A 125384-nucleotide genomic window follows, 5' to 3' on the forward strand; every position below is an offset into this window, starting at 1 on the left:
TACCTACTGAGCATCTACAGTGTGTGGCCGGTTCTGTGCTCCACCTGGGCATACGGTGGTATATAAGATGCTGCTCCAGCCCTAGAGGGATCAGAGTCTAGTTAAAACTGAAAAAGATAAAGACGTAATTCCTAAGGTAAAACTTCAGCTCCCTTTCTGAGGTGTTTGGTTCTCAAACAGGTGCCAGAATGCCAGGCTAAAAGCCATGGTCCTTCCAGGCAGCTGATAGAAGAGGCAGAAAACTGTCAAAGGCTTTACACAGCAGGGGCCATTCTGTCCTATTTACCACTGAATCCTGGAGCTCAGCACAGGGCCTGGCACCCAAACAGGCCCTAATATTTGCTGGATGAATGAATGAACCCATGACTCATCTGCGAATCTAGAACCTGGCATGTTAGTATAGGGGCATTTTCCATATTTGATCATTTTAGAATCTAAACCAGGGAATCCGTGCAATGTCAATATCAAAAGAGGATCATTTTCATCCAAACAAAAGAGTAAAAGCTTAGATCTATCATGCAGACATTTGGTCTACAAGAGGAATTCTAGTCCTGTCTGGAGCCAGAAGACCCAACTTGAAGATTCTGGAATACTGATGGCCACAATATAATACTATACAATTCTTTATAGCTTTTAAAGTGCATCTATATCCATGAGCCCATGTGAAGCCCCACACGTGATGTGAGGTAGAGAAGGCCAGCTTCGTTCTCCCCATTTTATGGAAGAGGCTACTGGGGGCCTGAGAGATGAAGTGGGCCCCTCAAGGTCATGCAACTCAAAGGCCCTGGAACCAGGCCTGGATGTCGAGGCTAGTTTTGAAGTCACTGAGGTCCTATCTCTTCTCCTGGCCTGTGGCTTTGGCTTCACAAAATAGTAGCCACTAAGTACAAATTGCTAGAATTTAAGTCATGGCTTACACGTTCATACCAGCTTGCATCATCTCTAAAGAGAAGTGGTCTAACTCATGTGTGTATTTAAAATAAAAGGTGGTTTTAATTTTGTAAAGTTTATGAAATGAAGCTCTCTGGAGCAAGTCTCACGAATGAGATTAGATATACATGAAATCAAGACACAAAGACTGGAGACACTCCCTTGTTCTGTGACCTCTGGCCAGGCACTGCCTCACTTAGGAGTCTATTCTCAGCTGATACACAAGGGGGTGGGATCAGATGCTCTCTGGAGTCTTTCTCTACTCAAAGAAAAATGCTGTAATCAATTATCTCTGGGCAGCAGGCCAACATTTTCACCTTCACTCAATAGCCCATCCCATAGGCTTAAAGGGGAGACAAAGGCATTTGGGTTCACTCAAAGAAGTGATTTCCTTCCAGGCCATGAGGGCAATCTGTGGGTCTGAGTGCTCAGCCAGAGGGAGCTGGGGGGCTGGGAGGTGGGTGTAGTTTCTGAGTCCCTGCCAGTACCCATCAGGCAGAACATCTCAGAAACATCTCAGGTTTGTGTATACAGGGCTGCTATTCCCAACCTGCTTCTCTGCTAGAACTCTGACTTTGGACAGCCTCTCTCTCTTCATCTTCAGAAAGTGCTCATTATTGTGATTATGGGCCATTAACGTAATAATAACTAGCATGGAATGGAGTGACCCAGGCAGCACCTTGAGCCTCCTCTGCCGTTGTCTCTGGCTCACCCAGAATCCACCCTGCTGGGCGATGCACGGGTCCACCCTCCACAGAGCCACCTGGCCCAGAGGGGCGGAAAGAAAGCAGGCCAGGGCTGGTGGGAATTTCCAAAGGAGAGCCTGGAAGGAGGCGTTTGACAGAACTTCTCCAGGGCTTGTCATGAATAGCAATGAATGGCATGCCGAAGTCAAGATTTTTATTTCTTATTTTTCAAAAGCCACATTGATGTGAGCAAGCTCACAATATAAACAGTGGTGATTGCAATCACTTGCTGTTCCCATGGCAACAGACAAGATTAAAAGGGCAAACAACGGCGCTAGAACTCTCTTCAGATTAAACTCTCCCGATTTTAATTGCCAGGTAGCACACTGGTGCATGGAGTCCCCAGGTCGCTGTTTAACAGAATCCAAGCCCCTCCCTCGGTTGGCGACTGGGGGGTGGGGAGGGCATCCAGGCTGACCACCCACGCCCTTACTCCTCCTGTCCAGGGCATGAAGCACAACAAGAAGGCATCAGTCTCTCCTTGAACACATCTGGCCACGGGGAGCTCACTCCAGCACTGGCTGGACACAGGGACTCAATGGAGGGGCCACCATAGCTGTCAGGGGCTAAAATCCTGAGGGTTTGGGCTCAGACTGCTGGAACAAAAAAGAAAAGACAACCGTCAATAATAGCATTCCTTTTAATCAAACCCAACATTACGAAGGCCTGGATGTCCCTGTTCTACCCTTGACCTCAGAGCAACACCACCAGTAACCTACCTTCAGCAAAGAATCCCCATGTGTCATACACGCAATGCTCATCACTCTCCACGTGTGACCGCCCCTCACCCCTGCAACAGCCTGCAGCAAGCATTATTATTATTTCTGTTTTGCAGATGAGGGGACAGCAGCTTGGGTAGATTAAGGCCAAGGTCATATAACTAGAAGTAGCAGAACCAAGACAGAAGCTCAGACCCATCTGACCCCAGAGCCCACTCCTTTGCCACCATTTTGCCCCTGGAGGAAGGAGTCAGCTGCATTTGGAGACGGTTGCCTAGCAGGGGTGGGCAGCAGTGAGAGAGTGAGGTCTCAGGGACAGTTGTTAGAAGACACCTGGTCCTGGTTACACTGCCAAGCTCTTCTCTGAGAGCCCCATGTGCCCCCTGTAGGAGGGAACTCCAGTCCCAGGCTGAAGGCTCAGCTTGTCTCTCACTCTGGCTGTGGCATCAGCAGGGTGGCATGGTTACTGTTGCAGTCTTTGGGTTTCTCTTGTTTCCAGGGCTCCCACTTTGCCTGGCACCAGCTCCCCTGAGCCCTGAGTTCTCTCCTCACACAGCTACCCTGCATTTGATCACCCTGGTTCAAAGCCATCTCTGTAGGCCCAGGGAGAAGCAGACCTTTGGAAAGACAACAGTGAAATAAAACAATAATGAATTCACAAAGAAAATGGCAATAAATAAGCCACCCAGAGCATCTGGTCTCCAGTCACAGATAAAAAGGTCTGTTCTCAAACTCTGTCGGTCACTGTTTTATCTCTCAAATATATATGGGGCACTGTGCCGGGCACTGTGCAGACCCTGGAGATTCCATATGGATGAGATCTGGATGATACAGAGGGAGACCGGCGTGGGGAGAGTCGGCAGGCATGGCCACCAGCAACCACAAAGCTAAGTAAAAAGTGGCGGTGCTGAGAGAGCAGAGTGGGCTGTCACCGCAGACACTGTGAGAAGGAGAGTTGCTCTCCTGTTGCAGATCCCGGAAGGCTTCTTCGAGGAGGGGCCTTTCCAGTCACTCCCCCACTGAGGCAATATTTGCTAAGCCCCCACAAACATTGCTGCTAGGGGCTGGGGATATGAGGACGAGTAGCAGACCCATCTCTGCAGTCTGGAACTCAGTCTGGTGGAGAATACAGGACAATTGAATACACTACACAGCACCCTGAAGGACAGACTAAAAGAGGACTCTGGGGAAAAGTAAAACAGGGAAGCTGATCGTATCTTGGATGTTAAGGAAGCTTCCTAAAGGGAGGAGCATTGGGGCTGAGATGGGAATAAGGAGGAGGCACTAGATGGACAGGGTAGGGAAGGCTTATCAGTGGGGTCTCCCTGGAATCAGATGGCCCAAGCACATGGGGTAATGGGGGAGACTTTGAGGGGAGCACTATTTGCAAACATGTGGGGAGGGTTAAGGGAAATCATCAAGGACAGTGCAGCCCCCTGGGGCTAGAAACAGTGAGGAGCCCTTAGTATCCCTAGACCCGAAGAGGAGAGATCATCTGGAGACAACCGTATGGAGAAAGGGCTGCCCCACAGGAGCCAAGAGACACGACCGCCCAAGGCAGCCAGCAGGGAGGTGGCAGGGGACATAGAAACTCGCTCTTTTCCCACTATTCGACCTCCCGCTAAGGCCTTCCTCTGGCCAATCCCAACCAGGAGCCAGAAAGCACAAGATCCTCTTGATGAGGCCCACACCATGAACCTCACAGGGACAGAGAGAAGTAGACAAGATTGGAGGAGCAGATGGAAGACGCATCCATCCAAAGGGACAGGTATAACACAAGACACATTGATCGTATGTAACAATCTCTGCTAGTCCCCAAAACTCTGTTACAGGACAGAGAATGAGGAGAGAGAACAACAAATTTGAAACAGGCAGAGCAATGATAACTGGCTCAGGAAATGAGAGAGTTGAAGTCTCGGTGACTGCAAAGGGGAGACCAAAGACAAACAAACGAGTTGACCTCATAGTACCCCAGAAAGTCTCAGGGGTTAGAGACACCAGGTAACTGAGGGCAGGGGTTGAGACCAAGGCTGAAAAGAGGCTTTGGCGGCAAGCCCACATAAGGATGGCCAGCCCCCCACGTCTCCTCCTTCATCCCCAGCAGCCAGGGGCTGCACATGCCCACCCTGGAGGGTAGTGGCAGTTTATTAGGGAAAGGGACCCAGAAAGCCCCCTGACTCAGGGATACCAGGCACAGTAGAGGGTCAGCATGTGAAAGTCTATATCTTAAATGCTAAGGCCCCCAGCTCCATTCTCTTGTTCATCTGCCAGCCAAACACATATCTCCAAACAGGATTCTGGAGTATTCCTCTCTGGATAAACTGAAAGACCCAAGAGAAAGCCCTACAAGATGCTGAAATTGAGAGCCCCACAAAATGGCTAGATCCCTTCTCTTTTCTTCTATGGTAAAACCCATCACTAGTCAACAAACCTCGCCTGTCTGCAGAGATTCCAAAAAACCTTCTAGTGTCTCGGTCTTAAATAGGTGTGGGACAGTAAGAATTTTTAGATACTTGAGGAAAATCCCCAATATAAGAGAGACCAAAACAGATATAGATAGAAAAATAAACTCTGATGAAATAGAGACAGTACAGGGAGCAAAAGAAAACTTCAAAGACCTTATTAATTAATATCCTCAGGGAGATAAAAGATCATATTTTTCCTATGAAATAAGAACAGAATCTCATAAAGTGAAAATAATCAGAAATTATAAATATGATAGCAATAACATAAAATTAAGGAGAAAAGTTTGAAAATAAAGTTGTGTAAACGTCCCAAAAAATAAGACAAGAAAAGACATGGTCAATGGGAAACAGAAGATATAAAATTTAGGATATTAATCCATGAGATACAATATTCAACTGATAGGAGTTCCAGATAGAGGGAACAGAAAAGAAAATGAATGGGAAAAAGAATAAAAGAAATTATGAAAGAAATAGTATCCAAACCAAATGACAAGTGTTTCCAGATTGAAAGGTCTTACTGAAGGCCCATAACAAGGAAACTAAAAGACCCACCAAGGCATATTACCAAGAAATTTCAGAATGTCAAAAATACAGAAAACATCCTAAAAGCTTCCAAGAGAAGAAAAGAACAGTCACATACAAAAAAAAACAAGAAGAAAAATGACTTCTCAGTATGTTAAGAGCTGAATTGCATCCCCCCAAAATTCATATGTTGAAGTTCTAACCCCAGTAATTCAGATTATGACCTTATTTGGAAATAGGGTCTTCGCACATGTAATGGGTTAAGATGAGGTCATACTGGAGGGACGTGGGATCCTACTCCAATATGACTGGTGTCCTTATGAAAATGAGAAATTTGGACATAGACACGCACACAGGGAGAACGCCGTGTGGAAATGAAGGCAGAGATCAGGAATGTGCAGCAGAAGCCAAAGAAAGCCGAAGATTGCAGCAAACCACTAGAAGCAGGAGCGAGGCATGAAACAAACCTCTCTCCCACATAGCCCTCAGAAAAACCGACCTTGGAGACACCTTCATCTCAGAATTCCAGCCTCCAGAGCTGTGAGACAATAAATTTCTGTTGTTTAAGCCACTCAGTTTGTGGCACTTTGTTACAGTAGCCCTAAGAAACTAACATGCTATATCAACAGTAGAAGCAAGAAGACAATGGAAGATGGCTTTGAAATTCTGAAAGTGATTTCTAATCTAGCATTCCATAGCCAGCCAAATACCAGCCAAGTTTAAAGGCAAAATAAAGACATTTTCAGTCATGTCTGACCTCAAAAACAAAACTATCCCCATGCATCTTTTCAGATGTGCTACACTGAAAAAAAGGAGTGAATCTAGAAAGAGGAAGACCAAGGATCCAGGAGACAAGGAACATGACACGTGGGAGACATCGGGGATGTCTCAGAATGGCAACTTGCAATGAGCCTGGAGAGGAACTAGTCCAGACTGAAGCAATGGGTTGGAGAAGAAATGTCACCAGAAGGAAAAAATAAAAAATGGATGGATTACCTAATTACTGACCATGTGGGGAAGTATTGAGAGGGATTTTGTAGCACCGAAGGAGTATTTGAAAAGATTACCGATGCATACCTAGAAAGCTCGGCAAATCCATTCTTGGACACTTATTTATTGAGTACCTTCTGTGGGCCAGATATCATTTTAAGCACTGGGAACACAACAGTCAATAAAGCAGATAAAAATCCCTCCCTTTGTGGAGTTGACATTCCAGTGGAGGAAATCAGGCAATAATGGAAATCTACAGCGTGTGAGTGGCAGCGCAAGGGGGAAAAATAAGGTGGGCATGGGAATGCCAGGCTGGGGATTGAGATTCAGCTTTAGGTAGAGTAGTCAGGAAAGGCACTGCTAGAAAAGACCAGAAAGATGGGAATGAGGAAACCATGTGGATACCTGTGGGAAGCAGAGGAAAAGTGCTGTGGGTTGATTGAATTGTGTCCCCAAAGCTCATATTTTAGAAGCTTAATCCCCACTGTAACTGTTGAGGGTAGAAAATCCCATTATGGTAATTGAAAGGTGGGTCCTTCAAGAGGTGATTAGATTGTAGGACTGTGCTGTTGTGAATGGATAAAAAATAGTGGTCAGGGGCGTGGTTCTGAGGGCTTTAAAAGGAGAGCACGTGAGGGGTTAGTCTCTCTCTGCTTCACCATTTTCTGCCATGTGAGACCCCTGAGTCACTGTTGCCACCACCAAGACCCTCACCAGATCTATTCCCTGGACTTAGGACTTCCTAGCCTCCAAAACGATAAACAATAAATTTTGTTTTCTTACAAACTACCCAGTTCTGTGTATTTTGTTATAAGCAACAGAAACAGACTAATACACAAAGTAAAGGCAAAGGTTCTGCAAAGGAACACACCCAGCAGGTCAAGAATCACCAGCAAGGCTTGTGTGGCTGGATGGATGGAAACAGAGAAGGGGATTCATGTCATAGCAGCACGGAGGAGCAACATGATCCAACTTACCCTTTAAAAGTCTCAGTCCAGCTGCCACATTGCAATAGACTGTCAAGGAACCAAGGTGGAAGTAGAGAGACCAATTACGGGGCATGTTGTAAAAGTTTGGGTGGGAGCAAACAGTGTCATGGACTAAGGTGGTAGCAGTAAGAGGTTGTGAGAAGCAAACTGTGGGTGTATTTTGCAGGTAGAGATCATAGAATTTGCTGAGATTGGATGCGGAGTAAGCACAAAAAGAATGTCAGAAAGACCCCAAAGCTGTCCATCAGAGCAGTCGGTAGGAGGGAGTGGCCGGTACCTGGACAGGAATGAATGCAGATGGACGTGGGGGGAAGGGGAAGGAGGAGCTTAGGAGCTGTGTTTTCAGCATATTAAGGTTGACAGCTTATTGGACAGCCAAACGGAGATGCTGAGAAGGTAACTGGACATAGAGGTCTGGAGTTCAAGGTCGATGTCTGGGCAGAGACAGCAATGTGGGAACCATCAGTACCTTCCTGTCATTCAGAGCCATGGAGACAAGATGAGACTGAACCAAACATAAGAAAAGCAAAAACCCAAACAAGGACATGGAAAAGAGCGTCATCATAGTGTACCTCTGGCTTGGCAGGGAACAACACCTACCTATAACAAAATGATATAAACACGAAATACTGATTTAACCGAAACTGTGATTTAACTGTGTTGGAAAGATGGAATAGTAAACAGCAAGCTGGAAAGTGGGATCTAAGAGTGCTAAGCCTGGTCTTCATAACAGGAAATAAACAGATAAGGTTTGACATCCGAAACGCCAGACTTGATAGGAAAAGGTACTCCTGGCTCAGAGCAGGCTGGAAATTGCCCTAAAGCAAAGCACTGCAATTCCCCTTCCCCACGTGCCGAGCAGCCTCTGCGGCCCTGTTCAGATCCTGGGTTGGCCAGAGCCCCAGAAGGAAGGGCGGGTGAGCTCTAACTTGGTAAATGGCACATTTCTGGAAATGTGATGGTGTGTGTGCTATGATGACTCAACTAATGGAGCTTTCAGTGTTACTATTTAAGCAAATTCTTGTCAAGATGCTGTGTTTACTCAGTAGCCTGATATCACTGTTGGACACCTAGCTAAATAATTCAATTGGAATTAACATTCGAATATGTGTTTAAAGGGATACTTTTGTTTGTTTTTTATTTTATTTTATTTTATTTTATTTTATTTTATTTTATTTTATTTTGCTTCTCAAAATACATTGTACTTGATTTTCATGCCTCTTTACTCGTTCCTCTCCCACCCCCCTCGCCCCCCATCATATCTGCACCCTTGGCTTAAATAGTTCAAGGAATTTTGGTGGTTATTCTGTCTTCTTCTCCTCACCCTTTATTTGTTTGTGGGTTTATTTATTTATTTATTTTTAGCTCCCACAAATAAGTGAGAACATGTGGTATTTCTCTTTCTGTGCCTGACTCGTTTCACTTAATATAATTTTCTCTAAGTCCATCCATGTTGTTGCGAATGGTAGTATTTCGTTATTTTTATAGCAGAGTAGAATTCCATTGTGTCGATGTACCACAGTTTCCTTATCCACTCAAAAAGAGATACTTTTGCTTTAAACACACCCTTTCTTCTATTCCACGCTGATTGCCAAAAAGTTCATTCCTGAAGGAAATACAATTTTCCCCCATGGAATTCTGTGACTTTTCAAGGCTATGAACAATTTTACCAGAGAAAAACAAACTTTAGAACCCTCTGATAAAGGGCTGGCCCGTGGCTCACTCGGGAGAGTGTGGTGCTGATAACACCAAGGCCATGGGTTCGGATCCCTATATAGGGATGGCTGGTTTGCTCACTTGGGAGAGCGTGGTGCTGACAACACCAAGTCAAGGGTTAAGATCTCCTTACCAGTCATCTTTAAAAAAAAGAACCCTCTGATACAAAAATGCTATTATGAATTGGAACCTCATTAACATGAAGGAACGATGTGTGGTTTCATGTTTTATTATCTTAAACCATTTATTGGGTCATTATTTTTTTTGTAAAAGACACAGACCCATTGAACCTCACAGCGACAATGAACAGGAGAGAACTGGATTCCTTCCCATTCTGTTTTCCAGTTTCATGTATCTCTTTAAATGGTTCATGTTTTATTTAGTAATTTTACTTTTTCTTAACTCAAAACCAGGGTGGGTATTTCTTCCCCAAGTGGATTTTAACACAGTTGCTGCAGGCTGCAAAAAAAGCCCACTGGTGAAGGATGCTTCCATTAAAGTAGGATTGAAGCTGAAATTGAAAACTGAGAGCTAATCTTTGTGTACCTTTCAAATGGATGTATTCTTAAATTGGCAATTTGAAAAAGAATAAAAATGGTCGGAATAATGCAGTGCAATGGGGGGAAGTAAGTCGGGCAGTATTATTATAATTCTAATTAGTTGCATTCCCCTGTTTAAGATTTACTTACAGAACAATCTTGGTCTTAATGGAAAGAAATTGTTATTGATGAATTTGATTACTATGGAATTTTACTTGCCTTTGGTGAGCTGCAAAATGCAAGCCCCGAAAAATGTGCAGTTGGGGACACAGGCAGAGAGTTGTGCTTCCTGCTAGCAACTGAAACTCATGCCCAGAAAACAGTGGAATTTACTGAGAAGTACTATATAGCCATGCTTCCATTTCTTTATTTCAAATGTCCTGGGGGTCCAAAGATAACTGGGAATTAATTTTGTCCAAAAGTGAGGGACTACTTGGCATTGCAACTGGAAGGCAGTGTTATCAGCAGATTGCCGGTAACTTACCAGTCACAATGGTGACTGTGCACCCTCGTCCTGGGAGAATAAGGTTTTCTGCTTGGAATGTAATCAGCTTTGCTAATCTGATTCTTGGTAGTGTAGGAAGGAATATGTGGACTCCCTAGAAAGTCTTGAATAGTTTGAAAGACCAACATCTCCTATGTTGGAGGGTAAAACATTTTACAGGAGACAACTGAGAAATGGAAGGACAAGAAAGAAGACACAGATATAGGAAAGAAGAGAGAAAAAGGCAGAAATGTCGAGGCAACTGAAGCATCCTGTTTATATGGCCCATGAAGTAAGCAAAGTCAGACAAGAAATCCACCAGAGGATGAGGCTCAGGCCAAATCCTTTGCTTTGATTTGGCCCAAATGTTGCTGACCTCTAAAAGCTGTAGCTGAAATAGGAACCAATCTCTTTTTTAATACTTAAAAATACTTTTTAAAATCAATTCACACATAATTGTACATATTTATGGGGTACGGTGTGATGTTTCAAAACATGTATACAATGTGTAGTACTCAAACTAGGATAATTAGCATATCCATCATGTCAGACATTTATTATTTCTTTGTGGAAGTAGAGAGTAGACTAGTGGTTACCAAAGGCTGGGAAGGGTGAGAAAAGGGTTATGGAGAGATATTGATCAACAGGTCCAAAGTGACAGTTAGACAGGAGGAGGAAGCTCTCTTATTCCATTGCACAGTAAGGTGACTATAGTTCACAATAATATATTGTATATTTCAAAATAGCTAGAAGAGAGGATTTTGAATGTTCTCATGACAAGGAAACAATCTGTCTTGAGTTCGGTGATGTTTCCCTCCATCTGAGATCTCAAGAGATTGTGTTGACTGAAACAGTACAAGCTTTCTTCGGATTCACGTTGCAGTCTAATGAGTAGTTCCTCAGGTGCCCAGGCTCCCTCCACGCCAGGGCTCCACCACCTTCACTGACACGTTGTGGCCTCATCACTCACAGATAATAAAGAATCATGCAAAGGACTGTCCCGGACAAGCCTGCCGTGGCAGATCACCTCCACCCCCAACTCCATTGGCCAGTGCTCAGGGGCCCACCTGATGCAAGGGAGCTGGAAAACACAGGCCAGCTGTGTCCAAGGATAAAAGGAAATGGCTTTGGTGACCATTCATCTAGTCTGTCACAAGTTTCTTTCCCCCATAGTTCCAGGTTCTCAAGCTGCTTTATCTCTCCCAGGAATAACCAAGTTCAGTTACTCATTCTCTGTAATGGGGACTCCTCACTCCTCGCAAAGGGAAGAAAGCATTTAACTAGGCCACCCCGAGAGACCCCCACCTCTAAATCCCTAGCTAATCCGCCATTCCCGTTGCAGCAGCCTTCCTGGGAAGCTGGCTTCTACACTCTGCCAGAAATTGGTTCCCACTGAGGGCAGCTGTTCTTAAATTAACCAACACAAGGCTTAGAGAGGAAGGAGCATTTGGAGAGGCAGCTGACGGCTTCATTGAATCCGAGGAGGCCTCTTTGCTGCTGCAACCCTGCTGCCAAGCCTCGGGCTCCCGTGGGCGGAAGGACGTCTTTCATGTTTCTTCCTCAGATCTGAACTTGGGGCCTTTTGCACATCCTAGAAACTGACTGGGAGCCCTGAGGGGCCAGCCAAAGATGCAACATGTCAGAAAAAGAAAAGGCATTTGCTAAGAGACAACTGCAAAATTGTCAGCAGGATGAATACAAAGTTTTGAGATTGGTGTCACCTGTCTTGCTTAGAATTCCCCCAAAGGGGTCCTGAAAAGTAGTTGTGAAAGAGCTGAAGACTCAGTGTTGGAGCAGTTGCAGTATTTATTACAAAAAAGAGACTTCCGTGAAAGGTCGCACCGTTCACACTGATGCAGAATAGGCAGCAAGTTCCCAGGGCTACTTATCCCTCGCTCCCACACTGCCAGGAGCTGCCAGGGTTGCCAGGAGGCTGTGAAGATTCACTCTCACCTAGAGCAGGCAGTGGGGGTTCTGCCAGAATACAGAGGGCACCTGAACACAGCGTCCCAAGAGGCAAACCTAAACCAGGACTGTGGGATGCAGCCAAGGTGTGCACAGAGGTGACCCTGGGGTGGCAGCACGCATGATGACTGTAATAATGGAAGCAGCCAGAGTGTATTATCATGGTCAGCCTTTCAAGGTTCTTTATGTGCGTTAACTAATTTAATCCTCCCAACAACCCACTGAGGTAGCAACATTTATGGTCTCTATTATACAAATGAGGACACTATGGCTCAGAGAGATTAAGTAACTTACACAAAATTGCACAGCTGGCAAGCAGTCAAACTGGGTTAGGAATCCAAGCCTGCCTGACTCCAGAACCCTTGCAGTTAGTCTACATTCTATTCTGACCTCTGATGTGATATCCCCTTGAGATAACAGGACAGGTGCCTCTGAGATTATCTCTGAGGGGACCCCTCAGTGGCCATTATCACCAGGGGTAACAGCCATGGTCAGCTTTAATTTGACAACCAAACTGAAGGCAGCGGTGGCCCAATGTCACATGCAAGAGGACAGCCAAAAGGACCACTGAGGAACAGTCACCTGTATTTTTTTGAAAATCACTAATACGTCACCATTCAGAGGGTGAATGCCTAGTGATGATGGGACAACTCCAGGTCGGGCCATAAAAGGTGGTGACAGCAGGGGCAAAGGCTGGGCTCTGGGGTCAGAGAGTTAGGTCTGCTTCAAATTCCAGCTCTGGACAAGTTACTTCACCTCCCCAGCCCTCAAATTCTTCAACCATAAAATGGTGGTGGGGGGGGAGTAAAAAAATCCACTTCAAAGATTGTTGGATAGATTAAATTAACCAGGCAAGGGTATCAGTGGAGTTCCGGCAGGAACCCAAAGAGCAGGAATGCGAGGGCACCCTCAATCTGGGTAATCTGAGGAGGGACAGGATACAGGGAAACTGTAAGGAACGGTACTGTACCCCAGGGCTAGTAACAGCCAGGGGCCATTACCACCCCTAGAAATGAGGGGAGGATGTGGTTACCAGAACCCCAAAGTGAAGTGTGGCTAGCAGAATAATATCCCCCAAAGATATCCACAGCCTATTCCCTGGAACCTGTGAATGCATTGCCTTACACAGCAGAAAGGACTTCGCCGATGTGAGTTAGGATCTTAAAATGAGGAGATTAGCCTGGAATATCTGGGTGCACCTAGTGAAATCACAAGTGTCCTTATAAAAGGGAGGCAGGAGAGTCAGAGAAGGAGATGTGGCAACAGAAGCAGAGGTTGGAGTGAGGTGGCCACGAGCCCAGGAATGCAGACAGCCTTGAGAAGCTTGAAAAGGCAAGGAACGAATTCCCCCTTAGTGCCTCCAGAAGGAACACCGCCCTGCTACTACCCTGATTTAGTCCCATAAAACCCATTCCAGACTTCTGACCTCCAGGACTATAAGATAATACATTCATGTTTGCAGCCACCGAGTTTGTGGTGATTTGTTATGGCAGCAATAAGAAACTAATACCAGGATATCTCAAAAAGTTTGTGGAGGCCTGGCTGGTTAGCTCACTTGGTTAGGGCATCATGCTGTTAACAGTAAGGTCAAGGGTTTGGATCCTGGTACCAGCCAGCGGCCAAAACCAACCAAACAAACAAACAAAGACATTATGGAAAAATAGAATTAAAAGATAAGATGAATCTTTCCATGAACTTTCTGAAGTACCCCGGTACAATGAGAGTTGGGTGCAGAAGGCTGCCCTAATGGGGGCTGTGGCCTTCTATCAGTCTGGCCAGGAGATGCCCAGGAAGAAAGCTGAGAGAGCAAAATCACTCTCCACCAGCCCCCAATCTCCTGTTGGGGCTTCCATTGGAAGAACTAACTGGAAGCCAGAGGGCACACTGACCTATCCACACAGATCAGCTTCCCAGCAGAGTGCGGGGTGGAAGCAGGGGGAGAATAGATTGAAGAGACAGACAGGAGACAGCCCACAGCAGGGGGACGTGACCAAACTCCGTGCTGCCTAACATGCTATACAAGAGTAAGGGGTCCTGAGCTGATCCCCTTGAGGAAGAGCAGGATGCCTGTGCTCTGCTGGGAAATGAGACTCACCCCAACCCTCAGAACTCAATCCCAAGAAGACAGAGTCAGATCTGGGGCATGGAAGATGAAACGCTTCCAGAGCTTCCTGGGAGGGGGTCCATCAAGGGCCTCACAGCCGCTCTGGGGCCCAGCCTGCAGGGGTGACCAACCCAGAGGCCACCAGCCCTCCTCCTGTCTTAACACCCTGATCCCAGCCCTAGCCCTAGCCACCCCTCCCTCTTTCCACGCCCTTCATGGATGAGATTTTGCTGGGTGGAGAGAAAAGCCCAGAGTCCCAGGCACCAGCTGGACAGGTCATCACTCCTAGTTTGGGCTCTGGGCAAGTGATATGCCCAGTGTCAGATCTGGACATGCTCAGGCCCTGCCCTCGGAAACTAACATTCACAGATCAACTTAATTCAAACACGCAGCCTCAGCACCAGCCAAGATATGTGCACATTAGGAAGAGGTATGTCCCTTCCTCATGACCCTCTCCTGCCATCTGCTGGGAACTGTAGTAACTACACGTATCTAAGACAGATGATGGCTGGGGGTTGCGGGGGAGCTGGTAACTTGCCTGGACTTCTGCTGTAGTCTCCAAACTGGTCTCCCCTTTCAATGAAACCTCACACCTGCCACAGATAGATCTTTCTAGAACACTAATCTGATTGTGCTCCTTTCCTGTGGAGTCCTTCAGAGACTGGCATTCAAGACCCCCTAGATATGGCCATTTTCACCTTTTTCTCCCACAACCCCCTGCCAAATACAGGCTCATACAGGCCCCAACCCCGGCCCTCTGTGAGGCCTATGCTGACCACAAACTGGCCCCAGATCCAGTGCCTCCCCTGACCCTAGACTGCCCTATCCCAGGCAAGACAAATCCCAGGTCTGATGTCAAAAGGCTGGGCAAGCTGTGGCCATGTGAGGTGCTGCTCTGGCCTTGGGGTCTAGTTTCTATTCTCAGCCTTTGCTGTCCCAGCTATGTCCTTGATGTGTCCCTTCTCCTGTCTGGGCCTGGCCTATATGATGGAGACAAAGAGCCCAGTCTGCAGATACTGAGTGTCTTTCCAGAGCCCCAGCCCAGGCTCCCACAGGTGGAAGAAGGAGCTTCCTAACAACATGGAGGGGCCAAGGCCCCAGATGTGTTTTCTCCAGGCTGGTCAGGAGTGACAGTAGGGACCACAGTTGCAGAGCTCTGAGGACCATCAGTAACTACTCTTGTGCAGAGACAACCTCTGGTGCCTCTGTTCCAATGGCCTGGGGAGAGATTCACAGTAGCTGCATAATTAATGCTCTGATTGGGGGTCACTTTAACACCAACACACCTTCAGGGGCTGTTGGAAGACAGAGAAGGAGTAGGGAAGGGAAGACAGGTCCTGGTGGGGCCACAGCCTAAGCATTCCTGGAGGTGCAGGTCCCGGCCCTGGGAGGTCCATTCCCTGATGGAGAGGGGCTGGCAGAACCATCATTGTGGGCAGCTTGCCAGACCAGGGCCACCCACATGTGTGCAGGACCCTGGGAAAATATGTTTCGTGAAATACCTACCTATATAATCAACTTGAGTCACCCGAGATTTAGCGTGGGTCACCATCTGGTTGCCCAGTCTTGCACAATCCCGTGAAAGAAATACCACCCTGGCCAACAGGCACAATCTGCTCTCTAGGCTTCCATCATCGAAATAGGGTCCAGTCTCGGGGTCCCAGGAAGACCCCATGGGTATGAGTCCCAGCTCCCCTCACCTTGTTGATCCCATGCTTAGGGTAGGAAGGGGTTGAGGGATAGAGGATGAGACAGTGCCATTGAGAGTGGAAACAGGAGCCAGGTCTATTATGGGTTGAATTGTATCCCCTCCCCCCACCAAAAAAAGTCCTAACCCCCCACAGCTCAGAATGTGACCTTACTTAGAAATAAGGTCTTTATAGAGATAATCAAGTTAAAATGAGGTCATTAGGGGTCCCTAATTGTATTAGTCCATTTTTGTTGCTTATAACAAAATACCTGAAACTGGGTGGTTTATAAAGAAAACAAAATTTATTGCTTACGGTTTCTGAGGCTAGGAAGTCCAAAGTCCAAGGAGCACATCTGAGGGTGGCAACAGTGACCCAGGTGTCTCACACTGCAAGACAGTGGAAACACAGAGAGCAGGGAGAGAGAGACAGACTCTCCTCTTCTTTTAAAGCCCTCGGAACCACGCCCCCGACCACCATTTTTAGTCCATTCACTACTGCACGGTCCTACAATCCAATCACCTCTGCAAGGCCCCACCTGTCAATTACCATAATAGGATTTCCAACCCTCTTGACAGTCACAGTGGGGGCTAAGTTTCTAATACATAAAACTTGGGAGACATAATTCAAGCTTCAGGGAGTTTGGGGGGACACAATTCAATCCACTACACTAATCCAATATAGTTAGTATCCTTATAAAAGGGGGAAATCTGGACACAGAGACAGACACCCATGGAAGGAAGACAACGTAAAGAGACACAGGGAGAAGATGGTCATCTGTGGGCCAAGGAACATCTGAGGCAACTGGAAGAAAGGAGAGAGGCCCAGAACAGATCCTTCCCCGGCACCTGCAGAGGGAGCAGGGCCCAGTCGGCACCTTGACTGCAGCCTCCCGAACTCTGAGACAATAAATTTCTGTTGTTCTAAGCCACCCAGTCTGTGGCACTTTGTCACGGCAGCCCTAGGAAGCTAGACAAGGGCCTGCACAAGTCACGGTCTGGGCTTGGGATACCCTGACCAGAGGGCACTGTGAGCCCTGGCCAGGCTCAGGCACTGGAGGGGCACTTAGAAAGCTTCAAGGAAGGCACTCCCAAGTGCAGGGGACCCCTGAGGCAGGGAGCTGGGGCAGGACCCCCTTGCCTTGCTCTAAGGCTGGTCGAGGCCAGGTGTATTTCAGCAAATAAAGGTGTGATGGCATTAGCAGGGGACCCACTCCCACCCCCAGGATGGTTCTTACCTGTTAGCCCCAGGGATTGTCTTTCCTTCTGGACCAGGTCTGACGGTGAGAAAAAAGACCCACCTTTCTGCAGCCTCCCAACCGTGGTCACCAACCATCCCAGTTTGAGGGGGACTGAGAGAGTGCCCAGGCTGTGGGATGCTCAACTCAGGAACGTCCTGGGCAAACTGGGGCTACTTGGTCACTCTGCGTGGGTCCCTGCTCTGCCCCAGGGCCTGTCTTGGCTTGGAGCAGCCTGCAAGACAGTCACAGAGACAACAGTGCCAGCTCCTGTCGGGCAGAGACCTCCACCCCCTGCCAGTGACACAGGATCAGGCCCCTGTCCCCTCCCCTGCCTGGCAGCTCCCTAAGGTCCCTTCCCATCTCCTTGGGCCATGCAGAGGGGTTGGGAACTGCCACAACCCCCTCACCACAGATGGAGTGGTCCCCACCACCTCTCCGCACTGCCCTGGTTCAGGTCACCCCGACCATGCTCCTCTCAGGGGGTCACACTGATCATCCTCCTCTCACTGGTCTCCTCCTTCCCTCCTGCCCCTCACCCACTCCCCAGAGCAGCCAGGTCATCTTTTCTGCACACAGGTCTGACCATGCCACTTCCTGGCTAAAAGCCTCCCCTGCTTTCCCACTGACCTTGGAAAAACAGCCACGATCCCAGGATGCCATCTCTGCCTCACTCCTTCCCTTGAGCCGCAGGCCTTCTTGCCACGAGTGTCCTGCACCCCACACCCTGCACCCCGCACCCTGCAGCCTGGTCACTCCAGCTCAAGTCTGACTTCCCAGAGAGGCCATCCCTGTGCTCAGACTGGTGCAGGCCCATGACATGCTTTCCCGGTGCTCTGTGGCCTTCCACGGGGCCCTCTTCACACCAGGAATGACTGTGACTGTGCTCTTTTTTTGGTTTGTTGTCATTTCCCCAACCCCCGCCAGGACTATGATCATGCCCCTCACCAAAGCCCACCAGGAGCACGCCTCTAGCTGAACACATTGGCTCATGTCCCTGCAGCGAGAGATCGCGCATCATGGGAGCCCCGGAGCAATGTCGTAAAAGGATGTTAGAGGATTTGGACTGAGGTTACGTGGCCTGGGAGTGGGCTTAAGGAAGCAGGGCTTTGCTTCCGGTGGGATGCTGTTGAGATGTGGAAATAATTCTGATCGGGTATCTTAATAAATCTCATCTAGGAGGAGAAAGACCAGCCCACGTTTGAAGCCGCCATCCTATTAGCTGGAAGAGGGTAGTTTGGTGTTTTGTGGATTGGACGGTGTTCCTGTTTTATCTGTGCTTGGACATAATTGCAGAGGGGTCTCGTTTTCATCTTAATCCATCAGAGTCCTAGAGTGGTCCTGCCTGATGTTCACATGCGGTAAAACAGTTGGTGCTCAGCAGGAGAACGCCAAGGCCAGCTGCATGTGCCCAGCCACTCCTGGAGGCCAGGGGCTGCTGGTCTCCTCGCTAGAAGCTCCAAAGGGCAAGGACCAGCTCTGCTCTGTCGCTGCTGAACACACAATGTCTGGCCAGCACCCAACACAGGCTAGACCCTAGGGAAGTCCTCATTCACTTGTTTGCTCACTCAATGAATGGACCGTTACACCACAATGAAAAGAAAGAACTAGTGACCTGCCACCACACTGACAGATCTCACAGACAGTGCTGCGTGAGAGAAGCCAGACACAGAAAAGAATGTCCTGTCTAATCACATTTATATGAGCTTGAGAACAAGTAAAAGTAATTTATGGTGTCTGGGGTCAGAGCAGGCTGGGGGTACATATTCAGTCTAGAACCTGCACTGTCCAGTACTGCAGCCACTAACCACATATGCCGCCGAGCACCTGAAATGTGGCTGGTCCAAGCTGAGCTGTGCTGCAAGTGTCAAACACACTTCAAAGACAGCACGAGAAGCAGAATGCAAAATATCTCATTCATTTTTAAATGGGTTACATAATGAAATGAAATTTTTGACATATTGGGTTAAAAATATATTATTAAAATTAACACAGTTGTTTCATCTTTTTTATTTTTTCAATGTGGCTACCAGAAAATTTTAAAGTACCTATGTGGCTTGTGTTATATTCCTATCGCACAGCACTGCTGTCTACCCTTCCTTCCTGGGCTCCGACTTGAGGTGCCATCTGCCCCACGATCAAAGAACCTCAGAAACTCAGTGTGCTCATTCCTTAGAGCTGACATAACAAAGCACCACAGATTGGATGGCTTAAACAGCATAAATGTATTATCGCACAGGTCTGAAGTTTGGAAGCCCGAGATGGACGTGTTGGTAGGGTTGGTTCCTTCTGAGGGCTGGAGGGAGACTCTGTTGCACGCCTCTCTCCTGGCGTCTGGTGGTTTGCTGCAATCTCTGACATTCCTTGGCTTGTAGATGCATCACCTCAGTCTCTACCTTCATCTTCATATGGTGTTCTCCGTGTGTGTGTGTGTGTGTGTGTGTGTGTGTGTGTGTGTGTGTGTGTGTGTGTCCAGATTTCCCCTTTTTATAATGACACCAGGCATATTGGAGTATGACTAATCCTAATGACCTCATCTTAACTTGGTATCTACAAAGATCCTATTTCCAAGTAAGGTCACATTCATGGGTACTAGAAGTTAGAACTTCAACATCTTTTGGGGGGAACACAATCTGTGATGATTAATTCTATGTGTCAACTTGATTGGGCCACAGGGTGCCCAGACATTGAGTCGAACACTATTCTGGGTGTGTCTGTGAGAGTGTTTTTGGATGGGATTGACATTTGAGTCACTGGACTGATACAGCAGACTGCCCTCCCCAGTGTGGGTGGGCCTCGTGCTATCACTGAAGGCCCGAAAGGAACAAAAAGGCTGACCTCCCTGCTCTGGAGGGAATGCCTCCTGCCTGACTCCTTGAGCTGGGACTTTGGTCTTTTCCTGCCTTTGGACTGAAACTTACACCATCAGCTCTCCTGGTTCTCAGGCCTTCTGACACAGACTAGAAATACACAGTTGGCTGACCCAGGTCTCCACCATAGCGAGGACATTATCCAGATTTAACCCCTCCCTGTCCAGATGACAAAACAGAGGTGGGAAGAGAGGAGACTCACCCTAGGTCAGCCAGAGAAGAGATGTGATCAGGTCCTGGCCTCCCACCTCAGAGTGCCCCTGCCACAGCCCAGTGAGAAGCCTCAGTGACAGGACTTCTCTGTGCCCTGCAGCCCGGGGTCCAGCTTCACTCCAAGTAGGACTTACCAAGTAAGACACTGGACATGTCTGTTGTGTGTACCTACATCCTTCCAAAAACGACTTGAAGTTGTTTTAAATAGATGGCACTTGTTTGTGAAGAACGCATCTCTGTCTGAATAATGGCAGTCAATGTTAGCGTTGGATTTGCTTCACGGAAAGTGTCTGCATAGCCACCTGCGCCGAATGGCAGCTGCGGCCGCCACCTCCCTCAGTGCTCCTCGCACCGCTGGGCTCTGCGCCTCCCAACTATCTGGGGCCCAGCGCTGGCTCACATGCTCTGTCGCTTCTCTCTGCACAAGTCCCTCTTTCCTGTCTCCTTTGCCAGCTGGCTTCCCCTATTCTCAAGAGGGGGACTGTGGCCGCCGACTGATCCAGCTTCTGTGCTACCATGAGAGGGGGTAGCTCTGCCTCTGCCTCCAGGGACCTCAGGAAGGAGCTGGCAGCTGACTGGGGCCATGCCGCCCGTGTCAGCCAGCGATGCCAGGGTGTGGTGCCTCCTCTCACCCTTCCTGAGGAAGCCTGGGGAGCTGGGAGTGGGCGCCTCAGCCCATCTGCAAGGAGCCTTGCAAACCAGGGGCCTCATAAGACGTATGGGAGAAGAGCAGGACATGGGTGGGGGTAGGAGGGGAGGAAATCCTCTAATGCCACCAAAGAGCAGAGGAAAAAACCAGTGAGGCAGAAAGAAAATGGGGTGAAAAGAGAGCTGCCAATTATGATAAGTGAGTTGGGGAGAAAACACTGGACTAGAAGTCAAAGGATCCCATCCCAGCCCTGTTCCCCCAGGGACTCTCTGTTGTGACTTGGGTGTGTCTCTTCTCCTGTCTGGGCCTCAGCTTCCCCATCTGAACAATAAGGTGTTGGACTAGATGATGTTGAGAGTCCTTGCACGTGGGAGAGTTGAGACGTGTTTTTCAGAAAGAAATTGCCTCATTCAGCTGGTATTTCTGAGTCCCCGGGACGAGGCAGGCATTGTTCTAGCTACTGAGGATACGGCAGTGCACAAAACAGATGAAATTCTCTGCCCTCCAGAGATTGTCACACTCAGTAAAAGCTGCCAGCCTCAAGACTGCCAGGGAAAGACAAATGCTCCACTACATCTTCAGATGATATTTTTATTGGTGGCAAGAGGAAAGGCGAGATTCTTTGTTCATCAGGTTCTTGCACTAATGAGAATACCTGAAGCAATGGTGCGATTGCAATTAGGCCAGGAACTCTGCAGACTCGAAACCGCCAGAAATAAGAAGGGGGGTTTACCTCGCCTCTCCATTAAAACCCTGAGGCCGGAGGAATGAGGAGGGAGGCTGAGCAGCGAGCAGCCCCCTCCCAAACAGCAGGCTCTCGGAGGTGGTCAAGATGACCCCTCACTCGCAGACCATCCAGTCGAGGTGAAATTCAAGACAGATTCTCCAGGCACAAAACCTGGCAAGCCCAGGGAGGAAATATAAAAACCAGACATCCAGATGTCGGCCATCAGAGAAACCAAACGTGGACTGCTGCACCATCGTCATGCAGACGGTTGACACAGTGAGGCCAGGGGTCCCTCACGTTCCAGGTAAAGATCTGCATTTGGGGGAAATCAGGGCACAGGCAAGACCCAGGTGGCCCTTCACTCCCAAGATCTCCCCACCCCAAACTACTGCCAGGATCCCAGAGGAACAATGACCTTGCGGAAAATTAAAAGAAATGCCAAGCTCAGATCTATTTAGTTTGGGTCATCTTCTCTTATTGAGCATAAGACTTGCAAGTGAGAAGACCCCAAACTTTAGGTCTAACTCAAGTGCATCAATTCCAGGCTCAGCCACTCACAACCGTGTGGCCTGGGCAAGCCACGTCCCTCCCTAAGCTGAGGCCCCTCTGTCAGGGGAGCCACTGATGCCCACCCTGAGATGCAGAGTAGGAAGTCACAAGGGGCACTGTTGCCAGTCCCCAGTGTTCATACCAAGCCTCCTGCAGAGCCTGTGCTGGTGGCAGTTGAACTGTTGGCTAAATTAAATGTGACCGAGGTTGCCTGGTCATTTTTCACAGACAGGGAGGTGCCTTGCCCTGTGACAATAACTGGGTATGTGCCACACTCTTTTGCCATGTCTTCTGGCTGAGCCAGGTGGTTCTGCAATAGAAGGCGTCCACTGAGGACATGGGAGGGGGCCATGCCTGGAGGCAGGAAGATGCTGACACTAATCCCCCGTTGTGGCTGAATTCAAATTCTGGCCCTGCCCCTGCCTCTGACTGGCTGGGTGACCCTGCACATGTTCTCAGCCTCTCTCAGCCCACAGATCAAAGAGCACAGCCACTGCCAAGCTGCAGCCCCGCAAGGACGCAATTAGAGAAACAAATGCCCTCTTTCCACTAGCAGGTCTCCCGCTAGGGCTTCCTGTTAGTCAAACCCAGCTGGAGGGCTAAGGGCAAACGAGCCTCCAGGGCACAGAGCAGGGTGAAGAACGGATTGGGGACAAACAGACCAACTGGCTGTGGTAAACTTTATAATGGCCCCCAAACACACCCACATCCCAATCCCAGAACCTGTGAATAGGTCACCTTACGTGGTGAAAGGGGCTTTGCAGACATGATTAAGTTAAGGGCTTGGAGGTAGGGAGATTGCCCTGGATTATCAAAGTGGGCCCAATACAGTCACAAGGGTCCTTATCAGAGGGAGATAGGAGGGTTAGAGACACGCAGAGGCGCTATGACAATGGAGGTAGAGAAACAGAGAGAGACTGGAAGCTACATCACTGGCTTTGATGATGGAGGAAGGGGCCAGGAGACAGGGAATGCAGGGGGCCTCCAGAAACTGGAAAAGACAAGAAAACAGATTCTCTCCTGGAGCCTCCAGAGAGAACACAGCCCTGACAACCCATTTTAGGGCTTCTGACTTCCAGAATTCAGGAGAATAAACTTGTATTGTTTTAAACCATTAAGCTGGTTGTAATTTGCTACAGCAACCACAGGAAACTAATACACCTACACAACACCCAGGGGGCTCCCTCTGGCCACCCAGATCCCTCACTACTGTCCCAAATCACTCCCTGGCCTCAAGGCCCATGTCAGTTCCAGTCAGGGCTGAGGTCAGAAGGGTGGCTCACACCTGGACACAAAGGCCTCCGTTAACCCGTAATGATTCTCGGGGGAGTCAGCAGGCCAGGGGGGCCGCAAAAGCCACACCAGCACCTCTGATGCTGCGCCTCTAACCGCTCCCAAACAAAGGCACTGGTGTGCTCCGGGCTCCGCAATACCAGTTTCCCATTTTTCTCCTTTTTTTTTTTTTTTTTTTTTGAATACTTCATACCCATGTATGGTCTATTTGATAGAGAGGCAGCATCATGTAGAACAAAGAGCCCCAGCCCAGAAGTCTAGAATGCTGGATGCTAATCTGGGATCTACCCCAGGTTTGAAGTGGGATCTAGAAAGTTACACTTCTTGGAGCCTCAGTTTCCCTGTCTGTACAAGGGTACAGGATTGAGCTGTCTCTGAGGCCCTAGTCTGCTGGCAGTCTGATTCCATAGTTCTGAGCACCTGCTTCGTTCTCACCAGCTTGCCTGACCTAGCGACCCTGCAGGAGACAGGGGTGGTCAGGGCCGGTGGAACCCAAAGCTGTTCTCTGGGAAGATCTGAACCCAAGGACCACAGTCTGCTTGTTCTCTGCTGCCCCCTGCTGGCCATTCAAAAACAAAGACCAGCTAGATCGCTGAGAAAGGAGCCTTCCCCAGGTGACCCCTGTAAACTCCTGCACCCACCTGCCTAGACCTGGCCAGCCAGGACCTCCCTTGAAGCTAGTTTTCAGGGTGCAGAAGGAAGTCCAGGCAGGGACCAGAGCCTCCCCGCACTTCTGCATCCCACTTCCTCTGCACTAGTAAGACAGGTGTGAGATGCAGAGGTTTCAGAAAAGTGGTTCTGTCATCCCATTCACTGCCTTCAGATGATAGAAACAACAGGACAAGGGGTCCCAATACACTTTCTCCAGGCTATCTCCCACCACACTCTTCATATCCTGGCCCTTATCCCTCTTTTTTCATGGGCTTGTGAACGTCCTGGGGCATCAGAAGGGGACATGTCCACCCAGGGTCCTGGGATGCATTTAGGCATCAGTCCTGCTGGGAGGTCTTCAGGCCACTGACCACAAATGAGGTGGGACCTTTTCTGCCCAGGAAAAGGGGCAGCTGGTGGGAGTGCTGCATACAGAAAATGGACAGGACAAAAGAGGCTGGGAGGTCTACTGGCCATAGTTCCTGGTGCTCAAATAATGCCCCTTGCCAGACTATCTGCTTCTGAGCCACACCTGATCCTCTGGCTGCCTAGACCCTATCCAGGCCTCTCTCACAGGGCACTGCTGCCAGGAGGTGACAGGCAAAGGTCCCCTTGGCTCTCTGCCTCCAGCCTCCCTCCCTGCTCCACCTTCTCCAGCTCAGGGGACTCTCTCTGACCTCAGGACATTCCTGCCTTACTGCTTCTGCAGGTCATAATGTCCCCTTCCTCTGACGTCTAAAACCTCTTCCTCCATCCTGGTTCCATCACAATGTACCCGGATGGCCCACTGGACAGTGAGCCTGAATCAGCCAAAAATTAACACCGCTTTTCTTCAAGGCGGGGAGGGCTTAAACTTCAAACCTGCAGAACCGCAAAACAAGGAAAAAGGAGAAAAAAGTAAAAATGAAACACTGCCACGCTAAAATAGATGCTGCCACCCCAGATGCCAGGAATATCCTCACTCTGGGGGACCAGGGGTCGTGAAATTGGAACCCCAGAAAAAGAAACACAATCAAAGCACTGTGGAGGATGCAGGGCCCTGCAGAGAAATGTACCCACACGGCTGTAATCATGAAAATGCTGCTTACTAATTTTCAAATTTCTGTGCTATGGACAAAGCACAGGAGACTTCATTTTGGTTACAAAACAGAAAAATAGATGTTAACAGCCAGGATGATGGCAAAGCAACGTACAGACGATCCTCAACTTAGACGGTCCTACTTAACAATTTTTCGCCCTTTACAGTGGTGCAAAAGTAATACACACTCAGCAGACACCGCGCTTCGAGTACCCATACAACCACTCTGTTTTTCACTTGCAACACAGTATTCAATAAATTACCAGATGTTCAACACTATATTATAAAATAGGTTTTGTGTGAGATGTTTTGCCCAACTGCAGGCTAATGTCAAGTGTTCTGAGCACGTTTAAGGTAGGCTGGCTGATGTCCCGTAAGCTAGGTGTACTAAGTGCATTTTTGACTTAAGATATTTTCAGCTTACTGGTTTCATACACGGGATCTTTAGGCAGAAGAAGGAGGGTGGGAGGTTGGAAGGAAGGTGCAGGAAAGGGTCTCGGTGCCGCCACCCCTATCCTAAATGGAAGAGGGTCACCCGATGGGCTAAAGTCAATGAGATCCTAGAGAGTTGTGGGTGTAGAGTATAAACTTACAAAAACAGCCAAGAAAAGGCCCAAATATACAACTATCCAAAATTGGGAGAAGGGAACGGAAGTGTTGAGAAAGTCAAAGCATCAAATCCTCATTTTTTGACATGGGGTAAAAATGACACCTGGAGAAAGTGGGATTTAAACACATTATTCGGAGACAGAGAATTACCAGAAGAATAAACAACAGGTTCAATGAAACCCACTAGCCCTGGGTTAAGGAATGGAAGGGGCGGGGGAAGAAACTTCACTTTTACCCATTGGCTCTTCTGTGCCCTTGTTATTTTTTTTAGTCATAGGCATGCATGACTTTGATTTCAAAACTTAATTTTCAATTTTAAAAAGCGACACTAAAATCCTAGTCAACTGAATCAGAAATGACCAGGCCATCAGCTCACTGCCTAGGTGGGTGCCCAGCTGGCTGCTGGATGCAGAGAGGGGGTGCAGTGGCGGGCGCCCTGGGGACAGGGGGGGACCGGGGGGCTGAGGGCGGCCGTCCCCCCTAGCTCAGCATGTTCCTGCAGCGCAGCCTCTCCTCCTCCTGCTTCTCCGCCATGCGGTTCTCCAGCAGCCGCAGCTCCCTGCGTACCGCCTTCTGCATGGACGGCTCCAGTTCCAGCACTTTCTCCAGGTCCGCCTTGGCCTCGGCCTCGTTCCACACCTCCGCGTGCGCCCGGGCGCGCACATAGTATGCCTTCACCATGCCTGCGGGGAGGATAGGGCTGCATCCACCTGGCAGGGACTGACCCCTTACAAAAGCCATGACCCCTGCCATGATCCTTAACTTCTCTGTGCCTCCCATGCCTCGGTTTCCAAGACTGTAAAATGGAGATGATGATAATAACAGCAATACCTGCTCCTCTCCCTTGCATGGGCCCTTCCAAGGCTCTGTCACTGATTTTGTATTGGGTAACTGTGTTCTTTTTCTTTAGAGGCGTCCCAAAGTGTATCACCTTCAGGCCCTACCTCTGAACCTACCCCATCCAGTGAGTATGAGAATTATGTGGATTAAATGAGATGATAAATGCAGAGGACTTGGTGCCTGGAGCGTGCTAAGTGCTTGACGCTGTTCTGTTAACGTTATTTAAATGCCCTCTTCACAAATATTGTCCTATCCACACACCACTGGTACTAGTATTGACTTACTATTTTTCTCTATATTAATTGCCCCCTTTTTTAAAAGGCCTGTTTACTGCTCTACAAAATCACGTTTGGTGAGCTACTCGTATATTTGCCTAAACACACGTTAAAATAAAATACCTCCTACAGTAAAGCACTGCCCTTCCATGACCCACAATAAGGTTAGGTTTGGTGCCTTGACAGGTGGGAAGAGAGGTCCAGGAAGGTCTTTGCAGGTGACTGTGTGGCCCTGGACCAGACGAGCCCTCGGCCCCGGGCACCCCGCCCCACGCACCTGGGTGGTGCCGGAGGATGTCCGTGGTGTGCTCCAGCACCTCATAGTACTCCTCCCTTTTCAGCAGGCACTGGCAGTAGTTGAGGGTCAGGGTGTTGATCATCTTTTCCAGCTTCAGCCATTGCACGTCCCATGCCTTCTCCTGCCCCGTGAGCAAAGTCTGCCATGAGCTCAGGCCACCGCCTGACCCCACCCCACCGTGGCCAGTCTGGGGCTGCTCCCCACAGTCGCCCCACTTCCCATCCCCTGGCCGACAGCCTCCCACCTTGGTCTGCAGGTTCCTCAGGCAGACGATGGCTTCCTGGTACTTGGAAGAGGCGTCCTCATAGCGACCCAGCTTGAAGAGGCGGTTCCCTTCTCCATGGAGGATGGGCACAGCCTTCATCTTCTCGGCATTGCTCAGGTTCCAGGTCTCCCTCTCGTACTCACTGGGTGCCTCAACCTGGACCAAGAGTGGCGGGTCAGTGAGGCAGGCACCAGAAAAAGCGGACCCCAGCACATCTCCCTGCAGTCGGCTCTGCGTTTGCCACACCGAGGTTCAGCCAGAAGAATCATGCTTGCTGGTCAAATACATACAAACAAGGCCCAGGGCCCCGCCCTACATCAGTGCCTTTGTGCAAATTAGGAAGAGGTGCTCCTTCACCGAGATTAAGCTTTACTTCCAATATTTAGAAAGTTGTCATGAATGCTCATTTTGTTAGAACAAGTCAACTTATTGCCATCTGATGGAAAATTGTCATAATAAAAATACAAATGTAGGACCAAGCCTGTGGCGCACTCGGGAGAGAGTGGCGCTGGGAGCGCGGTGACGCTCCCGCCGCAGGTTCGGATCCTATATAGGAATGGCCGGTGCACTCACTGGCTGAGTGCCGGTCATGAAAAAGACAAAAAAAAAAAAAAATACAAATGTACAATGTCTATAATGAGCACCTTAGTGATGCCTTGTGCAGTGCACAAACCACACAACTGTCCAAGCAGACCTGTAAAGGCCCTTAGTGAACACAGTTCTCTTTTTTATTTGTATTTGTCCATGTAGCCCTCAGGCTGAGCACTGGCCTTGGCCATAAGCTGGGGCCTGATTGGACCCTAACCCTTTCCCACACTAGTGGTCCTTTTTTTTTTTTTTTTTTTTGGAGGCTGGCTGGCATGGGGATCTGAACCCATGACCTCAGTGTTATAAGGTTGCACTCTAACCCAGTGAGCTAACAGTCCAGCCTCCCACCACCCCACACACATGGGTTGTCAATCACTCTGGGGCCTGGGTGACAGGATAGGGACAGTTCTATGTAGCCCCTCCCACTGTTCGAGAAGGACGTTTGAACCCACAACTCACAGGGACCAAGGATGAGATTATAATCCAAAACTTTTGAAAATAAAAATGGAAGTAGATAACCAAGAGCAGTAAAATGCCTCCAAAATGAGAATGAATAACATTTATTAAAGTCAGTTCCAAATGGACTTTTCCCTCAGAAAAAGCAGATGACTTTTTTTTCAAATTCCAATTCTCCTGTGGTGTTGGAACACTTCCCTGTTCTTTAAAGAGAAACAGGGTGATGTCCAGTGGCTGGTGGAGTTGGGGCTCCCCGTGGTGCCTGCTGTCCCTGGCCCCTCTCTGATGCTGGATCAGCCCTCCGCTCCCCAGGATCCCACCTTCAGCAGCTCAATCACAAAGATCAGAGGCTGTGGCTCCTTCTGCAGCTCGTCCAGGTCATCATAGCCCAGCGTGTGGTAGGCAAACATGTTGGCCAACCCGCACGTGTGCACGTGCCACTCCGTAGGGTCCTTGCCCTCCGCCATCTGCCGCAGGCTCCGGGACAGGATGGGGTAAACCCCCGTGTGCTGTGGGAGAGACGGATGAATGGCATTTGGGCTATCTGTTCAGAGCTAGGTGAGCCGCAAAGAGCCCCCACTCTGAGCCCCTCACAGCAAGGATCCTGCTACCCCACTGCACCCACTAGGAATAACGGGTGCATTGTGCGCCAGGCAAAGCGCTTTACACCTATTAATTCCTTCAGTCCTTACGACAACCCAACAAGAGAGGCATTACTATTATCCCCATTTTACAGATGAGGAAACTGGAGCCCAGAGGGGTCAAGCAACTTGCTCAAGGTCACACAGCTAGGAAACGACAGCCAGGATTCAAACCCGGCTCCAGAGGCCATGCTCTTAGCCTCATGCTGCCTCTTGCTGGTCCTTATGGTCAACTATAACCCTTCTGTCCCCCAAGGAGACTTTGAGCTCCACAAAGCCTGTGACTCACAGGGAGGCCAGCATGGAGCAGTGGAGCGAGTGGGGCTCCAGGGTCCGAGTGGACTGGTTTAGCATCCTGGCGGTGCTGCCGATTAGCCCAGGTCACTGCACTTGTCGGAACCCCAGTTGCCTTATTGCCAGGTATTGGGGCTGTTATGGGGATTAAAGGGGACAGTGAAGATATAGGTCTGGCTCATTGCAGCCTTGCCCAGTAGTGGGAGCTGGGGTTGCCACCCTCAGGGTGGAGGAGGCCTGGGAAAATCAGCGTGTGGCCTTAGTTTCTCCAAATGAAAGGGTCCCTGAGAACCCATTTCCTTGGACCGCGTTCTGAGATGGCCCAGCTCTGGCTCCCATACACAACTCCAATAAAGACACACTGTTGGAAAAATGAAGGGCAGAAACAGGTCAGATCTGCCTCCAAATCACCAGCATGTGGAGGAAGGTCACTCTTCCCCACCCCACAGCCAGGATTAGCCCGGATGCCCTCTGCTTCCTTGTGAGAGAGACGACCAGATGGCAGTTGAGCTTGTTGGGATTAAGGCTGGACTAAAGAAGGGAGAAGCCCCAGGATCAGCTTACCAGAAGCAGGGACAGGGGGCACTCCTGACCCTGACACAGCAACCCCCAGCTTGGCAGCGACCTGTCTCCCAGAAGGTTGGGTGTGAGCTGGGGACTCCAGGACCAGGCGGCTCTTGGGCAAACCCTCAAACAAAGGCTTTGTCCTGCTAGACATCTGCCATCATGACACTATCAGGGCCCCTAGTCAGCACAGGTGGGATGTGGGATGCCCCTGGGAGCAAGGAGAAAGCCCAGGAAGGAGGATAAAAGTTGGAGATGGAGCAAAACTCCAGAGACTTGCTGCCCCAGCAGAGGACAGAGAATGAAAACCTCAGCTCTGTGCCAGCACAAGGCTTAGCTGCTGGCTGCAGGTCCGCGGGGTCAGCCACAGTCACACTCGGGTCTCTGTGGAGCCTGACTCTAGTCCTTGGCCTTGCTCAGCCCCCTGGAACCATTGCCCCTCTCTGGGGCTTCAAGGCCAGAGCCTGGTTCTGTGTGAGGGGCCATCTTTGTACTGGAGGGTGCACACTGGTGTACTGTAGGGCATATCCAACTGGCGGATTGGCTTTGTTTTATCCTTCACAGTGTGGGCTGTTATGCTGTTTATTGTTTGTTTGTTTTTAATTAGCTCCCAGCTTGTGAACACTGGGAGAGTTCACATGCTAATGCAGATTTCTGGCTTGTCTGGAAAACTCAGAATATCCAGCCACACTGGACCTTGCCCCTTTCACATGGCAGCCTTTGGATGGGGCAGGTGATCTTCATTTAAACAGGGTCCTGGCTCCTTGTGGAATTTGAGTTTGCAACCCTGGCCTCACAAGGCTGGGCACCAGCAAAAAAAAATCCCACATAGAGACCAGTCTCCTACCTGGAGGGTCAGGGAAGAATGCATTTCAGGACAGAAGCTCCCCAAATCCCTGACTGGTCCTGCCGCCTCTACTTTCAGAGAACGGGGAAGAGGGAGAAAGCCCCCTGCTTCTGCAGAGACCTACAGCTCAAGGTAATCCAGTGAGGACTGTCCAGGCAGAGGGCTCTGCAGGGAGTGACAAGCAGCAACTGCTAGGGAAAGCCAGGCCCTCCTAAGTCACTGAGTGCTTGGCCTTTCCAGAACTCAGGTTCCTGAGAGGAGCGATGCCCCACAGAGGAGAAGGGGCTAACTAAGTGTAAAGTGCCAAGCCTTTTCACATTTCCTGGCCAGGATGCTACCCCGCTCCCCACTTCCAGGCCTGATGAACTCCTATTCATCCTTCAAAATCCAGCTCAATGTCATCTTCTTAAATAAATGCCCCCTAAAACCCTAAGGCAGGTAGTCGCGCCTCTTTTGTGGCCCCGAAGCACTCTGCCCTCACTTAGGTATGTCGTGGCACTGGCTGCTCTGCATTGTAATCATTTGGATTTAATTCTGCTCCTCCCCGAGAATTCCAGTTCCTTCAGGGCTGGGGACTTTGCCTGTTTCATTCCTAACACTCAGCACAGACCGAATCAGGTGCCTAGTGAATGTCTTCTAATTAGACAGACAGATGGATACATAGATGATAGGGAAGGAAGGAGAGAGAGAGAGAGAAATGGATGGATGCTTAATGATGGAAGACTGGATAATGAATGAACACTGGTTGAAGGGAAGGATAAATGAATTGATGTCCAGGTGGGTGGGTGGATGGATGGATAGAAGGTGGATGTGTAGATGGATAAATGACTCTGGAAGGGGCGTGTGTGTGTGCGCATGCACGCAATTATGGCAGCTGTGGGCTGGGACAAGGAGATGTGGGGGCCATCAGGAAAGCCAACAGTCACTACAGTGTAAGAGGCACCAGCCTTTGAGATGGGCAGCACACTGACGTGACTACTGATGTGGCCAGCAGAGCACAGACCACAGGAAACAAAGAGCCGTGCCTACATCGCAGGCTGTGGTGTTGAAAACAAGTCAATCAACCAATTAAGGACTTATTGACAGCCTTCTATGCACCTGTCTCTCCTGTGTCAGCAAATATGCGTCCTGTGGAGGGGGGGCTCTTGCTGCAACCAAGCCTCGTCTAACATATGGCTTGCATGAGAGGTACATATGGGTCCAAAAAGTACAGGACCTCCTCACTGTAAGCAAAGTCAATAAATAAGTATAATTTTAAACTAACTGAAATCACAAAGGAGTCAATTTTCCAAAGCCCTGACTTGATAAAATAAAACATTTTTTAAGTTAAAAAGATCAAGATGAAGAGTAATACATGGACTGATACAAAGAAAAGATGCCCAGCTAGTATTTGCCAAGTGAATGAACAATAACACCTGTGGGACCACCTACTGGTAAAGGAAGTCATTGCAGCCTGGCTCTATTAGACACCATGAAAAGCCTGCCCTGGATAGGAGGGAGGGGACCAGGTCCCACCCAGATTCTGTCCCTTAACTTGCTCGACCCAGGGCAAATTACCTTCCCTCTCTGAGCCTTAAACTCCCTAGTTAGAAAAATAAGGGAGACAATCTCAAAAATTCTTCCAGCTCAAAATAATAGCTTCCACTTTTCAAATGCCCTGTACTGTGATTTACCCTCATATGCATTGTATCATGTAATCCCCAAAACAAGCCCTTAACTTAGGTTTTTGTTTATTCATAGATGAGGAAATAGAGTGGAAGAAGGGAGAAAGGACTTCTCCAGGTCACACAGCTAATAAAAGATAAAACACAGTTCACGCTCAGGTCTACCTCTCTCCCAAATTGCTCTTTGAAAAGGTCATTGGCCTCTGATGAAATGATAAGCCTGGGGCCCCACCGTCACTGTGATAGTCAAGGGTCTATCACATTGTAATAGGTGGGTCAGGTTGTCAGCACCTGAACCCACAAGTGAGTCTCAACGTCACAATAAGAGAGGCAGGCCACGGGAAGGGCGCAGTACTACCAGGACACAGTTTTGCAAAAAAGAGAAGAACCCGAATCTCATCAAGCCCTTTTGACCAAACTTGCAATTTATCAAAACTATGGTGAAGAGAACATGGTAGCCAATGCCATGGCAAAGCAACCAGTACAATCAGAATGTGGGGCTTCTGAAAAACAATTGACCCAGTTCCTTCAACAAATCCACAACAAGGAAGAAAAAGGGAGTAGAATCTCACAGATAAAAAGAGACTCGAGAAACGTATCAACAAAACACCACGCATGCACTTTGGATCCTGACGTGAGCAAACCAATCTCACTCATTTCAAAAGAATAAATGAGGAGACAACCAGAGAAATCTTAACCCAACTGGGTATTAGATGGCATTAAGGAATTATTGGCATTAAGGAATTAAAATTTAAGATTTCATAATGATATTGTGGTTGTTTTTAAAATAGCCTGTTATTTTAGAGACACAAATTCTAGTATTGGTGGATGGAAGGATACGGGTCTAGAATTTTCTCTAACCATGGGAGATGAGGAAGGCGAGTGGATGGGGGCAGATGAGGTGACACTGGAGTGGGGTGATGTTGGCTGGGAAGTTCATTATACCTTTTGTCGACTTTTGTATATGTTTGAAAGTTTCCATAAGAAATGTTCGTTTAAAGGTCAGTTTCACCAATTCTACCTGGGCCACACTAACTCATGAGTGCCAAAAATAGAAAAAAATTTCACAAAGTGGGTAGGAGTGGAGAGGAGGGCAAAAAGTGACCGATGGCCAAAAGTCTCCAGGATCTGATTGCAGGCTCACTGCTATGGGACATGGCCCTGCCCCTGCATCCCACCAGCCAGCCACAGCACTGACGGTCACTTTAAGGCCTTGCTCTTCTACTGAGCCCATCTTCATATTCACGGTGGCAGGGGATGAGGAGGTGGGATTTGCCTTGCAGAGTTTGTTTTACCCTCAGCTTTCCTGAAACAGGGCAGCCCTGCAAAGCAGATAGGTGGGCCATGCAGAAGGGAATGGGCCCGCATGGCCTACTTACGATGGTGTCGCACCAGAACTCTGCCACCTCACCAACCCGCATGGATGTCAGCAGGATTTCCCAGACCTCGAGCTTGAACATGTTGCCAATGATGATGTGCATGGGCTGGCCCACCTGCTTGCTGTCGTCAATGACCGTCCGCTCCTCGTCGCATTTCATGGTGCGGAAGTGAAAGATCACCTGGTTGAGAGAGTGGACCCTGGTCTAGACACACCCCCTGTGGTCCAGCAGCAGCCACCACCGCTGTCATAGACTCCCAGGGCTGTCCTCAGGTCTCAGCTCACCCAAACCCCCATCAGATGCCCCAGACCCCCAGAGCACACCTGTCTCTGTCCCCCCATGTCTGTACTCCCCTAGGCATGAGGAATCCACCCCCTCCCAAAGAACTCCACTCCCACTCTCCGAATGTCAAAAGTCCTTCCTTAAATAAGCCCGAGTTCTGCAGCCACAGACACATCCATCAGTCCAGGGAAGCCCTCCAGACATTTGAGGACAAACACCATGACCCCCCAAGGACACCTCCTTCTCAGTCAACATTTGTGCTCCAGAAAATTCCCCAAAGCCCCTCCCCTTAGCCCATACTAAAGTTTAATCTGCAAAATACCAAAAGTGCCCCATGGATGGGGACCAACTCAGAGCTTCCCAGATGCTGGGGGTTGACGATTCCAGGAAGGGCCCGACGGGCTGTTTTTCTGGCAAAGGTGGGGGCTGTTTGCAGTGCCCTGGGGCCCAGCTGGAATGTGGACGGCGCCACAGGGGGCACTTACTCGGGAGCCAGTGATGAAGTTCGGGAGCTCTCCTGTGCCCCCATGCAGGATGGTTTTCTTGACCCCTTCCACGTTCAGGAGCAGAGCTGCGTCCATGGCTCCAGGTGGAGGGAGAGGTCCAGCCCAGGCTGGGATAATCTCACCCGCAGGGAAGACACTTAGGCTGATACAGGTGGAGATTTGCCCGGCCCAGAGGGGACTGGATAAAGGGAGGAAGGTGGATGAAGGGATGAAGGGATGAAGGGATGAAGGGAGGCGAGGGAGGGAGGGAGGGTGGTGCCCCGAGCTGGCCCTTAACCACTCCAGCCACTCCAGGGCTTCAGTTTTGTTCCACCCCTGGAAGGAGATCAGCTGAGCTTTCTTAAAGAAGACAGGGGAGAGGGGAGCGAACAGGAGAGAGGCCTGGATGTCACCCAAGGGGAAAAGGATGGGAGGCCTGAAGCCTCCTTTGCCCTGCCTCATCCCCCTCCCACACCCCCGTCCCCCAGGTGCTGACCCTGGTCCCAGACTCTAAGTCCCTTTGGACCCCAGGCCAGGGCCCTGCTGCCTTTGCAGCCCACCACCTTCTCTGTTTGCTCCTCATCCCTCAGGAGGCTGTGAGATGACGGCCCAAGGAAAGAGGGGATAAATTTCCAGCTTGGGAGAGAACTAGACCGAGATCAAGAGGTGGGTCATGTATGGGGAAAATTGAAGCACCCTCCCCAGCCCCGATCCTGCCTCCTGTGCGAGGTCCAGCCCTGGGGGGGGGGCATCCCCTCCCCATTGGAGGGCCTTAACCCTGTGCCCAGGAACCCAGGCAAAGCTTATTCGGGGAGTTAGAGACCCCCTTTCTGCTCCAAGAAAAATAAATGTGAAGACTCGGTGTTTGGCGCCACCTTGTGGCCAGCTCAAGTCCTTGCGCCTCCGCCCCCCGCACGCTGAGGGTGTAGGACTCTGAGCACAAGCCCTTCTCTTGATGCCAGGCTGACTTGTTGCAGAGAGAAGGGACACCAGATCCTGCCACAGGGACAGAGAAGAACCCTGGACTAGGAGCCAGATAGAGTTGAGTTCAAAGGGCTGATCACACCTCTTATTTACTGACCTTGTGGCCTTGGGTGTCTCCATCTTCTCTAACTCCATTTTCCCAACTGGAACAGGAAAACCGATCTCTCCTGACTCCCTCTCCAGGAAGCTGGGAGGCCGGGAGCAGTGAGTGGGACCCCAAAATCCAGCATCCCTGGAAGTCTTGGCTCCCATCAGAGCCATTGGCATATAGGAGACCAAACCTGGGCCAGCTGGTCAGTCCCAGGGAACCTAGACTGTCCCCTCCAGCAACCCCTTCCTGTGTGCTCAGATCACTGTCTGGAGAGAGGGGGCTAGGGTGGGGCTGTCGACACCCTTTCCCTCCTTCTTTCATCCTTTCTCCAGCTACACAGCAACCTAGAGGGGTCTACACACACAGCAGGTAAGCTGGATACTTAGTAAAAGTGTAAAGGAAAATAAAAGTGATTGGCATAACAGTCCAGGCAGGTAGGGAGAGCACACAGCAAGGGCCAAGGGGTCCTGGCACTGTTCACCCTTGACCTGGGTAATGGTTACATGGGTGTTTGCTTTACAAGTATTTATTACACCAGACTTTGTATTTTAGGCAGTTTTCTATCGGTGATGTGATACACAATGGGAGAAAAAGATCTAATTGTGTCTCATCACACTTCTTAAACTCTCCCACTGTTGCTTGCTTCCATTTGTAGACAGGTCAGAAGGCACACACGGATTGCAGAGACACGGAAGAGGTAGAACAGACAGATTTGGCCCGTGGTTGGCTGGCTGGAGGAGGTGGGGGGCGGGAAAGGAAGGGGATGTCGAAGCTGGGGGGTTTGGTTTCACTGCGGCTCAGGCCACAGCCTCCAGACTGATCCCCCAGCAACCCCTTGGCCCCCAAACCAGTCTCCTTGTGGACTTTATCAAAATGCAACTCTAATATCCCACTCCCTTCTTAAGACTTCCCACCTTCAGGATAAATTCTGAACTCCTTCCCTGGCCTACAGGCCCTGCCTCTGACCACCCCCGGCCCCTGACCTCAGCCTTACCCTCTCTATTTTGCTCAGTCAGCCTTTCTCCAGTCTTAGAACTTGGCAGTGCCCCAGACTCCTAATGCTGGGCCCCTAAGTCCTCAGCTAAAACACCACGTGCTCAAGGAAGCCTGTCCTTACCTCCAGCTCAAGTGAGGCTACCCATCCCCCTCAAACCCCTCACTGTCCCCTAGCACTGCACATCCATGTCAATTTGCACAATTGCTAATTGTTTACAATAATGTGCTTAATGTCTGCTTCTTCCATCTGACTGACAGTTCCAGGTGGTCAGGGAAGCTGGTAGAAGGGAGCTTTGCTGTTGGACTGGGAGCCCCCTGCAGAGCAGGGCTGGAGCTCCTCCTCCACCCCCACCCCACCCCAACAGAGGCAAGGGTGGAGCTAGATTCCCCCCAGAAAAGCCTCCACTCGGAACAAATGACTGGTTTTTCCACCTTACAAGGAACAGGAGCCCCTGCACCGCCTCTCAATTTGGAGCCTGCTTACCTGGAGCAGAGCCTCTTCCCAACCTCCAGCCACCACTCCATGCAAGGCAAAAAGAATGCGAAGTCATTCAGCAGAGAATGTTTCTTCCTTCTTTTCTCGTTACCATGGAGACTGTCCTTCATTAACCTGGCCTGCCAGTTACGAGGGAAGAGGGTGGAAAGCTCCAAGCAGGGGGCCTCTTCACGCTTGTATGCATGCATTCATTCATTCATTCCAGACACTTAACGAGGCTGTGGAATCGAAGGTTAAGAATTCAGGTTTTGGCGTCAGACACGCAGGATTTAAGTTTTAGCTCTGATGTTCTGTACAGTCTTGGACAAGATACTTCACTGTCTGAATCTCAGTTTTTGTCATCTGTAATAGGAATAAAAATAGTGCCTACTTCACAGAGTCGCCAGGAGGATTAAGGAAGAACAAAGAAAGTAAATGCACTTAGCAGAGTGTCTGACACGTCGGAAGAGCTCAAGAAATACAAGCTATTATTATGGATGCCCATGAGGTGCCAGGCATTGCGACAGGCACTGGAGAGACGATTGTGAAAAGAGGCTCCAATTTGAGAGATTTTGTTTCTCAGCATTTTACCTTCATGAGTCTTTCAATTTAATTTCGTAGGTAGGAACAACAACTCTTTCTTTCCCCTTTGGTAAATGACATGAATTAAATCCCCTAATTACAATAACAAGCACCACTGGCATATAAACGGTTTGGGAACAAGCATTTCTGACTCTTGGTGAACAACCCTGAGGGGGAACCAAGTGGACAGGAAAAACAGGGCAGCGTTTTTCAAACCTCATCCCACACACCATTAGTGACCACTGTAAAATAAACGTAGTGAGTTGTCACCATCAGTTTTGAAAAACGAAATCGAAAATAAAATCTCAAAGCACATCATACATAGTCAAGTATTTTGTTTTGTGGAGTTTGGTTTCAGTTCACATATGTGTGTGTGCTGGGGTTCTTACAGTGAGTACTGGTCTTCTTGAACACCATATTCCCTGTGCTAAGACCACACAAACACACAAACACATACTTTGCCTAATAAACTTGCCTTTACATAGCATAATTTTTGTGTGGTTGGTTCTTTGATTAATGATTATTGGTCATTTGATTCATTAACATCCATCTCTTCTCACGCACTAGGTGTTAGCTCCGTGAGGGTAAGGAATGCGTCTGTTTTGTGGATCTTCATGGCCCATTTTTAGCACAGTGCTTCATCTGTCACAGGCACCCAGTTGATATGATGTGGGAAGACATGAGAGAGGAAATGTGGGGGTGGAGAAGGAAGGTCTTGGGAGAACAGGGTGTCTTCAGCTGGGGTGTGTTTGTTTAAAATGCCTGCAGCAGCAGGAGGAGATGGCTCTAGTGTCAGGCAAGAGGTCCAGGCTGGAGATGGAGGTGTGAGGGCTGAAGCGGAGCAGTGTGGGGTAGTGGTTAGGCCATGGACCCTGGCCCTAGACTGATGGAGTCTGAATCCTTGGCCCTGCTATATACCAACTGACTGAAACTTCAGCCCAGCCTAACCTCTCTGTACCTCAGTTTCCTCATCAAGCTGTAGGCTGCAGTTAAGGTCAAATGAATCAGAAAACAGAACGTGCTTGGAGCACCAGTACCTGGTGCACAGTGAGTGCCGTATACACATTAATCATCATCGTCGTCCCGGGGAACATCACCGAGGCTGAAGGATTGGGTGAGACCACCAACAGATGAAGGCGAGGGCTAAAGACAGAGCTGCAGGGAGCTCATCATCCCAGGCCTGAGCAAAGGAGGGGGTACTGGGGGAGAGGCAGCGGAAACCAAGCGCGGAGTGAGGTTGCTGCTCTGGGGTCACCCCCGTAAAGGAGGGAGATGGGTCGGGGAGAGCATCGTAGATGGAAGAGCGGGAGCGTGCAGCTGGAGAGAGGGAAGGACCGGTGGGGCGGGAGGTGGACAGGCAGGTGTGCGCTGGTCTGTCCCCTCCTCCAGGACGTGTTTTCTTAGGGGCAGAGTGTGGATGGCGAGTTGGGGGGACACAGAGAGGGGTAGAGCCTTGTCTCAGGGAGGGAGGGTCGTGGGGGAAATTTGAAACTACACCTCCATGGGAACCCGGAGCTCCGCACCCCCAGTCCCTGGCTCTTTCTAACAAAACCACCGAGCAGGAAAGAAAAGCCAGACTTCCTGGCAGGATGGGAGGGGTCCCCAAGAGAGAGACCGGGGCTGCTGCCGGCTGAAGGGTCTGGAGCCCGGGGCCCCCGGCCCCTGGGTCTTCTCGGTGCCCGGGAACCCATCGGTCCGAGCAGCCTGAAACCTGCGCAGGCTCGCGGAAGGGGCCCCGGCGTGAGAGCCGCACTGGACCCCGCAGCCGGGCGGAGGCACAGGCCCGGGTGGGGAAGGGCGGCGCCGACGCGACCCGCAGATACAAAGCGCAGGAATCTCCAGGCGCGGAGGCGGCCGGCCCGGGGCGATGAATGTGAATGAACACGGCCGGACCAATCCGAGAGCAGGATTGACAGCCGCGAGAGGAGAGGGCCAATGGGAGCCCCGGCGCGGCGGCGGGCCGCAGATGGAGCCAATCAGCTGTGAGGGCGCGGCCGGGCGGGGCCGCGCGGAGATTCGAATCGGCCGGCGTCGGCGTCCGCTCTGCGTGCGGGGCTCCGGGGTGAGTCCCGGCGGGGCGCGGTGGGGCTCCCGTCCGAGGGGAGGGGGCTTCTCGGGGGACGGGCGGGGGTCTGGTCCGGACAGGCACGGCCTGCGGGGGCGTCTGGTCGGGAGGCTGCGCGTTCGGGCTGGGCGAGCTCGTGAAGGAGCCGCCCGCCGACCCCGGCCCGCGCCGAGGCGGGGAGCAGCGGGAAGGAGGCCGGGACGGGACAGCTGTTTGGGGACCTGGAAGCGGGACAGCAGGAGTGCTGCCGACCGGGGCCCCGCTTCCAGGAGGCGTCCTCCTTCCCGCGCCCAGCTGCCAGGTGCCCCCACCCCCTACCCCACTCCACCCATCTCTCCCCTGTGGAGCCTGGGGATGGGGATGCCTTGAGGACCCGCCTTTCGGCCTTCTCCCCAGGGTCTGGTGGGCAGACACTCGGCCAGGCAGATGGCCTCTCAGTGGCCGGGCGCAGGCGCCTCCGTGCGCCGCAGATCTCTCCGGGACCAGGAGCAGCCTGAGCACATCGAGATGCTGCAGCCCGCGGGTGGCCATCAGGAGACCTCCACCGGGGCCCTGGGCTCCCTGTGCAGACAGTTCCAGAGAAGGCTGCCCCTGAGAGCAGTCAGCCTCAACCTCCGGGCAGGCCCCTCCTGGAAACGCCTGGAAACCCCAGAGTCAGGGCAGCAGGGCCTCCAGGCTGCAGCTCGCTCGGCTAAGAACGCCTTGGGTGTCGTGTCCCAGGTAATAATGACAATACTAACCATCCATTTATGGACCGTTCCTGCCCTCAGAGAGGCCCCAAGAATATAGACTCCATAAAGACAGGGATTTGGGTTAGTTCATTGCTGTTTCCCCAGCACCCCAAATAGTACGTGGCACGTAGTAGGTACTCAACAAATAGTTGAATGAGTGAATGGGAGTGTCATAGAAGAGGCAGGTGCTCACGCTACAAGGTGACAAGAGCTGCATTATGATAGGAAATTGCAAGCAAGTGGCGAATGCTTGAAGGGACACCAAACACAAGCTTAGTGAATGCTTCCTGGGGGAGGTGACCCCACAGTTCACCAGGAAAAGAGACACGTGAGGAGTGTATAAGGGAGGCGAAATAGGGTGGGTCCAGACCTAGAGCTGAGGGAAAGCAAGATGCTGAAGGGCCCCGCAGGATCTGGTCTGGGTAGGGACAGAGGGCAGAGAGCAAGGAGCAAGGGGGAGCAGGGAGGAAGGACATGAAGGGCTCAAGCCTCTCCCGGGAGGGATGGGGAGTGGGAAGAATTCTAAACAGGGTGGGAAATCTCATCAGGTTAGGGTATTAGCGCTTGTTCTTTAGCTACCTGAGGGAGCCTAGGGGCCTGGGCTTGCAGAGGAGTGAATAAATTGAAGAGCTACTCAGAAGGTAGATTCCAGAGGACTGGGGGCCAGATGAGATGTGCTGGCAGAAAGATGTCTTTATGTTGGGTGTAAGGTGCCTGTGCCCTCCAAAAGGATGTGTCTTTAAACCTGGAGCTGGAGATGGGAAGGTGTCCCCTAGAAAGAACAGAAGCCAGGAGAGTGAATAGACCTCCAAGGAGAGAATTGGGGGGCCAGGGGGGTGAATTCCTTGATGGCTTGCTGGGGATTCTGAAGATGTGGGGAGAAAGTGACTGTTTCTGAACTCTGTAGAGAGGTGTCTGAGCCACATGTAAGTCATTATTTGGAAGAGCCCTATGGTTGTTTTCATCACCCTCAGGGATCAGAGAAATGTAATGTATCTTGCCCAAGGTCACATAATTCATCAAGTTTAACTTGGGCCTTGTCCAGCCTCTGGATTCTGGTTTGCCAAGGCAAAGACAGTCTAGCTGGTGAAGAGTCAGGCATGGTCCTATGGGCAGCAAGGAGCCACGGGAGGGTTTTGAGCAGTTGAATGTCACGATCAGAACTGCCCTTCAGAAGGGTCTCAATGGACCAATGTGGAGGAGGGACAGAGTGAGCGAGACCAGAGACAGGAAGACAGGTGATCTCCTGGTATCCAGGGAGGTGGGCCTGCTCTTCTCTGGGCCTTCTCCTTGAGTCTCTGAATAATCTGTGTCCAGGAAGAGGGTGTGGACTTAGAGGCCATGTGCACGATGGTGGCTCTCCTGCTGCTGACCACTGCGGTCATGTCCAGGGGGCTCTGAGCCGGGTCCCTGCAGTGGATCCATTTCCCATAAGTCATTCATATCCCTCACCCTTGAGTCTAACAGCAGCTGTATTTGGGGGGCAGCTGGTGGGCCTTGGGCTTGGTGGTGTGGCCTGGAGACTGGGATAGCTCACCCTGGATTTTGTTGGTGCTAACCTTTCCATGTGCCGGTCACAGAGAATCCAGGAGTCCTGCCAAAGTGGCACCAAGTGGCTGGTGGAAACCCAGGTGAAAGCCAGAAGGAGGAAGAGAGGGGCACAGAAGGGCAGTAGCCCCCCTACTCACAGCCTGAGCCAGAAGAGCACCCGGCTGTCTGGAGCCACCCCTGCCCACTCACCCCCACCCCGCCTCTCTGGCCAGATGGGCCCACGTGCCCACCCACTGCGACGGTCGAGGAGAGAAGCCACTCTTCGGAGCCCCTATTCCTCCACAGAGCCCCTCTGCTCTCCCAGGCAAGTAGGATGGTGCCTCCCCCAGGGCTGGTGGCCTTTCAGCACGGGCACGATTCCCCTTCCCTGGCTCCCCCAACCACTAATGGGCCCCAGCAGCTTCTGAGCACCTCCAATGGCTACCTGGAGCCAGGGACACCCTGAGCTGAGTCACATCATGTTCTGGCCCAGCTATGCCCCCAGAGCTTGCGGGGGACCTGGGAAAATCCTTCAAGGCCTTAATTTCCCTCTCTGTAAAAGGAAGAAGTGAGCTTAGCTCCGATGGGATCGTACTTGCCCAAGCCTCCTGGTGAACCCAAAAGCAAGTTTTGAGGCCATCTGGAGGGCTGAGGTTCAGTGTCAAGTGGGGAACAGCAGAGGTCACCTGTCTGAAAAATCACTTGCCCATAGCTTGGCCTTGTGGGCTTTGAGCTCTCCATTTTCTACCAGGTGCTCCAAGTCACTCTAATGTCACTCCCTAGAGTGAGGGTCTGGGGTGAGGTGTTCTCAGCCTCCCAGGGTCATCTGGGCCTGCAAGTCAGGCCCCAGTGCTGAGTTGGGAGGGGCTCCTGCCACAGGATTCCGATCAGTCACTGGTGTGGCTTCCCCTTTTGTTCAGCGAGTCTGACAGTGACCTAGACCCTGTGGGGGCAGGAATCCAGCATCTCCAAAAGCTATCCCAAGAGCTGGACGAAGCCATCGTGGCTGAAGAGAGGTGAGTTGGCATCCCATGCTTCAAAGGGTAATGGCCAACAGGGCCTTCGTGCCATGCCATCTTGTAGGCAGGCTGCTGGTTCCGGCTCTGACCTGCTGGCCAGTCCTTGTCCCCTCTGAGCCTCAGTCTCCTCATCTCAAACATGAGATGGGATGAAAGACCTGAATCGGAGTGTTGGGTAAGGACGTACCCTGGATGTTCATGGCCCTCCAGGCCTTGAGCTCCCACATTTGTCCATCACCTGGAACCTCACATGTGGCCAGGTACGCAGTTCCTGAAAGACCTGCCCTTCCTCCAGTACTCCCCATGGCTCCTCTATGCCCTGCCCACCCATGGAATCAGGAAAAGCAACATGGCTGCTGTTCCTGGTCTGTCTGCTCAGGTCACCATCCTGGGGGCAGGGCCTCAGTTCTGGATCTGCCCTAACTTGGGGCCATTTCCCCATTAGTATAACAGCCAGAGGGCACCAAGGGCTCTTAGACAGGGCCCTGACAGCTCTGACTATATGTCGAGTGGCCAGTTCCCACCACATTTCCAAGTTTGGTCTGGTCTAGTCCAGACTGCGGGGGGGAGGGGAGGGGGAGCTTCAGAACCAGTGGCGTAAATCCCTCCCCCTTGTCCATCTCTAGTGACGACATGACTGTCTCTCTCATTTGTGACTAAGGACAGTGTCCTGCAGGTAATGTCCTCTCGAGCATCTTTCCCAGCGTCTTCCTCCTCCTCACGCATGAGCATGTGTGTGTATTTGAAGGCATGTTAAAGAAATGAGTCTTTTCTGGAAAAACCCACAGAGCTGATGAGCACAGCAGAGTGGGAAGCGTGAAAGTCTTCCTGCCTGCTTGGAGCCAGAGCTGCTAACCTCACTGACTGCATGACTAACTGAGCATGCTAGAGCCACCTTCCAGCCCCCCATTTCAGGGGGAAAGCTATGGTGTCCCCACTTCCCCTGCCTTGAGCACAACAAGGGGCACAGAGGGAGCTCTGTCTTGCAGGAAAGCCCTGTTGGACCACCAAGTACTCACCCCCAAAATGTCTGTGCCACTCCATGGACTTCCCAGAGGAATCCCCTAGGAACCATCAGAACCCCTGGGCTGCTGCCGACAAGGATCTGACTAACAAAGGACCCAGAGCTCTCCTGCTCTGGCCACATCTGGACCCATCAGTCACCACCTGCTATAGCCTGAGAGTGACTTGGAGAGGTGGGGAAAATTGTTCCTTCTACTCCTCAGGGGACTCTTGGGCTTAGGGACTCATCCCTCCCTTGAGCCTTGTGGTAGCCTCACCTGCAGTGTGAAGTGCAAGCACCAGAAGATGCTTGACAGCTCTGAGCTGTGTACCCAGGAGTAGGGTCCGTGGGGAGTCATCTTCAGACTCACCCCCCTATATTTCTACTTCTGAGGCTCTTGGGGACCCAGCTCCCATCCCTGCTTCCCCCACCAGGGCCCCAGAGGAAGGAATAGGAGATATTTGCAGGCCCTAAGAACCTGGCCTCAGGGGTACCTATTCATGTGCTCAGCAAGGCCACTGTGGGTGTGCAGGGAGCGGCAGCACTGTTCCAGAGCAATTTCTGCCCTTTGTAAATTATTAAAGAAATCTGCTTTGTCATTTTATTAGAAAGGAACCAGTGCATGACTTTCCTAGATAACACTGCTTTTGCAAAATAAAGACTTTCTGCATTTGACATCTTCCCTTTCACTGCCAGCACCCCACCACCTTTGCTCCCCTAGGCCACTCTGGCCACAGGTTTGAGGTTTAGGGCCCACCTCTGTGCTGCCCACCTCCACGCCGAGCTCGCCTGCCCCCACCCCAGCTCTAGGAGCACATGAATAAAGGGAAGGTTTCTCAACTTAGTTCAGAGTAAAGCACAATTTAAAGGCAAATAAGGTTTTTATTTCAGTGACAACATTTAAGAGCTAAAAACCAGCTCACATCAAAATCAAGACCAGTTGTAAAAATCTTTTAACTCCATAATGCTGTTTTCGTCTTGTTAGAAATCTGATATTTTACATTTTCTTTTCTAACGGATTTTGTACAAGGCAGCCATAGGAATATAATAAACCTTTTTCACCACAGAACCATCCATCACAGACAATACTGAAGGTTACACACGTAGGAACAGTCAGACCACGGACAAGGTCAGACTGGCTGCCACCACCGAGTAAACAAACGGAAAAGGACAGCGGGGTCCATGGGTGGGGGTCCCCGTGCATGAGCCACCCTCTGGCCTGCCCCTCCTTGGTGTCACCTGCTTCTAGTTCATCCCGAGGCGGGTGGAGTCAAACTGATTTTGCTCCCAACCGCCCCTCTGGCTTCTCAGCTAGGAGAGCAGAGCCCATCCAGGCCTCGCTGCTTGAACTTAACCCTAACTGTGATTTTTAAGAAAGTTCCCCCAAGCCCAGAAGGAAAGGAAGGAGAGGATATTTCTTTTAGCTGAGCCAAAGAGAATAGGTTTACAGAGCACTTGGCACCCAAACCCCCGGGATCTGGTGGGAAAAGTTGATTGTTTAAGGCGGGGTCAGCTGCAAGGCTCCTTCCCAGTCAGGGTGCCCCTCCCGGGTGGGGCTGCCCCCCAGGCTGGGTGAAAGAGTGTTGATGCAAAACCGTGCCACCTATGGACACATGGCCACCTACCTTGGAGCCCAGCTTTCACTTAAAGATTGGTGCCATGGTTTGTCTGCAGGACACTTTAGGGCATGGTCTCCAAAGTAGAAAATGTACAGTTTAAAAACCATGAGATCCAGCATCTCTCTTTCAGAGAGCCCCCCACCCTCCCCAGTAATCTGGAATACTGGGGTTTAAATGTTTGCTGTAGCCCAGCACCCAGACAAGAGGGCTGTTCATCCAAATGCATGAAAGGAGTCTAGTTTTCTTTTTTTAATGTTTTGTGCAGCCTAAGGGAGGAGTCAAGATCTTTAGGAAAAACCCATGATGCTGGAAGAACAGGCCCTGGCTAAGAATGCCCCCTGAACCCCCAATAGGGCAAGTGGTAGAGGAAGGTGGCAGGCAGGCCCTTGGCCAGAACTGCCACCAGATTGGGAAAACAAACATGCCACACAAGAAACAAGGAGCTTTGGTCAGGCAGGAAGATCTGTTTTCCAGCTGCTGGAGAGCAAGCACACCAGGAGCTAGAAGGATTCTCTAGAAAACAGGTGGATTGGGGGGATCACAGAACTACTCAGGGCAGCAGCACCCCCTCCAGAGAACCACATGACCTGGTTCCTTTTTTTTTTTTCTCCAATTTAACTGGACAGACAAAATTGAACAAACCACAAGTAAAGAATGTGCATGTGGCTTACATGGTTGCTGTGGAAGCAGTACTGAAACATAAGTTGTCTCGTCACTAAACAGAACCACACGTACACACATTCACACACACCAACTACAGCTCCGAGGGTGTTGTGTTCACAATATCTCACTGTACACAATCAGCATCTCATGGGGGTTGTCAAAACCCCAATCCAGGGCTCTGGAAAGGAAGGGGTGGTGGCCTTCCTGCTGGGTCCTGTGTCCCAGCTCCAACCCCCAGAGCCACAGAACACTGGTCACTTTGACTCCAAATTCCCCAGGGGTCCCGGCTCAAGCGCTCTCTCTTGCTCCTAGCCTGGGGTTCTTGGAAAGGGAAGAGGAAATCTAACTGGGAACAAAGTATCTCACACTAATTATTTTATCATTTGAGAGTAAAACATCAGTGGCTTCTGCAAAAAGGAGACAGTGGAGTTTCAGAGAATCAGACTGAGTCTGCCCAAGTTTAATTCAGGGTATTTGGGGGGAAGTAGGAAGGGGTGAGAAGGATTAGGGTTGAAGTGGCTGTACCACATGAGCTGGTGCTGATGGAGTGCCAAGAATGATGAAATGTTAAAGGAGGGATGGGCATGTGTGAACCACCAGGAGGCAGGACCAGAGGGGAAGCTGAGGCTGAGCCGCACCCCTCCCTGACAGAGCTGCCAGCAGCGCTGGGCTTGGATGCGGGATGCAGTGCTGAGAGTGGAGCAGAAGAGCTGGCCGCCTGCAGAAGACATTTCTAGTGGAGAGAGCAGGGCTGGGGTTGGGAGCCCAGGCCCCTCCAGCCCCAGGAGGGCGCCCGCTTTGCCTGGCGATTCACAACAGTGGTGTGCCAGCCGCCCCCACCAGCAGCCGCCATCGGCTGCATGCATGGGAGCTGCGAGAGGTAGACATTGAGCGGAAGCGACACTGAGCTGACACAGATGCCTGCTGTGTGTACAGACGTCTGGGCCCTGGGGCAGCCCCGGGGGCAGCTCACAGGGGCTCAGAGGCAACCCTGGGCAGCCCCACATGGTGGGTGTGGGCCTGGGCTAGGCAGCAGGGAGGAGGTGCAGGAGACCAATGCCCAGGCTGGAAGCTCAGCAGCAGGAGGGCCTGGGCAGGCTTTGAGGGGCCCCAGGAGAGCCAAGCCCTGGCAACCTCAGGGGACTACCTAGGAAGAGGTTATGAGCACAAACCAAGCTGAGTGGCAGGTGAAGGGAAGAGGAATACAACAGTTTGAGCCAAAATTCCATGAACCCCAGAACCCTGGATCTCAGTTCAATGCCTTCCAGGAGCCTAAAGGGAGAAATTGGTCCCAGCAGAGCTGGGAGAGGGGAGCCTGATGGGGGGAGAGTTCTGTTTCTGGGACATCCAGTTTGGACATCAGTGCAAGGCAACCTGCTTCGGCTCTCCATGGGATCCCTTCCCAGCCCCTCTCAGAGGGGCTTCCTTTGAGGCGGTGGGGCAAGAGCTCCTCCCAGCCCACCCAGAACCCCTCTCCCAGGCCATGTGGAAGGCGTGGATCACCAGACACTCTGAGGAGCCCTCAGGCCTGAAAAGCCCCAGGGACAGAAGTTGAGGAGAGCCTAGGAGTCAAAAGTCCACACCAATCTCAGCTGGGGGACCCCTCCCATTCCAGAAGGCAGGCAGGGCCCAGAGAGGGTAAGCAATGGGCTCAAGGGCTCACAGCCAGCCCAGCAGGGCCAGAGCCCAAGGCTGCAGCCTCACAGGGGAGGGCACAAGGCAGCACTCCTGGAAGAGGACCGCCTGTCCTCAAGGGCCACGGGAGAATGGTGAGAATACTGAGGACAAGTGGGGGGACAACGGACAGCTGCAGGAGGACAGACCGTCAGCACCAGACCCCACCCCCCCAGGGCTGTGGACAGACACCACATTCATGAGGATGAGCCCAGGGGACGTCCTCTTGCTCCCAAAAAGTGGCTATTTTGCCATAAGACAGTCAGCCCCAAAATGTGACCCAGGATGTCACAGGGAAGGTGGGCACAGATGCCACTCACCCCTCCACAAGACAGCCAAGAGGCTGTGCCTGCCAGCGACTGTTGGTCCTGGGACTGGGAGCTTCTCCCTTTAGGGCCTGCCTAGCATCTCTGCCCAAGCCTGGGAGACTCACAAAGATGGTCGACTTTGCCCAAACACTCCAGCTCCAGGCAGACCTGCCCCCGAGGATTACACAAACATTCAACCCTGACTTGGGCTTGCGGTCACAGGCGTCGGGGACGCAGCAGCGGCTGCACTGAGATCCCCGGATCTCACCCCGTCTCAGCCCAGGGAGCCCCAAGGCCGGGCAGGGTCCCTCCCTGCTCTGGTCGGACACTGCTGGACAGACACGGGAGGGAAAAAAGCAGGAAAACGCCTGTGTCCGGGAGAAGGCGGCCCCCTCCCGTCCGCGCAGGCAGCCTGGTCGCGCCCCCCGCTCTGAGCACAGCCCGCCCCTCAGGGCACCGACTCGAACTTGGGGGGCCCACGCGCCCAGCTGAGTGCGGGCAGCGGCCGCTCGTGGTCCTTGTCGGACTCGGGCTGGCTCTGGGCCCGCTCGGGCTTGGGGTTGGCGGCGGGCGGGTCGGGCTGCTGCACAGACATGGTCCTGCGCAGGTGGTTGCGCTTCCGCAGGAACTCGGGCTGCGCGTGCAGCCCGAAGCTGCCCTTGCGCAAGATCAAGCGCGCGTTGTTCTTCTTGGGGCGCGAGCGGTGGGTGGCCTCCAGCGCCGCCAGGTGCGCGGCGTAGCCCTCGCTCAGGAACTGCGGGCAAGGGACAGGCGTCAGGCCAACGGGGTGGGGCAGGCCCCGATCCTGGTCCGGACCTCGTCCCCCCAACATCGCCATTTCCCTGGAACATCCTCTCCGCCAAACCCCGGGGAAGCGGGGAGCTCAGTACCATTCCAGTGTCCCGCTTTGCAGCTCTATCTGTGCCCATAGGTCACACAAGAGTTCTCTGGATTTTTGATGGCGGTAAAGCACCCATCCTTACCACTCCCACTAAAATCCCAAAATGTAAGTCCCTCCTATAACTTTGTCCTTCACAAAGCGGCCCTGCCTGCCAGTCCTTCTCTCCGTGTCCTCAAAACCTTACTACGCAAAGTGTGGTCCGTGGACCAGCTGCATCAGCATCCCCTGGACCCTTGTTAGGGAGACTTGCGGGCCCCACCCTAGGCCTACTGAATCAGCATCTGTGTTTCAACAAGATCCCCAGGTGATAGTGTATGCATCAGTTTGAGGAGCCAGGCTCCGGGGTTCCCCACTCTGAGGTCCCATCATCTTCTGGTCATTCTTAGGCACCTCACACTGGACTTGCCCCAAAGGAAGATCCTCTCCTTCCCTTCAACCTGCTCCTCCCCCAGGCTGCTTCTCAATCCCCATAATGGCACCTCTTACCTGGTCACCAAAGCCAGAAACTGCTGTGCCACCCTTGGCTTTCCTTTTCTTTCATCCTGCATGTGTGATCCCTTCATTACCAAATGCAATCCATCCCCTATCTAAGAAATTCCCCTCAGGCCCTCCACTTTCTCTCCAACTCCCTCCCTGCTTCCCTGGCACTCCTCTGACCCACCTTGCACCTGCAGCCTGAGGGAACTTTCTGAAGCATAAGCCTGACCATGCCACTCCCCATCACGCATGCCAAAGACTCAGAGCATGGAGTCCAAACAGAGCAAGGCACACAGGCCATGCTGGATGCACCCACGGATCCAGTGCCTCTCCTCTCCCTGCCCACATCAGACAGCCAAGCTGAGTCACTGGCAGTTCCCAAAATGTGCTTGTGCTCTGTCACCTCCTGCCCTTGCCTTTTGCTGATGCCTCTGCCACAAATGCTCCTCCCAACATCAGGCCCTTCCTGGAAAATCCCTTCAAACTCCCAAAAGCCAACCTTGCCCCAGAATCCAGGTTCACTGCTCTTCTCTGGAGCCCCATGATTCTCTGTGCTCCCTGTCCTGCATCATGGCACTTGCCGCCTACACTGTCATTGCCTGAAAGTGCCTCCATCTCCCCCACTAGACTGGATGACACTACATCTGACTCCACTGGGGATTCTCTCCTGTACCCAACACAGGGCCTGGCCCAAAGCAAGTGCCCAGTGGTGTCTGTTGAATGAATGAATGAGTAAAATGAAAACAAACAAATGATTAAGTAAACAAACAAAAAAAGAACTGCCTACTCCCCCTCCCCCAGCCCTTTTCCTGGCCTCTGCCCACTCAGCTCCCTGCCCAGCCTCTACCCACCTGGCACTGGGTTTGGTACTTCTTGGTGGGCCGGCCCACAATGAAGATCTGGGAGGCGGGCAGGCCCAGCACGCTGTAGACTGAGATGTCCTTCGTGGAGCCGTAGGCAGCACTGATTTTGATGAAGCACTGAAACACAGGGCATCTCATGGGGGGGGGACCAGTCACCCTCCCCAGGAAGGCTCCCTAGACCAGTCCCAGGGAGCCCCTGCTTGGAGACCCATTATCTGCACTCTGTTAGACTCCAAGCCATGGGTCCACCCTGTGTCCCTGCCCCACTGCACACCCCAGGCCTGTATGGGGCTCTGCATGGCGAACAGTCATGACCACACCATTTCCTGACCCCACCTCGGGCAGCACTATAGTAAGCTCTATAATAATGAGGCAAAGCGCTCCTCTGCGGCTGAGGAAAGTGAGTTCCAACTTTGCACCTCGCAGGCCAGGACTGGAGCCAGGTCTGTCTGGCCACTGACCCTGTGCCATCCACACTGCCCCAGGCCAAGGCTCACTTTTCACCCGCTGCCTCTTGCAAGCTGGTCTCATGTCCTACCCAGAAGCCCCAATCCAGTTCAGAGAACTGCCCAAGATCCTCCTTGCTCCAGCGGCACCTCCAGATCATCACCCTCCCTCCCATCCCACCCCACTGGACAAAACCACCCCCTCGTCTGAGGCGCTCACCATCCAGCCGCCCCGGCTTTGTGCCTCCCCATCAATATCATCTCCTTTCCTCCCACTCCCCCTCCTCCCAAGCGCACTGGAGACTTTGCTCCCAGGTCACAGCTTTCCTTCCTCCTAAGACTGACCGTCGCTGGGATGACTAACTGTCCATGTGCCTTCTTTAATGTCAGCAGCTGTCACTTCCCAGAGCCGCCTCCTCTGAACTCACAGCTCTGCAGCGCCGCTGGGACCACGGCTTCCTGCCCTCCCTGCCGCTCAGAGCCCCCCACCCCAGCTGCCCTTCAGCCCCACGGACATGGGCCGGGCGCCCATGTCCTCTGGCCTCCACCTTTATTCTCTTGCCCCTCGTCCTGCTCCCGCACCTGTCTGGCCAAGTCCCAGCCCTGGGGTTTTCCATCCTCCACCGTCTCCGTCTCTGTGCGCTGGCACGGGAGCTGCTACACAAACTCACAGAACCACGGAGCCCTCGCCGCGCACATTCTTTCCGTCTCTGCCAGACCTGTCCTGATTTTTACCTCGCCCAGCTGCTTCTGCCCCCTCTGGGGTGTCCCTTCCTCACCGAGGTCACTCAGTGGCCAGTCTTCACCTGGTGGACAGTTCTCACCATACCACACCTCTTCACAAGAAAAGCACTGTCTGCTTGAACCCACCTCTGGCCCTGCCACCTAGAGCTTCTCTCTCCTGTCCCTTCTCCCCCTCTGACTCCACTGCCGGTCCCTGGCTCCTCCTCGTGACCTCGGGAGCCCAGCGCAGCCTCTTCTCCCCTCCCGTGGCTTCACCCACCTGCCTCATTCTATGGCTCCCGATCTCCACCTCCAGCCCAGACCCCTCCCCAGCCATTTTATCCATCCATTCATTCACTCATTCGTTCATTTATTCATTCTGCTAACATTTGTTGAGTGCCTACTGTGTGCCATCATTGCCCCAAATCCCAGAGATATTTTGGTGAGCAGAACAAGCTCTGCCTGTACAGAGACCACAGTTAGGTGAACAGCACCTTGGTCCCTCCTGGTCACCCAACATGGACATTCTCCCTCCTGATTCTCATGCCTGCGCACACTTTTCTCTTCATCCCCTGGTCACCACCTGGATTCTGTACTCTCTGTCTCTTGCTTGGGCAACAGCCTCCTAACTGGCCTCCCTGCCTCTTGTTTCTCCCACCAATCCGTTCTCCACACAGTGCCAGAGGGATCTTTCTACAGCCCAGATCAGACACGGCCACTCCTCTGCTTTAAACTCTTCCATGGCTCCCCATGGCCCTCAGCAGAGAGCTCATGGTCTGGGCCTGGTTTTCAAGACCTGCCAAGCTCAGGCCCCTGATGACCTCTGGGGCCTCTGCTCCCACCTGTCCTGGGTCTGGCCCTGCATGCATGTACCCCCATCCCGGATGCCTACAGCTCTGAGAATGCCCCAGGCTCCTTCCTGCCTCTGTGCCTCTGCACATGCTGTTTCACTGTCGACCTGACTCGTACTATGCTTCAAGACTCAGCTCAAAAGTTACCAGCTCCTAGAAGCCTTCCCTGGCCTCCCCAGACAATCTTAAGTCCTTCCTCTCCTGTTTGCCAGTAGGGCCTTTTTCAACCACAAACCAGTAATTGTCAATTTACATGTCTTTCTTCTTCTAGATCAGGGATTGGCAGACGTTTTCCGTGAAAGGCCAGATAGTAAATATTTTAGGCTTTGCACTCTGTCAGAACTACTCAACTCTTCCATTGCAGTGCAAAAGCAGCCACAGACAATGCACAAAAATGAGCTTGGCCGTGTTCCTATGACACTTCGTTTATGCACACTGCAACTTTAATTTCATATAATTTTCACATCATGAAATACTCTTGGGATTTCCTCCCCCAACCATTTGAAAGTGTCAAAGCTATTCTTAGCTCACAGGTCATTATAAAAACAGGCTGTGGGCTGGATTTAGCCATAGTTTGTCAACCCCTGATCTAGATCAGCAATTCTGAAAATTTTTCTGTGTATCAGAATCCCCTGGAGGCTTGTGTAAAGATCACTGAGCCCTCTCCCCAGTAACTTTGAGATGGAGCCCGAGAATGTGCATTTCTAATGAGCTCCCAGGTGCTCCTAAGGTGCTGGTCCCAGGTCCTCATTGTGAGAATCACAGCTCTGAGTCATAAGCTCTGGAGAGCATGTCCCCTGTTCTGTTTGTCTCTGGGCAGCTCCAACACCAAACACAGAGTAAGGAACACAATAGGCACTTATATGTTGAATGAATAATCAGGTGTACAGACAAAAGTTTAGGCTTTAGAGTCAGGAGACTCTGAGATCTTGGGCAAGTCACCAGAGCTCCCCACCTTTCTCATCTGTCAATGAAGATGATAATACCTACCTCACATGCCTGCGAAAAGCACCCAGTGAGATTCATTCACCGGAAGGTGCTTTGCAAAGTGCAAGTGCTCTTGCAGAAAGGGAGGTTGTGAGACAGATGGATGCGGCCCCACCCAGGTTGAGAGGGGCAGGGACGAGTGGGCAGGAAGGTTGGGCTCACGACCCTCCCCGGGCCAATGCGGGCCTGCGGCAGCCGCCCCACCTCGCCTGGGTGTGGCCGAATCCAGCCCCGGGCCCAGCACTCACCTCCTGCATGAGGTTGCGGAGGAAGAGGGCCTTCTGCCGCAGCGGGTCATGCACCAGCCCATCCGAGAAGAAGATCATGCCCTGTGGGAAGTTGTGCTGGGACAGCCACGACACCACCCGCTGCTTCTGCATGTCCGGCCGCCCCGTGATGTAAAGGATCATGTAGCCCAGGTCCTGCCAGTGCCTGGCGAGATGGCATGGGAGGGTCCAGCCCGGCTGATGCAGGACACCCTCTGCCCAGTGGTCCGCCCCACCTGCTGCTACCCTCCAGAGAAGCCAGAGGCGCTATTCTGAAGAATGCTAGGGAGAACAAGGGGACCCCCAAATCCACACTCCTGGCTGAGCCCGTGAGTTCTGGTCATCGCATGCCTACAACCAAGCTAATCTCCCCACTCCCAACCCCCTGTCCATGTCCTCTTCTGGAGCCAGAGCCAAGCCACCTTTGATTGCTCTGCTTTCCTTCCCTCCTCTGCTGCAGGGAGCAAGCTTTTCAATTCTACCAGGCCAGGGTCTTTACTCCAACCTTCTCACTTCAACCTCACTTCAGGCCTCATCTCTCTCCTGGGCCACACAGTAGCATCCTGGGCCATGCAACTTTGGCAGGTTACTTAACCCCCTCAGGATTTCCATTTCCCCATCTGCAAAATGGGGATAACAGTAACTACTCATATGGTTGTCCAAAGGATGAAAGGAATTTTTTTTTTTTTTGCAACTGGCCAGTACAGGGATAAAACCCTGGACCTTGGTGCTATCAGCACTATGCTGGTGAAAAGAATTAATCTCAAACATGCCTGGCATGGTGTGCTCAATACAGTTGGCTTTAATATAATCCTTGGTATTGTTTCCATGGTGATTTGTGTCAATCACAAATCTAAACCCATTACTCCTTTGCCTAAAAGCATTCCTGGCTCCCCAGTGCCCTGGGGAGAAGTTCCAACGCCTCTCTGCGCTACGGCCATGCTCCCTGCTCTGCCCTTGCGTAGCAGATCTCCCCAGCCACGCAGAGCTGTTCTGCTGCCCCCAACAGGCCCTGTGCTCTTCTGCTGCAGACCCCTCCCCTGGACAGCCTCCATGACTCCATCTCCCTATATCCACATCCCCCATCTTTCAAGGCCCCCTCTTCCAGGAAGCCTTCCCAGCTACCCAAGCAGAATCAGATTCTTTTCTCTGTGCTTTCACAGCACAATGGGAAAGTGCTCTCCTCTGACTTCACACAGAATCCTGGCTGCAGGATGTCAGATGAACCCAGACCTGTTTGGGTGTGTTTGTGGCACTAGCCACCAACTGGCTAACATAGATTGATGGCTTCTAAACCTGGTGATGATCTGAGAGATTTGGGGAGGTTTTGTAAAAATGCACAGGTGCAGGTGTCACCTGCAGGGATTCTGGTTAGTTCTGAGGTGGGGCTCAGTGACCTGTGTTGATAAAAAGCAGCTTTTAATGATTAGTAAGGTTTGGATAACACCATGGTGGCCAGGAGCCCATGTGAGGAGGTGAGAGTACCACACATCCCCAAAGAGGAAGGACCACAGCCTCCCTGTCCTAACTTTGGGAGGTGGCACTGGCTCAGGAGGGGCTGGATGTAATGGGAATACATGGCCCAACCCTGCAAGGAGGAGGCTAGTCACTGACATGACCTTGTATCTGTCCAGGGCCTATTCCCACAGAGCTGGTGATCATCTTCAGGTTGGCAATCTCCTGGCAGCCAGGCCAGCCTTCTCCCCCCAAGTGTTTGCTATCAGTGGGAGAAGGCAGGCAGTCCCCAACCCCTAAGAACTCCTGGTACCCAGTATCTGTCCCTCTCTTGGGGTCCTGATTAAGACTTGGAGTCTTGGATTAGTTTCTCATGCCCATGACTTGTTTTCCCCACTGGACCGTGAATTTTCTCCAACTAGGAGCTCTATCCACAGCAGTGCCCAGCACAGAGCCTGGCCTGGAGTCAGCCTCAGAAAAGGGTGATGGATGCGTAGGTGGGTGGAGGGAAAGAAGGAAAGAAGGATGGAGAAGGAACGAATGAATGAACAAATGAGCTGAGATCTAGAAAGGGGTAAGGATTTTCCCAAGGACCTCAGTAAATTACTATTAGAGGTGAAGCCAGTACTTCTCAGCTCCCGGCCCCAGAGACCAATAGAATTCCTAGAGGAAACCAGAGAAAACAACACATTTCCCCCAGGACAGCTGGCTTCTGCCCCCAAGAGAGACATAGTCCTCGCAGGAGGTAGTACTCACCGGACAACGTCCACTGCTCCTGGCCGGACCTTGGGATCACTTCCCATGATGGACACGCTGGCTGCAAAGGACCCATCAATGCTGAACACAACACACTCCATGCCCCGGGGCAGCACCGTGAGGTAGCTCATTGCACAGGTCTGGTCGCCCCTGAAAGGAACCAGAGTGTGGTTAGTCGGGCAGTCAGGGTCATGTCAGCCTGTGGCTGGAGTTAGATCTCAGTCTGGGGCCAGGCTCAGAGAGAATTTGGGTGCCATCTCCTGATGCCACAACTAGTGACCTCTTCCACTCTCCTCTGTTCACGCAGACAGAGATGGGGCCCAGAGTAGAGCCCCAAGGACCCTGTCTTCTGGACAGGCCTGGCTGGAAGGGCCATGGGAATGGAGTAACCGCCATGAGAATGTCCCCTTGGGTCCTACCTGACAACCATTTTCACAGGGTAGACGCCGACCCCCAAACGCCGGGGCCGCGGCACGTTGTATGTGATTCGACCACTGCTGTTGGTGATCTCTGTGTCCAGATGGACCCAGCGGCCTGAGGATGGCTCTGCCATCACCAGGATGTCCACCTGCAGGCAGTGAGGGGGACAGGGGACTCACTGAAAGCGGAGTGACTGGAGGCTGGCAAAGGGGCAGGTTGGGGTGCCCTCTGCCAGGACAGCAGGCCCTGGGGCTCAGGTGCCTGCCTAACGACCCCCAGCTCCTACCACCCTCCCAGCTCACCACTGCAGCTACCCTGGCTTCTCAGTCCTCCTCAGATGCTCCAGCTTGTTCCTCCCTCCTTGCTTGTCCTCCCTGACCTGATGCTCCCACCACAGGCAGCTGGCCCTCCTGGGACCCTCACCCACATGCCATGTGGTACCATGAGACACCTGGTGCAGGTGGACTGGGTGAGGAGCGGATGCCCAGCCCTCAATACCTTCTCTCCAGTCAGAGCTACCATGTCCAGAGGCCCATACATGAACCGCCCCACCAGGACCTGGGGGCCACCTTCAGCAGCAATCACGTCGTTGGCCCGGTGGTTAGCAGTGACATTCTGGAAGGACAGAAAGAAGCCGGCTCAACCCTTGCAAGAGAGGCTCAACCCTGCTTCATCGTTAAAGCATTCTTAGGATTGGGGGAGCGAAGTGTATATCTACTGAATCATGTCTTCTATTAACCTCCGTTAGCGTTTCAGAGACATGTTCCCACAGAACCCATGAGAAAAACAAGACTGTGAGCCCCTAACTTGTCTTCAGGGCGCCCTGGGCTTCCTGCAGATGTCCATTTGCTGCTTGTGACTCTCCCACAGCCTGGTGGCAACAACCAGTCCTCACAGCTGCCATCCAATCCTACATTCCTAGGCTGGAAACTGCCCCCTCACCTTGGATCTTTCTTCTACATCACACCTCATGTCCAACAGCCATTTACCATCCATCTTTTTTATTTTTTTCCTCCGGTGGAAAATTTCAAACATAAAAGAGTAGAGAGAATATGCAACAAAGCCACGTGAGCCTGGCACAGCTCCACCACTGAACACCTCACAGACCCTCTGACTTTGTTCCTCCCTCGCCCTAGATCCCAGCCCCAGCCTCGTGCCGCCCCGGGTTATTTTGGAGCAATCCTGGACATTGGGTCACTTTGTCTGTATCCATCTCAGCATTCCCGTTCTCCTTCACTTCTGCTGCATCCATTCCATAGCTCCAAGGCCTGTGTTGCCCCTGACCACCCACCACTCCCAGCCCGGCCTTCAACACCTGAGTCCTTCCATCTGGTGACCCTTCCTTTATAGTATGGGTCACATCAGTCTCTTTCCCACACCCACATTACCTCTTGCCTGGACTGTGCTAATAGCTTCCTAATTGAGCTCCTTAGTCAAAACCAAGCCCTGTGACAAATTGTCCATCCTTATAAAGCACAGACCTGTGACAGCCTGCCAGGCTCCCCAGTGCTCTCCGGATGAAGTCCAAACCCTGAGCTCAGCCTTCCAAGCCTTGCTTTAGCAACTTCTTCAGCCTTATCTCCTGCTGCTCCCCTTCTGTGCCCCTCTGATCCTCTCAGGCCAACTCTGCAGTGGCCTCCAGGCCTCTGCACACACTGTTTCCCACCCCATGTGCCATCCCTGCTCTCTGCCCCCACGTCTCAGACCACCCACTAGGACCTGACTCAACTACATCCCCTCCAAGAAGCACTCTCCAAAGATGTGGTCTCTACCTCCTCTTAATTCACACACTTTTTCTTTGGCGGCTGGCTGGTACTGGGACCAAAACCTATGACCTTGGTGTTACAAGACTACAATTGAACCTACTGAACTAACCAGCCGGCCTCCCATGCATTTTAACTCAATTCACTAAACATCTGCAGACACCTCATCTGCACCTGTCCCTGAGAGGAACCAGTCATGGGCCCTGCCCTGGAGACACTCAGCGAAGTGGGGAACACCGGCCTCCTTTACAGGAGCACTGGTGAGGGAAGAGTTGATTCACGGAAATGAGCGCCTGAAGAGATGCTTCTCTAGTCATCAGGGAAACGCAAATCAAAACCACAATGAGTTACCCTGTCACACCCGCTAGGATGACTAGAATCAGAGACAGATAATAACCGCTGGTGAGGATGTGCAGCCATCAGAAATCTCACACACTACTGCGGAAATGTGAGACGGGCAGCGGTTATGGAAAACAGTCTGGCAGTTCCTCAAATGATTAAACAGAGTTAGCGCTGGATCGAGTAATTCCACTCCTCGATATGTACCCAAGAGAAATGAAAACATATGTCCGCACAAAAACTTACTCATGAATATTCATAGCAGCATTAGCCACAATAGCCAAAATGTGGAAACAGCCCAAATGTCCATCAGCTGATGAATGGGTAAAAAAATGAAGTATGTCCATACAATGGAATATTATTCAGCCATAAAAAGGAATGAACTACTGACCCATGCTACAACGCAGATGAACTTTGAAAACATTATGCTAACCAAAAGAAGCCAGACACACACAAAAAACATATATGATTTCATTTAAATGAAATGTCCAGAATAGGCAATTCTGCAGAAAGTAGATTACTGATTGCTTGAGGGGTGGCAGGTAGAGAGGGGATAGGGATGGACAGATGACAGCTAAGGGCAACGGGGTTTCTTTTTTGAGGTAATAAAAATGTTCTAAAATTAACTGTGGTGATAGTGGCAGACATCTGTGAATATACTAAAATCCATTGAAGTGTACAATTTAAATGGGTGAATTATATCTCAATACATAGATTTACAAAAAAAAAAAAAAGTTGATTCATGACACATTGATTACCGTCTACCCTTTGGGACTGTTCATAGGGTCCATGTCTGATCTTCCCACCAAACTGGAGGTACCCACCATAGCAATATGTCTGTAGATCTCTATGCCCCACTCCCTAGCAGAGGGACTGAGACACAGCAGGCATTGATGATAATTTGCTAAGTAAATAAATGAATGTATGCATCCCGAACTCCTATTCATCCTTCAGTACCCTACAGCAAAACCTCTTCTTCAGGGAAGTCCTGAGTGACCTGCCCTGACAATCCTTCTTTCCATCTTTGTCCTAATCTACGCCTCCCTCTATCACGACACATTCCAGGCCATACTCAATGGTACGTCACACTGAGAGCCCCCAGGACTCTTTCTGATTCAACTCCACCTCTGTAGAAGACTGGCATATAGCAACTGCTCCATAACTGGCATCTGCTCACCATCCCCAGTGCTCTGGACCCTGACCCTCAGGGCTGCTATGGAGCCAGGCCACAGGGAACCAACCCACACACCCTCCCTGCTGCAGCACCAGGGGCCTCATCTCAGCAAGAATACCAGCCTGTGTGGGCACTGAGCTCTGAAGAGCAAATCAAAGCTCTTATCTGCCATGAGGCCACAGTCCCAACTGGCATGCAACGCCAGCATGCACGCACCCGCAGCTTGACCTGGGTCCGTTTACGAAGCCACTTCTCCCGGGGGTTAGCAGGACTCAGTGCCGCAGGATCCAAGCCAGCACTCTCCTTGACGCTCACGCTCTCGTAGCGCATCACCTGACCAACAGCAGTGCTCCCCGTCAGGCCTTCTGGGACATTCTCCCTCCTCACCCCCCTGCCCCAGGGTGTCAGGGCCCAACAGCTCGTGGCCAGCCGGGCCCTCCCCCTGGCCTCCCCACCTCCCAGCCTGGAACTCTCAGGAGGCTGGGGCCCCTGCCCCCCTGTTCTGACAGCTGGGGCCAGAGCACTGTCTCCCAAATGGCTCCATTCCTGGAGTAGCTTCTGTCCTCCATGCCCAAACCTAGCTGCTACCTGCATCTGTACCCATTCTCTGTCCTCCCTCTTATTAGGACAGGTGACCCTTACCTAAGGCCAGCTGGAGCCCTGACCCCTGCCCCTCCTCTTTCCTGAGGATGTTGCTCCAGCAACGCTCTCCTCCCAATCCTGCATCTCTTGTTAGACGCTCTCTGCTAGATCTTTCTCTTCAGCATCCAAATATGCTGCATATTGCCATCTCAAAAAAAGACTCTCCCTAGAAGCCCCTGTCCCTCTCCAATTCCCATCTCATCCCTGTTCTCCCCACCAGCAACACTCTATGCAAGACTTACCCTATGCTCTGCCTGCCTCTCCTGCCTCCTCTCCTCTGCCCACTCCACCCAGGCTTCTGTCCCCATCACTCCACTGAAGCTTTTCTTGCCAAAGCCCAGAGACTTCCATCCTGCCCAGCTCAGGGTTCACTCTCAAGGTTCTCATCCGATCTCAAGGGATGCCCTCTTCAGTCTCCTTTGGTGGTTCTTCCTCATCTCCCCCAGGGAGCTCCAGGACTCAGCCCTGCACTCCCTATCTATAGTAATTCCCTTGGCAGGCACTCATCACCAATTTTAAATGCCACCCAATCCCTGATGCTCCCACATTTTTATCTCTAATCCTGACATCTTCCCTAAGCTCCAGGCTCATCTCACTCACCCGCCTTCCCAGCATCTAACAGGCATCTCACACTTTACATGTCCAAAAACCAAGCAAATGCTCCACGTGGCCTGCACGACAAGCCTCTTCTGTAGACAGAGAAGTACAGAATCCTCCCACGGTGCCTGCGGCAGGACCCAGGAGGAGGCAGCAGTACCTGTCTCAGGATGAAGGCGACCACATCGGTGGACTCCCAGTAGCTGGCGTGGAAGAGGTGGGGCAGGGCCACGGTGGGGAAGGCTGTGAGGACATCAGGGCAGTACAGGGCATAGTCGATCCGCTTGGTACCCCACCACTTGGCCGTGACTGCAGGTCCAAAAGGAAGGTGAGCACAAAGTGGCCTGCCCAGGGCCTTGACCCAAGGGGCAGCGTGGGACTCCTGTTGTACAGACCCAGTCAGTGGAGGATGTGCCACGTGAGGCACAAGGTTGGGGCCAGAGCACCCTGCTCTGAAAGAGCTCTGGGGAATCTGCCGCTGTTTCCCCTACCTCCTCACAGCCCACCTGCCCCTCCACCCGCACACCTCCTCGAAGCCATGTGCTCCAGTTGGTGTCTAGGAATGAGAGCCAGTCCCATAGGGGTGTCCAGTCTCCCCCAGGACTGCCGGTCAGCAGTGACTCCCAGTGGGCTCTGTCTGAGGTCAGGGCTCAGTCTATGCCTGGAAAGGTCAGGGCCTGGTCCACGGTCAGAGGTCAGGCCTCTCTTTAAGATCAGAGCTCAGGCAGCTCAGTCTTGGGCCAGGGTCAGAGCTCAAGGTTCTCTCCAAGCTCTAAGCCCAGTCTGGGGCCAGGGTAAGGATTCAGTCTGAAGCCAGGTCTCTGCCAACAGACCACCAGCTCCCCAAAGGCAAGGATGCCACCCAGGATCTCCTTTGCCCTCCTCCCCACCCAAGAACCTGCCCCCAGCAGCCCTGGCAGTGGGCCAGCGACCATCCAAAGGAAGGCCCCTCTCCCTCAAAGCCAGTCAGGGCCCCAAAAGGACCTCACTTACTGCGGGAGGTGCCCGTGGGGGCCAAGCTGTCCAAGGACCCTGAGCTCCCACTGTGGGAGCTGTCCTCGCTCAGCCGTCTTCCAGGCTGCTGGGACCTCGGGGCTGGAGGGGGCGAGGCTGGAGCATCCAGAAGCGGTGGGCTGTCCCAGGAGCTGCCCTCCAGGAAGAGGGGACTGTGGGTGTGCAGGGCATCAGCTGGAGGGGGAATTTCAAAGTCAGGACTGAGTAGTGTGTCTCCAATAGAGCTGGCCACCAGTGCCAGCCCTGTACTGGGCAGGAAGCTGGGCTATTGGAGAAGCCAGTCTGGCTGCTGAGCACCTGCACTGCTGCACCAGGCAGCTGCACCGCTCACCCCTGGGGCCTGCAGGGGCTCCTTGGCCACAGTATACTGCTATATTGCTGTGTTAAGTTGTGAGTTATTCAAGCACCAGCCAGGGCCCCAACCATCACCCCCACACCCAATAGGAAAGCTGCCAAAGGAACTTCTGGAAGATTGCCCCAAAAGCACAGCTGATGTCACAGGGGTGACCCATAACCATGTCCTCTCTTATCAGACTCCTCCCCTGACCCACAAAGGATCGTGGCTGAGACTGGAAGTGAATGGGGACTCCAGCCTGAGAGCTTGTGTGGCATCTCAGGGTAGGGGGATCCCTTGACCAAAGAGGGACAATTTCAGGTTGCGGGGGGAGATTTTTAGAGGCTCATCTACCCATCGAAGCTCCTGACAAAGCAGGGCTTTGGAAACTGTCTTTATGGAAATGGGGGGTGGGGAGGGGATGGTTTTTAACTCTGAACGAGCCACATGCACAGCCTCCCGACCCCTCACCTCCTACCTTTGATCCAAACCCCTGAACAGGCTTAGGCTAAACCTCCTCAACTGGAGTATGGAGCCAGGGCTCTGATTTCCAAGCCCCTGACTGTCCATTACAGGCCTCCCCTTGACAACACACCAAGTTCATACCCACCTGTCCCCACTTGACCCACTGACCCTTCCCCAAACCCACCCGCCCTTGCTCCTGTAGTTCTCTCCACCTAGAAGAGCTCAGTCCCAGTCCTCCAGCTCTTCTCCATCACCCAAATGCACCTCCCTTGTCCAGGCCCTGGTCAAAGGTCACCTCTTCCATGAAGCCCACCAGGATGACACACTCCCTACTCTGCTCCTCCAGAGTCTAGGTTGGGTACTTGAGAATAGCACTGAACACGGATCCCTCGACTTGCCATCAGGTCTGACAATTTGAGTGTTACACGGACCCTGGTGACAGGAGTTAGGCTGGGAGCCTGTGGGGTGGGGGGCAGAGCCTGAGTCTCTGAGCCCCAAGATGCCTCATACAGATCAGGTGCTTGGTGTAGATGGGCTGCGCTGAAGATAAAGGAATCAGCTCTCTTCCTGTTCTCGTTTCCTCCAAGAGCACACAGACCCTGCTCAGATGAGTCGCCCCATTAGCTAACAGCTTGGAGAGGCTGGACCAGAGAGGGCAGCCCTGGAGTACACCTGGCTAGGGTCCAGCCTCTTACTCAGAACACTCTCTCACACTCCCAAGAACCTACCAAGGAGGAGGGACTGTCCGTCACCCAATGGGAACCTTTGGTAGCGGGGCACACTGACGGGAGGCACCAGGTGGAACTTGGGATCCAGCAGCGGCTCGAGCCGTGAAGCAGAGGGGTCTGCACAGTGGAAGAGGCTGTAGACCTGGCTGCAGGCAGGACGCACCTGGAAACCTGGGGTGAATGGGGAGAACACATGGGGAAGCCCCTTTCTAGCACCTGCTCCCCCTAGAAGGCTCCCTGGAGTGCAGCTTCGAGTAGCCTACTCCTCTGCTCAAGAACCTCCCATGGCTTCCTGCTACTGGCAGGAACAAAGCCATGATGGTTCAGTTTGGCATCAAGGCCTTGCCAATCTGCCCCACCTAGGAACACCACTATAGGCACCCCACACTGCAGCTGTGGTGAACATCTGCAGTTCCCCAGTCAGGCTTGCTGCTTTCCTTCCTCTCTGCCTGTGTTCAAGCTGTCACTTCCTCCTCATAGGACCTCCTCCACTGTCTCCACTGGTCAGACTCCTTTCAATTCTTCCAGCTTTCTTTCGCTTGGCTGCTGCCTGATCTATGAAGCCAACCCTCACTCTTTTAGTCAGGTCTGCTGCCTCTTCCTCCAGCTCCCAGAGCACCTCTATGCACCACTCAATTCCTAGGCCTGGGGCTAGATAGGGGTCCCAGGCTTGCCAGTGCTGGCGGAACACTTCTCTCATTGACCAGCAGGTGTCTCCACTGAGGCCTCCACCTCATCAGCCAGACTCCCGGTCCCCTCTAGGTCAGGGGACTGGACGGTCCAGCACCCAGGGAGGCCTAGGGTTCCTTAGCAACACTGAGGGCAGCCATGGGGTTCTGCCCTCTCTCCTCCATTTCAATCAGAGCGCTTCTCGCTTTGTTTCATATTGTAGGTTGTCAGTAAGCTTTAGTGAAAAGAATCAATCTGTTAATATCCCAGGTGTCCTCCAGCCTCTGACAGTCTGTGCTCCTGTCCTCAGGGTCACTGCTAAACCCCCTGCTGGTGCAAATTACCTCACGTGTGCATTTTAGAGAAATGGAAAAAGACATGTAAGGCTGCAGTTACTTCCTGAGCAAAGGCACTAAGGTACACTTGGGTAAAAGGGGTTGTGGCAGGGGGTGGATCAGGAAGACTGACCTGGCTGCAGTGGATCTGCCTATGGACAGGGGAAGGAGGGAGTGGGATGCAATAGGGTGAAGATTCATGGCTTATCTTCCCACAGGACATAACTACCAGCCAATGGGACCACAAATTAGCCAGGTGCATGTGATAGGGACAGTGCAATCCTTTACCCATCTGGGGAAACTGCCCCTTCTCTCTCCACTCATTCTCTCCCCCTCCCCCGCCCCCACCAACTCCATCTACCCCCCACTCCTCCCATGTTAAGGCCCTGACACAGAGGCCTAGTGACACCCAGACGTCTCAGGCCCCAGCCCATGCCATACCCACCGTCCAGCCCGGGCAGCACTGTCCTCCGCATGGCCAGGACCAGGCCCAGTGGTGAGCCAAAGAGGAAGAAGTCAGACACATCGAAGTCAAAGCGGCCCAGGTTGACCTCCGGAAGCTGGGGCCCCCTGGCCACAGGGAGCTCGGCCTCATCCTTCAGGACACTGGCATGGATGCTGTGGACGGAGGAGGACACAGGACAGGACAGATTAGGGAAGGACCGAGAGAACGTGGGAGTGTTCACTTAGCAGCACAGCCTAACATCTGAGCATGGGGCGCCCGACCCTCTGTTTCTGGGACAGGGCTCAGAAGCAGGGTCCACTTCCCAGACACCATCAAACACAATCTCAGCATTAGCCATCAGGGTCTGGCCGAATTTAGGGTCAGCAAACTTTTTCTGCAAAGGGCCAGATAGTAAATATTTTAGATATTAAATATTTTAGATATTGAGGGCCATATGGTTTCTATAACATCTCTTTAACTCTGCCATTGGAGCATGAAAGCAGCCATAGACAATACTTAAACATGTCTGGCTGTGACCCAATAAAACTTTATTTACAGAGACAGGCTGAGCACCTGAAAGCACTTAAGCATCTTACACACTGGTCGATCTGGTTTTGTGATGGCCACACTGAGAATCCCTGCACCATCTGCTGGAGAAGCTCAGCCTGGCCAATATACAGACCAGCTGGATAATGTCAGCTCTGCCAGGATTAGGGCTTTCATCCTCACCCATGTCCCAGGCAATCCACAGACAGATGCACACAGCTTGGTCACCCCACCACCCTCCTCCAGCCCGCAGATGAGGCAGAGCTTAAAGAGGAAAACGCAAGGCACACAGAATTCCAACCATCCCCATCCTGGGCACCCATGGCCCCAAAGAGAGTCCAAGTTATGTTCAGCCACAGACCCAGAGCAGGATGCCAAGGATCAGGAGGAAAACGGGGGACCTTGCAGCTAGCATTAGGTACAGCTCACAGGTAAAAACATAACAGTGGGATTACATGCTTTATCAGTCAATTTACCGAATGCAAATTCAACTAAAATACTCAACGTGGAGGAGAAAAAAATGTTAGAAATGACGATTGAAGAGTGTGGGCACCCTGCAGAGTGAGCGAGGTGCGCAGCAGGATCCACAGTCCCCACGCGCCCTTCTGCCTCCCGCAGTGTGAGTATCTCACAGTGAGGACAGTGACTCTGGCGTTTAACGATACACTTTGTATGTATGGCGTGGTCCCTAAACACACACCAGCTACCTAATTGCCAAAGAAACTGCCATCTGTCCCTACACCAGAGCGAAAAGCTGGCTGTGTTGCACCCGCTACCAAAAGCCTCTAACTTATTGCCCCTCTCTACATTTGGGGCTTTCCTAAAGGATTTTTCAAGGATGAATGAACCAGAAATGTGGAGATTTTCACCCTGCAACCATCGCTTGAAAGTAGCTACTTTTCTCAAGGATAATCTGTCCAAAATAATCTGTTTAAATCTTCAGAGATTTAAACATGCAGAGCCTTTGACCTAATAATTCCTCCTCCAGGAGCCCATCCAAATGAAATAACCCTAATATATATATTACTGTTTACGCACAAAGTGTATAAACAGCACGGCAGTGCCATTTATAATAGTGAAGAAATGGAAAAAGCCAAAATGTCCAGTCACCAGAATTAAGTAAGCTGTTGTCCTTTCACTCAATAAAATATATTGCCATTAAGAATATTTACCAAGTATGTTTAATTATATGGGGAGATCACAATATACAAGGTTGGAGGGGGGATTTTTAAAGTAAAACTATATGCAAGCATGTAAAAAATACAGACATAAAACACCAAAATGTTAACGGTGGTTCACTCTGAGTGGTGAGATGATATATTTTCCAAATGTTGTACTGTCTTCATGGCACTTGTCACCCGGGTAAGACAGAAGGAGGGAGGAAGAGTTGAGAAGGAAAGAAAGGGGCTCCCTCCCTTTTAGGTCTGTTCAATAGCGCTTTGTATCCTGAATCAACGTGCGGATAATTCATTTCATCCATGTTGATTAACACATCTCATCTAGAAAGTTAAAGGGTGGACAGTTCCATGGGGACCTTGCCTGGCCTACAAACAAAAGTTTGTAGAAAGCACCAGCTGGGGGTAGGGAGATCAGAATGCTGACCCCAGATCTTCAGGAACGTGCTGTGACCCCCCAGAAAGCTCCTGACCTACTTGGTCCTCTGTCTCCCCATCTGAGAGATGATGAGAACACACACGTGGGGTAGCTCACAAAACACGCCCACATCTGTTAGTGTTACTCTTTTGCAGAAGATGAAGCCGAGGCTCAGAAAGATGAACCCAATTGTCCTGGTCTCTCTGCAAGTTGGGGGGTGGGGTGGGGGACAGTCGGGGAGGGATGGGGAGCAGATTCCCAGGTCTAGGTGCAGAGTCGCTGGCAAGTAGCTTCTGTCCCAGCATTTCAGAGCCTGTCCATAGGCCCCCATGCAGGGCCTGAGACATGAGACTGTTCACGGGCCTCCCAGAGGACTCTAGGCAGGGGATAGGGAGGGAGTTACCTTGAGAGGAAGGCATGGTGCTGGGTGATGGCCTCACAGTCATAGGTGGAGGAGTCGCTCTGTTTCCGCGGCAATGGCCTCTTGGGCTCCTCATCCTCCAAGCCGCTGGAGATGTCAATGTTGCTTTTGCTGAGACGCTTGCTGCCGGCCAGACTGCAGTCTTCCTCCACCACAATTGGGGTGTCCTTTGGGGTCAGGCAGAGGACCAGAGAGCACTGCTGTCACAGAAGATTCCCGGGGCCCTGCCTCCTTCCCCAGGCACAAATGAACCCCTTCCTCCTAAGATGTGAAGGGCTACACTTCTTCCAAAACATGCATGAAAGCCACGACACAATAATGGTGGGGTCCTAGGTACAGGCTGTTTCCTACATCCACAGGGACTGGTGATAGAGCTGGGACGCTGGACAGGTGTATGGAGAGCCAAGCCCAAATCAGCCCTCTCTGGGCCTCAGTTTCCCCAACTGTAATGATAATCTCTTGCTACTCTTAGAGGACTATGATATAATCCTTTGTAAACTGGATGTCATGGTGCCAACATGGAAGACCAGTGCCAGCTCCCTCACAGAGGCCTCTGCTACTCTGGGGCTGGGGGAGGGCTCCCAGAGACATGACCCTCACCCAGTCCCACCGCTTTGTCGCACCTGGGTGCTGCTGATGCTCCCCTTCCGGCTGCTGCTGCCCGGGCTGTCCCCTGACGGCCCCGCACTGTAGCAGATGGCGTCAAAGGCCAGGAGGCCACCCACACAGTCCCCGATGAGAGACACCTGGAGGAGGCACAGCCGGGCCTGCAGGCCTGCCCACCACTGACTCCCCACACCTCCACACCCAGCCAGAGCAGGGGTCGCGTCCCCCGGGAGAATAAGGACTCTGTCCTAGGTAGGTACTGAGAGATCCCAAATGGGGTGTGGGGAGGGTGTTCATCCCGGGATTGAGGTTTAGCCTAGGCCCAGGGTCAGCATGAGAACAGGGGTCAGACCCAGGTCAGAATTCAGATTGTTGGCCACAGTTTCCTATCTGTAAAATGAGGGCAAACCCAAAGATCTCAAAAGCCCCCTCCAATCTCAGATGCTATAGTTCTAGAACAGCCTGGTCTTGATCCTTCCGGCAGAGCCCAGCCTCTCTCCAAGGAAGTCCTACCTGCCCGCTGAAGCCAATCCCATCCGAGGACTTGAGGAACTCCCCATACACCTGGTTGGCTCGCTCAATGACGGTGGCGACCGCATCCTGGTACTGTGGGGAGGAGATGGCCAGCAGAGGCAGGGCGGCCAGAGGGACGTGGTCCTGGCTGGTGCTGAGGCAGCCCTCGTCATGGCTGTAGGGGTTCAGGCTGCAGACAGGGGGCCAAGGTAAGCCCAGCTGGGGTCAGGCAGGAGGGCAGGTTGGGGGCTGAGGACCAGGCAGAAGAGAGCACACGCTGGCCAGGAGGACCCAGGCAGGAGCCAGTGAGACACAGCACAGGCAATGAAGGCAGGGGAAGTGGGGGTTGGAGGGCCAAGCCTGTGCTGACCCCCGTGTGTCCATCCCCATGCCAGCCCATGGTGTGGGCCCTGGAGTCTCCTGTAGCAGCAGAGCCCCAAAGGTCACTCCAATTGTGGAGGAAGAAATCAGCTGGAGAGCCAGCTAACGTGGATCAGGGTGGGGACATATCATCACAGCAGACTTCCTGGAGGAGGTGGGGTTGGTACTAGGCCTCAAGGAAGGCTGAAGAGAAGCTGAGAAACAAGAGAGCCTGCTGGCTGTGGGGATCACATGGTGGCCACAGCTTGGAGAGTTGCACAGAGCTGCATGTGTGATGTTGTGAGTGCTGTGTAGTGGGGAGAGGATCCAGAGCTCTCATCGGCTCTGCAGAAAGGCCTGTGACCCCAGTGAGGGCTGAGAGAGCCTGCCCACCAGGACCCCACCACCAGTGGATTGTCCGTTCTTTGCATTGGCCCCACACCTCCCCACCTCCCTACTAGAAGTCCCTCCCTCTCTGGGTAGCTTAGACTCATCTGAGAACAGCCTCCCAGCAGTATGCCCCACCCCCAGCCCCTTGCCTCTGTCCCCTGGGTCATTGGACCCAGATGTACTCTTGGGCCTGGCTGGTCCAGAAGGACCACAGAGGGAGGCCAGGAACTACCCACTCCCTGCCCAGAGCCTGCCCTTCCCCCACAGTCCAAGCTCAGGCTGACCAAGAGCCTAACGCAGATCCCACTGGGGACTCAACAGAGTCTGGGGCAGGTGAAAGTGCTCAGGCACCTTCAGCGGGTGGCAGAGTCCTCATGGTGCGCAAGGCCAGCCCCACCTGCCATTCCTCATCTCCAAAGAACACAAATTAGAGGAAACGTGCCTCGATTGCAGCCGGAGAGATTTTAATTAGCTGAGAAAGAGCTCCCTTCCAGCAGTGATTATGGGGTGATTAATGGCCCTGGCAAGGAGCTGCCTGGGGGAAGAGGTAAGCTCCCTCCTGCTGTCCCCTCAAATGGCCCGGCCATCTATCTTCCTGGAGATAGGAGTGACCTGGCTCTGGAGGTCAGATGTCCTGGAGGCAGTTTGGGGGGGTGGGTCTGAGATTGATTACGAACTAGCACAATTAACTCCTGGATTAGCTTCCGAATCTCCTGCAGAGCAGGAAGCGGGAGCAGTTGTTAAAGGTGCCTATTCCAAGGCCCCTCCCCTCCTGAATCAACCACTCCAGGGAGCGGCCTGAACACCTTGTGGTTTAACAAGAATCACCCCAGGGATTTGGGCAATTAGCCGAACTACTGACCTAATCTCCTTCCTTCCTTCCAACTCTGATTGACATCTGCCATGTGGATGTCCCAGGACACAGATCAATCAGAGTCTCTGCTCCTGTCTGGAGGGGGGAAAGTGAGGCCCAGGGAAGGGAAGGGGCTTGCCCATGCTCTCTCCTGACCAGCTAGAGGCCCCAGGGCAGGGGACATGGGCCCTCCCCCACCCTGCTCAGCCCCTCCTTGGAGCCACGCCCCACCGAGAGCACTGGCTCCCTGCTGGGGACTTTTCCCACCCTCCTTAAGCCCCAGTGGGTGGGAGCTATTCCTGAGAGCCGGTCTCTGCAGCAGCCTCAAGCCTCTGGTGGCTCATGCGAGGGGGACAGGGGTGGAATGGACTTGCCAACAGCCTCCCTTTCACCCCTAACCCCCCTGCTCCCACCGAAAAAAAGTGCCCCCCTTCTGCTGGGGCCAGTGATTTGCCAAGTGCTCTGTAGGATGTGGGTCTTGGGGCCTTTTTGCGCATAGAACTAGGGTGTCCACCTGGCTCCAGGCACCACCTCCAGCCAGTTTAACAGGACAGGTACATGCAGGGGGCACTGGAGCCCTCAGGTTCTGAGCAGTGAGTTGGACTCCTATAGGTCCCAGGCCTTTAGGGGGGCTCCTGCTTTCAGGCTTCGGGGTCCACAGTGGGACAGGGACATGACAGCATCAGCAGTGAGCGGTCCATGCTTCTTACCAGTGCTTCTGCAATACCATTCTCTCCCTCCCTGCTCCCCACCACCCCCAACCCCCAGCCAGTTCTCTGCTGGAGTTTGAAAATCTCCCTCCCCAGCCCAGACATGGGGAGCAGCCCTGCATGCTTTCTATGTGCAGGCGCTGTGTTAAGTGCTTCATGGACACTAGCACACAGAATCCTCCCAAATCTCCAGGAGGTAGTTAATACTATAATTACCCTCATTTACAGATGAGGAAACTGAGACAGGGAGAAGTTAAACAACTCCTCCCAGGCCACACAGCTGGGATTCAAATCCTGGCTGACCTAAGAAGCCACATACTTAACCATGTTATGCACACTCAAAAGTCACCTCCTCCAGGAAGTCCTCCCTGGACCTCTAGTGGAGTGTCCTGTGCCACCTCCATTCTAGCACATATCCCTACTGGGCTATAACTATGTGGCTGGGGAGTGAGGCTGTCTCAGTTTGACTCCTGGTTCCATGTGCTGGGTAACTCTGAGGGAAACTACTTAACGTCTCAAAGCCTCAGTTTCCCCATGCAGGTCAACTAGATCGGGCCTATTGAGCACAGGAAGTGGATCTGAGCTGAGTCCCAGCAGAGGACTTTTGTTGGCCACTTTCCACAGGTGATACTAGTGGTCAATCAGAATCTGACACCCCAGAGAGGCCTTGGCAGGTACCTACCTGCCCACCAGGTACCCACATGGCAGAGGTGGCCCCTCTACTTAGTCCCCTCCCCCACCAACCCCAACCAGTCCAAACAAGCAGAAATGGACTCACTTAGAGACGAGTGAGAAAGCCTCAGAGCAGATGGCAGGACAAGGGACGAACTTGACGAGGATGTGGCCCAGGGCAGCAGGGAAGTGGGCACGCGTGACCTTCTCCAGCACGGAGCTGAAGGTGTGGATGTCAGCCACCTTGCAGGATGGGTCCCCTGAGCCCGTGTCCAGGATGTTTCCCCCATGCAGCACCAGCAGGAGGACATGTGTCTTGCAGGAGCGCTGCGGGCAGCCTTCCTGAGGGGACAGCAGTTGAGATAGAGAGACGCAGGCAGCAGGTGATGGGGTGGGGAGGTGACACAGGGACACATACACGGGGGCTCTGAGCAGAGGAGATCTCCAGCATTCAGAGTGAGGGGCACAGGCTGCTGTGAGGGCAAGACCCTCAATGGACATCAGGGTACGAAGGGTCCCAAGAGGCCGTTCTTGTTCAAAGGGGAGCCCAAAGCCCAGAGAAAGATAGGGACCTACCCAGGGTTACACAGCAAGTGAAGTGAAGAACTGGGAGAAGACTAGGCAGCTTGTCAACTATCCTAGGGCTCTTCCTAAAATTCTGACCACAGAGGGGGCCCGGCCACTCTCAGAAACCCAGCCCACCTCACTGTCGTCATGGATCTCGATGCTTCCCTGGGCTGGGAACTTCTGTCTTCTCAAGGAAACCCGGTACAGTTCTCCTGCAGAGAGAACAGAAGAAGAACTCAGCATCCCCTGGCTCCCCCCACAGTGGCTGGACACTCCCTGGGCCCAGCTGGCCCCAGAGGAGAGACTCTGGCTTATGGGTGAGCTGGAATTACAGTCTGGAGCTAGAGTGAGTCACCCAGTCCAGGCGCCTGCCTCCGAAATCAACATGACATGAAACCCTTTCTCCTCCTGAGGAAAGGAAGACCAGCAGAGTTAGGCCATGGCAGAGGCTGTCCCTGAGACAAGGAGGGGCATCCAAGAAAGGAAACATCCTGCTTTTCTTCACCAAAAAACAACAGCAGCAGTGTGAGTATCATCTGATGACTTCTGCTTCTGGTTATGGACGGGAATTTGGGCCAAGCCTTCCTCTGAGAACAACTAGAAAAGCTGGTGCAGTGTTGACTGGGCTAAGGGATGCCCAGATAGCTAGCAAAACAACATTTCTGGGTGTCTGTGAGGGTGTTTCCAGGAGAGATTAGCATTTGAATTGGTAAACTGAGTAAAGACTCACCCTCACCCATGCAGGTGGGCATCATACATTCTGTTGAGGGCCTGAATAGAACAAAAAAGCAAACAAAGGAAGAACTAACTCTTTTCCTGGCTTGGACATCCATCTTCTCCTGTCCTCCAACATCAGCGCTCCTGGGCCTCGGGCCTTTGGACTCGAACTGGGACTCATACCGTTGGCTCCCTCGGTTCTCAGGCCTTTGGGCTTGGATTGGAACTACAGCACCAGCTTCCCTGGGCCTCCAGCTGGCAGACGGCAGATCATGGGACTTCTCAGCCTCCATAACCATGTGAGCCAATCCCTCATAATAAATCTCTTTTCATAGGTCTATGTATATCCTATCGGTACATATTTTTGTAATATCTGCTTGAAGCTGTCAAAGAGATAGCAAGGCCTTGAATTGCTAAACCACAGTCCAGGGGAAGGTGGGCCCTGAGAGAGGTGAGGCCGGCATTTGGGACGATACTCGGCATCACCCACACGCTTTGGGGTGAAGCTGGCCGCTGCCAGAAATGCTCTCCCAGCTCTTCTCGGCTGCCTGGGTGCAACACTTCCTCCTCCAGGAAGTGCTTCTTGGTGCCCAGCTCTCCCTGAGCTCTCATTTTTCTCATACAGCAGTCTGTAAGCTACAGCCGTGGACGGAATCTGGCCCACCGCCTGTCTTCGTAAAGAAAGATTTACTGGCACACAGCCAGGCTCATTCATTTGCGTACCATTTACAGCTGCTTTCATGCCACAGCAGCAGAGCTAAGTAGTTGCAACAGAGACCTTACAGCACACAAAGCCTAAAATATTTACTATCTGGTTCTTTACAGAAAACTTTGATGCTTGATATGACACGTACACTCCTGAATATCATGACACTGGACTCTCAGGTAGAGAGAGACCTCAAAAGACATCCAAGAACTCCCCCCACCCCAGTGATGCCTGCCACCCTGAAGAATCCCTCCTTCCATCACGCCAACCTCGCCTCCTCTCCTCTCCCCCTCATAAGATGGAGACTCTTTCCTGTGTATGGCTAAAACCCACGGCTAGACTGAGCCACTTGTCTGCCATCATTGAGGGGACTCTCTCATCTCTCAAGGAAGCCTGCTCTAAACAAGGATGGCTCTTTCCTTCTCCACACTGCCCTCCCTCCCACCTCCACCAGGAGCCTGCTGCCCACCACTAGGAGCCCTCCCAAGGGGCTTTGTGGGCAACCCCAGCCAAACTGTGCCTGAGTCAACAGCTCCTCAGCCACCACCAACCCCAGGGAGGGAGAGTCTGCAAAGAATTCCAAATGAGAGGCCTCTCTCAGCAGGGAAGTGCACTTTTGAAATATTCTGTCCTCACAGACATACCCTGGTCTAAGGATACGTGCTTTATGAGCTCTGAGCTGCTGCCTACACAGACAGGAAATCGTTTCCGAAATGATGGAGGGGTTTGGCTTTTAGGAGGGGGAGGAAAAACTTGTTCTGAGGCCTGGCTCTGCCCAGCACCTACTAACACTCCTGCCAGTGGCTTAGGCTCTTCTGCCTTATTCCGGACATACCAAAGAACTTTCCTGGGCCTGGCTAGGGGACACCTGGGTCCTGTTCTCTGGAAAGGATGATGATAAAAGACAGTAATGGCTCAGTTTTATTGAGCTCTTATTTCGTCCCAGGACTTACACGTATAATCTTGTCTAGTACCCACAATTACCCTCTGAGTCTGGATGTTCTTGTTATTATCCCCATTTTACAGATGAGCAAACTGAGGCTCAAACAGCCCAGCTCACTTGCCCCAGGCCACACTACAAACAAGACTGAGTGATGGAGCTAACATGTGAGCTCAGCTAGAGAGCCCCACATCCAACAGAGGACAACACCTAACAGTGTCACCTTCTGAGCTGCATGACTTCCCAGTGAGGTGGGCTCACAGTCCCCATTCTGCAGGAGAAGCAACGGGAACACAAATTGATAAGCGGCACCCCAAAGATTAAACTCCAGGTGTGCCACCACAAGACCTCTTTCCACGACATCAAACAGGAGGGAGAGGCTCTGGGAGGGAAGCCGAGAGTGGCCTCTCCAAGACAAAGCAGCCGTGCTTCATGGTGTGCACAGCCGCAGGTGCAGCTCTGGGGCAGGTGGGCCAGGAAGGACCAGGAGCTCAGGCAGGGCTGAGATGGTGGGTGTGGAGCCTGAGAGACCCCTCACCTCTCAGGCTGGGAGGGGTGTGGTTAAAACCCTGCACTTTGGACCAAGAATGCCTGAGTTCAAATCTTAGTTCTCATCAGCTGTGTGACCTGTGCCCAGTTACGTCATCTGGAATATGGGGATAATGACAGCTACTCAGAGGGTGTTGGGGAGGATAGTGTATAAAGGGCTTAGAACAGGACCTGGAGCCTAGTGTCTCGTGTATTAGCTATTAGCTGCTGCTGTTATTATCATCCAGGGTGCATCAGGGCTGCACCAAAGCCACAGCCACAGCTGACAAAAGGGGGCCAGAGCTGATGGGGCCATCGGCCTTCCACACTCACCTGCTCTGCCACCAAGTCCCTCCCTGAGCCCTGGCAGGCTCCGCGGCCTCGCTGGGCTGGGTACCAGCTTGCAGTGTGATTACAGGATTAAATGCTGTGATTGCCACAAATTGCCATAGCAAGACTATAAATAAGTTGCAGGGAAGATAGGAGGGTCGTGCTGTCTCCTGGGCACTGTGCCCTCCATTGGGGGGGATGCTGGATCCTGTGTCCTCAATGATTGCACAGACTGAGGAGCGTCTACATTCGTGATCTGCCTACAGTCAGCTCCCTTGGGGCCCACACAAGGCTCCGGGCATCGAATTGGTGGACAAGTGCTGCATCCCAGCCACAAATGATGCTGAGGCAGTTCCTGGCTCCGTGCAGATGGCAGCCGCAGGCCAGAGGCTGCAGGATTGTCCTCAGCATCCCTCCCTGTTCCCTAGCAAAAGGGAAGAGTCGCGCCTCCAACGCTGTTTGGGGACAGAGCCTTGCATCCTTTCTATGCACAAAAGCCAGAAATGCTTTGCTCTGGGAGAAGGAAGAGGGGAGACCTAGCTTGCCAGATCTAGATTCTGGCCCCTTGAGAGCTGACTAACAGGACTAGAGTTAACCCACAGGAAGGCACATCCCCAGTCTCAGAGGAGGTCTGTGCAAACAAGCAGAAAGCAGCCTCGAGGCAGCCTTGCCTTCACCTTGCCACAGGGCTCTGCTCTTGTAAGAACCAGACATTCCTATCATAATAACTGAGGCCCCTGGCTCTGACTCACCCCCATGACATACTCTTTCAGTCCTTTGCCTTTGTTCATGCTGAGCCCTCTGCCTGGTAAGCCCTTCCTCCCTTTGCAGACTGGCAAACTCCTACTTGTCCTGCAAAACCATGCTCAATTGTCACCGCCTCTGGAAAGCCTTCTCAGATCTCCCTAGCAGAGATGACGATCCCACAGCATGCTAAGCTGGGCCTGACTTACTGCTATGGGTTACTTGTCTATTTCCTCACCAGACTGTGGGCCCCTCGAGAGGAGGGCTTAGCAGCTTTCACGGCCTAGTATAGCGCTTTTGTAAAAACATTTTGCAAGTGAAGATCACACGGCCTCTGAGACTCCTCTGTGCTCTGAACCTTCAGGAGAATCAGATTCAGAGAAGCATCCTCCACTGGGAAACACGCTTCTTCAAAGTCCCCAGGGGAACTGGTATGTGGGAACCTCTGGAAATTCTAGAACAGCCGGGCCTGGGCTTTATTGTTCCACCTCTGAGGCTTCCCCAGAGCTTCTGGTGACAAGAGCTGCTGGAAGGGGGTCCTGCATGGTGGGCAGCTACATGGAAGAGACCCCAGGACCTCATCATCAGGCTGCCAGTTTCTTACCACTTCTTAATTTCTGTTTGCATGGCCCTGTTCAGGCTGGATCCCTGCTGTGCCCAGATTTGGGGTGAGGGAGCCCACACCTGTTTTGGTGACAACATTTTGTGGCAGGTTTTGAGGCAGGCCAGCTACCACAGAGCCTGCTCCCAGCATCCTGCCAGCCCCAGCATCAGGACCAGTGGTGGCCCACCCAGCTCACCACGGCTCCTCCTGCCAGCTAAAGAATGGACGCTATTTTTGCTTAATCACAGCCTTAGGAAGGTACACATCATGATCATCCCTTCTAATTACCAATGCGCTGCTACTCGAGACAGAAGCCAAAGTCATCACCCACGTGCTCGGCACCCTACACAAAGCATCACCCAGCTTGGCTGGAAAGTCCAACCGTCTCCAAATCTCTTGCCACCAGCTGCTGGGATCCACAGGGGGCGGCGGCTGGGGGTGCTCTCTGGCTAAAGCTAACCACTCAGTCTCACCCTCCATCCTGCCAGTCACTTGGCAGTCACTCCCACCTCTGTGAGTCACTTCTGGGACCAATTGAGCAGAGCTAGGCCCAGCTTGAGACTGTGTGTCATGTCCTGCAAAGTATCTAATCCTCTGTGAGCTCGTGGAAACACCTGCATGGGCAGAAACATAATAATGTTTTGCATAAACTCAATGGGTTTGCTTTCTTGCTCTGATGTGGGATTGGTGAAATTTACCTGGAAGATATCTGGGAAGAACTGGAGCCTCATTCAGCAACAAATGGGGGGCTCAGACCGCAGCCCCAGTGTCCAGGTAAACCCACATGGAGAAGAACACACATACACACAGGCCATGGCCAGAGTTCTAGGATGAGAAATGAACACCCTAGTCAGAGGGTGACCTTGGTCATGCTCTCCACCACTGCAGAATGAGGGGTTTGCCTGCACTCCCTCGTGAGCATCAGGCAGTCCGAGATTCCGAGTCCATGCGTGAGTGCTCCATGTGAGTCCTAGCCTCCATGCCCCGCACAGTGAGACTCTCAGACCCTGAAGGCACCTGCAGGCATGATCCCGAAGTCACTCTGAGAGGCAAGGGAGAAAGGAAGAGGAACCATAAAGTGTGGGTGGCAAACATCACTAGGATTTTCAAAGTGGTTGATTCACACTAGGGAGCTTTGTGTTAATTCCCAGGCAAGTCCTGATGCAAATTAATAAGCAAGTGTTTTGAGGGCCCTTAGAAAAGGACGCAGCGGCCCCTAGGGCTCTGATGGGTTTGCTTGGAATATATCTTGTCAACCTCAGCTCATTGCTCGTGGAGTAGGGTCACTGGCCCAGGAACTCTGGGGAATGACAAGGGCTTAGGGCCTCTGGGAAGGAGGGACACAGTGGCAGAATGACAAACTATCTGAGGAACTCACAGTTCTCCCAACAGCAGCTCAAGGAACATGGGTTAATGAATGTGGGACAAGCGCAAGAAACCCCCATGTGGAAGGCCCCGCCCTGGCCCGCAGGTGACCACACGGGAGGGGTAGTTAGTTAACAGCTTCCTGGCTGGCCCAAAGCTGGAAGTGGGGACCAAACACCAACAACAGGGTGAGAATGGGACAGCATGAAGCAGGGAAATACTGGAACCTCTGCTGAAGGCTTTAAAACTTTTTTAAAATAGGGAAATTTTTTATGAAATTTTCCTTAGGAGCCCAACTTGCAAAGATGAAAGTGGACCAGCTCTGGTTGAAGCAGGTTAGGGGCCCAGAGCCTCACTTCCTTACCCCAGCCCACCCCTGCCCTAGGCGGTACCTGAGGGCTCCACAAAGCAGTTAAAAAGCCCTGACTGTGTTCAGAGCCAGACTCCTGGCCACCCTCCAGTGCAGGTGCCCCATCCCCCAAGTTTGTGAAAAACAACAATCTAGGTGAGGTGGGAGCTTGGGGCCTTGTGTTAAAAGGAAACACACCAAAATGTTTCCAGTGATTTTCTCTGGATGCTGAGATAATGGATGGTTTGGGTTTTTGTTTTTTACTTTCTACTTTTCTCTATGTTCCAAATTTTCTCTAGTGAGCCCATATTTCTTCTAGTTTAAAACTATTTATAAATATATCTCTTGGACAGACAATATGAGCATGTGTCATCTTTGTGATAAGAACACAAACCAGCCGCAAGTCCCTACTTTAGTAAATGCAAACTCTACAAACAAAGCAAGCCTTGTCCTGCCCTCCGGGAGCTGGCAGGCTAATGAGGGAATGTAAAAGCCAAAGAAATGCTGTGGAAGGGAGGAATAAACGTGAAACATGATGAGTGAATGGAGATTCTGCATCTGGGTTAAAAAAACAACCTGACCTCACCCGCCGACTCCAACGCTATTGGCTATTGCCCAAACTTGTGTCAGGGCTGAAAACACCAAGATTATTAAATACAGCACCTGCCTTCAAGGATCTCTCGAGTTCCTAGTGTCACATAAGACTAGGTCACATGATCAAAGCCAAGTCACATGACAAAGACCTAGGTTGTATGACCAAGCTGCCTTACATGACCAAGGCCTACAAACAGCCTAAGTCAGGGTAATGGAACTGCCGGAGTTACTTCTCAACCTCTGAGACTGCACAAACCAGAGATTACAGCTCAAAAATGAGGAGGGGACATCCTGCCCTGCAGTTCAAGCCATGTTGAGGACAAGTCTGGAGCCCAATAACAGGGCAGGAAAGCTGTAGAAAGCAGCTCAGGAGGCTGAGGGGCCCAGCCTGGGGAAGAACAGGCTTAAGGAGGATGGTGGCACCTGCAAATCCATGCTGAGCCTGGGCAGAGCCGGCAAACAGGGGTGGGGGTGACCTCTGCAGAGTTGGCCCGAGTCTTCACACAACTCAGGAAATGCTTACAACAGTTCAAGAGTGACCCGGGCTGGCCTGGAGGCAGGGCGTTCTCCTTCCCCAGGTTACACAAGCAAGTTATGTAAGTGGCCACTTAGCAGGGATGCTGGGCAGGGAATTTTCCTCTGGGGCTGGGGTGATCTGGAGGCTGAGGTTCCTCCTTCAACTCCTTAACCCTTTCAGGGTCAGAATCCAATCATGTCCACCTGGATTCATTTGGCTAATGAGGCCAAGAATGTGTTCAAACTTTCGACACACCCAGGAGCCTTTCACAGAGACACCTAGCCCAGACTAAGGCCTGGCCCTTGCTAGGGTCTGGGCCCCAGATCCTGCCTCTTGAAAACATGCTGTTGGGCACCCCAAGTGAGCATGCAGGCAGCTTCAAGGAGCAACTCCCCCTGGGGAAACTCGGCTGAGATCAGGAGCGTCACCATCTTGAATCAGCCCAGTGAAGCTTCCAGAGATACAAACACAAGAAAACCCTCCTGCTGCTACAGGGGGATGTTAGAAGGACTTAGCACCTGACCCTGGTATCCCCCAGAGACTCCTCTGTAAGGAGCATGGCCCTCCTAAGATTTATCTTGAGTTTCTAGTCCTCATACAGTGTCACAGGCAATCCTTACGTTCATCCTATAAGGTCAGGGGTGCCCTCCCATTTTACAGATGAGAAAACTGAGTGAGGGTAGGGATTTGAACCCCAGGCATCAGGCTGAGGATCTTTCATCCTCCTAAAGGTGGGAGTGAGAAACAGGTGGTGTCTTTACGTTTTCAAATGCTTCCACACCCCAGCCCTGCCCCCTCAGAGTGACCCCTGGCAGGGAGGAGAAGCGGGGAAGCGAGACTGTTCTCTGGAGCGGGCACTTGCACCGTTGGGCCCTACAGCCTGAGGCTCCCAGGTCAAGTCACGTCTGTCCTGGTCCTGCCTGAAAGTCAGCACACAGACAAAGGAATGCACGGCAACGTCCTGCAGAGTAATCCCTTCAAAATGCACGTGGCTTCTGGCAAAGGGCTGGGAATAATGGCTCCTAAACATCTGAAAAGTTGCTCTACCTTGGAGCCCTAAACTAGAGAAAGGCTCATTGAAACTACACTAAAACACCATTTTTTCACCTCTCAAATTGGCAATTATCAACACTGTATGGACCAAGGAAACAAGCTCTCTTCATTCATCACTAGTGAGAGTGAAAACCAGTACAAACCTCTGCAGAGGGCAATTTGGTAATGTCATTCCACCAACAAAATGCCCTTGACCCAGCGATTCCAAGTCCTGCGAAATGACATATGCACAGTGCTAAACATTGCCACATTGTTTAGAATAGCAAAAGACAGGAAGCAATCTATATGTCCACCAAGAGGGGACAGGTTAAATACACTGTACCACAGTGAGATATGACACACCCCTTGCAAAAAAATGACGCACCTCTAAATGTACTGAAACAGTAAGATAATCATGATACATTAGATCTGAGAAAAGCAAGGCGCAAAACCGAATGCACTGTGCACTCCCATCTGTGTGGGGGTATACATAAAAATATATATAAATGAATATTTATGGATATGTTCGTGTATGCAGAGAATATCTCTGGAGGAATATAAGAAACCAGTCATAATCTTTGCTTCTGGGGAGGAGGACTGGGTGACCTGGGGACAGGGGAGGGAGGAATGCCCTCCATCTTTTGTTCCCTTTGAATTTTGTACCATGTACGCTATCTACTCGACAGATTAAAAATAAGAATTTTTTTTTAAGTGCATCTAGCAAGGTGATTTTTTGAGATAATAATTTATATTTTGTCCCTGCTCTGGCTCCTTTTCCTCTGGGAAGATTTGTGGCAGAGCTTCCAGGCTTTTGTTTCCAAAAGCCCTTTTGTTCCCAGGAGAAAAGGATTTGAGGAAACAGATTCCCTCCAGCTGAAAAGAGACCCCTACCCTCTGGTCCAGGCTCAGAGGAGGAGAGGGACCTCTGTGGGATCCCTCCTGGAGGATGGAGAACAACCTAGAAGGCCTGGCCATCCCACGTCCTAGGAAGCCTGGACCCTAAACCTGGAGCTGTAAGAAAAAGAAACTACCAGGTTGGGTCCAGTGTCCCCCGTGCTCACCCTTGTTGACAGGGAGCTCCCTGCACATGTGTGCATGGGGCGCATGAACACAGGCACACACAATTCCCCCATCAGGGTGTTGGGGAGGACACCTGGGGGCTTTGGGATAGTGGCAGGAGAATGAGGAAAGGAGAAGCCCCTGGAATCTCAGAGAGGGTCTCTTGCTAGCCCACTGCAGGGGTACACAGAGTCAAAAACAAGCTCCTGGGCTAGCCCGTGGCTCACTCGGGAGAGTGCGGTGCGGATAACACCAAGGCCAGGGGTTCGGATCCCATATACGGATGGCCGGTTAGCTCACTGGCTGAGCGTGGTTCTGACAACACCAAGTCAAGGGTTAAGATCCCCTTACTGATCATCTTTAAAAAAAAAAAAAAAAAAACAAGCTCCTTATAGAAAAATAAAGAAAGGACGACTCTTCTGCAGGGCAGTCAGTGGGCTGTACCGAGCAGCCTCCATTTGCCCCTCTGGATCCACATTCCCTGTCCCCTCTCTGCCCCACCCTGGCCCTGAGGCCGAGGCTCCCTTGCTTCTGGCTGCACTTGGCCAGTGGAAGGCACCATAAGGGAACTGGGGAAAGTGAGGCTCCCTCTCTGCCAGGTCACCAAAGATTGTCCCTCTGCTGAAGGCCCCTCCTGCAGGGAGGGGGCTCTCCACGCAGCTGCCTTCAGGGAGGGGGATGGCCCCAGGGTATTGCCCTGTGCCTTCGTGGTTTCCTTAAAGCCTCATTCACCCTGAACAAAGTCCCTTTATTGAGCTCCCCACCCGCTGCACTGAGGGTTGTGTGAGCCTTGGTCCTGCTGCTAAAACTCTGGCTGAATCATGGCTACATGCAGCGCTCCTCGCAGACCTCATCACACCCTCCCGCGCCACCCCGTCTCCGCTTCCCATGTCCTGACCCAGGCCCCGTGAGGTCCGCCCCAGCCCACACTCTGCCCCCTCTCACACCACACGCCCCTCCCTGTCTGAACTCAACTGCATGGGCTCTTGGATGGTTTTCAAACACCCCTTCTCTTCTCCCCACAAGGCCCTTGCACACTTTGCTCCTTATGCCTGGACCCTTCTACACACTGTCTCTGTGCCCAAATATTTCCTGCAGAAACCTCAGTGCCCCTTCCTCCCAGGCCTTCCACTCTTACTGCCCTCCCCACCAAAGCACCATGGACCTCACTTTCCTGGGACTAATCCTTATACTTTTAATTTTATGCTTATCAGATTACTGTCTTCCCCTCCTCCATCTTCCAGACTGTAAGATCCTTAAGGTCTAGGACTGGGTTTGTTTGTGCTCCATTTTATCCCCGGAGTCTTGCAGTGCTGACGTAGAAAAGTGCTCATTAAATATTTTTCAAACAAATGGGTGAATGAACTAATGATTTGTTCCCATTTTGCATTCCTATACGTGCCAGAAGGTGCACGTCCCCAGCAAAGCACAGACGCTACACAGACTCACGTGCACGCAGACACATGCTGACCCTCATGTATCGAGTGCACCAATGCACTCACGTCACGCTAACACAATCAGTCACGCTAATGCACACACACAAATGCAAAGGCACACGCTTATGCATACACACACAGGAGGTACCATGCCAAGCACAGATATGCATGCACATGCAAGAAAAGTGCTCCCAAGGCGGACGTCTGCCACCCTGAGCTCATTAAATCTGGCTAAATATAGCCTGTCTGCAGCTGTGCTCAGCAAGCTGCCCACACAGGCCAGGAAAAGACACCGGTTACCAGGCAGAGGAGTGGGTAGGCCAGCCGTGGGCAATGGGCTTCATGCATTATGCCTGTGGGGGGTCTTTCTGGGGAGGCCACGGGCCAAAAGCATGCAGGAAGGGAGGCCTCTTGGTGGCTGGTCCTCTGGTCACTGACCCAAGGCAGCGGGCTGTGAGGTCAAACCACATCCCCACGATGGGGAGGGGTGACACTCAGCTGTCCATGTCTCACTCTGTGTAAGCCAAGGATCTGAGCTCAGTCCAAGACCAAAGGCTGGAGTCAGAACTCAGCCAAATTGGGGCTCGGCTGGTGGCTATGACAGTGGCTCAGTCAAGGATGAGATAAAGGGTCAGTCTGGCACCAGGACTGGGACTCAGTCTGGACCATTGTCAGGCCTTGATCTGGGGAGGAGAGGAAGTTCAGAGTCTCACTGATGTCCCCTCCCTAATAAATAGGCATGGCTGTGGGGGGACCCTCCTCATACCCGGGACGCCACCTGCTGCCCCCACCCCTGCAGCTGAAGCCAGGTGCTGGCCCTGAGAAAGCCATGTGACAGCCAGCATTAGTCTGGGCATGTGTGTGGTTGCTGTTGTATTCCACATGGGCTGAGTCCAGCTCTGAGGGCCACAGTAGTTCAGTCTCCCTGTCACAGAACCTGCCCTCTCCCAGGTGGAGATGAGGCAGAGGAAGCTTCTCCACCTGGCACTTGCCTGTCCTGTGTGCATGCTGGACCCTGAGGTTTTGGGGGGTTGGTGGAGCTGGCTCTTGAGAGAGTACCTGTGTGGCACAAGGGACAGCGGTGCCCCTCCCCAGGTACCTGGGGTGACCATGGGAAGGAGAAACTGCAGGAAAGAGGGAGCTCGGCCCAGACATGAGACAGAGCTCTGGAGACGGAGGAGTAGAGGTGGCTGGATTTGAGCGCCTTCCTCAGAAGGTCATTTACTCCTCAGGAGTCTTCCTTTTCTCACTGTGGCATGGCTGTGATGACTGTAGCCTTCCCCAGCCCCCAGATTTCATGAGGGATCACAGAGAACAGCCTGGACAGCTCCCTACACCCTGCGGAGCTGCTGACGCTGGAAGACAGAGGGATGGGGAGGGTGAGGGGGGGTCACACCTCTTCCCACAACATGGGCCTAGAAGGACGTGATCGGAAGAAGCAGTCACTGCCCCATGAAGCCAACAACTGTACCCTCAGCCCCTGTTATGATGAAGGAGGTCACAGCAGGAAGGGGTGAGTCCAGCTCCCTGGATTATGCACATGTGATCCAGGCAGTGATGAACAGAGTGCTGGGTCCCGAGAATCCCAAGCGCTTCCCACTGTCTGCTGTGGAGGAGGCTGCCTCTGTCTCCTGCATGGGGATGGATGCCATGCTCGGGCTTCCCAGTTAGCCCAGGAGAAAACCATGCTGAGAGTGTCCATGCTCCTCTCAGAGTCAGCATGGCAGGGCAGGGGGACAGCTAATGGAAAAGGGAACGGTGAGCAGGGAGGTCGTATGGAGGCAAGTGCCACCTTTTGCTGGAAAAGAGCCATGGGAGGGGAAGCAGGGCTATGGGGACCAGCTGCCTCCTGCACAGGTCTCTGTGACTCTGTAGAGGGAGGACTAGTCAGAGCCACTGGAGGCAGGGAGGCCCGTGCACAGGAGGGTGCAGTGATCCAGGAGAGAGGAGACAGTGGCCACGGCTGGAGAAGGGTTGAGGCAGAGGGGAGTGATGAGTCTGAGAGTCACACTGCAGTGCAGTCACACTGTGAGGGATCTGATTTGTTTCCAGATGGTGATGGAGAGGGAGAAGTCTAGGAAGACCCCAGGTTTCTGGCTTGGGTTTGTGGAGAACAGTACCATGCATGGAAGAAGAGAAGGAGGGAGGTTGATAGGAAGATGGTAAGTTCCCTGGGTCCTGACACTGGGCAGGAAGCACTCTGAAAATGCTCGCCTGCTAACGAGCAGTGCAGGCCCAGAGTCACTGGCAAGGAAGCCCAGAGACAAAGAGACTGAAACAGAAAACCAGAGACCCCTAGTGCGTCAGATCCAGAAGGGACCCCATGTACACACAGGACAGGAGACTGGGCCACAGGCAGGAGCTGAGACTGCACAGCTCCCAGCCCCGGCCCTCTCTCTCTCTCTGCCCCACCCCTGTCCCCCCACACAGTGGCTCCCCAGGCTTCCTCCAGGCTGGTTCCTAATAACAAGCACAAGCCAGTGGTGGCAGGCTGCCAGGCCGTCTGTCCAACTGCAGGATGAAGACCAGGCTGTCAGGCTGCCAGAGGAGGGAGGATTCCAGGACACACATGCCACCTGCCCCAAGGCCACTGCAGATAAGTCCTTGCAACCTCATGCCTGCACACGAGCTGAGGGGCCATGCAGGCCTCCCTCCCCACACTGGTCATCCAAGGGGCCCAGAGCTCTCTGGCCAATGCAGGAAAAATCTCTGGGAACTCAGATGTGACACCACTGACAACAGCAATGGAGGCAGCCACAGGACCAGCAGAGCACCAAAAAGACCAAGCTCCACGAGATGATGAGATCACCACTCACATCTGCACCAGGTGTTCCAAGAGACCAAAGCCAAAAATAAGTGAGAATTATGAGCAGCTTCCCCTGCGCCAGGTACAGATCTTGGCTTCTCATGCATAGTCTCTATGATCCCCTCAGTAACACTAGAAAGTAGACAGTGTGGTCATCTTTCCACAGCCGAGCAAACTGAGGCTCAGAGATGTTAAGTAACTTGCCCAAAGCATCACAGCAACTGAACGGAAGAACTGAGTTTCACACCCAGGCCTTATCCCCTCTAAATCCCGGATGTTATGTATATGGTGTCATACATCCAGCACCAGTCCCAGGATTTTCTGACTCCTGGTCCAGGGCCATTCGTACCACCTAACAACTCATTTTTAATGAGTTATCAAAAACCCAGTGGAAATATTAAATAGGGTAATATGCACGGAAGAGTACTCTTAGTGGAAAAGCACGTCTTACACAGAAGGCATTGCTATTACTCTTTTTTTATTCAGGTCACAGACTTACTTTGCCAAGTTTCGATTAAAAACAAACAAACACATTACCATCAATTATCATCATCATTTCATCAAAGAAAAAGTATTTTAATGCCAAAAACTGTAGGCAGAACATAACTGTGGGATTACGTGAAAAGCAGTCCTCCCGATTGAATACATTCAACACGATGGAAAATCACCTCTCGGGGCTGTTTTTCCCACTGTGGAAAATGTTGGGTTTATACTTGGGAATCACTGACCTAGACGACCTACAAGGGATCGTTTCAGCTCCAAAATCTTTCTGCGAATCTGATATTATTCTTTGCTAAATAAGAATGTCCTTAAGGAGCGGAATTTGATGACAGCCTTCAGTACTATAGTTCTACTAAAACCTATAACCATGAAAAATAAAAAGACTTCGCCTCTATTTAAACATACATTTTTTTCAGCCAGGTCCAGAAGACACTTAACCTCTCGTCCATTCAGTTGTATCTGTGCAACACGGAGCTGCGGTTTAGCATCGCGGAGACAAACCCCACGTCAGGGGCTGTGTTTGTCCCCTCGAGGCTGCTCCTGTGGCTTCCTTTTCCCAGAGGCCCAGAAGGGATGAGTTGGACTCTTTTCCCCTCCCGCATTCCTGAGGAATCTGTTGACATCCCGTATTAATCATATTTTTCGTTTTATAATGTTTTGACATCTTGGGGGCCTTGCTGGCCAGGGAGAGACTGCCCCTCCAGGGCTGGCTAATTCCTAGAAATAATAAACAACCTCCTGTGAGCTCGCCTTTCCCATGCAAACCAACCACGCCCAACTCCTCATCCCCAATCACCTCCTTTCTCCAATCTCACTCACCAGCCAGTATTTCCCCTGCCCTGAATTACACCAGGCCCAGGTACCAGACAACTGGACACCAGCCCTGTAGCCAAGAGCCTTCGGACATTATTCAAACCAGCCGATCCTAAGCCGGGTCCCCTGTCTTGCACTTCTTGTGGGGAAACGTGGTAAAAGACTCTGGGCTGTACTGTCCCCTCTCCCTTCACCTCCAGCCCAGCCCTGGTGCTTCCCCTGTGGCCCTGCATGCTGTGGTCCACCCCTTCTCTTGGAAACTGTCCTGAAAATCTCCTTCAATGGCATTTGCCTCCCCACGTCATCATTCAGTCACCTTCGTAAAACGTTCCTGTGGGAATATTTAACACTGTTCCCCTGTGCTGAGTGCAGCTCCTTACACTCTACCAGGGCTCTGGAGGCCTGTGACCCACTCAGGGCTGGACCCCCCCAGGCTGGGGGAGGGCAGTGGTGCAGGTACCCCTCACTCCAGCTCAGAGACAGAAGCGCTTACAGGAAGGCCTCAGGCTTGAGCCTGGGGAGGTGGAGGGCAGAGTGGGCTGAGACCCCAAAGCTGCAACTGAAGATCAAAATAGCAGGACAGAGAAATAAGGGAGGTTTTGAGCACACCCCTAAACACACACCTAGACTCCACTCCCTGACCTCGGCCTTATGTGAAACTCAGTACTGCCAAAAGCAAAGACATTTGGCTCAGAGGCTGCCCACCAACTCCACCTAGAACATCCAGGGAAGACGTCCTGAAGTTACCATGTCAGCAGATTGCCACATCTCTATCAAGTCTTTCCTCAGTCCAATCCCATGCTCATCTCTCTGAGAAAACACAGGCAGAAGGAGACCCGGGGTAGCCTGTACAACACACAGGATGACTAGGACTTACAAGGCTCCAGATCTCAACCACAGGGCCCCAGACTCTGCAGAGATGGCCTCTTTGTGAGGGAGTTTTAAGCATTATAACCCCTGGCACAGCCTTGAATGAGGTGCCTTTGACCTTGGTCACCATGGCACCCTCTATGGCTCCTGGAAATTGTGCCACCCAAAGGAGACGGTCACAAAGGCACAGGAGGGCTTGCTCCTCTCTCTGTCCACATGCAAAGGACACACACTGGAATTTCCATGGTCCCTCTGCTCTGCTGGACCCACCTTCCCAGCCCACCAGCCCCATACCCCTCACTCTGGCTCTGATGCTCAAGCTGCCCAGTGTGAAGAACTCAAAAACCTGAGGGGCTCATCTCACAGGGCAGAGAGTGGCCCCAGTTCAGGCTGAGCAACCACAGGCCATCCTGTCCTGTCTGCAGACAAGCTGGTGATGATCCCACCACCCTCATGGGCCCAAGGTGCTTGGACCCATCCAAAGGGAGGAAAAGGCTCCACAGGGGTCAGGCTTAACTCACGCTGCTTCTCCTGGAGGATGCTGGATGTACACGGCGCGGCCCCTTCTCCTGCAGAGAGAGAAAAGAAACATGAGCAGACCCCTGTTGACCAAGGGAGGCCACTCATGGCTGCCTCTGCCCCTTCTCTTCAGCTGTCCCCACCCCAGAGCTGGGGGTGGGCAGCAGAATCTCCCATCACATACCCCCTGCCCCACCACAGACAAAGCGGGAGCCATGAGAGACACCGCGGCTGGGGAAGGCACTGCGGTTCCCCAGCTGCTCCTCTGGCCTTTTCCTCTCCCTCCTTCATAAGGCAGCTGCTTACAGGGTGTGGTCCTTCTCTATAGACTCACGCTCTCCTCTGCAAGTCAGCAATGACCCCAGCCATGCAACAACTGCTAAATCCCTATCTCCTGTCCAGACCTCTCTCCTGACCTCTCGATCCACATATCCCACTGCCTCCTGGACATCTCCTTTGGATGCTTCCAAAGTACCTCACATTCACCATGACCAAAGCTTCCTGAGCAAGTCTGAGTTCCCCCCAAAGATGGCCTGCAGCTCTCTAAGGCCCCCAGTTCTCTGAGGAAGGGCTCCCAGGCACAGGGAAGCCACCTCCAGGCCTACCATGGAGCCCAGGAACACATCCCCACATGAAGCTACCTAGTTTTCTCCCCTGCAGAACTTGAGAGCAGCTCCAGTCTAGGAAACTCTTCCATTTCCCCAGCCAACAACCCAGGGTCTGCTGGGCAACTCCTTTCCTGACCACGTGCCTGCCTCCCATGTGGAACCTTCCCAGATGCCAGCTGTCAGAATCTGTCACCCTGTTTCCACAGCCCTCTGTCTGCCGGGGCTGCCTTCAAGGTTCATGTCACCTGAACCCTAGCCTGTCTCCCTCCTCCCCTGGGCTCTCTCAAAGGCAGGCAGGAACAAAGAGTGGGAGAGCGTACAGCTGACGTCCGGAGGCTGAGACGCCGTTCTAGGCTGCTGTGTGACCTGAGGCTCATCACTCTCCCTCTCTGGATCTCATCCCTACAAGACAGTGTGGATCCAATGCTCTCCAAGGATCCTCCAAGTACTGAAAGCCTTTAGGTAATACTGCATTACGGTTAGACACCCGGATTCAAAGGCTAATTCCTTCCCTCACTAACTGTGTACCCTTGGGCAAGTTCATAACCTCTACACATCAGTCTTCTAATCCATAAAACGGGGATAGTACTGGTACCTACCTCAGAGGGTCATTTTTTTTTTTTTTTTAAATTTTTTGGCAGCTGGCTGGTACGGGGAACCGAACCCTTGACCTCAGTGTCACAAGGCTGCGTACTAACCACTCAGAAGGTCACTGTAAATAGTAAGTGATTAATGCACGTAAGCCCTGCCAGGCACCCAACAAGTGTTCAGTGTGGACTGCTCTTCTTATTGTTTTGTTTGCTTATTTATTTCTAACAGTTGCTCAAGACCTTGTCTCTTTAGTCTCCATCAAGACCCCAGCTGCAGCCAGAAGGACAGAATCAGTGGTTGATGCTCACTGTGCTCCCCTGGCCCCGGGTCACTCCAGAGCCTGTGCCCAAGAGCAGCCCACAGAGCAACAAAGGCCTGGGTGCCTCACAGAGCAGTCCCCCGCCAGACGCGATGAGGGGGCCGCGGACTGTTTCCAGGACACAAGAGCAGCACAGATGTGGACCGGAACAAGGACTGACCCAGTGTCAGACGCACGGGACAGGGGCCAAAGACGGCATCATGTCTGGGCACCACCTGAGGCCCACGAAACTTAGGTGCACCCAGGGAAAGTCAGCATCTGCCACCCAGCAGAATGGGGGCCTATCATAGAAAGTAAATCACATGCTCAAAAAGCACCTTCTCTCTGCCAAGCGCCACGCAGGACTGTGTGGATGCAGACAAGGGCAGGTCAGAGTGACAAGGGGCGAGAGCACCTGTGAACAGAGCAGCACACGCTCCCCGTGGTGACAGGCAGGATGAGCTCAAGAGAGCTCCATTCCCACCACACACAGCAGTGATTTCAGCTTCGACAGGGAGAGGAAAGGGCAGGGTTCCAAGCAGCCAGCAAGACTATGTCCGCAGCAGGCCAAGTCCAAGGAGAGGCAGGGGTGTGCAAGGTATGACCCTGGGCAGGAGGCGTATTTCCAGATAAGAAAATGGAAGCTTGGAGAGATGGAAGGACTTACAGTCTCTTCTAAACGCAAGTCTCTGGTTTGTTCTGCTACACCCAAAACCAGCTACATATTTGGGGCCCAGTATAAAACGGAAATGCAGAGGCCCTTGCTCAAAAAGCAACAAAAAAGTGCTGTTAAAGGAACTAAAATACAGAGTTTTTCCATTTTCCTGAGGACACCTTCTCTCCACCTGTCATGCTGGTTTTTATTCGCTACTTAACATTGCACTCCTCCGTACACAGGGATGCTCGTGGGGTGAGCGTAGACCCTCACAGGCCCAAGGTCCTCGCTCCTCGAGTTGGCACACATGCACACGGGGCCCACCAGCTCCAAGGTTCCCTGTCCTGCAGGCCACTGGACCCACACACTGGCCATGACCAGGAGCTGAAGAGCTGAGCCTTCCCACAGGCCTGCTGCCCCAACCCAAGATAGACAAAAGTATCAAAACCTCTGTGCTGACATGCACTAGGCTCCTGGATGGGGTGGGTGAGAGGTTTGTTCCTGCCGTGTCACTCTTAGAATGTGCTGTGACACTGCCAGCCCAGGGCAGGGACGGCTGCTCCGCCCCAAGACACAGTAAGGGATGAGCACCTGACCGCCACCCTGCCCACAACAGGGCCCCTGCGTGGAGGGAGGACTGCAGCTGTCTATGGGCAGGGGAAGGGAGGAGGATGCTGGGTGGGGCTGAGGAGACAGAGGGCAGGCAGGAGCCAAGAACCCATTCTCAGAGGCTGCGAGATGGGGGAGGCAGGACCCCATGTGAGCCAAGCTCCCAGCTGCCATGCATGTCCCTTATCCCACCAGATTTCACTTACAAAACACAAACTTGAAAATAAAACTGTTCAGAATTCAGAACAGTAAACCCAAACTCAGGGCCCTTCAGAGCACTGGTCGCAAGCCCTCACTGCAACACAAATGCCTCTAGCATTTCTTGAGCACCTACCGTGTGCCAGATGGACAGATGGACGCCGGCGGAGGGGAGGGGTCCTGCTGAGGGAGGGGCCGGGTCTGACTCAGCACCCCTGTGCTCGTGCAGGCCTGCAGTAGCTGCTCACCTGGACGGTTTGAGATGTTGACACCATCCAGGACTTTCATTACCAGAAAGAAAACATGACTTCTAGCCTGGGCAGGATTGGCATAGGCAAGAGGGCAGGGTAGGGGAGAGGGGCCAGGGCATCAGAGCTGGGGTTGCAGGGGAAGCAGGAGAGGAAAGACGAGATGAAGCCAGGAGCAGCATCACTGAAATGCCAGGGCAGGGGACTCACATGGATAAGCAGAGGTGAAATGTCAGAAAAGGAGGTTGGAGCCCAGCTCTGGGGGTTCCTCAAAGCCAGCCCCGAATGTGAGCTTAGTTGTGCAAACCGTGAAGGTTTTACCTGGGCACACAGTGCTTTACGGTTTGCCTAGAGCTTCTCACACATTAAATCATTGAGATTTCACACCTCTGCGCAAGAGGTCCCTGTAGCAGATAAGGAAACTGAGGCTCAGAAGGATAAAGTCACTTGCCCCATGTTTAGATCTCATCTTTCTGACTCTCCTGTTCTGGTGAGGGGTCTTCCCATGTCCTCACCCCTTCCCCCTATTGGTGGGGGAACTTTCTAGAGCACAGGCTTCCCAGGATGACTCAGGCAGTGGAGACAGTACTTCCTGAAGTGGGGAGTCATTGAGGCAGAGGAGTGGGGAGGAGGGAGGCAGAGAAGCTTCCAGAGGCTGGGGGATCACCCAGTGCTTCTCTCAGGCTTTGTCTCTTCTGTAGTGAAACCTGAGCCAGGCATCCAAGGAGGCCAGGGGCTGGTGAGGCCACCAACCCGGGCAAAAATGAGCCCGCTGCTTGACAAGGTAAGTGCAGGGCCCCTATAGCAGACGGCTGGCCTCACTGCCCAGCCCTGGCCTCTCCATCTTCCCTGGAAGCCTCCAGCGAGGGCAGGAGTGGGCTGTGAGCCTCGGCTTCCTCATTAGCAGGCTCCCAGGACGAGTGCGATTCACCAAACACACAGCTGGCTCAGCCGCCGCCTAAATGAGACCCCACTTGGCCTGGAGCTTTGCAGGGCCCCTGGGCCCGACAGCCTCGCCTCAGCTGGAGCTTGCTTCAAGGGCAAGGGCTGCCAGAAACTCCTGCAAGCAGGACGGCTACACAGAGAGGGATGGGAATTGGGGAGCAGGGCCTTTGTCACCCTCCCCACCCTCTGGGTCCCACTGGTCCTGCGTGTCCGAAACTCACACAGCCCTGGAGCCACATCACCTCCTCCAAGAAAGTATTTCCAAGTCCCACTAATGGTTTCCTGAACGACTTGATAACTCCTCTTCCCAGTCCCCTCCCAACAAACAGCAAGAGAAGCAAAACGTGCAGCCAAGAACGAAGCACTTTCAACACATTTCTGAGACAGGACAGTCTTCCTGCATGGGAGAGGAGCGCTGAGGGAGTGACTCAGACAGTCTGGGCCTTGGGGAAGAACGACTGGGAATTCAACTCCTGATATGCCGGAAAGTGTCTGGGTGACCCCACTGCGGAAGGGACAGGAGTATCTGACACCCAGGACTCACGCTGGGCCCTTCCCTTGCCTGGCCTGGGGAGCCCCCTCCAGGCTCCAGCCCAGCCTGGTCACACAGCGCACTGACAAGAAGTGACCTGCACACTCTCCCTGCTCAGGGTGTTCCCCCAACACTGAGCCTCCACTGAGGTCAAGATCACACTCGTCCCCTCTCACCCAGCCTGTTGAAACCCCCTACACTCAGTCCCTGGCCCCTCTTATCATCCTCTACATTGGCTTCCGTAATGGTCTTTCTAAAAAGTAACTTGTGACTCCCCTGCTTGAACCATCCCATGGATCCCCAGGGGCTCTCCCAAGGAGGCCCCAAGTCCGCAGCCTGGCATTCAAGGCCTGCATCTTCAGTGTTTCCACCCCTGCCTCTTCTCCGAGACCCCCCACCCCTTTTCACCACCTCCTCAGGCACGATGAACTCTGCAGGGCTCCCCACATCTCCCGCCTTCTCACACCTCCCTGCATGTCTTTGCAGCTGCTGTTCCCCCTGCCTGTTGTGCCCTCATTAGTCTGCCCTGACCCCACCCCAGGAAAGCCTCCTTACCACCAACATCGCAGCTCCAGCTCCACTTCCTCGCTGATCCCTCTGTACTTTGTTCCCACCCTTGTTAGAGTAGTTAGCTCACGGGACTGTAACTGCTTACCCCGCTTCCTTTCTCTCACCCCCCAGGAGCTGGTCAGTTGAATCCACTTCTGTGTCTTCCATGTGTCCCAACATTGACCAGCACCAGGTACATGAGTGAGCAAGGGAATGCGTGGTGCACAGGGAGCCCCCAGCTGCTCTGGGTTCAGGAGGGGAGGCAAAGACACACCCAGAGAGGCACACAGCAGGCACACTGGCTGGCACTGCAGGCGAGGGGCCAGCTAAGCTATGGTGGGCATGAGGGAGGTGGTCTGGGAGAGGCTGGTGTATCAGGGAGGCTTCCTGGAGGAAGTGTGTGGGATTGTGAGAGCTACAGATAAAATCAGGGGAGGAACAGGGGCAAAGGTAGGAAGCTATAGAGCTCCAAGTGAGCTCATGGATCAGCACACAGCACCCCTCCGTCCCCCGCCATTTGATTAGAACACAGGGTGAACCAAAGGGGAGAAAAAGTGTGGCTGGAAGTCGTGAATATCAGAGTCAGAGATCAACTCAGGATCATAGGATTTAACAAAGATTTGACAGCTCCTTTGTAATGTACCTCATGGTAGCTGTTCCAGGGCTATTTGATTCCTTTAGTGATAAGGAATTTGCCCTCGAAAATTATCAGTGTTAGAAGGAAGGCTGGAACAAAATTGTAAATGGCCTTACATGCCAGGCTGGGGATTTTTACTTCATTCTGCAGGTAACAAAGACCTAGTTGCCAATTCCTTAGCAGAATGCTATTACAGGATTTAAATTTTAGAAGCATCACAGTAGGATTGCATAAAGATGGTAAACTGACAACATGATCCAGACTTTTTCTCCTGCCCCAAATCCCTAGAAAATGACATTCATTATTTTTATATGAATTAATCTCTAGTAGCAACTTAAAATAAGAAGGAGCATCCCTGAAAGGAAGAAGGCAGAGAGATCTGATAGAGGGAAGGCACGACGGGCTACATAACCTGCAGGGACCAGTGCAAAATGAAAACATGCGGTCCCGTGTTCAAAATTATTAAGAATTTCAAGGTGGCAACAGTAGAGTATAAAATCGAGTGTGTGGCCCTTACAAGTGTGGAGGCCTGTGTGACTGCAAACGTCAAATGCCCATAAAACGGGCCAAGGAGAACAGAAACCATAACCTCAGGCATACGAAGGAAGATCTGTGGCCAAGGTGGAGGCAGCTCAGGGGGAAGGGCAGGCTCACACGTGGAAAATACAGGAGCAAAGGGAGCTTTTGCAATTGTCTGGGCTTCCACTGCAGAGGAGTCAGGTTCTTTAGTCCTCCCCCGACCTCTGCTGGTGCCAAGCAAAGGCATCTGTCCCCAAGTGTGAGAGGGATGAGTGTCTGAGGGACAGGACAACCTGGGAGGCTGAAAATACCCAAGAGGAATAAATCAGAAGCTACTGGTTCAACTCACCCCACAGCATTTTCTACCCTCCCCAATAACTAGATGACAGCAGGTTGCCGTAAAGAGACATCACATCGCTCAGAGATCGGCTAATGGGGAACTGCAAATACAAAGTGGGGACACATTCTGATATTAATAAGTATTACAGAAAAACCAACACTGTGGAAGAAAGATATTAAACTCAATGACTGAAGGAAAGAGAGTACAGGGAAATGGACCTGTGAAATCCTTGGACCAATCTAATATCTTAATCATTAATGGTTCTTAAATTTTAACATGCATCAGAATCACTTAGAGGACTAGTTAAAATGTAGATTCTCTACACTCAGACTTTGACTGACTCAGTAGGTCTGGGTGGGGCTCGATAACTCACATTTCTAACAAGTTCCCATGTGATGCTAATGTTGTTGGTCCAGGGACCATTCTTTGAAACCACATATCTAGATACAAGGGCATAAACCAGAGTCAGGGGTGAACAGAAGAAAAAAAATATCTCTCAGGAAAGCTGGAGGCAGAGAGATTGATCGGGGATACATAGGCAGTGACTGCTTCTTTCCCGTCTATGAAAATGTGGCCTTGCTGACACTGATTGTTTCAAGGGCAAGAAGAATCCTTATTGTAAATGACAATCTACAGTCTTTAAGTGACAGCTCATAGACTGTTAGTATAAATTATTCTGGAAGAGATATGTAAACCCTGAGCATAAAAGATTAGCAACATAGCAAGATTTGTCAAGGACCAAATGGAATTTATCCCAGAAATGCAAGGTTATTCAACACACGAAAAGCAATCAATGTAATACAAGGGTACTTCAAAAAGTTCGTGAAAAAATAGAATTAAAAGATAACACAACTCTTCCCATGAGCCTTCTTTTTTTTCTTTTTAAATTTTTGGGCAGCTAGCCAGTACAGGGATCCAAACCTTGACCTTGGTGTCAAAACACTACACTCTAATCAACTGAGCTAACCGGCCAGCCCCTCTTTCCATGAGCTTTTTGAAGTACCTTCATACACCATATTGATAGAATAAAAGACAAAAAACACATAAGCATCTCAGTAGATATGCAGAAAAGGCATTTGGCAACATCCAACACCCTTTCATGGTAAAAACATTCAGCAAACTAGGAATAGGAGAGAACTTCTTCAACTGGATAAAAGAACAACTACAGAAAATTCACAGCTAACATCATGTTTAATGGTGAGAGAATGAGAACTCTCTCCTTAAGATCTGGAACAAGATAAGATTATACTGGAGGATCTAGTGAGGAAATAAGGCAAGAAAAGGAAATAAGGGCCGAGCCTGTGGCGCACTCGGGAGGGTGCTGCGCTGGGAGCGCGGCGACGCTCCCAGCGGCCGCAGGTTCGGATCCTATATAGGAATGGCCGGTACACTCACTGGCTGAGTGCCGGTCACGAAAAAGAAAAAAAAAAAAAAAAAAAAGAAAAGGAAATAAAAGGTATTCAGATAGAAAAGGAAGAAGTAAAACTACCTCTATTTGGGAATGATATAATCTTATATGTAGAAAATCCTAAGGAATCCCCCAAAAATAAAACCAATAAATAAGTTCGGCGAGGTTGCAGCATACAAGATCGATAACAAAACTCAATTGTATTTCCATACATTTGCAATGCACAATTCGAAAATGAAATTAAGAAAACAATTCCAGTTACAATACAATAAAAAAGAATAAAATATTTAGTAATAAATTTAACAAAACAAATGCAAGACTTGTACACTGAAAACTAGAAAACATCATTGCAAGAAATTAAAGACCTAAATAAATGTAATGACATCTGTGTTCATGAATTGGAAGTAATTTTAAGATGGCAATACTCCCCAAATTGGTCTACAGATTCAACACAATCCCTATCAAAGTCCCAGGTGGATTTTTTGCAGAAATTGACAAGCTGACCCTAAAATTCATATGGAAACACAAGGAATGCAGACTAGCCAAAACAATGTTGCAAAAGAAGGACAAAGTTGGTGGACCCCCACTTCCTGATTTCAAGCTTACTACAAGTATACAGTGATCAAGACTGTGACATGCTCACACCTATTTATGAGTGGAATAGAATTGAGAGTCCAGAAATAAGCACATAAGTCTATGATCAATTTGTTTTTGACAAGGGTACCAAAACAATTCAATGGAGGAAAAAAATAAACTTTTCAATAAATGGCACTGGGACAACTGGTTACCCACATGCAAAAGAATGAAGTTGAACCCCTACCTCACACAGTACACAAAAATCACTCAAAGTGGACCAAATGCCTAACTATAAGAAATAAAACTAAAACTCTTAAAAGAAAACATAGGAATACAACTTCATGACCTTGGATTAAGCAATGGTTTCTTAGTCATGGCACCAAAAGCACAAACAATAAAAGAAAAAATAGAGAGCACGCCCAGGGTCTTTAGGCAGGAGCCAAGGGCCAGCCCCCTCTACCTGGATACAGGCACGAAACAGAGCACGCCCAGGATCCTAGGCAGGAGCGTAAGGCGACATCCCCCACTGGGAAACAGGCAAGGAGCACGCCAGAAACACCACTTCCTCACAGGTGGCCCACGACAGCCACCACAGTCACAGCTGCCACAAAAGCAGCTCAACACCACAGCAATAGCCACTGCTACCATGGAGGCGGCCCACCAGACACCCAACTGCAGTGACACAGGAGAGTCACCAGCAGAGACCAGAAAAAGAGGAAGTCTCTCTCCTCAAAGCCCACTCCAGCGCCATAGAGGAAGCAACTCCTCCACCATGCCCCTGCTCTATTTCTGATTTTAGTAATTCCTGTCTTCTCTCTTTTTTCTTTGTTAGTCTAGATAAAGATTTGCAAATTTTGTTGATCTTTTTGAATAATAATAATAATAATAATAATAATAATAAGACTATTAAGCAGTCTGCAAGGCACCACTGATGTAAATATCTTAATCAAACATTAACTTTATATAATTCATTTAAGGTATAATAATCTTTACATATATTGTGTAACTTGTTAAATATGTAACTATCATTCATTCTCTCTGACAGACTTTGTTATGGGAAATTGAAATCAAGCTCAAAACTCATTTCTCAAAAAATAAATTATTGTTAAATATTCATTAAACAGTTGGTAGTGTTCCCCAGTAAAGCCATCTTGTTCTGAAAAATAAAAAAGAAAAAATAAATAAATACATTGAACTTCATCAAAATTTTAAAATTATGTGTGCCGAAGGACATTATCAAGAAGGGAAAGAGATAACCCACAGAGTGGGAAAAATATTTGTAAGTATATGTACCTGATAAGGTTCTACTGTCCAGAATACATAAAGAACTCTTACAACTCAACAATAAGAAGACAACACAATTTTTAAGTGGGCAAAGGATTTGAATAGACATTTCTCCAGAGAAGATAAACAAATGACCAATAAGCACATGAAAAGATTTTCAACATCATTAGTCGTTAGGGAAATGCAAATCAAAACCACAATGAGACACCACTGCACACCTACCAAGGTGGCCATAATCAATACCAAGTGTTGGTAAAGGTGTGGAGAAACTGGGGACCTTGGGCATTACTTCTGGGAATGTAAAATAGTGCACCCACTTTGAAAAAGTCCCTCAAAAAGTCAAACAGAATTACTATGTAACATACCAATTCCACTCCTAGATATATACCCAAGAGAACTGAAAACATGTTCACACAAGAACTTGTATAAGAATACTTAGAGCAGCATTGTTCATAATATCCAAAAAGTGGTAACAACTCAAATGGCCATCAACAGATGAGTGGATAAACAAAATATGGTATATCCAGACAATGGAATTCTACTCGGCCGTAAAATGGAATGAAGTCCTAATTCATGCTCCAACATAGATTAGTCTTGAAAACACTAAATGAAAGAAGTCAGACACGAAAGGACAAATGTTGTTTGATTCCATTTATACGATATTCCAGGTGCTGGGCAGAAGTGGAGAAGGAGGTGTGACTGCTAATGAATACAGGGTTACTTTCAGGGATGATGAAAATGTTCTGCAGCTAGATAGTGCTAATGGTCACACACCTTCATGAATATACTAAAAATCACTGAATTGTGATTTTTAAAGGGTGGATTTTATGGTATGTGAATTAGACCTCAGTTTTGTTTTGTTTTTTAAAGATGACCGGTAAGGAGATCTTAACCCTTGACTTAGGTTATCAGCACGACACTCTCCAAGTGAGCTAACCAGCCATCCCTATATGGGATCCGAACCCTTGGCCTTGGTGTTATCAGCACCACACTCTCCCAAGTGAGCCACGGGCCGGCCCTATACCTCAATTTTTTAAAAAAAGAAGTTGGCAAAATCTACTTTACTTAATATTAATGGTAGCTGTGCGCTTCCTTAGATAATTAGTAACAAGATTGCTCCTGTTGTGTGTTATAACCTCACTTATGATGTTTGGTTAATTAATCCAGTCTTAAGTGGGTGGTCTATTCTTACCCATCTCTAATCCGCCAAAAAACTCTTAAACTTAATGGAGCAAGCAGAAGGAGACTTTAAAAAACAGAATGACCCAATGGCCTCCATGGATCAATATCAGGCTCTCAATAAAAAGAACCAATCAGAGCACATGAAAATGAAAAGATGATTGTTAAAAAAAAAAAAAAAACTGACCAGCAATATGGAAACAGCTGAAGAACAGAAAATTGGTCAGCTGTTACTTAGAACCAAAGATACCTTCCGAACCCATCAAGGATCAAGAAATAAGAATGGAAAGGACACAGTGAGACATGGTTAGAAAAGTCCCAGCATCTATCTAAGTTTTGGAAGAACAAAACAGATAAATACTTGAAGGGACAATGAAAGAAAACTTCTCAGTAAGGGAGAAAGTACAACCAGGTACGGGCACGACAAAGAACAACAAAAATCACCCAGAAGCATTGTTTGAGGTTTCAGAATACAAAGAGTAAACATTCAAAACCTTAAAGCTTCAAGAAGAAGAAAAATCAGATTGCCCACAAACAAATGAGAACCAGATTCAGCCCAGACTTCTCACCGAGAACATTAAATGCACAAAGGCCGTGGAGGAATATCTTCAAAGATACTTGGGAACATGATTACAGACTCAGATAAAGTTGCATTTGAATGAGAAGGTAAAATAAAGATATGTAGACATGCCAGGGCTTGGAGAGTTACCATCCACAGTCCCTACCTGAAGAATTTCTTGAGGAGATGTTCTAGTGAAAAGAGAAAGTACATCCAAGAGGAAGGCATGGATCCAAGAGGAAGGCATGGAATCCAGGAGGAAGGCATGGAATCCAAGAGGAAGGCATGGAATCCAAGAGGAAGGCATGGAATCCAAGAGGAAGGCATGGATACAAGAGGAAGGCATGGAATCCAGGAGGAAGGCATGGATCCAAGAGGAAGGCATGGAATCCAGGAGGAAGGCATGGAATCCAAGAGGAAGGCATGGAATCCAAGAGGAAGGCATGGAATCCAAGAGGAAGGCATGGAATCCAAGAGGAAGGCATGGAATCCAAGAGGAAGGCATGGAATCCAAGCAGCAGCAGTGGGAAGTGTGCACTACCAAGGGTGGATTTAACTGAATGTAAATCACACCTCACTAGCCTTAACCGAAGGACGAGGAGGAGTTGTTGCTGCTGCCACAGCCACCGTAACGAGGAAAAAAAACTTCCTCCAAAAGAAAAACAGTAAAACTTACATTAAGTTGAAATAAGAATTGATGACAACCAGGAACCACGAGGGCAGAGCACCTGGTAGGTGGGAAGAGAAGGAAGCAGAGCACACGAGGTCCTTTCCTACTCAGCAAGAGGACACAGACACTGACCTCATCTGGACCCTGATAAAAAATACCAGCTTTTAAATGTGTGTTTAAAATGCAAATTTTTAGGGCCGGCCCCATGGCGCACTCGGGAGAGTGCGGCCGCGGGTTCGGATCCTATATAGGGATAGCCGGTGCGCTCACTGGCTGAGCGCGGTGCGGGCGACACCAAGCCAAGGGTTGCGATCCCCTTACTGGTCACAAAAAGACAAAAAAAATAATAAAATGCAAATTTTTAGAAATACAGAAAAGGAATGTATAAGAGAGTTGATTGTGTTGATAAAACGCAGAAAGAAGGGAAGAAGAAAACTGTATTGATATGTTTGATCTATAGATAATTTGGAACCCAACATATATAGATTATATATATATATATTTCTTTTTAACTATATGGGTCATTCACACACACGCACACACACAAGAAGACCATGTTTTAGACAAGAAAGAATTTCAAAAGGATAGCACCTAAGGGTCACATTCTCCAATCACAATGGAATAAAATTGCAAATTAATAAGAAAAAAAAAACTATTCATCAGGATTTCTGTAAATGGTTCTAAATAACTCTTTGGGTAAAGAGGAGAAAAACAGGTTTGGAACTACCTAGAAATGACTGACAGTGAGAGGGCTACTTATCCAAATCCTGTGAGATGTGCCCAAAGTGGCTGGATCCAGGTTTTATAGGGACTGAAGCTTATACATTTTGGGGTTCCCTTTAAGGAAAAGATCATAAAAAAATGTTACTTTTGCAAATTTTACCGCCCTCCCCCCCACAAAAAATAATAGGTGAACACCTTGCTAGGACCCTCCAAGGTCTTGGAACGGACCCGTTCATGTATGAATTAGAAAACAAGGAAGATTATAAAGCTCTTATGTCTAGAATTTAGAAAGGTACAAATAACATAAGCCCAAAGAAAGTAGGAAAGAATTAATGAAATAGAAGCAATGTTAATTTAGATAAATTAAGTAGAATAAAATAGAGTTTACTAACAAATCTAAGAGCTATTTCTTTGAAAAGACCATCAAAATAGGTAAACTTTTGGCAAAACATATTAAAAACAAGAGAGAAAGATGGGGGGAGAGGGGAATGGATACAAATAAACAATAAGGGGAATAAGAAAGAAGATGTAACTTTCAGGAGGTGATTTTTTTCAACTTGATGAAGGGTATTTCTGGAATCTTAGCACAAGGGTTATGTATTTATTGGTGAAACATTGGAATATTTCCATTACAGCATTATAGTCAGTGTCAAACAAGAAAGCCTGCTCTGACTCTTGCTACTCAGTATTATCCAGCGATTCCGTACAATGCAATTTAAAAGGAAAATACGTAGTGTAAATATTGGTAAAGATATAACTCTTAAGATTTGTAAATGATATAACATTCTAACTGAGAACCCAAGAGAATCAACTGACAAACTATTTAAACTAATAATAAATTTTAGCAAAGTGACAATATTTCAAATACACAGCAGAAAAATAATTTATGACCGGAATACATATAAAGATCTCCAAAAAAAATCAATAAAAAGAGGACTAACAGTCCAATAGAAGATGAGCTACAATTGTTTAAGAAATTCAGAAAAAAAGAAAATAGAAAATGTAGAAAAAAATAAAAACATTTATGAAAAGATGCTCAAGCTCACTAGAAATCGAGTAAAGACAAAACAAACAACAAGAAAATATCTTCACCCATTAATCAGGTAAAACTTAAAGTCTGACAATACTAAGTATGATAACATTGGGAGAAATGGCTAACGTAATCCATGGTTGGTGTGCAAACATAAATTTGCACAGTCTTTTTGGGAAACTGCTTGGCAGTATCTATTGCAATTTTCAATGTTTATATTTTTAACCCATGTAGCATTTTTTAATAATGAAAAATTCCAATGTCTATCACTACAGAATGGCTAAATAAATTATAGTATGTATATTGCAGAGAATACTATAGCATAAGTAAAAAGAATGAGGTGAATCTATGTTTACTCCTATGAAAAGCCCTCCAAGATCTACTGTTAAATGCGGGGGAAGGTAAATGACAGCACTAATGTCAAATACGATCTGTCTCTAGAAAGAAGCGCTCCACATCGATGAACTCTGCAATAAGCTTTACAATTGAAGAAATAGCAAAGGGAAACTTTGGTTTTATTTGTACTGTTTGATTTTCTTTTCCAATGAGAATGCATTCAAGAAATAAGGTGGATATTTTTGCACTAACGTTCACAGCAGCATCATTCACAATAGCTAAGAGGTGGAAGCAACCCACATTTCCATCGACAGAAGAATGGACAAGCAAAATATGGTATATACATACAATGGAAAATTACTCAGCCGCAAAATGAAATAAAGTACTGATTCACACTACATGGATGGATTGCAAAAACATGACGCTAAGTGAAATAAGCCAGACACAAAAGGACAAATGCTGTCTGATCCCACTTACATGAGGTACCTAAAGAAGTCAGATTCATAGAGACAGAAAGTTGCATGGTGGTTACTAGAGGCTGCAGGAAAAGAGAATGGGGAATTAATGTTTAATGGGTACAGAGTTTCAGTTGGGGGAGATGACAAAGTTCTAGAGATGGATGTTGGTGATGGTTGCACGGTAATGTGAATGGATTTAACGCCACTGAGCTATACGCTTCGAAATGGTTAAAATAGTAAATTTTATGTCATGTGTATTTTACCACGATAAAAAAAATGTTAAATAAAAATAACGACAAGCAATTATAAAATAATAAATAATAATAATAAATAAGATGCACTGAGCAGATGCTGAAGGATCCTTTTCTATTAAAATACATATATTACTTGGCAATATATTACAAAAAAATGTAAGTATATAACCAACCTTAAAATAAAGAATGTATAATACCCAAGAGCCAAAAACAAAGAGGGAACTTCCATCCAAGACAAAAGCAGAAGCTGTGATAGGGGTGACCCAGGGATCCCACCAATCAGGTACACAGAGGCACCAGGGCTAGAGGCCAAGAACCGCATTGTTAACTCCACAGAGTTGACCACAGCCTTTGGGCGGTGAGGAGCTAGAGTGGAGTCCACATTATAGTAGGGGTCCTTGAAGGGCTATTCCATCCATAAGGGAGCTAAAGAAAATTTTTTTTTAAATCTCCTTTGGGGAAGTAGCAAAGAAGCCATTTACAGACAGTGAGAAAGAAAAAAGTCACACATGAGTAATTAAAACCCTAAGCCTGTGCCACTTATGGGTGTAGGGTCTAAATTTATACCACCCTTGTAGAATGGAAACCCTAAACTGCAAATTTAGCATATAAAATATTCAAGATTAGTGAAACACTCAGATCCAGCAGAAAGAAACACAAGACTTGTCTCTACAAGGACATTTTTACAACCTAGGGCATACAAGACCGTCACAGAAGAGGAAGCGGGGGATGATCAAGAGGAGTTCACAATATAAAACAAAAAAATGAAACCCATGCAGTACAATCAACAGGCACGCATGCACACGCACACCCCAGCATTAGCACCTCGGGAACTGCAGATATTAAAGCGGTCTGAAAGTGCCTATGCAACATATTAATGGCTAAGGAGAGAAAAGATGAATACAAAATACAATTCAGGTTTAAGAGGAAGAAGGTGAGCTCCATTTGGAATTTGTGGAGCATAGAGTCTTCAGGACATTCAGGTAGAGGTTAGTCGGAGGCTACCAAGAACAAACATCTGGAGCCCGGGAGCAAGTTGTTGGCTGAAGTGGACACGGGAGTTGCCATCATGGTAGCTGAGGCGCCCATGGAGGGGTGTGACCGGCCAAGGCATCGACCATGAGGGGCCCTGTAGTGAGCCCATGGTGAAGGGCAGGAGACTTGAAGGAGACAAGAGTGTAAGCTCCATCTATACCACCAATGTGATGGCAGCCTTTTCCAGAGGGTGTCCTCAGAGCTGCCCCTCCCCAAGTGTTCCCTCTCTCTTACAGCCCTTCCCCCAGCCCATCTTACTGCACAGTCACTGTGGTTCTGCTACAACGGGTGACAACACTGTCTTGCTCGCCTGTACTTCCCCCACATCTAGCACAAGGTTGGGCTTCCGTGGTGGCTCCATCAACGATTGTTGAGATGAATGAAATTAATGTGCACTCTGTCATGTTGTAGGAATTCATATCATGAACCTGCAGGGGAATGTGCTCAGAAGGAGCTAGAAATCCAGCTGATTTCTTCTTCCTCTGCCCCTCTGCCCTCTCTCCTTCCTGCTGCCTATTCTGCACTGAGAGCATCACCTCTCGGATTCAGGCTGGCACTGCCCTAATTCAGTCATGCAGGAGTGCCATGAAGCCTTTGTTAGGGCTGTGCTCATGCAAAATCGTCCACTCCCCTCCCCTCTTCCATCCTTGTAATAATTACCTGTTACTGAACACACTTTGCAAGTAGCTCATTAATCCTCACAGATTTTTACTACTCCCCCACTCTGCAGATGAAGAAACTGAGGATCAGAGAGGTGACATGACTTTCCCTGGCCACAAAGCCATCGAGTGGCAGGGTGGAGGTTCAAGCCCAGACCTCTCACACACACTCCAAAGCTGCAGTTTCTGCCTCTCCCATGGGCCTCCCTCTGCTTCCCTCTCCCATGCCCTCCCCAGCACTCCCAGCTCACCCCCTCCTTAGCTCACACTGCCTCTGAGTCACACATTCCTTGGCAGACAAGTGGAGGCGGGAGGAGGGAAGGGGATGGTCAGGTGGGTGGTGAGTACAAAGCTGAGTTTGTCTTTTCATGGCTACCAAGCATTGTCGTAGGACGTGGAATCCATAACCCCTCCTGGCCCCTTCTGGGGTTCTTAGAGTGAAGGAAAGAACAGATAAAGGACCCGTCTGCAAATACGTGGCTATGAAGACTGGGCAATTGTCTCTGAACCGGCCTTGGGGACCAGACTCAGAGCCTACCCTTCCTATAGATGTGACGGTGGCCCAGGTGCCTTTCCTTTAAGACTCTGGGTTTCTCGAGCCTGCCTTCGTGGGGGCTCAGAACTGTGCCAAGTCTCAGTCCAATCTGAGAGGTGAAGCCCTGGGCTGGGAACCAAGAGACCAGGGATCTGGTCCTGATGCTGCCACCAACTTGGAGGACCTCGGCCAAGATCCAGCTTCTCTGAGTCCTAGTTCTTCATTTGTAAAATGGGGCAATCATCCCAGGCAGGCCCATTTTCTAAAGATGGGTGTTTTGGCATGGGAAGGGCTCTGAGCCAAAGATTCAGGTTTGGGGAATAAGAAAAGGAGGAGATGCCAGGGGCAAGATGGCCACCGCCAAGATGGTTATTCTTTCGGGCTGGGTCAGGACCGCCTCACTGAACACCTCCTGAGAGGATTGCTTGCCCACCATGATGGTTAATTCTCGGTGTCAACTCGATTAGATTAAGGAATGCTGAGAAACCTGGTAAAGTGTCTTTTTAGGGGCGTCCATGAGGGTGTTTCCAGCGGAGATTAATATGAGAGCATGAGTGGACTGGGTGGGAAAGACCAGCCCTCAGTGTGGACAGGAACCACCAATCTGCTGGGGACCCAGAGAGAATAAAAATGAAGGAAAAAGGTGAATCGCTCTCTCTATCTGCTGGAGCTGGGATACACTCTGGTCTCCTGTCCGGGGACATCAGAACTCGAGACTCTTCAGCTTTTAGGTTCCAGGAATTATACCAAGGATACCACTGGCCTCCCTGGTTCTAAGGCCTTCGGACTTGGACTGAGCCACGCTACCAGGATCTAGTTGCAGACGCCTATTGTGGGATTCTTCTTGACAATCACGAGAGCTAATTCCCCTAATAAATCCCCTCTCATATATTTATGAACATATCCATTGGTTCTGTCTCTCTGGAGAACCCCAACTAATACACCCACTCAGCAACTCTGGCCCAGACCATGACTGTGGAGAGGCAGAAGCAAGAGAGGAAGGACGGGAGGAGAGGAGGAACGAAAGGGGAAGGAGTGGAGTGTGGGGTGGAGCAGGAGGGTGGGGAAAACAGGCCCGAGGATAACAGCTACAGAGGCCAGTGCCCTGCATTCTGGATTGGGTTCCAGCCCTGGCTCTGCTTCCCACTATGATGTTAAGCAAATGCAGCCTTCAGTTGAGGATCTCTAATCCTCAGTTTCCCTATATGTCAGCTCACATTTTATGATCTCTTCAGCTACATCCTCCACTTCCCTTCAAAGCCTGGCCCCATTGCTACATTGTCAGAAGCCCTTGTTCGATCCCCTCTCCTGCCTCCTGCTAAAAGTCCTGCCTCTCTCCTCTGGGCCAACAACCCTCAGCTTAAGCCTGACCCCCTATGTCTTGACAGTATACAGGGTCACACATCACAAGGCAAAGGCCTCAGTCAAACCACCTTTGGTCCTGCCAAGCACTTATACACTGATACACAGTAGGTGCTCAATAAACATTCGGTTAGCAATGAAAAATGGTGAAATCGATGGATGGATGGATGCCTAAAAAGATAAGCCTACTTTGTCTGCTGATCAAGCTCCTGGTCAAAACTCCCCTCCATAAAACACCTCCTGAATATACTCCTTCAGCTCAGCCACAGGATGTCCTGATCCTCGCTGCTGTCCTTCTGCCCTTAGACCTCAACTCCTGTCCCTGCTCAAAGGCTCCTCCATTTGTCATCCTTCCTTATCCAGCAGGTTCTAACTCCACAGGCCGCAGTCCAAAGAGCTTGGATCTAGCCAACTGCATTAATTACCCATGCTACTGGGGTGGTTATTCTATGGACAAAGAAAGCTCTAGAGTTGTTCTGCCACAGAAACCCCACAGAAGTCCCCACAAGAGTTCCTGTAGGTCACAGATTCAGGGACACTATAAGAGGAAGAGAGCCCAGACAGGTAGCTCTTCATAGAAGATCCAAGTCCCAGCCCCAATTGTCAATCTACAACCTACCCTGTAACACACACATGTGCACACCCTGGTCATGAGAAAAGCAGAATCTCACCTTGATGCTCGCCCAGTTTCCCCATGGTCTCGATCTGTTCCACCAGGTCATTTGAATTCCACTGACTCATCCCAATGAGGATGGCATTCTTTCCTTCAGCCACCTCCTCTGTAGGAAGAAGCAGAGATGGGCATGAGCAGACAGGGCTATGTACAGCAAGCCCTAGCAGGAGCTTACGTTTAAGGGAGTACTAATTTATTCCTTGACTTGAGGTAGACTTCAGCTATTGACAGCATCTGTAGGCATAGACAGGTATAAGACATTCAGAATTTGTCACTGCAAGAAGGCACTGTTTCTGTACCATACTGGGCCTCCACATACTACAGCAAAAGAAACTAAAGAGGGCAGCCATGAGAGAGGTTGAAAAGCATAGAAGGCTCCATCCCTAGCTCTGAGAGAAGTATTTCTTGAAAGGCAGTGTGTTTGGGAAGAAATAGCGAAACCTGTCACTTGCTAGGAGGTTTGGGGGTGGGAGGGTGGAAGGGTAAGTTATTTGTCTTCTCTGAGCTTCAGTTTTCCCATCAGTAAAGGGGACTGGCAATGGCCAACTCACAGAGCTGTTGTGAGGATTAAATGAGATAATGGGTGTAAAGGTCTTGGTGCATAGGAGACGCTCATTGGTGACAGCCACTGCAGTTATTTCTTCACGTGAGAAGTAACTTGCCATCAGGATTTGAGTGGAGCAGGATTTGAGTGGACGCAGGAGCAGCTCTGGAGTAACTGGGAGAGCAGAAGCCTTCTGGTTCTAAGCAAGTCTTGAGCTGCATGGAACCCGCGGCCCCATCTCAACTTTATGACCCCTTTAATGCCTCTTCTTCCCCACTCCTCCCCTCAACCCTGTTTCTATCCTTGTCCTTTCCCTGTCTGAGCCTAGGGATTACTCTGGGAGGAATCAGGGGGCCATATTCCCTAACCACACTGAACAAGCCCCTGAGTCCCACACACACTTCTAGTACAGTCCCTTTTCTGCAAACATACACTTCTTCAAGGACAAATCCATAGAGATGCATGTTTTCATCCCTGCCCCCTGCCCCAAGGTGATAGGCCTTCCTGGTGAAGAGCTTTGTGCCCTCATAGAAAAGACATGGTGTTAAGAAGAATCCCTGGTCTCAAGATAATTAATAATAACAGGGTGAGACCCATTTCACTGCTAAAGAACTTTACCTAGCAGATGGAACCAGTATGGTAGATCAGAAGCTTTGGGTGCTGTCCAGAGTTCTGATTCACTGTAGAGCTCAGTAATCCAGACCCCATTTCTGGTGGAGACACCTCCTCCTACCTTATTTTATTTATTGATTTGATTTATTTAACTACACTCATCAAACCCTTACTAGACACTGAGATTGTTATAAGTGCTTTACAAATATTAAATCAATTATCATAATACTAAAAAGGTACAATTAGTATTGCCATTTTATAGACAAGAAAACTAAGGCACAAAGTAGCTCAGTAATTCTTGTCTAAGGTCACTAGCTTGGATTCAAACCCAGGTATACGATTTCGAGAGTCCTAAATCCTGATGTCCTGACAGCTTGCCGTGGACATCCTGCATTGGTTGCCCAACACCCCAGCCAGGCACCATACATGCCCAGACAATTTCCCAAGCCTGGCGTGTTCCATCTGGGGACAGGTTTACATCTATAAGCAGCACTGGGTACCAGGCAAAACCCTGACCAAGTTCCAGAGCAGATTTTGCTACATGTGAGCTTTGTGCCTTTGCACAAACAAAAATAAAAATGGCAATAACAACTTAAATGGCAAGAACAACTTTGGCTCTGTAACTCTTCCTAGCAAGCTGCTTGGGGACAAATGATGTAGTAAATTTGAAAAAACTACACAAGCCAAAATACTGTAAACAAATATAAGGTAGCATTATTCTTGGGGAGAAAAAATTGTGAAGAGGTGAAGAGCTCAGTTCTCGTGTTAGATTGACTATTTTCAATCCTGGATCCACCATTTACTAGCTGTATGACCTTGGATGAAGAACTTCAGTTTTATGAGCCTCAGTTTTCTCATCTATAAAATGGTATGATAGTAGGGCCTCTGTTGTAGGATTGCTGTGAGGATGAAGTGGGCTGATACAGGTAAAGTTTTTACGAGAGGGCCTAGCACACAGTGAGAGCATGGACGGGGACACTATCATGATGGTGCCATCGTCCCTGTCATCACTGCCAGCAATAGCAGCATGTGATGGTATGTCCCCACACGCACTGTCAGTTCCAGTCCTGCTGTTGTCTGCCCCTATGACATTCCATCCCAGCTCCAAGGTGGGGTGGTCAGGACCAGCCTGTAGCCCACCTTGAGTTCAGTTACCCAAACACACAGTTACTCATCTGTTCATTCTAACATTCACTCTACAGCGAATGGACTCCTGAGAGCTATGGTGTGTGGCATGAGACATGGCCTCCATCCTGCAGGAACCCACTTTCATGAAGAACACGGTGGCACAGTAGTTCCCCTCCCCCATCCAGTTTCACTTTTCAGGGTTTCAGTTATTTGTGGTCAACCACAGTCCTAAAATATTAAATGGAAAATTCTAGAAATAAACATTCACATAACTTTTATTACAGTATGTTGTTATAATTGGTCTATTTTATTCTTAGTTTTTGTTGCTAATGTCTTACTGTGCCTAATGTATACATGAAACTTTATCATAGATATGTACGTATAGAAAAAGAAAACATAGTATATATAGTGTTTGGTACTGTTCACAGTTTCAGACACCCGCTGGGGGCCTTGGAACATACCTCCCATGGATAAGGGGGACTACTGTAAATAACTCTGAATGGCAAGATGAGCGAGCCCAGGCCCCTGGTCCAGCACTGGCTACACAGCAGGTACTCAGCACACCCTAGCTCCCATTTTTCCTAAATGCCATATGTCCTATCCCTATCCTGGGGGTGTCTGTGAGGCTCTCCCAGGCCCTGGAGCTGAGCGTGCCTACTTCTGTGCAGCCCCAGGCCTCCTTCCTCTCTTTGCCTAATTATGGGTGTGACTCTGCTCCATCCTCTGCTCAGTCTTTTGTCTGTTTTCTATCACATGCTCGTGTATCTTTTTCTCACTGGCTCCCAAGGTGAATGCTTTGTGTCTGGCCCTGTCCCACTCAGATCCGAACTCTCCGGGTCTCTGTCTCTCAGTCCCTGCCTGTATTTCTCCTCGTCTCTCTCCGGCTCCAGTGCTCTCTGCCCATCCACCCCTCTCTCTGGGCAGCCTTGTGCGGGCTCCCTGGCCCTCTCCTTACCCCAGCATCTGCCCCTCTCTCCTCTCTCCAGGTCTCTCGTTTTCTCTGAGTGGAAATGCTTCTTTCTTGGTCTCTCTCACTCTCTCACTCTCTTGGGTTTCTCTCTTTCCCCAGGGCCCTGCTCCTCAGGATCTCTGCCACCCCGTGCCAATCTTTCCTGCTCCCTCTGGCATTCCTCCTCCTGCTGGGTCCCTGTCGCTCTTTTCACTCTCTCCGGCTCTCTCTTGCTCTGTGTGTTTGTGTCCCTCTCCCCTCTCTCTCCCTCTCCCTCCCTGCTTTCTCTCGCCTTCCCTGGCTCTCTCGCTCTCCCTGCCCCTCCGCCCAGCCCTGTCTCCTGCTGCTCCCCCCCATCTCCCCCACATGCCTTCTCTCCCTCCCTGCCTTTCCTCTGTCCAGGCTCCCCACAGTCGGCCTTCAGATCTTCACTCTGGCAACAATGGGCTTATCCCCTAAGTGCAAGAACACGCGCTCATACACACAGAAGCAGCAGCAGAAACAGGTCCTTTCAGAGTCATTCGGGCAAAGAGGGGAGCCGTGGCTCAGCTCAGAGTCTGTGCCCCCCTCGCTGTAGTACCTACCTCCCAACAGGACCCACAGACACCACAGAGGGCTCATTTGGATAAGTGTCCAAGATATTGATTTTGCTTTTTGTCTTCTGGTAACTGTGCCCTGCATGCTAAATCTCATCCCTGGTGACCTCTGGTGCAGACTTCGTGTTAGCATCCACTCCACTCCCACTGTGCCCCAATCCCAGCCCAGACTCAGCACCCAGCCGAGCCTCCGCCACAGTCACCACAACCCTGGCCAAAGCCTGGATACAGCCCTCTAAGCACAACCTTCCAGTGCCAGGAAGGCTTCACCTCCAGCTCACAGGACTGAGGGCTTTGTCACCTTCTCCAGACAGCCTGTCCAATACCACCCATTATCAGGCCCACAATGCCAATCCTTCCAAGAACCTAGGTACACATTGTGGGTGGCGTCTGTGATACGAAAGTGCCAATCTTCACCTCGTACTGCTTAGCACACGCCCCACTCCCACCTGCAGCCTGCAGCACCACTCTCCTGCCTTTTTCAGAGCTGGCTCCATGGCATTCTCTTCTCCACTTCTCCCAATGGGGGGAAGGCAGAGGGAGGACAGGGGTCCATGACACGCCTGTGGTTTGCTTCTGGGATGGCTCTCCTGCCACAGTGACATCCCTCCACTCCACTCATGAGACAAACAACTCTACCCTTACCCCTTGACAGATGAGGAATCTGAGGCTCAGAGACTCGAAGCTTGCCTGAGATCAGACACAGCCAGTCGGCAGCACAACCTTGAGGAAAACTTGGGTACTCTGGCCCCAGAGGACACACACCACTTTCTTCTATCTTCCCCCATGCACCACTTTGAGGCTAGATCCACCCCACCCCTGGGAGGCTGTGTGATCACACAGCAAAAGCCCAGATCAGGAGGAGAGACCTGGAATGGGTCCCTCATTCTCTAAGAGAACCAACCCTGCCTTAGAGCTTTCGTCTGTAAAATGGGATTGTTTATCCCCACACCACCTTCCTCTCCTGACTGCTATGGGAAACCAGGGAGTTGGAGCCTCAAGCAGACTTGGCAACACAGGGTCCAGCTCCTCAGGCACCAGAAACCCGGACGCCGATGGCCTGGCTCTGGACACAGAGCACTGGCTTGGATGGGCTGGACCAGGTTCCCAAGAGAGAGAAGAAAGGTGGCTTCATCTCTCACTACCCTGAGCCAGAGAAACCTGCAAAGGCCTTGGTCCAGGGAGGCTGCGTAGGACAGACGGGAGGTGGGGGTCAGCAAATCAGAACTAAAGAGGGTCCCAGCAGACTGTGGGGCAGATCCCGTGGCTGAGGCCTACAGAGGCCAACCTGCTGGGGAGAGGCAAGACGGGAGGGGCAAGGCTCGTAGGGAGTGCTGAGAGGTGGAAGGTGGGACAGGGAGGGGGAGTCTGGGATCCTGGGAGAGCAGAGGAAGGAGGTGAGGAGCCTAAGGAAGAGAAGAGAAGGTGGGGCCGCCAATCAGAGAGGTGTGAGGGACGAGGCCAATTTCACACGAGAGCGGTGAGAAGGGGGTGCAGAGATGGCTGAGGGAGCCAGCGGGCAGCAGGGGGGCCCAGGCAGCGTCCACAGCTGCTCGCAGGGAAAGCAGGTGAGCAGGGCCCGAGGGACGGAGCTGACCCGCGTGCTACCCACAGACGCCTCCCGCGGCAAGCCGTCATTGGCAGCTGAGAACGCAGAGCCCTGATGAACTGCAAAAATATTTTAAATAAAAGTCTTCTAAGCATCAAAATATTGAAACATTGTTGTCACACTGTGGGTTAGTTGCTATGGAGAAGCTCAGCCCCGGCAGCTACTCCAATCAGACGCCGATAGGAGACAGGAAACAGGCCCCAAATGGGCCAGTTTAAGACTGGCATGGGGGGAGGGAGTTTTTCCACCCAGGGCCAAGAATGGGGGAGGCTTGAGCCAGGACAGCTCCCCACCTCCCAGCCACGCTTCCCTGGAAATCACCCGAACTGGGTATTCTCTATTTGGGGGGCACAGAGCTGATAGGGAAACTGAGGCCCAAAGAAGGTGAAAGATCTGCCCAAGATGACAAACCAAGTGGATGGCATGGTTGAGACCATGCCCCGAGTGTCCTGTTCTGAGTCCAGATGTCTACCCAGCACAGCACGTAGTCTGTTTCTCTTTCAAGACCCCGTCTACCAGGCATTGCAAAACTGGCCCCATCTCAGGAGTAAGTCAACACCCTAAATATGGTGACTTTCCACAGTACGGCCAAGCAGGCCAAGCAGGAGCTGGGGACCCTCCATGGCTGGGGATCCTCCTGGTCCCCACTCTTATGTCTCTGTGTTTGGAGTCCCCACCTTCTCTTCCCTCCCTCTCCTGCTCCTGCCCCACTCCCCCCAGCCCAGCTGAGCATGGCTGGTGAGTGTCTTCTCTCCTAAATTCCAGACTGACTCCAGCCCTGCTGCCCACACCTGTCCTGCACACTCACACCACTGAGCCTTTGCTCAGGCAGGTCTCTGCCTGAAACGCCCACCCCATTCAGTGCCCCTTTCTTCCATCCCAGCTTAAATGGCGCCTTCACTGTCCTGTGTGCTGGCTGTGCTATGATGTAGAGCAGGCTTTCTTACCCACCACATCTCTAACACTCGGGCTTTCCCTCCTTCTCTGAGGCTGATCGTAAAAGTGGTGCACGGGACCGTAAGCACCATGGCCCCGGCAGCCTTGTCCCCCCCTCCCCCTTGCTCACCACCTCCCTGCCACACAGGCTTCCTTCCTGGAGTGTACTCAATCTCTCCTACCTCGAGGCCTTCGTCCCTGCTGCCTCCTGCATCTGGAAGGCTCTTCCTTCTGCTTCTCACCTCGCCAGTTCTTCAAAGAGGATATCAACGACCTCCCGCCACACTGAGGTGCTCCTCTGAGCTCTCTGTCATAACAGTTGGTGCTTTTTACTTGATGGCATCCTTCCCACTTGTCACTGTCCGATGTGTGCCTCTCCCACTAGATTTTAAGTTTGATGAGGGTGGCAGCCAAGCCATGGGTTATCCCCAGCACCCAGGACAGCTCCCTGGCACTTACCGGGGGCCCAGCAAATATTTCAAAGAGTGGATGGGTGGCCTCTGAGCGTCTGCTTCCCGGGCACCCATGGGCTGGTAAGTATGGAGTGTGGAAGTGCAAATGCCAAGTCTGAGTGGGGAGGGGTGCTAGCCCCCAGCAGGGATCCCCTTCAAGGGGTATCAGGGAAAGTCACTCGGCCAGTGATATGAGAATGGGTTCACTCACCTCTAGCATCAAAGAATTCATCATCCGAACTCTCCACAGAGTCGCTGAGGACATTCCGAAGGTGCCAGGGGGCACCGCCGCCCGGGGGAGGGCCACCTGCCAAAGGGAACACACCCATTAGCCAAGCCTGAGACCATGTCCCAGTGTGAGGGAGGTAACCTCAGAACCCCTTGGGCTCAAGGTCATTCAGTGTTGTGCATGTCTGTGCCCTCTCCCTTCAAGGCCTCAGACCTCGCAGAGCCCTCCCTACACCTCCATTCAAGCCCCAGTGCCTCTCTGAGAAAGCTCAGAGGGGCAAGAATGAGTGCGTTCACTTTGCATGTTGAGGGTAGAGACTTGGCCAACGTGACTTTGCCAGGAGACTTTGCCAAGGAGGTATCAGTCAGCAGAGGGTAAGTTTTGCTGTGTTAACAAATCACCACAACTGCTTAAAACAACAGTGGTCTATTTTTCACTCACACAGGTTAAAAGGGGCTCTGTTCATTGTGTTCACTCAAAGGCACCACCAACTTATGGTGTCACCATCTCAAAATGAGACCTCAAGTTCTGCCAAAGCAAGGGAGAAGAGCACAGAAAGTCAAGCCCGGTCTTAAACGCTCCTGCCTAGAAGTGACACATTTCTACTTACACTTCCTTGGCCCTGGCCACCAGGAATAGATGTTCTGTCCCCATAGAGACCTGGGTTCTTTGGGGACCTGGTATGAGCAATACCTCTACCTCAGTTGTTCCATCTGTACAAAAAGAAACTTGACATAGACTGTCCCTTGAGACTCTTCAACTCTGACCATGTCTGAGGACCCCATCTGGCATATAGCAGGTGTCAGTAAAGAACTGAAAGGTGGACATCCTTGCCAGCCACAGCCAACATGGACCTTATGATACAGTTCTTGGAGAACCTGTGGCAGACTCAGTTCACCCTACCCTGCCACCCTGCAGGATGCTGGAACTGTTCCCTGCCCCTGATGCCAGATACCAGAGCATAAACTGTTAAAGAAGGGAGAGGCCAGCCCAGGTCACCCAGGGACACAGCCCTCCTGACAGTCGCTCCTGCCCCACCCACCACAAACTCTCACACACCCAGCTTGTGCTCCATGGCTTGGAGACAAGTGAGAAGCACATTCTGAGACCCAGAAAAGTCAGAGGCCTCAGGGAGCACCAACCCGGGAGTCATCTCTAGGTGCAAAGTTGGGTGTGCCCACACTCCTCATGGGGACCTTCTAAGCTTCTGATCCCCCATCCACCTCCTGCCAGTGTGGGCAGCATGACAGGCTGGCTTAGCAATTTACCCCCTTGAGCCCTGGACTTATTGCAAGGGGACCTGAGAATCCAGATGTAACATAACTGTGTATTTCTAACGTGGATATGGGACTATTTTTTGAATGCATGTGGAGGAAGTTCTAGCTAGTGCAATAAGACAAGAAAGAAATGAAAGGTATACAGATTGCAAAGAAAGAAATAAAACTCTTTATTTTTTATTTATTTATTTATTTATTTATTTATTTAGTGGTTATTTATTTATTTATTTTGTGGCTGACCAGTACAGGGATCAAACCCTGGACCCTAGTGTTATCAGAACCATCACTAACCAACTTACCTAACTGGCCAGGCCAAAACTGTCTGTAGTGTCAGATGACATGATTGACTACTAGTAAACAAAAACTGTAAAATCTATTTTTAAAAACTACTGATAATGAACAATTGGAACTTAAAATTAACAAACAACACCATTTACAACAGCATGAAAAAATACTTTGGTATAATTCAAATGCATGTAGAGATTTCTGTGATTCAAAAAATACAATCACTTAAAATTCTTGCTGAATTTACATTAACTTTACAAGTTTTCTCAATCCACAGACACTAAAGGTATAAAAACCATTATGTATGCTATATGAGCACATGCTATATTAATACACTAATATATAAATATCTCTTGCTATCCAAATCTATTCCATACCAAAGAAGTAAGAATTTGGAGAGTAAGGCAAGTCCTATTATCCTCATCTATTCGGTTCCTGAGTTTTGGATAGTCAGCAGCAAGAGCTTAAGTAGTGGTGAAGCCATCTGAAGATTTACCTGAGTCTCTTTGGTCCCTGAGTTTGAATGGTGAGGGTTCAGCCACATGCTCCTGTATACAGTGGCCCTCATACTAGTACAGTGTACACTCTGCCCAAGAACAAGGCAAAAAGCCCCCCACCCACAAATAGTGTGTGCTAGAGCCTGAAGAAGAGAGGAGAGTTCTAGAATGTGTCCCTCACTCAGCACCTCTGCAGCATCCACCCATGCAGGCCCCCATGACCCCAGGCTACTGCAAGGCTCTGTAACATAGCTGTGGCCTGGCCTTCGTGGGCGTCCCAGGGAGCACGGCACAGAGGGAAGGTTGCAGGGAGGCAGTCAGCTCCATCTGAGCAAGCAAGCTCCCCCAGCTAGATGCGGGCAGAAGAGGAAGGGCTGGTGGGCACCAGAGGGAGCATCCCATCCCACAGCCACCATGTAGGGTGGCTGAGCAAAAGGATCAGGGTGGGGCTCTTCCAAAGCTTACATTCTGCAGGGCGACAAGGAAAGCCAACCTGGATCAAGTAAACAACGAAGATGATGTCAGTCATGGGAAGTGCTGTGAAGAACATAAAAGCTCTCCCCTGTGTCCGCCATGTCCTCCTTCCCCAGTGTCTCTTGCAGTGTAATTAGAGCCCAAAGAACAGACAGGCATGAACGGTGGATCTGTCTATCCACAGAGGAAACTGATGAGGGGACTCAGCCCCCTGTCACCTATTCTAGTTATAAATGCTGAACTAACACGGTATCTCTTTCGCCTCAGATTTATAGCTGATATTCCTTTCAGATAAATCCTTTACCTCATTGTTGTGACTCTCCTTTGTGGTCAAAATACGTATTTGGATTTCTTTTCAAATGCATGTTTTATCTTGTTTACTGTTATTTTTCTTGTTTTCAAAAGGCATACCTGCATTGGTTTTTATACGTGCACTATAAGCTTGTTTAAAAGTGATACAACGTCTCCTGCCCAAAACAACCTCTGGAAAGGTGTTGGGGGGGGACCTCAGTATATACACTTGCACAAAAAAGAACCTGTGAAAATGCATATGTTAAGAAGCAACCGTCACCTGGCTTCTGGATGGGAGCTGCTCCCTCATCTTTTCCTCCAGCATGCAGACTTTTCAGCAAACGGCAAAGGTCATAACACAAAGACAGAAAAGAGACAAGGGAAGAGTGTCTCAGGAAGGGACGGAGGGGAAGGCCTTTCTGAAACAGTGTAAGGTAAACTGAGACTTGAATGATGAGAAAGAGCCAGACACTCTAAGCACATGCATGTGTAAGTGTGTGCATGCACACGTGCTCATGTGCACACATGGGATGAATGGGGCAGCATGTGTGTGGATAAGAGCCTTCCTGGATGAAGAAACTGCAAGGGCAAATTTGCACATGAGCTTTGCATGTCCGAGGGGCAGAAAGAAGCCCACGTGGCTGGAGCCAATGATAAAAGGGAGGCAGAAATGAGAGGAGGTGAGACGAAATGGGGCCAGACCAGGCAGGGGATGGCCTCGTGGATGGACGTCTGGAACAGGTGAGTTTTAAGGTTCCTCCCCCACCCAGAGTCTACCACCTGCATACTTCAAGAAGAGGGGACTAGAGATGCCCGAGAGGGTCAGAAAGTCTCCAGGGAGTCGGCCAAAGGTCAGGTGTGCTAAAGGCCACACAGGTTCTTGAGAGTCAAAGCAGGTGGGCATGATGATCTCAGGACAGTGAGGGTAAAGACCCAGAAGGACAGTCTCCTTGAGGCGGGTCCCTGCCCTATACCTCTCTGCATGTTCTGGGACCAGTACATGGCCCCATGTGAAAGAGGGTCAAGAAGCATTTAGCAAACATGTGAATGAATGAAATGATCTGCTGAGTGCATACAATGTGCCAGACAGTCTGCCAGCTGCTTTCCAGATATTGAGAAGTCATCCTAACCAAGCCCAGCAGTGTGTATAACAAATCCCCACCTTACAGCTAAGGAAATAGAGGCTCAGAGATGTGAAGGCATTTGCTCGAGGGCTAAAGCTAATAATAAGCAATGGAGGTAGGGTTTGAACCCAGGTCCAAGTGATTCCAGGGTCTGTGCTCAGAACCATCATGCTGGGCTGCTCAGGGCCAGGTATCCAGTCTGCTCTCTTGGCAAATAAGAAAGCTTCCACCTGCTGCTGCCTAGATGGGCAAAGGGCCAGAGGCTTGCGCCTGGCTCCTCATGGGGCCCCAGCCTTGGGGGCTCAGCTGTCCAAGTTCTAGAACCATCTGCCCACCAGGTCTGCAAATTAGTGTCTGGGTATCCTCGTGTCTGTGGGAAAATCTAAATGGATGCCTACATTCCTGAGTAGAAATGTCTAGAATTACATGAGCATCTGTCACTGTGTCTGCATGACTCTGTGTGTGTGTGTGTGTGTGTGTGCTGGTGTGTGTGTCTACATTCCTTGGAGAGTGTGGACCTCCCCAACCTGCCACTCTTCCTTCCTAAGACTGTCCCTAAGATATATGCACCCATGCATGATCCCATATATTTCTTTTTTTTTTTTTTTTTTTTTTTTTTGTCTTTTTCGTGACCGGCACTCAGCCAGTGAGTGCACCGGCCATTCCCATATAGGATCCAAACCCACGGCGGGAGCGTCGCTGCACTCCCAGCTCCGCACTCTCCTGAGTGCGCCACGGGCTCGGCCCAATCCCATATATTTCCACCACCACCCCCGCCCCCCCACACACACACATATACATACACAAATCAGTTCCCAGCCATGGGTGGAAATTTGAGCAGAGTGGTTAGAGCATGGGCTTACAGCAACATGAACCTGGGGTCAGCACTACCACTTACTAGCCTGTGACCTGAAGCAAGTTATCCTCTCTGAGCCTCACTTTTCTCATCTGTGAATGGATGTCACGATCCTTACCTCACTGTTAGATTTAAATAACATCAGCCACAAAGTGTCCAGGCCACTGCCTGACACTCAGGAGACAGTGGCCCTTGATAGCTACAGAACCAGGGCTTGAGGCTAGGCTAGCCCACCTGAGGGGCTTCCAGTCTGCCAGGGGCCCTCCCCAAGGCTGCAGAGCTCCTTCTGTGTCTCCCAAGGCCCAGCCTACTACGCCCTGGGGACACTCCTTCCATCCATCTTCACTACCACATTTATTTAAAACCCTAAATCAGGATAAAAGAGAAAGGGGAATATCTCAACCCTTCCCAGCATTCCAGACAGAAACAATGATCTTCACACCCTCCAGAGGCAGCACCACCACTCTGAGCTGCTGGGAGCCCTCCCCACACTCTCTCTTGGCCCATCTACCACCACCTCAGGTCCAGTGTGGCCCCCTAGACCTTGCCACATGCCTGCATCTCCCCAACATGGGTGCAGCCGGAGGTCCTGGCTCAGATTATCAGCTCCACCTGACCAGCTTGCACACCTCAGCCCTGGTCCCAGGGACACAAGAATAGGCAGATGGGCAGGAGGCTTCCGTGAGTGCTTTGCCCTGTACTAGGGACCCCAGGGCAGTCCCAGCCTGAGGGCAAAATCCTCAACTGAAGGGAACCATGCCCTGTGCCCAGGATCCCTGTCTGAAGGGAAGGACATTTCACAGGGAAACCCCTGCTTGGTAAAATGAGGAGCAAAGGTATTGGCCAACTCTTCTGGGGCCAGATCTTGGGCCAGATGGTGCTCAGTAGGAAGAAGTAGGGGACAAAGTTGAACTGGAACATTCCCTGCCTGGGAGCACCAGCCCCAGGCACACACCTTGTCCCTCCGTCCATCCGGGCAAGGTCTTGGCGGGCATTGACAGCACCTCCCAGAGGCAGGGACCCCTGCAGAGGCCAGGAAGCCTTCCTGGGGGAAGGGGGACCTAAGCTGAGCCTTAAAGGAAGGGGTGGGTAGGGTTGGCCGGGCGGGGGCAGGGTGGGGGAAAGAGACAGGTCAAAGTAATCGAGCCATTTCCAGTATAAGATGGATCTAGAACTTTCTTCTCAAGAGTAAAGAACCTGGCTCATCAGAGCAAGTGACGGGACATGAGCATCTGCCAGGAGCCATGGCTCCAAGAGTGTTCAAATAACACATGCAATTCCCAGACAGCCAGGGAGGGACAAGCATCTCTAAGTGCAGCCACAGCAGGTGCCCAGCACTGGGCCTGTCGGCCAGTTGGCTTGTGACTGTGGCCACAACATTTGTGGCCAGCCCTGCCGGAGGCTGGATGTGAAACCGCAGCCTGGCCGATGCCTGATGGACTCAAGCCATCTGTGCCTCAGAAGAGGAGAAGGGCCAGGAGGAGAAAAGAGCCAGCTGCAGGGCTACAGGCTCATTTAGGCAGCCCCTTTATCGTGTGTGTGTGTGTGTGTGTGTGTGTGTGTGTGTGTGTGTGTGTGTCTCTCTCTCTCTCTCTCTCTCTCTCTCTCTCTCTCCCCACCTCTCTCACACATGCACAAGAATGGCTGGTTCTATAAGCACAAGCATGAGGGTCTAACTCTGACAGTCAAGGTGGCTGAAATCGCCAGACCTCAGGACCTCCCATGGGCACGGAAAGCCCATGGGCACGTAGTCTGCAGCCCACGTGTGGCTTACACAGCCACATGCACACACATTTAGAATCACACTTTACTGCTCCTCAGCTCTGCCCCGGGGTCCCCAGAGTGTGGAGCTTCACAGAGTCTGGGTGAGGCTCCCACAGACAGACAGCTGGCTCTCCAGATCCTTCTCCTCTCTGCCTCTTCTCCTGCAAGGGAACCACTGTCCCACTCCTTCTGGGGCTGATTCCAACCCCAGCTCTGCCACCTACCAATTAGTGATCTTTTTTTTTTTTTTTTTTTTTTTTTTTTTTTTTTTTGTCGTTTTTTCGTGACCGGCACTCAGCCAGTGAGTGCACCGGTCAGTCCTATATAGGATCCGAACCCGCGGCGGGAGCGTCGCCGTGCTCCCAGCGCAGCACTCTACCGAGTGCGCCACGGGCTCGGCCCTACCAATTAGTGATCTTAATAAATGACACTGAACCACTCTGTGCCTCAGTTTTCTCTTCCGTAAAATGGGGGTGATAACTGAAGTTACATAGGGTTGCAATGAGGATTAAATGAATGAATGTCTGAAAAAGGCTTAGCATAGTGCCTGGCAATCCATCAGTGCTATAAAAGTTTTGTTAAATAAAATAATAAGTCATGGTTATCCAAGGGCTTTTCTTTGGTTCTTTCATTTGTGAAGATTCCAAGGGAGGGCAGGCCCCTCCTTCTCCTCAGGGCCCTGCAATGGGAGCCCCTCCACTCCCTGAAGGCTGGAAGTACCTGCCCCTGCCCACGCTCAGGGGCTGAATCCTCCTCTCTCCTCCCTCCCGCTGCAGCTTCCTGGGACTGTGTCCTGTCTGCCCCCCAAACCTTGAGCTACTTAAGGCCAGGACCTGCTTTCTCCCAGCCTCTCCTCCCACAAGTCTGGGCTCCAGCAACACGTGGCCCCTGGCAAACCTTCCCACATTTCCTCCTTCCTCTCCAGGCCTTTGTTCCTGCAGGTCCTGATGCCAGAAATGTGCTCCATCCCCCACCTCAACCCCAATTCTCATTCCTGCTGCAAGAATCAGCTAGAGGGTATCCTTGGTCCCGAGGCTGGGCCGGGTGCCTGCCTTCTCCACGGTGTCTGCATCCATCAGGGCACCTATTCACAGGCTGAGTCTGGGCCTGCCTGCCCCACAGGGCTGGGGTGCCCCCTGGGCAAATGCTTGGCAGGAAGGAATCCTGAGCCCATAGCCTCTCCTAGCTCAGGGCTGGGCACAGAGGAGACTCTTGTCATGCTCAGCGTGGCCTAGCACAGGGAAGATCTCAGGAAGGTCCTCTCTCAGGGGAGTACCCTGTGGGGCATGTCCTCAGGCTTCCTCCCTGGGTCAGGGTAAGTTTGGGTCAACCAGCCCATACTTAGCATTGAAGGGAGTGTAAGGCCACCCAGGGAGGGATTAGAGGCCAGGAGAAGCTGCTTCCAGAAAAAGGCATTATTGAAGGAAACTAGTGCTAGTTGGGGGTTGGTTGCTATAGAAACATGTCCCAACCATCTCCCAAACTGCTATATGTGCCACTGATGAGTTTGTGTGCTGGGCTGTTTCAGGGGACATATCAGGAGCCCCGGAAAGCCCTATCTACTGGGGTACCCAGAATCTGAAGCCAACATCCTGGAGGACCCAGGGAGGAATCCAGCTCCCAAGGGCAACCAAGCAGTTCCATCAGTCCATGGGTAATGCACTCAAGGACTGAGGCTGCAACTTCAGGCTGCAGAATTATCCTGACAGCATCTCAGGTCCTAAGACTAGGCATAGGCCAAGCCTTGACCTAAACCACAGCCTGAACCCTAAGCTTGCCATAGGTCAAGCAAAAACACTGGCCACAGACCAGGTCACAACTTCAGTCTCAAACCAAGCCATGAATCTGACCGCAGACCCAGCTACAAACCAAGCCTTGACCCAGTCGCAGACTAAGCCACAAATCTGGCAATAGACCAAGCAACAAGAACAGCCACAGCTCAAACCCTGACCCTGGCCACTGATGGTACCCAGCACAATCCAGGCATTGTTATCACACAACTTTAAGGATATTTTCACAGCTAGCACCCTAAATTCTGCACAGCACTTATACTATTATATTATACTAGCAGAGACGTCCACGGCCTTCACTTCCTAACATCTTCACGACAGCCCAAGGAGTTCAGTAAAGAAGGGCTTATGACCCCTGTTTACAGATGGAAAACTGAAGCTCAGAGAAGGAAACTGACTTGCCTGTTGTCACACTGCCAGTTCCTGGGAGGAAAGGTGGGAGTGGGGGCGAGGGGGGATTAGAACCAAGCAGGGCACAGTTGGCCAAACCAGTTGCTTTGGAAAAGACGAGCTTTTTGAAGACCTGCTTCTATGTCATAAATGCACCATTTAAATACCCATTAATTACCTTATTTAGGAGATAATTAGTGATTAATAGCTTTGGCTATCTATTGTACTTTCATTTGCTCTGCCAATTAGGTTCCCAACAGTTCTGAATTATTTGGAACAATTCTCCCAAGGCCCAGATGGCCCCCTATGCCCCTCCAGACTCTTGCTCCATAAGGAGGAGGCTCTCTCCTCCCTCTAAAGGGAGCTCGCATTGTACCCATCGCTGTGCCACAGATAGGCTCTGCCACCTGTAGGCTCCTCAGTAGAGCAGTAGGGGCTGAGGGAGGACGTGGGGCAGCCTGGAGACAGGACAGAGGGAGGCACTCCTTGTAATCATCCCAGGACCCCTTTGTAGGGAGCCGAGAACAGAGGCTCAAGATCCAGGCACCAAAGCAGGGGAAGGGAGGCCAGGCTGGGATCACAGACTCCTCAGAGGGTGCTGGGTACTCTTTCAGAGACCACCACCCCAATGAGAGGGACAGGTCAATGGTAAGGGCATCAAAGGCTCCCATCAGCCTGAAGAATACAGCAGGAGGGGAGCAGCTCCCCCCACACCCAAGGGCCAATACGACCCTGCACGGCGATTTATACCACCTGCCACTCCAGGATTGCTTCTGAGCAAGGATGGGGCCCAAGGTTGCCTCTGCCCCCAGGCCCCTCCATTCAGTGCCAAACCACAATGCCAGGAATTGCCAGCCAAGGCCCCAGAGGAAGGGCTGGATAATCTCTCATCACTGCTCCAGATTATACTACACAAAAAGGCAGTGAGGAATCAAAACACACCCCACCCCACCCGCATCGGGCAGTAACGGAAAGGCTGAAAATAGTTCTTTTTACCACAAGGGATGATTCCAGAGTGGCTCAGCTGGGACCAGCCTTATGGGGGGCAGGAAGTGGGAACGAAGAGAAGAGAGGGCAGATACAGGGGCTGCAGCAGGGCCACAGGGAGTTCTGACCCAGGAGGGTGGTGATCTGGACCAACCCAGAACAATCCAGAAAAGGTCAAAGGTATGCAATGGATGGATGGCCACAGATGCTCAGAATCTCTGACAGACCCCTAGAACAAGTTCAAAGCCTTCCAGCCGCCAGCCCCCACGAGCTCACGGTCCCCACATTCAGCACACCTAGGTCTCTCCCTGAGGAGGGCAGGAGTGCAGGATGTGACGTGCTCTGCAAATACCCAGAGCCGAGCAAACACGGCGTCAGCAGCAGACGGCTCAGAAGAGGCCTCTCGGATGCACCAGAACTCAACGCCCCTCCCAGACAGAGCCCAACGCGTTTCTATTTTTG

The 125384-nt window shown here is 51.0% G+C and overlaps 3 protein-coding genes across 3 annotated transcripts; 1 reads left to right on the forward strand and 2 right to left on the reverse strand.

Annotated features, from left to right (window-relative positions):
- Positions 1 to 26213: 26213 nt before the first annotated feature.
- On the reverse strand, positions 26214 to 34707 carry AIPL1 (aryl hydrocarbon receptor interacting protein like 1). Its single transcript, XM_063112704.1, has 6 exons — positions 34612 to 34707; positions 33845 to 34024; positions 28776 to 28964; positions 27391 to 27567; positions 27126 to 27267; positions 26214 to 26416 (listed from the first exon to the last, which is right to left on the reverse strand). Exons 1-6 carry the CDS (start codon positions 34705 to 34707, stop codon positions 26214 to 26216), a joined length of 987 nt encoding a protein of 328 aa, XP_062968774.1.
- Positions 34708 to 40230: 5523 nt separating this feature from the next.
- On the forward strand, positions 40231 to 43744 carry PIMREG (PICALM interacting mitotic regulator). Its single transcript, XM_063108950.1, has 4 exons — positions 40231 to 40524; positions 42116 to 42390; positions 42986 to 43081; positions 43711 to 43744. The coding sequence occupies exons 1-4, from the start codon at positions 40231 to 40233 to the stop codon at positions 43742 to 43744; spliced, it is 699 nt and encodes a 232-aa protein (XP_062965020.1).
- A 5055-nt stretch (positions 43745 to 48799) lies between these two features.
- PITPNM3 (PITPNM family member 3) lies at positions 48800 to 119013 on the reverse strand. Its single transcript, XM_063109832.1, has 21 exons — positions 118986 to 119013; positions 118792 to 118872; positions 115170 to 115265; positions 108131 to 108238; positions 88665 to 88712; positions 72368 to 72444; positions 71772 to 72007; positions 68681 to 68870; positions 68185 to 68307; positions 67544 to 67728; positions 65002 to 65174; positions 63553 to 63723; positions 62005 to 62199; positions 61172 to 61320; positions 59989 to 60105; positions 56995 to 57111; positions 56496 to 56644; positions 56077 to 56226; positions 53848 to 54031; positions 50581 to 50709; positions 48800 to 49105 (listed from the first exon to the last, which is right to left on the reverse strand). Exons 1-21 carry the CDS (start codon positions 119011 to 119013, stop codon positions 48800 to 48802), a joined length of 3012 nt encoding a protein of 1003 aa, XP_062965902.1.
- Between the last annotated feature and the right edge of the window lie 6371 nt (positions 119014 to 125384).

This window comes from Cynocephalus volans, chromosome 10 (assembly GCF_027409185.1).
Source record: "Cynocephalus volans isolate mCynVol1 chromosome 10, mCynVol1.pri, whole genome shotgun sequence".
NCBI lineage: Eukaryota > Metazoa > Chordata > Mammalia > Dermoptera > Cynocephalidae > Cynocephalus > Cynocephalus volans.

Excerpts from the sequence above, each read along its gene's own strand:
- AIPL1 (XM_063112704.1), bottom strand. The coding sequence starts at position 34,707 with ATGGACGCAGCTCTGCTCCTGAACGTGGAAGGGGTCAAGAAAACCATC. Across the intron at positions 34,025-34,611 it reads ACTTCATCACTGGCTCCCGA|GTGATCTTTCACTTCCGCAC; the intron begins GTAAGTGCCCCC and ends TCTCTCAACCAG. Across the intron at positions 27,268-27,390 it reads TGAGGAACCTGCAGACCAAG|GAGAAGGCATGGGACGTGCA; the intron begins GTGGGAGGCTGT and ends CTCACGGGGCAG.
- PIMREG (XM_063108950.1), top strand. The coding sequence starts at position 40,231 with ATGGCCTCTCAGTGGCCGGGCGCAGGCGCCTCCGTGCGCCGCAGATCT. Across the intron at positions 40,525-42,115 it reads CCTTGGGTGTCGTGTCCCAG|AGAATCCAGGAGTCCTGCCA; the intron begins GTAATAATGACA and ends TGCCGGTCACAG. Across the intron at positions 43,082-43,710 it reads GCCATCGTGGCTGAAGAGAG|TGACGACATGACTGTCTCTC; the intron begins GTGAGTTGGCAT and ends GTCCATCTCTAG.
- PITPNM3 (XM_063109832.1), bottom strand. The coding sequence starts at position 119,013 with ATGTACTGGTCCCAGAACATGCAGAGAG. Across the intron at positions 63,724-65,001 it reads AGTGCTGCCCGGGCTGGACG|GTTTCCAGGTGCGTCCTGCC; the intron begins GTGGGTATGGCA and ends CATTCACCCCAG. Across the intron at positions 49,106-50,580 it reads AGTACCAAACCCAGTGCCAG|TTCCTGAGCGAGGGCTACGC; the intron begins GTGGGTAGAGGC and ends CCTTGCCCGCAG.